This window comes from Haliotis rufescens, unplaced genomic scaffold (assembly GCF_023055435.1).
Source record: "Haliotis rufescens isolate VD_foot unplaced genomic scaffold, xgHalRufe1.0.p SCAF_17, whole genome shotgun sequence".
NCBI classification, from domain to species: Eukaryota; Metazoa; Mollusca; class Gastropoda; order Lepetellida; family Haliotidae; genus Haliotis; species Haliotis rufescens.
In genome coordinates, this window is record NW_025963857.1 from 9,176,761 (window position 1) to 9,320,939 (window position 144,179).

Here is a 144,179-nt window from a genome sequence, read left to right on the forward strand (position 1 = left end):
ATTCATCGGGACGAATATGTTTAGAACCCGTGGTCATAAGATTCTGGCATGCCAAAGGGACGCAACTGAGGCAATGAGATCCTCAACTCTCCAGCTCACAAACATTACATCTACACAGTTCTGACAATACTGTGCCAATACAACATAAAATATATATAATGTCAACGCAAAAGAACAATCAGTCTACATTGGGCATAGAATCCACTTGTTGTAAAATGCAAAATGATGTCTCAAGGTGTTAGCGAACGGGATAAGCATGTCCAGCTTATAAAAAGAGTGTTTCTGACTTATCGCAAATTGTGCCACATGGTTTTACCATAGATCCAGTTGATGACGACACACTCGAGACAGCCAATGAGCAGTGTGCTAAAGGAGGAGGCGTACCATTCCATCAGTTGGAAGAGGTAAATCCCACCCTGCATAGAGGATAATATGAGGTTTATATTTTAAAAGAGATAAATCCACTCCAGAAGCACTAGAGATGGTTCTCCTTCAGTATCATAATAACATATTATGCTTTGAATTTTGTATCTTCTCTTGCACATTCTTCTGTTCCACAGTGTTACCTAAATGAACTCTAATAAAAGGGACCAGTCAAACCACCTCAACAGTTTGAAATAATGCGCAAAGATACAAAGGATTCCAAAAACATCATTATTTGACATAGTTTGTTTGTTTGTTGATTAACGCCACACTCAGCAGTATTAAAACTATATGAGGGCGGTCTGTAAATAATCAAGTCAGGACCAGACAAGCCAGTGATTGACATCATGAGCATCGATCCACGTTGTTGGGATACGATGACATGCATCAACCAAGTCAGCGAGTCTGACCACCCGATCCCGTTAGTCGCCTCTTTGACAGTGATTCACATAAATATATGTTTATGTTATAGTCCGAATCATTCAGTGGACTCGTCTGATGGCGATTTCGTATGATCATGGACATGTTTTTGTCGCTTATATTCACACCCCTGTCACAAATCAAACGTGGATAATTCGATACGGATAAGACGATACCTGTTAGTTGGCACATCACTCAACTGTATTCCGTTCCATTATATGACATAAACATCTGATGACAAAACAATGAACATACAATGCAGTATTCATGATTGTAGAAGGATGAAGTATGATAGGGTCCACTAAATCTGCATACTTTTAGAAATGAGCAAAGCTTTCAAAATGTTCGCATGGATGCGTCTTATACCATTCTTGTCAACACTCCATGTTTCGGACAAGGACAAGGCAGGCTTTTTAGATGAGTTTTAACGGCATCAGGATGATCTTAGTGGTGATAGAACGCTATGGACTTAATGTTTGAACATTACGAAGATGTTTTCCGTAGGATGTAGGTCAATGCAGTGCACACTTGGTCCTACAGGTATACAAATTCACCTTTGTTATTCGTCTTGAAATGTCAATCAGACTTGCAACACGGTAGACACATATAAATAGGCTAGTTATCAGTCATAATAATATTCATAATCATAAACATATTTCCTTGTGTTGAATAAACATGTCAGAAGAAGTCTCAGAATATCTTATTCCTCCAAACGTTAAGCCTGTCATAGGGATAGTGCTTTGTAGGGAAGGTCAAATTTGTTCTGAGTTCAGATCTTAATCTAATGAACAGGTTTCGCAGTGAGATATACGTACCTCGGTTACAAAGGGAATGGACACAACGAAGCTAAGTAGACACACGCCAGCAGTCACACACATTCGTCGTTGTTGAAGGTATTTTGGACACGCCTCTATGATTCCAGCTGTGGTCGTTTCCGTTAGACCAAACTGCGAAAGTACGAAGTTAACTTTAGCAGTTTTACAAAGTAGCAATGTGGTAATGGTTACATGATGGTGATGATGAATATCAAGTTGTTACGAGATTGAAGTGAAGCTCATTACTGGTGTCCTCTCGCCATGATATTGATGGGGTATTACAAAGAGCGACGTAAACCCATACTCACTCACTAACAACTGTTTAATAAGCATTTACATTAATGATGGCATCTGCGTTTTGCAAGCTCTGTACATATTTCACACATATCTAATTGTAATTAATCGTGCAGTTTCCATCTGGTATTGGGGGCACGGGTGGCCCAGTCGTCTAAGGCGCCGCGATTCGCTGTGCAGAGTTGCGTCCCTTGGGCACGCCAGAAACCTATGATTGTGGGTTCGAATCCCGGTTCGCCCCAATAATGTTTCTAGGTTTGTCAGCACCATACCCGTGCTCGTGAGTTTCACGGAAGTAGTAAACGTCTGAGACCTGCATCACCTCGGGCTTTCCTCCCACATTAAGCTGACACGCCCTGATATAACTGGAAAACTGTTAAAAGCGGCGTTAAACCCAACTCACTCACTCACTCACTCCATCTGGTATTAAAACTTCCTTGAACAGAAGGTGCTACATGAGGCGAAAAACTACTCACTCACTACTGTTCAGTTATCATTTACATGGCACTTGCGTTTTGCAGGCACTGTACATATTCACAACGGTTAAGTGTAAGTTGGTAGTGCAGTTTCCTTCCAGCATTAAAACGCCCTTGAACAGCAGGTTAACGTGTCATGAAAGAGTCATCTAATAATATCTCAACGTTATTAATATTGTATACCATAGAATCTATTCCCATCATAAAGAGCATGATGAAGAAGAGGACTGCCCACAGTTGAGACACAGGAAGCTGGGCGATGGCCTCTGGGTAGATGATGAATCCGAGACCAGAACCTGCAACAGATACATGTATGTCTATTAGTTGTATGCTGTCGTGAGTGTGAGTGAGTGAGTTTAGTTTTATGCCGCTAATTACAATATCACCTCGGTGAACACTACAAATGGACATTGCACCAATTTCAAGAATAGAACTCAGGCCTCCGGCCTCCAGAGTTGCAGCTCATGTGTTACAAAGTCTGTTTTATCGCCGCATTGAACAGCATTTCAGTTGAATCACGTGTCCGCTTGATGTGGAGGAAAGCTCGGGATGATGAAGTTCCTCGGCTTTAGCCACTTTGGTGAAGCCTTAGAACACGGCTATGTTGTCAACAAACCAAGAACGATATTCAAGGCGAACATCTCTAATTTCGGTGCCTAAGCCCAGCTGACCACACGTACCCGGAATTGTCCTGAGAGAATATTGAACCAAATCATAAGGGTATGATACCCATACACACACACGGGCTTTAATTGCAAAATGGAAATTATTACAAACATAATATTTGTGAAATATCTCCCACAGTAGTCGTTTGGGGATATATTTTTGGATACCATCCACCGACGTCTTTTTCATCAGTTTCCATAATTTATTAATTATTTGGGGTATACGGGTAGGACAAGGCGCGTTTACCCTTTTCGCGAACAACTGGTGTCATCACTGATTTTCAGAGATCCATTCATATACTTTTCGGCACAAGTTTGGCTTAATAGGTAAGATTTGTGAAATATCTCCCACAGTTATCGTTTGAAATGGTATGCATGTGTATTTATGGATACCAGCCACAGACGTGGTTTTTCATCATATTTGCTTGTATACATGTCCATTGCTATTTAGTTTATTACTTCTGTGTGGTATCAGGGAACAAACACATATTTGTATGTAAACTGTGGCGGGTGCATCGGTTAGGACAGGACACGTTTACCCTTATTGCGAGCACCTGGTGCCGTCACCACACCGTGGTGTTCATGGTTAGCTCATTTGGTACTGGGGCGGTCGGTTACCCAAGTGGTTAAAGCGGTCGCTCGTCACGCCGAAGACCCTGGTTCGATTTCCGATATTGGTAGAATGTGTGGAGCCCATTTCTGGTGCTGGAACATTGATGCGTAAAACCATACTTACTTTATCACTCACTCATTCATTTGGTACTTTTCCAACCATAACTTGTGTCAGGTTTCCCACTTTACAAGGTATAACAACCGACGGACACTTCTACAACTGTCTTCCCATTCTTTAAAGTGTAATTCCCTGGAACAAAACAGTGTGTTAATGTTACGAGTAGGCGTAGCTGTTGTGAACATGAAGAGACAGCTCAGTTGCCACCTCGTCTGTTTGATCAATCTCAATCAAAGTTCATGCACATGTCTGTGACAGTTTGTCACACTTGTCAATGAAATCTATGTATGGGTCAATAAGTAAGCAACAGATATATTTACCTGAGGATACAACTTCTGATATCGGTATCTGCGCCTGGTGTGCCATGAAGCCCAGTGTGGAGAAGACCACAAGACCACAGAGTATACTACTTACTTCACCAATGACGGTAACTAACACAACGTCTCTGAAATACAAGACATCCAAATAGTTGATGTCTTCTTTTCGAATGCAAATTTTACCAACAAGCGAGACTGGCGCAAATGTGGTTCCTGTTTTGACTTGTGCCATCTGTTCCCGTGTATTTTCATTTGGGCAATTGACTCGCCTTTGCATGTATTTGTAACGGATACCACCGGTTTGGTACGCAGGATACGCTCATCCTTTTCGGGAACACATTTTGATAGTGATCCATAAACACATGCTTATGATATAGTAGGAGTCGTGCAGGACTGTGATTACGGAATGTTTTTGTCGCTTTTATATACTGGTCTCCGTCAAGGAATCTGCATACGCTACATAATGGGATCTTCCCCAATTTCACACAAGCTGAGTATCGTAACAAACAGCAGGTGGAATATCGATCACTTCACCTCAATCATAAACGCCAGTATCTCTATTACAAACATTGAAGCACAGCAGACCTGAAAAGTTTTAATACAATATAAAGTGCGTGGAGTTTCACATGTGTTACTCATCATTAAAGACCACGAACTTAATTTTTGAAGTTAACTGGGGGCACGGGTGGCCCAGTCGTCTAAGGCGCCGCGATTCGCTGTGCAGAGTTGCGGCCCTTGGGCACACCAGAAACCGTTGATTGTGGGTTCGAATCCCGGTTCGCCCCAATTATGTTTCTAGGTTTGTTAGCACCATACCCGTGCTCGTGGGTTTCACCGAACTGGTTAACGTCTGAGATCTGAATCATTTCGGGCTTTCCTCCCACATTAAAAGCGGCGTTAAACCCAGCTCACTCACTTAGAAGATAATTAAGCATAACAATTTACTTCAAAGGTCTGTTGTAGAAGTTGTTGTAGCTGCTCATGGTGATGAGTGCGCCGTACGTAACGCTCGTTGAATAGAAACCTTGGAGCAGCGCTTCTAACCACACCTATACAATACAAGGTCATTGATGTTGTCTTATAAGAGCTGTGAGACGTGTCGTAATAATAGTCTTTATATATGAAAGTAAATTGAGCACTGTATAGCAAAGATATATAACTATATGTCTCTATCTTTGCTCTCTCGTTTCCCGTCAGATGATTTAAATTTGCCTAAAGTTAATGTGTTGGTACTTCATTCAAAAGGACTCTGTGACAAAAATTCATAAGTAACGATGAACGAAAATAAAATGTTATTACGAAATTCATATACGAGTTCAGATATGTACAGTGTCGTCAAACCGGTACACATCCACATATGGGGAACGACAGTCACACATGTTACTACACAGTCTGTGTTTTGATGGATTAGGTTTTATACGGGACTTAGGGTGCTTATCGATATCAATTGTGGTCATCAAGATTATTAAAGATAAATAATTAATACACATCTGAGAAAGGGCAATATGGAACGGCTACAAAGGATTGGTGTTCAGGGGAACATGACACCCTGAAGAACAAAGGCAGAGAACTATTGCGAAATCTGATGAAAGAAAAGATTATTTCAACATACATTATTTTGACAAAAACATTACGAACTCTACCTGAACAGAAGCGAGTCGTGAGAAGTCTGGACGTAAGAAGTACAGTATTCCCTCCCCTGATCCCGGCATCATGCACGACCTTATGAGCAGCATCGTCAGCAGGATATACGGCACCAATACAGTCACATATACCACCTGCAAATACCAACCTGTAGTATCAAGTGAGGACAACACTCAACCCAGAATTATGAAACCACTAAACATACTGTTACAGCGAGTGAATGCGTGTGTGAATGTTGCTTTATGCATCAGTCAGGAATGTGTCAGCCATATCAAAATCATGGCAGCTTTTAAATAATCGAGTCTGGATCAGTGACTGAAATCCCGAGCAAAGGACGACTCCATCGGGGCATGGTTAGATGCAATACGTCAACAAGCCTGACCACTCGATCCATTTTAGTCGCCGTTATAAGACGTATAGGTTAGGCGTCGATCATTATATGTTTGGGAGAAGGTGATGTGATCCGTTCTCAGATATGCTGGTACACATTACTTTGCCTTTTAACCAATTTAATTCAATTCTATTCAGGAATCCATGGATCTACTTAATAGATCAGATAATGAAATCAGTGAGGTGATTGCTTCGCGAATGGCGGTTCTTACCTTTCCTACAGACCTGATGCCTTTCATGAGACAGAGGAACACTACAACCCAGGAAGCAAGGTTACAGAGAAGGAGATGAACCTGGACTGACCCGAAGTTGTTGATTCCACTGGACACCCTCAGAGTGCCATATCTGTCACAGTAAATGGAACGGTTTCATATGTTTGTCTTATTCACAGTCTGTCGGAGTGTGTCAGTAAACGTTAGTGACGTTGTTGCATATATAATATGAGACGTCAACACGAGAGAATAAACTCGTCTCGATTATCAGCCGAATAAGATTCCATCGGAAGCAAAAAAGCGATGAAGATAAGCATTGAGACTGATTTGGACATCAGTCCAAGAACATTTGATTCTAAAGGCTAATTACCCTGTAGCCATGACATAACTCCACGACTTAATTGTCATTATTAATTAGGCGCTAATCTCCGTTCTAATCTTCACCAACATTTCATTGTATATTGACTGTCAGTCAACCTGGACTACCATATCACTTCCCGTTAATTCCTGTTATTTATAGTATGACATTTATTGCCTTAATTGTTGACCCCATGAGCTGTGTCGGTTCATCACGCCCATATGTCACATGTCCCGAGCAACGCCATTGTCTCTTTGTCTGCCCATTGTCGTTCATTACTATATATGTGTTACCATTACACGGTTAGGTAGCTTGGTATTCCAAGCGCTGGTGTAAGGACGACCTGGAGCAGGATGTGCCGCTCGTAGTTAACGTCCTGCGGTTGAGCTGGAGCTCCGCTTATGTCCTGTTTGCCTGAGCTGGAAGGTCCGCTCATCGCCCTGATTGTGTTGTCAGAGCAGGTATTCCGCTCATTGTGTCTTTGTTGTTTATTGTTTATACGTTGAGCATAAAACGTTTTGGGACAGTGATGCCGATTTTGTCTTTGATTCCCCCAAGAGCCAATTCCCCGTAATCATTCGCGTTCACAATAATATGATTGGATCACTCTAAATCAATGACGACACCAGGTGTTCGCGTAAAGTGTGAGCATTTTCTTACCCATTTATTCCACATTTATTCCACATTTATTCCCGGCACCAATAGTAGTCTGGAAGTTTACTATGTATGCTTCAATCTTTCTCTTACTGCCAAAATTCTTCTGATGCTGTCAATGTTACATTCGACTTTCTCCATGCTGAGTAGACAAGGCGGTCGTCTAATACATTTGTGTTTGCGTGGGTCTCGTTGATGGATGAAACGTTCCCTAGCCTATTGACACACAAGGGAGTGTTCCACCAGTTGTCGCACGTTGTCCATGGTAACACGGACCAGAAGGACGTGTAGATGTAATATATGGACCAGGTAATTATGACATTGTACAGCACACTTCCTAATGAAGATGCTAACACCTGAGAAATACCGATACCTGGAACAAACAATGTTTATCACTGTCTGCATGATAATATTATTTCACTGTCTAACAAATTCAATCTTTTCGATAATGGAACTCATATCTTTTATATTGAAATACAAGTACATACTGCACAGGATGTATAGTTACACTCCTATGTCCGACAAACATTTAGGTAATGAACGACGCAACGATGCAACGATGCAACAATCGAGCTAACCTTTAAACAGAGGACAGAGGACCCACACGTGTGCTGCACTCCTGCTTGAGAACTGGCTGATGGTGATCTCCAGTAAAAACAGCGGGACAGAGCACTTGATGATTCCAATAAAGTAAGGAATGAGAAACGCACCTGTCAACAACGACATGAGCCACAAGTAGAACAAATGACGACAAGACACAAGACACATCATTCTCACCCAATGGTCACCGTAGTAAATGTACAAGGTCACCACCAGAGAATAACCAATCTCGATTATCTAATAAAAAATCAGTCATGACACCAGGTGTTCGCGAAAAGGGTAAGCACGTCCTGCCCTACCGGTTGTACCCGCCACTCACACACCCTTCATAAACAGGTTTGTTGCCTGACGCCGCACAGCATACTCCTGTTACCACTTTCTTGTAAATGCTCGATTGTACCTCAAAAGAGAAAGGTAGACAGGGAAGGCTGGAACCGCTGGACTATTGCGCGGCATTAACGGAACGTTGACTATTATCAAACACATGAATGAGTTGCATTACAGTGGAATGTCCATTTGCCCACAAAATGCGTCTTTTTAACACCGGTCCTTTTATAACGAGCACATTATAAAAAGTAATAAGAATGCATATTGCCCAAAACGAAATACACACTTATTGAATTAATAAGATACAAATATTGTTACATATTGTATATGAATAATGTCTTTTCGCGCTATATAACACTTGCATGGTGTGATTGGAAAACGTTAGCTTCTGAATATCTGAGAGGTTGTGTGTCTGTGAATTACATGTTGTTAATGCTCTGAATAACTGCAAATCTTTACAACTCGCTTACTGATCGTACATGGACATCTCAAAGTTCATATCCTTCACAACGTATAGCTCAACATCAATGTTCACGGTATGCATAATGTCTGTAGCGTTATCTAACACTGGCATGGTATTATATTTGGAACACGTTAACATTTTAATAGCTCATGGTCCCTAAGATTTATAAAGTTTCAAATTGAGCGAATACACGTTTCATACTGACCACCGCCATTCCTGTTACAAAGGTAGGGGAATCGCCACAGAGACCCAAGGCCCACAGTGAACCCAAGGAGCGACAGGATGTACTCTCTTTTTCTCGTCCATTCCTCTCTGGCTGCTACTGAACTGTTTCTATTCTCTTTGCGACAGACATCGTCCAGAAATATTTCACTCTCCGCCATGTTTAGATCCACAATGAGCACTTGTGATGGCGGTTGTTCAGATGTTCCCTGGCAGTAGACAAATAAAAGATTGGCACTGACTGGGACTGATTAAAGAAAAGGCACAACTTGTTCATTGGTTAGTATAGCTTGCTGACGTGCGCATAGTAATCTGAAACCATTTACAACATCTGGTCTACAAGTTGTACTTTTTATAATTGTTAAATTTATGTAACATCTAACCCGCATATTCAAAGTGGTCAAATAACATTTCGTTTAACGTATTCAAAATGTACTGATAATTTAATCGGTATATCATTTTGAGTAAATTATAACAGCACATTGCATCATTCTCAGAAACATTTCGGTTGTATACTTTGTTTGGTTTGCTTTTTAAGAATGGTGTCTTCCAGCGGCTTTAAGATATACTGAACTGACATTGGTTGCACTTGCTGTGTGGTAACTTCTGTATTCTTTCAAGCAATTGACTGATTAATATTATATCATCTGTGCCGAAAAGTCACATTCAAAGAATATGGAAGTTGAAATCAAATAGTTAACACTGTACATTTGTACATTGGAACTTCAGCTTAGATGACAAAATGGTTTAGAAGAAGCTGACAAGGTTTCTGTTTGCTATTAGTTCAAGGATAGCACTTTGATGAAGAAATGGAGGCCACCACATTTTTTTTATTTTGGAATTGATTGTAGCATCCTTGGTAATAACACACCATATGGATTGAATAATGTCGTCATTATTATAAGCAATTACGTGTGCAAAGGTTACGTGTGCGTAGTAATACACTGACTTCTATGCTTAAACATTCAGAGTGATAAAACACGCTCCACAAGACTGTATGACAAGAGGGTGGACTTCATCTTTCCAATTGTCAACTTCCCCTTCATGTCGAGCAATAATCCTGCAGCTCCAGCCCTTGGCGTCTACATTTCAAAACTTTTGAGGAACAAACGAGCAGGCTCTTTCTACCTAGATTTCGAAGAGCGTTATACAACTCCTGTTGTTGTTTGATCAAGATTACAACATCCAGGGTATCAGTAAAGCTTTAAAAAAGTTTTATGAATACACGTAGAGGCCATTTCCAAATTTGACACATCAGTAACAGAAATAATGTCCGATACAATTGCCTATTTTGACTTGTACACCATATTCCCGTTTTTTCAGGTCACCTGCCTTTGCATGGGTTTGTGTGGCGTGCCAACGGTGAGACAGGATACGCTCACCTTTTCGCGAACACCTGGTATCATCACTACATGTGTATTTCATAGTGGCTCATAAATTTCTGTGTTTGTGATGAGTGTCACCGGTGGGTCAGTTTAGGTTTACCTGGTGTCATCACTCTTTGAGAGTGATTCATAAACACATACTCATGGCGGTCGGAATCGTACAATCGCCTCTGTTTTTGGCAGAGATTTCTTATAAATGTGGAAAGGTTTTGTCGCTTATTCAAAGAACACTGCGTCAAAACGATTCAGGCGACGGGAGACTTTACCAAATAGCTGTCATCAAAGAGTGGCGATAAACTGCCAGTCATCCTTGATGATTTGGCTGAGCTATTTATAGGTTACTATAGATGTGTGGAATAGGTGCTATATATATTGGTGATTCTTGGTGATCATATAATGGTGATCGGCGTTCCATCGTTTCCGTCACTAGAATGAGTCGGTGTGTTGCCGAAAAAATGCTCAGGTTACGAGTATGTAACTCACTAACTAGAATGTTATTATATACTTATATACTGTTTATGTTTTATTGGATCATAATTTATTTAAAGTTAGACTATTCCCCTTGAATCCCACTTTAAAGCTATGGCATAAGTATATTGTCTCAACTGTAGATTATAAGTTTGTTTGTTGTTAACGCCGCACTCAGCAATATTCCAGATATATGACGACGGTCTGTAAAAAACGTGAAGCCCACTCCTGGTGTCAATTTGCCGTGATTGATGGAACGTTGCTGAAGGCAATGCAAAACCATAATCCATATAAGATGGACAAGGTTCATCGTCTCTCTTTCACGATTTTGTATCCTCCATTATCCGTGAATACACACGGTCGCGTTGTTGTACTGGTGACTTTTGTCTGTTTTAGTCAAATAATGAATTGAAGCAATGTGTGAAACTCGTGATATATTGTATATTCTGTGGTGTAATCTGAACACTGGAACCTGTACTGTCCTGAGTTGTTGGTTAACCTATCAACTACACTGCACATAGGCTACGGATGGGGGGAGCACTGGAACCTGTTCTGTCCTGAGTTGGTTAACCTAGTATCAACTACACTGCACATAGGCTACGGATGGGGGGAACCCTGGAATCGGTTGTCCTCAGTTGTTGGTTAACCTATTAACTACAGTGCACATAGGCTACGGATGGGGGAACACTGGAACCTGTTCTGTCCTGAGTTGTTGGTTAACCTATTAACTACACTACACATAGGCTACGGATGGGGGAACACTGGAACCTGTTCTGTCCTGAGTTGGTTAACCGATCAACTACAGTGCACATAGGCTACGGATGGGGGGAACCCTGGAATCTGTACTGTCCTGAGTTGTTGGTTAACCTATCAACTACACTGCGCATACTGTACTGGATGTACTGAATATCACAACGTTATTAATATTGTATACCAGAGAATCTATTCCCATCACAAAGAGCATGATGAAGAAGAGGACTGCCCACAGCTGAGACACAGGAAGTTGGGCGATAGCCCCTCGGTAGATGATGAACCCGAGACCAGAACCTGTATCAAATATGTCTATTAGTTGTATGCTGTCGTGATTGTGAGTTAGTGAGTTTAGTTTGAAGCTTCTTTTAGCATTGTTCAAGCAAAACCATGGCAAAAACTAGAAATGGACTTCACACATTTTACGCATGTGAGGAATCGAACGCGGCCTCCTGCATAACGAACGAAAGCCTAAACCACGAACCCAGCACCGCATCCTTAGCGTGAAGAGTCTGTTTTAATGCCGCGTTGAACAGTATTTTAGTTATTACACGTGTTAGCTTGGTGTTGAGGTCAGCTCGGTACGAGGAAGTTCCTCTGTTTTAGCCACTTCTGTGAAACCTTAGAAATGAGTATGGTATTGATAAACCAAGACCTTTCAGAGCAGTATACGGAATTGTCCTGAGAGAGGGATAAATCAAATTAATTATGAGGAAATGATACTCATGCACACACACAGGACTGTAATTGCAAAATGAAAATTATAACAAACATAATATTTGTGAAATATCTCCCACAGTTGTCGTTTGGGGATATATTTTTGGATACCATCCACCGACGTCTTTTTCATCAGTTTCCATATTAATTATTTGGGGTATACGGGTAGGACAAGGCGCGTTTACCCTTTTCGCGAACAACTGGTGTCATCACTGATTTTCAGAGATCCATTTATATACTTTTCGGCACAAGTTTGCCTTAATAGGTATAATTAGGTATATAATAATATTCCCAACTTAATCTTATATACCTGTATATAAGATTAAGTTGGGAATATTTTATTATAATATAAGCTGTAGTTTTGATAAAATGGATTTAAAATAATGTAACGAATTTTCAACGAATTGGGACAACTATGTACACGATAACACTCGTTCGGACTGATGCCGATTTATAGTGCTAGCTCACTGAGATACCATGCCGCAGTTTAACATGAATACCCCACTCAGACACAGTATACTGACTCCGAGCCGACCAGTCCTTGTTTTAGCCCCTTAATTCCAAGCGCCAGACAGGGTAACAACAAGTACCATCTTTTGGTATGACGCGGCCGAAGATCGAACCCCGGACGTTCCGCTCTCCGGGTGGACGCTTTACCTCCAGAACACGGACGCGGTCGCCTGCTGCAAGAAGGTAATACAGGCGATGTTAAAGAAATTGTGTACACACAGCAGCATCACAGTAACAAACTGATATTGGCAAGAACTTACGACATTGTCAAAATGGATAATGCGGACGGGTGTTCCAATAAGAAAAGCGAAGATTCAGCTTGTTCCCGGCAGATGGGCATATCCGTGTATATCGCAATACATGTAGAAATTGACGCCATATTCACGTCAAGATTGGAGCTGCTGCCTCTTGTGGCTTCGAGGTTTTTTTAACACGATGAGCGCATGTTACCATTACTGATTAACTCACATTAGACTAATACGAGTGAACATGACGTTTGCTGTTTTCAGAGAACATATGCTTGGACCAAATTGAATTTCTTGGTGTATACATTTCACAACTGTTGAGGTACAATCGAGCATGATCTTTCTACCAATATTTCAAAGAGTGTCATACGACTCTTGATCAAACAACGTTTGATCACGATTACAACATTCAAGGCCTCAGTAAAGCTTTCAAAACAGTTTATGGTAGACATGTGGAGGACAAATCAAAATTTGACGCATCAGTGCCAAAAATGATGTCCGATGCAATTACTTTTTTTTACTTTTACCATATGTTCCCGTGCTTTTTCAGGTGTACAATTGACTTGCTATAGCTTGTGTTTGTGGCTATATATATATTATCAACTCACATGTCTGGGGCAGCTCAATATATTTTTAATCTTGACCTTTTTCACCTGAAATGTTGTTTCTGAAACAGGTCTGATGTGTCAATGATTCATTTATAGAACCTTTCGGTGAGTGAGAGCGTATGGATTTAGCAATATTCGCTTTTAGCAATATTCTATCTTTGTTTCACAAGATCGAAACAAGGTGCCATATGTCACATATATCTATTTCATTTGATCAATGTGGAAGTAATGAAACGTGAGGAATAATGGCATTACCACTGCCGTATAATGCAAAAGGAACGATACCACATTCACACAATGTCATTTCGCTCATCACTGTACCTCGTTTCGAAAGCGTCGTCATATAGTTCGGACATTGCTGAGTGCGGCGTTAAACGACAAACAACAAAAAACTATTTCCGTTAATCTACAATGGACATACATCTAAATTTGCTGCGTATTCAAGAGATTCCAAACACCGATTTGTAACAATATATGTTGTTTTGGTTGACATTTAGAGTTCTTGACGCATGTTAGACATTGAATGAGTGTATACATATATTGCATACACATGTAAACAAGAATAAATTACCCCAATAAATCATCACGGCGCTTTTAGGTTTGATTGAGCTCTGTCCTTAGTGTTGCTATAAGATATTTGTTTTGTCCTCTCACCTTTTTGAATCCTGGTCTTTTAAGACTTTTCATACAGAGGACTACACGTATGCTTTAGCAACCATAAATCTGGTTCCATTGCAACACGACGATGTTAACTCGCATACTTCAATATAGTGTTCCACCGGAGCACCCTTCACAAACACAAGACGTATAGTAATTGTGTCATACAATAAAACATGAGATCACTTATTTTAATTCAATTGATTTTAATTTCAATTTCACCTTCAAAGATGTGCGGTTTCAGTTTACTTCAGTGTTGGCTATCATGAAGCTATGTGAAGAATATTAATATAAAATGTAGATTTTCAGATATATACTGAGTAAAATTAAAACCTTCACATTTGTAAAGGTTATCCCATATATGATATACAACGGACCAATGTATCAGAGAAGGTAATTTTTAATCATTAATGTCTAAAGAAGGATTTTAATTAACGGTGGTAACCATAATTTGTTCCAAGCACCAACGGTATTCGGTAATAACATCAACAGTTTAAATCATAAGTCCCAAGCACGAGAATCTGATGGCACACAAGTTCAGTAGCGTGTATGGCCACCATGTGCGTTGACAACTACAACACAACGACTCCGCATGGACCTTGTGATGATGGCGAACACATGATTGGGAAGACGACGCCATTGTTGCTACAAAATAGTGAGAAGATCTTGCAAATTCTGTGGTTTGTTCTGGAGAGTGCACAGACTTCTGCCAAGAGCATCCCAGACATGTTCGATGGGATTGAGGTCGGGAGACCTTGACGGCTAGTCCATGACGTTGACTCCCGCATTCTGAAGGAAATTCCTTGTCAAAATTGCTGTGTGGGGTCTGGCATTGTCGTGTTGGAAGATCAAACCGGGTCCATGTGCTGCCATAAAAGGCAGAAGTTCTGGTGCCAGTACCTGGTCGTGGTAAGCAGCAGCGTTGAGGTAGCCACGGATGACAAGAAGCCTGGAACGTGCATTGCCACAGAAAGCACCCCACACCATGACACTTCTGCCTCGAAATCTGTCAATTTCCTGTACACAACACTGGGCGAAGATTAAATCGGGATTCATCACTGAGAACGACTTGATTCCAATTCCTCTGAGTCCATCGTAAGTGTCGCTGTGCCAACAATTGACGTTGACGTCTTTGTAATTGAGTCAGAATCGGCCCGCAGTGTGGCCGTGGTGCTTGAAGGTGAGCAGTTCTCAGACGGTTTCGAACAGTTTGCGCACTCAGTCTACCCCTAAACAGTTCATTTCTGGTTGATGTAGCCGTCAAAATTCGGTTACGGAGGTGACGTAAGACAATCTGACGATCTTCTGCATGTGACGTCACACGTGGTCGACCTGGCCGAGGGCGATCAGCGGTGGTACCCGTTTGCTGTAGACGCGTCTGTAAATCAGTCCGTCGACTACAACCCATCGTCCATGACAAATTGCCGTAAAGACTTAAAGTTTTGTTTTCTTGTGTTTTTCTTGTTTTGTTAGTAACTGCTAACAAGTATGGCTGAAAATACGTGCGGTATTATTGCCACGTGACCAGTTGCACGTGAAAAAACACTTTTGCCACTATAGTGCGGTGCACATGATTTTGATCGATTCACCTGCACCAAAACGGTTGTTATCTGCAGACAATACGTGGCCATTACTGTTTAAATACACAATAAGGGCCCACAATGATAAAATGTTAAAATTTTAGGATTTGGTTCAGTATATAAATAAATTCATTATAATGGGAAATCAAAGATATTCCCACACAACAAGGTGGTGAGGTGAAATGGGGTTTAACGTCGCGTCCAAGATTATTGCACTTATATAGCGACGTGTGTATGTACGTGTGTGTGTTTGTGTGACTGCTTGTACTAGTCCGGACTGATGCCCATTTATAGTGCTAGCTCACTGAGATACCATGCCGCAGTTTAACATGAATACCCCACTCAGACACAATATGCTGACTCCGAGCCGACCAGTCCTTGTTTTAGCCCCTTTAATGCCGAGCGCCAGACAGGGTAACAACAAGTACCATCTTTTTACGTCTTTTGGTATGACGCGATCGGGGATCAAACCGGGGAGATCCGGGCGGACGCTCTACCACTAGACCACGGAGGCGGTCGCACACAACAAACGCACCTTTACCATGTCGAGGGATCTGCAAGCTGAGCCGCATCCGATGTCCACACAGTGTGGAGTGGTTTCAGGTCAAGCATATCCACATTTTCTAAGCATTTCAATGTTACATGTAACACACACATTGGCGAAAATGTTTAAAGCCTCCACAATATATGTACGTACGTAGGTATGTCCAGTTATGCAGTTCATTAAATACAATTAATACCATCAGCCATTACCCTTTTATGTTTTCTTCACTGCAACAAACGAACTTCACATATTCGTGTTCTTTTGACGGATTTACTTTTCATTTCAGTCCCCAGCATTGGTTTGTGTAAATTTTAACCTTCTTCTGTGGAGATGTTTTTTTCAAATAATTGAGTTCATTGTTTACTATTGCAAGAAATAACTTCATTATCTCAAAATATGCAATATTGAAATGCATGTCTTATCAGCAACAATCGTTTATTTAATTTGTTTAAAAATATTAAAGCATATTACATTTCTATCGACAAAGAACTCGTTTTTCATTAGCTTTCATATTTGCTGTAATTGCGTGTTGGAATTATTTTCAAAGAAAGCCTGCAATGATGCATGCCTTAACGTTTATCACGTTGATGAAACCCACGAGAAAGGGGATTGTGCTGACAAACTCACTGAAACATAATTCGAACATAGGCTTCTTCCATAACCAAGGGACGAAACTCCTCACAGCGAATTGGATTGTTGGGTCACCCGTTTCCCTTTCGTACTTCAATACAGCAGTTAAAATATCTGTATCTCTACAGCGAGGACGTGTATTATTAACCTTAGTATATGTGTCAAGAAATGCAAATATATTTGTCAACTAAAGGGTGACTTCGTTGTCATCGTATCCTGATGACATAATATTATGCCATCTGTGGTCCAGACTCAGGACTCTCTTATGATAGTGATCGTCATCTAGCCACTCCAGCACCTTCTGCAACAACCCCGGCACCTCTTTGTCCGACACATACATCAACAGGCGGTTGGAGATCTCAAAGTCGGCACACCATGGTCAGCATAATATACTACAGAAAAATACCCCGGTCCTGTGGGAAAAGGCGAAGTTAAATATTCGTGGAAGAAACGCTTAATATTGGACTTATATCCGCGCTACGTGATGACGAAGATATTCCCAGTTTGAACAAACTAATCGACAAGGACTCTCTCTCTCTCTCTCTCTCTCTCTCTCTCTCTCTCTCTCTCTCTCTCTCTCTCCCTCTCTCTCTCTCTCTCTCTCTCTCTCTCTCTCTCTCTCTCTCTTCTCTTCCACCACTGTTCAGAAGTTACATCACCATGTCAGCTTTGTCGGGAGATTGTCGCAACGATCTTAGTAAGGTGGAAGGGCATTTTCTTATTCGATGAGTTACAGGTTTCACCTGACCTTGATATCGAAATGTTCACTGATACCGCTGCTACAGTGGGACATGGGACATTACCAAGGGACACAGCTTGCAGAGAAATGGCCTAAGGACGTGTTATGCAATATGGCTGGTTAACTGTCAATGGCGTTCGTGGAACTGTACCCAGAGGCTGGCACAGGCGCCCAATGCTCAGCCTCACTCACCTCAGCCCCACACAAGCGGCCCCTCCCATTAGTCACGCCACGCTATTTCTTTCGTAAAATATAACCTTAAAATACAGTATAAGTCAAATCTCAAATAATACATTAAGGTACTACTACCTTCCTCGGATTCCCACAATGGAACGTATTGGCTTATTTCTTAGTGTATTTATCGATTCATCTTCCTGTAAAATTGCTGGAACATTATGTAAATAAATGAGCATGATTATGTTACTGTATTATCTAATGGTTAATGTACAGCTGTTATTTTTCTAATTTTCTTTCATTAACTCCTTTATTCTGAATCATCTTTTGGAATTACCAATTATATTCTTATCCAGGCTCATTAAAGAATACAGAGATGCAATTTATTTTGAGACTGAAAACAAAAACTTATGAATGCCTCGAAAATCAAATTGCCTTGTTAGGCCCTTCGTGACTTGAACCTGGTAGTTATTCAAGCAAGTGTGTACTGGTATGCAAAATGAAGGTAAATGGACTAGGTCAATGAATACCTAATTTATTGGAAACAAATGTTGCATTTTGTTATGAACATACTATCTCCTTCTTATATTGTTTTATAGATTGTTTTATCATAAATTGTTATGAAATAATATGCATGCATATACTCTTCAGTAATGAAGGAAATCTGGAATGTTAATCGTACAATGCACGTGCACTTACTTTCAACTGATCCGTCTTTGTCACAACATATTGAATGCTTCCAGACGTAATTTATGTGCGACATTCCCAGGCTATACAGCATTTCCACTGATTGAAAAGCCGATTACGTACATTTCACGAGATTTTATTCGAGGAAACATCCATAATATTAAATAAACGACACCCCCGGGCAAAAGAAAGGACGTGTATACACACATGTTTGATGGTGGCTAAGATTGAAACAAACAAGAGATGGTTTTCGTTTGTGAAGTATTTGATACGGTATCAAAGTTGTGTTTTGGACTTGTGTTTTCGATGTTTTCGGCCTTGCAACGTTCACAATTTATTGGTTACTTCCAATTTTCAAGTTATGATTTCTTTTGCCCATCAGTTTACACGCCCTTTACATTTTGAAACTTCAGGATATAAATCTAAACAGAAATGGTAATTTGATGCAAATGCATTGGATTGTATGACATTGTTGAACAGCTATACACTTATCTTTCAAATTTATATTTTTAAATTGTCGCAGAACATGTCACACGGTAATATAAAGAATTAACGTTACTTCGTGTCATCCAGGTTGGCATTGAAAGTAATCATCATGGCGATCTTGTTGTCTAAGAAATTATTCGCATGAGAATATTCTGTGGATGGCTTTCAGAGTTCTGAAGGTATATGTCCCTGTCTTCTACTCGCGATGGTTCCCACTCAGGTGAAGGTCTGCTTGCAAGACTCAAGCGCTGCAAAAGAAATGTTTCACAGGACAATTGATTAGTTCTGGACCATTGTTGGTATTCACGTTAGTCTAATATGTCCCAAGTTTGGTGTTAACGTTAAAAGGTTCCAAACCTGTCTCTTCACCGTACAGCATCACTACAGCCGATTAATTGAATATGAGTTTTTTCAATGTTAAGTCAGGGTTTCTCACGTCAATGTCAGGACACATTCTGGGTTAGGGGACGGCACTAAACACTGATTTAGTAACGCTTTAATTTTATGATTTACAGTGTATCTCAGACGTAAGGATTCAAGCACAATGCGTAAAACGTACCTCGCAAAGGCTCCCCTTTCCCTTTACAACTTGGTACACAAAGGTGATAGGTATGGGCAAAGACATCACCACTGCAACCATGATACCTATCATCTTTGCATATTCAGGGTAGATGTACTCGCCATAGCTTGGTGGATCATATTGAAACAGGGAGCATATCAGGGAAGCCTGAAAATATATGAAACTTCTCTGTACATGCTTGCAGTGGTTTTGTTCACAGTTGATGTTTGATTGTTCTTGTAAACAGAGAGTGAGAGAGGGGGTGAGAGAGAGATTGACAGATAGACACACACGCACGCACAAATAAACACACACTCCTCAAGTCTTGCCGAGACCATGAAATCAATATATTAAAGACAAAACTCTGATTATCAAGATTTTTTCTTGAAACATCTGATGTATAAATAATATCTCGACCTGTTTCTGAAATGAGTATATGCTCACGAGACAACATTTTCCTCTCCACAGCGAGAGTTTGACAACTGGGGCCAATATTGGGATATACCTGGATCTTATTGCAATAGTTTTCACACTTCCGAATACAAGCGTCACTTATTATAGGTTTGACAGTGTTTTGTCAATTAGTTTTTTTACTTCAATATTTGTGCGACCTACTACTTGAAAACTGCTACATATATTCTTTCAAACTTTGTGAACACTATCTATACCAATCGAAGAGATGCAGTACAAAGTTTGATTTAAATACTGTAAAAATACAGCTATTTTTCACCAAGAATTGTTTTACTTAAACATTTGTGCGACCTATAACTTGAAAAATCACTACATGAATTCTTTTCAAATTTAGGGGACAGTTTCCAAACTAGTAGAAGAGATGCAGTGGAAAGTTTGATTTGATATGCATATTTTCTGATGAAATGTGATTTTTTTAACGTATTTTGTAAACTTTACTTCAACATTTGTGCGACCTATAACTTAAAAACTACTTTATGGAATCATTTTTAATTGGGGGTACAGTTTCTTTACCAACAGGATTTCGATAAATGGCTTTTCTGTGAAACTATTGCATTTTTCATGTCTTGAACTGAGAAAAATGTTGAAGTCGAGGTCAGGGTTATTAGTGAGCCCTGCGCAACTTTTGCCTTGTTTATTTGTTTGTTTATTTCTTGTCTTAAGCAATACTCCGCAAAATTCCAGCTATCTGCCGGATTAGACAAGACAATCCAGTGATTGACATCATGAGCAATCGGGATTCGATAACATCCGCCCTGACCGCCCAATTCTGGTATGGATACCAATTCTAACCCTTGTCATGAGGGATTGGTGTTTTGATTTGACATCACTGTATTGCCATGTATCGCCAGTTAGATCACTCGCTTCGCTCCTGCTACAGTGATTCAGTCACTGCAACAATAATTAGGATATTACATCAAACTTTGGTGTGTACTTACAAAGAGAATGAAAGGCGTTAAATAGGATGACAGGATTTTGAGCAACACTGGAAATCGTCTTCCTGTCATCATCTCAATATCATTGCTGAGTCTCTTTGAACCTACAAAACATAAAAGCGACGTTAACACTGTGCGACTGTAGGACTATGTGTAAAACCGGTAAACTGGTTGTAGTTTGGTTGTAGCTTGGTTGTACTCTCACAATGAGTGAGTGGGATGGCGTTAACGCCACTATTAACGATACTCCAGTTATGTGATGGTTAGGGCGGTAGCCTAGTGGTTAAAGCGGTAGATCGTCAAGCCAAAAAGTCGGGTTCGATTCCCCACATGTGTACAATGTGTGAAGCTCATTTCCAGGTGTCCTCCGCCGTGATATTGCTGTAATATTGCTAAAAGCGGCCTAAAACTATACACACTCACTCACTCTCGATGTGATGGTTATAAGGCAGATGTTGGGGAAAACCAGCAGTTAATGCAGGTCCGAAGGGTTTACAACTTGCGTGAAACCTACGTGTACGATGTTGATAACTAAGTATTCATCGGGACGAATATGTTTAGAACCCGTGGTCATAAGATTCTGGCATGCCAAAGGGACGCAACTGAGGCAATGAGATCCTCAACTCTCCAGCTCACAAACATTACATCTACACAGTTCTGACAATACTGTGCCAATACAACATAAAATATATATAATGTCAACGCAGAAGAACAATCAGTCTACATTGGGCATAGAATCCACTTGTTGTAAAATGCAAAATGATGTCTCAAGGTGTTAGCGAACGGGATAAGCATGTCCAGCTTATAAAAAGAGTGTTTCTGACTTATCGCAAATTGTGCCACATGGTTTTACCATAGATCCAGTTGATGACGACACACTCGAGACAGCCAATGAGCAGTGTGCTAAAGGAGGAGGCGTACCACTCCATCAGTTGGAAGAGGTAAATCCCACCCTGCATAGAGGATAATATGAGGTTTATATTTTAAAAGAGATAAATCCACTCCAGAAGCACTAGAGATGGTTCTCCTTCAGTATCATAATAACATATTATGCTTTGAATTTTGTATCTTCTCTTGCACATTCTTCTGTTCCACAGTGTTACCTAAATGAACTCTAATAAAAGGGACCAGTGAAACCACCTCAACAGTTTGAAATAATGCGCAAAGATACAAAGGATTCCAAAAAAATCATTATTTGACATAGTTTGTTTGTTTGTTGATTAACGCCACACTCAGCAGTATTAAAACTATATGAGGGCGGTCTGTAAATAATCAAGTCAGGACCAGACAAGCCAGTGATTGACATCATGAGCATCGATCCACGTTGTTGGGATACGATGACATGCATCAACCAAGTCAGCGAGTCTGACCACCCGATCCCGTTAGTCGCCTCTTTGACAGTGATTCACATAAATATATGTTTATGTTATAGTCCGAATCATTCAGTGGACTCGTCTGATGGCGATTTCGTATGATCATGGACATGTTTTTGTCGCTTATATTCACACCCCTGTCACAAATCAAACGTGGATAATTCGATACGGATAAGACGATACCTGTTAGTTGGCACATCACTCAACTGTATTCCGTTCCATTATATGACATAAACATCTGATGACAAAACAATGAACATACAATGCAGTATTCATGATTGTAGAAGGATGAAGTATGATAGGGTCCACTAAATCTGCGTACTTTTAGAAATGAGCAAAGCTTTCAAAATGTTCGCATGGATGCGTCTTATACCATTCTTGTCAACACTCCATGTTTCGGACAAGGACAAGGCAGGCTATTTAGATGAGTTTTAACGGCATCAGGATGATCTTAGTGGTGATAGAACGCTATGGACTTAATGTTTGAACATTACGAAGATGTTTTCCGTAGGATGTAGGTCAATGCAGTGCACGCTTGGTCCTACAGGTATACAAATTCACCATTGTTATTCATCTTGACATGTCAATCAGACTTGCAACACGGTAGACACATATAAATAGGCTAATTATCAGTCATAATAATATTCATAATCATAAACATATTTCCTTGTGTTGAATAAACACGTCAGAAGAAGTCTCAGAATATCTTATTCCTCCAAACGTTAAGCCTGTTGACAGGGATAGTGCTTTGTAGGGAAGGTCAAATTTGTTCTGAGTTCAGATCTTAATCTAATGAACAGGTTTCGCAGGGAGATATACGTACCTCGGTTACAAAGGGAATGGACACAACGAAGCCAACGAGACACACTCCAGCAGTGACACACATTCGTCGTTGTTGAAGGTATTTTGGACACGCCTCTATGAGTCCAGCTGTGGTCGTTTCCGTTAGACCAAACTGCGAAAGTACGAAGTTAACTTTAGCAGTTTCACAAAGTAGCAATGTGGTAATGGTTACATGATGGTGATGATGAATATCAAGTTGTTCCGAGATTGAAGTGAAGCTCATTACTGGTGTCCTCTCGCCATGATATTGATGGGGTATTACAAAGAGCGACGTAAACCCATACTCACTCACTAACAACTGTTTGATAAGCATTTACATTAATGATGGCATCTGCGTTTTGCAAGCTCTGTACATATTAAACACAGATCTAATTGTAATTAATCGTGCAGTTTCCATCTGGGATTGGGGGCACGGGTGGCCCAGTCGTCTAATGCGCCGCGATTCGCTGTGCAGAGTTGCGTCGCTTGGGCACGCCAGAAACCTATGATTGTGGGTTCGAATCCCGTTTCGCCCCAATAATGTTTCTAGGTTTGTCAGCACCATACCCGTGCTCGTGAGTTTCACGGAAGTAGTAAACGTCTGAGACCTGCATCACCTCGGGCTTTCCTCACACATTAAGCTGACACGCCCTGATATAACTGGAAAACTGTTAAAAGCGGCGTTAAACCCAACTCACTCACTCACTCACTCCATCTGGTATTAAAACTCCCTTGAACAGAAGGTGCCACATGAGGCGAAAAACTACTCACTCACTACTGTTCAGTTATCATTTACATGGCACTTGCGTTTTGCAGGCACTGTACATATTCACAACGGTTAAGTGTTAGTTGGTAGTGCAGTTTCCTTCCAGCATTAAAACGCCCTTGAACAGCAGGTTAACGTGTCATGAAAGAGTCATCTAATAATATCTCAACGTTATTAATATTGTATACCATAGAATCTATTCCCATCATAAAGAGCATGATGAAGAAGAGGACTGCCCACAGTTGAGACACAGGAAGCTGGGCAATGGCCTCTGGGTAGATGATGAATCCGAGACCAGAACCTGTGACAGATACATGTATGTCTATAAGTTGTATGCTGTCGTGAGTGTGAGTGAGTGAGTTTAGTTTTATGCCGCTAATTACAATATCACCTCGGCGAACACTACAAATGGATTTCAGACATTGTACCAATTTCAAGAATAGAACTCAGGCCTCCGGCGTAACGAGCGAAAGCTCAAACCAAGACCCCGGAGTTGCAGCACATGTGTTACAAAGTCTGTTTTATCTCCGCATTGAACAGCATTTCAGTTATATCACGTGTCCGCTTGATGTGGAGGAATGCTCGAGATGATGAAGTTCCTCGGCTTTAGCCAATTTGGTGAAGCCTTAGAACACGGCTATGTTGTCAACAAACCAAGAACGATATTCAAGGCGAACATCTCTGATCATCTAATTTCGGTGCCTAAGACCAGTTGACCACACGTACCTGAAATTGTCCTGAGATAATATTGAACCAAATCATAAGGGTATGATACCCATACACACACACGGGCTGTAATTGCAAAAAGGATTATAACAAACATAATATTTGTGAAATATCTCCCACAGTTGTCGTTTGGGGATATATTTTTGGATACCATCCACCTACGTCTTTTTCATCAGTTTTCCATATTCCATATTTTATATTTATTTGGGTGCTACGAGGAGGACAGGGCGCGTTTACCCTTTTCGCGAACAACTGGTGTCATCACTGATTTTCAGAGATCCATTCACATACTTTTCGGCACAAGTTTGCCTTAATAGGTAAGATTTGTGAAATATCTCCCACAGTTATCATTTGAAATGGTATGCATGTGTATTTATGGATACCAGCCACAGACGAGGTTTTCATCATATTTGCTGTATACATGTCCATTGCTATTTAGTTTATTACTTCTGTGTGGTATCAGGGAACAAACACATATTTGTATGCAAACTGTGGCGGGTGCATCGGTTAGGACAGGACACGTTTACCCTTATTGCGAGCACATGGTGCCGTCACCACACCGTGGTGTTCATGGTTAGCTCATTTGGTACTGGGGCGGTCTGTTACCCAAGTGGTTAAAGCGGTCGCTCGTCACGCCGAAGACCCTGGTTCGATTTCCGATATGGGTACAATGTGTGAAGCCCATTTCTAGTGCTGGAACATTGCGGCGTAAAACCATACTAACTTTATCACTCACTCATTCATTTGGTACTTCTCCAAACCTAACCTTGTGTCAGGTTTCCCACTTTAAAAGGTATAACAACCGACGGACACCTCTACAACTGTCTTCCCATTCTTTAAAGTGTAATTCCCTGGAACAAAACAGTGCGTTAATGTTACGAGTAGGCGTAGCTGTTGTGAACATGAAGAGACAGCTCAGTTGCCACCTTGGCTGTTTGATCAATCTCAATCAAAGTTCATGCACATGTCTGTGACAGTTCGTCACACTTGTCAATGAAATCTCTGTATAGGTCAATAAAGGAACAGATATATTTACCTGAGGATACAACTTCTGATATCGGTATCTGCGCCTGGTGTGCCATGAAGCCCAGTGTGGAGAAGACCACCAAACCACAGAGTATACTACTTACTTCACCAATGACGGTAACTAACACAACGTCTCTGAAATACAAGACATCCAAATATTTGATGTCTTCTTTTCAAATGCAAATTTTACCAACAAGCGAGACTGGCGCAAATGTGGTTCCTGTTTTGACTTGTGCCATCTGTTCCCGTGTATTTTCATTTGGGCAATTGACTCGCCTTTGCATGTATTTGTAACGGATGCCACCGGTTTGGTACGCAGGATACGCTCATCCTTTTTGCGAACACATTTTGATAGTGATCCATAAACACATGCTTATGATATAGTAGGAGTTGTGCAGGACTGTGATTACGGAATGTTTTTGTCGCTTTTATATACTGGTCTCCGTCAAGGAATCTGCATACGCTACATAATGGGATCTTCCCCAATTTCACACAAGCTGAGTATCGTAACAAACAGCAGGTGGAATATCGATCCCTCCACCTCAATCATAAACGCCAGTATCTCTATTACAAAAATTGAAGCACAGCAGACCTGAAAAGTTTTAATACAATATAAAGTGCGTGGAGTTTCACATGTGTTACTCATCATCGTCATCATCATCAAAGACCACGAACTTAGTTTTTGAAGTTAACTGGGGGCACGGGTGGCCCAGTCGTCCAAGGCGCCGCGATTCGCTGTGCAGAGTTGCGGCCCTTGGGCACACCAGAAACCGTTGTTTGTGGGTTCGAATCCCGGTTCGACCCAATTATGTTTCTAGGTTTGTAAGCACCATACCCGTGCTCGTGGGTTTCACCGAACTGGTTAACGTCTGAGATCTGAATCATTTCGGGCTTTCCTCCCATATTAAAAGCGGCGTTAAACCCAACTCACTCACTAAGAAGATAATTAAACATAACAATTTACTTCAAAGGTCTGTTGTAGAAGTTGTTGTAGCTGCTCATGGTGATGAGTGCGCCGTACGTAACGCTCGTTGAATAGAAACCTTGGAGCAGCGCTTCTAACCACACCTATACAATACAAGGTCATTGATGTTGTCTTATAAGAGCTGTGAGACGTGTCGTAATAATAGTCTTTATATATGAAAGTAAATTGAGCACTGTATAGCAAAGATATATAACTATATGTCTCTATCTTTGCTCTCTCGTTTCCCGTCAGATGATTTTAATTTGCCTAAAGTTAAGGTGTGGGTACTTCATTCAAAAGGACTCTGTGACAAAAATTCATAAGTAACGATGAACGAAAATTAAATGTTATTACGAAATTCATATACGAGTTCAGATATGTACGGTGTCGTCAAACCGGTACACATCCACATATGGGGAACGACAGTCACACATGTTACTACACAGTCTGTGTTTTGATGGATTAGGATTTATACGGGACTTAGGGTGCTTATCGATATCAATTGTGGTCATCAAGATTATTAAAGATAAATAATTAATACACATCTGAGAAAGGGCAATATGGAACGGCTACAAAGGATTGGTGTTCAGGGGAACATGACACCCTGAAGAACAAAGGCAGAGAACTATTGCGAAATCTGATCAAAGAAAAGATTATTTCAACATACATTATTTTGACAAAAACATTACGAACTCTACCTGAACAGAAGCTAGTCGTGAGAAGTCTGGACGTAAGAAGTACAGTATTCCCTCCCCTGATCCCGGCATCATGCACGACCTTATGAGCAGCATCGTCAGAAGGATATACGGCACCAATACAGTCACATATACCACCTGCAAATACCAACCTGTAGCATCAAGTGAGGACAACACTCAACCCAGAATTATGAAACCACTAAACATACTGTTACAGCGAGTGAATGCGTGTGTGAATGTTGCTGTGAATGCATCAGTCAGGAATGTTTCAGCCATATCAAAATCATGGCAGCTTTTAAATAATCGAGTCTGGATCAGTGACTGAAATCCCGAGCAAAGGACGACTCCATCGGGGCATGGTTAGATGCAATACGTCAACAAGCCTGACCACTCGATCCATTTTAGTCGCCGTTATAAGACGTATAGGTTAGGCGTCGATCATTATATGTTTGGGAGAAGGTGATGTGATCCGTTCTCAGATATGCTGGTACACATTACTTTGCCTTTTAACCAATTTAATTCAATTCTATTCAGGAATCCATGGATCTACTTAATAGATCAGATAATGAAATCAGTGAGGTGATTGCTTCGCGAATGGCGGTTCTTACCTTTCCTACAGACCTGATGCCTTTCATGAGACAGAGGAACACTACAACCCAGGAAGCAAGGTTACAGAGAAGGAGATGAACCTGGACTGACCCGAAGTTGTTGATTCCACTGGACACCCTCAGAGTGCCATATCTGTCACAGTAAATAGAACGGTTTCATATGTTTGTCTTATTCACAGTCTGTCGGAGTGTGTCAGTAAACGTTAGTGACGTTGTTGCATATATAATATGAGACGTCAACACGAGAGAATAAACTCGTCTCGATTATCAGCCGAAAAAGATTCCATCGGAAGCAAAAAAGCGATGAAGATAAGCATTGAGACTGATTTGGACCAACCATTGTCTGAAGAACATTTGATTCTAAAGGCTAATTACCCTGTAGCCATGACATAACTCCACAACTTAATTGTCATTATTAATTAGGCGCTAATCTCCGTTCTAATCTTCACCAACATTTCATTGTATATTGACTGTCAGTCAACCTGGGCTACCATATCACTTCCCGTTAATTCCTGTTATTTATAGTATGACATTTATTGCCTTAATTGTTGACCCCATGAGCTGTGTCGGTTCATCACGCCCATATGTCCCATGTCCCGAGCAACGCCATTGTCTCTTTGTCTGTCCATTGTCGTTCATTACTATATATGTGTTACCATTAAACGGTTAGGCAGCTTGGTATTCCAAGCGCTGGTGTAAGGACGACCTGGAGCAGGATGTGCCGCTCGTAGTTAACGTCCTGCGGTTGAGCTGGAGTTCCGCTCATCTCCTGTTAGCCTGAGCTGGAAGGTCCGCTCATCGCCCTGATTGTGTTGTCAGAGCAGGTATTCCGCTCATTGTATATTTGTGTTTATTGTTTATACGTTGAGCATAAAACGTTTTGGGACAGTGATGCCGATTTTGTCTTTGATTCCCCCAAGAATTCCCCGTAATCGTGCGCGTTCACAATAATATGATTGGATCACTATAAATCAATGACGACACCAGGTGTTCGCGTAAAGTGTGAGCATTTTCTTACCCATTTATTCCACATTTATTCCACATTTATTCCAGGCACCAATAGTAGTCTGGAAGTTTACTATGTATGCTACAATCTTTCTCTTACTGCCAAAATTCTTCTGATGCTGTCAATGTTACATTCGACTTTCTCCATGCTGAGTAGACAAGGCGGTCGTCTACTACATTTGTGTTTGCGTGGGTCTCGTTGATGGATGAAACGTTCCCTAGCCTACTGACACACAAGGGAGTGTTCCACCAGTTGTCGCACGTTGTCCATGGTAACACGGACCAGAAGGACGTGTAGATGTAATATATGGACCAGGTAATAATGACATTGTACAGCACACTTCCTAATGAAGATGTCATAACCTGAGAAATACCGATACCTGAAACAAAACGTGTTTATCACAGTCTGCATGATAATATTATTTCATTGTCTAATATATTCAATCTTTTCGTTATGGAACTCATATCTTTTATATTGAAATACAAGTGCATACTGCCCAGGATGTATAGTTACACTCCTATGACCGACAAACATTTAGGTAATGAACGATGCAACGATGGAACATCTAACCTTTAAACAGAGGACAGAGGACCCACACGTGTCCAGCACTCCTGCTTGAGAACTGGCTGATGGTGATCTCCAGGAAAAACAGCGGGACAGAGCACGTGATGATTCCAATAAAGTAAGGAATGAGAAACGCACCTGTCAACAACGACATGAGCCACAAGTAGAACAAATGACGAAAAGACACAAGACACATCATTCTCATCCCATGGTCACCATAGTAAATGTACAAGGTCACCACCAGAGAATAACCAATCTCGATTATCTGATAAAAATTCAGTGATGACACCAGGTGTTCGCGAAAAGGGTAAGCACGTCCTGCCCTACCGGTTGTACCCGCCACTCACACACCCTTCATAAACAGGTTTGTTGCCTGACGCCGCACAGTATACTCTTGTCACAACTTTCTTGTAAATGCTCGATTGTACCTCAAAAGAGAAAGGTAGACAGGGAAGGCTGGAACCGCTGGACTATTGCGCGGCATTAACGGAACGTTGACTATTATCAAACACATGAATGAGTTGCATTACAGTGGAATGTCCATTTGCCCACAAAATGCGTCTTTTTAACACCGGTCCTTTTATAACGAGCACATTATAAAAAGTAATAAGAATGCATATTGCCCAAAACGAAATACACACTTATTGAATTAATAAGATACAAATATTGTTACATATTGTATATGAATAATGTCTTTTCGCGCTATATAACACTTGCATGGTGTGATTGGAAAACGTTAGCTTCTGAATATCTGAGAGGTTGTGTGTCTGTGAATTACATGTTGTTAATGCTCTGAATAACTGCAAATCTTTACAACTCGCTTACTGATCGTACATGGACATCTCAAAGTTCATATCCTTCACAACGTATAGCTCAACATCAATGTTCACGGTATGCATAATGTCTGTAGCGTTATCTAACACTGGCATGGTATTATATTTGGAACACGTTAACATTTTAATAGCTCATGGTCCCTAAGATTTATAAAGTTTCAAATTGAGCGAATACACGTTTCATACTGACCACCGCCATTCCTGTTACAAAGGTAGGGGAATCGCCACAGAGACCCAAGGCCCACAGTGAACCCAAGGAGCGACAGGATGTACTCTCTTTTTCTCGTCCATTCCTCTCTGGCTGCTACTGAACTGTTTCTATTCTCTTTGCGACAGACATCGTCCAGAAATATTTCACTCTCCGCCATGTTTGGATCCACAATGAGCACTTGTGATGGCGGTTGTTCAGATGTTCCCTGGCAGTAGACAAATAAAAGATTGGCACTGACTGGGACTGATTAAAGAATAGGCACAGCTTGTTCATTGGTTAGTATAGCTTGCTGACGTGCGCATAGTTATCTGAAACCATTTACAACATCTGGTGCTGCAAGTTGTACTTTTTACAATTGTTCAATTTATGTAACATATTCAAATTGGTCGAATACTTTTTAGTTTAACGTATTCAAAATGTACTTATAATATAGAGTACGCCTTTCACAAACACCCATACTATTTGGCGGCCAATACAATATTTATGCATCGTCATAACAACAACTGTTGCATATAATTAATTCACTTGTGACATACTGTAGATGCAACACAAAACTAATACTCGCATTAACAGGGTGTATTGAGTGACGTTTGACGTAAACATACAGTTTATAGCCAAAACCATGGCTTTCGGACGAGTTGATGACTATAGTCTGGAAGGTAATTTAAGGTACCGACGTTTACTACAATATCTGAAAAACTATTGGACCTACTCCAGTCAAAGTTGGTATGAGATTATTAAACAGTCATACATACCTGGATATTACATTTAAAGACAATCGGTGCATGAATAAAAAATCTGTCTATTCAGCTATCACTATATTTCATCAATAACCAGACCTGTTCGTCACGGGTGGAACGAGCATTCATTGTAACAGCCATCTGCATAATGCTACCCCTGCGTCACAGGGCCATATGACACAGTTAAACGAATCAACTCAACTCGAAAGGGTGCACGGGAATCACGCACGTTGAGACGCCCAACGCCAACACCGTATTCGTCCGTGCGTGAATGAAAACTACTTTGTTGATAACTGTTTGTTGTTTAACGCCGCACTCAGCAATATTCCAGCTATATGACGGCGGTCTGAAATTTATCGAGTCTGGACCAGATAATCCAGTGATTGATATCATGAGCATCGATCTACGCAATTTCGATACGATGATATGCATCAACCAAGTCTGCGAGCCTGACTACCCGATCTCGTTAGAAGCATCTTTAACAAACACTGTCGCCTCTTAAGAAGACACGCATCTAGTTCTAACCCAGGTCTTACACGGTTACTATGCAACCAACAAGAGAGATTTATAAACATATATGTTTCATCATTCTCACATTCTTCAATTAAACAATGTCCCCAAGGCGGTGTATGAATGCATGTTTTACCTTAAATCTTGCCCCGCCTATTTTTGGTTTGGGCATGTTTCAAACATTCTTGTAAGAAGATCCTAGACTCCACTAACAGTCATCGCTGTATATATGCTACAATCATGTTTTCTCTCAGTTGCAGCTTTTACCATTTGTATCTATATCGCGTGTCCCGACGAGTGTCCCATGTACTCTGTATTATCAACCAGCAAACTTGCTATTGTAACAGATGATCCTCACCGGTAACATACATTAACAAACACAAAATATTCATTTTACACTGCAGATGAAAACGGTAAGCTGTATAAATTCACGCAGTAATGTCAAACCATACAGCCATATGAAAATTTTAAAAAACGTCCATATACGCATGACAGTATATTTGGCTTTAGTTGATTCGTTATTTTTTTTACGCATAGTTGCGACTTTATTCTTCAAATCTGTCTGCATTGATATGAAGAACCGAACATGTGTTACCGGTGATGACTTATATTACTAATCATTAAGAATTCAATAATGTGACTACAAGTTTTCTCACATTTATGCCGATTTGTTTTTAAACCATTGCTAAGTCGACAGACAGAAACACATACTGTGACATACATATAGATATATAGACATAAAGTACATGTATACAGGCAAAGCCTTTTCTATAATGATAAATATGAACTCGTCTCTTTATTGAAGGGGCAGTCGGGTAGCCTAGTGGTTAAAGTGTTGGCTCGTCACGCCGAAGACCTAGGTTCGATTCCCGGCATGGGTACAATGCGTGAAGCCTATTTCTGGTGTCCCACGCCGTGATATTGCTGGAATATTGCTAAAAGAGACGTAAAACCATACTCACTCACTCTTTATTGAAACACAGTCGAGTGTACTGTTGTTGCAATGTTGCATCGCACTATACTCATTCCTATTTCATATTCGTAGTCCAATGTTTAAACATAATACAAACATAATACAGTCTTAATATATGAAATATAATTCATAATGTAATACACCAACAACTAATATTTAAGTAATTTTGAACGTGCAAACAACGTTGTTATAACGTTTGTATTCCAACCTTCAGGCAATGTTTTAATAGAACGTTAGGCGAACGTTTTGAACGAACGTAATGAAAATAGGTTAAACCAACGTTGCGACAACCATGTTTCCCTTACATTATATTCACACAACTTTCCAGCAACCTTGTGATAACCGTGTGTGTCAGCTGGGAAGTGTATACTAGCTTTAGCACGGCAGTTTGATACGAGCCTTTTGTATTTTGAAACTGGAGGATATAAATCTAGACGCACATGGTAATATGATGCACATATATTTAAATGTATGACATTGTTGAACAGCTTTTCAATTATCGTTAAAATTTATATTTTTAAATTGTCGTATAACGTCACACAATAATAAAAAGAATTAATGTTACACTGCAAACACGAAAACGTCGTTTTTTTCCGTATATGGTCATTGGACGGAAAAAACGACTAAAAATTCATTAAAATTGATTAATTGGTCAGCGTCTAGAAAGTGTCCAGAATAGGGTCGAGTTTTTCAAGCGTAAAATGGACGGGAAAACGATGGTTTTTGCTCCGCCTTGTACAACTGTTAACGGCCAATCAGATGGCGCTGGTCCCCCGACGCACGTGATGTCCAAGGCTTCCTTTCGGAAGCTTTAGGTTTCGTATTTCTGGCATGCCTTGCTCTAGTATCTGTCGCGCGCAGTGCAGCGAGATTTGCTGATAAGCTAGTTTTAGGATATGTTACATGTTAATGGAATTCAGACACGCGCCAAGAAGTCAAACCAAACAATGTTACTAACTAATGTTACTAAGTTTATTGTGGTAACGGCTATGTACAGTTACAATAGTTACAATTAGTAACAATAACTAATTTTTTAATGTGAAGTTTACAAGATTTACGACTTGGACGCGAGATCGGTCACATGACGTTCTTCACGTGACTGTATTCTTGAAAAGGCGTAAACACTGACTACTTCCACATTCCTGGGGAAAACCCTTGGAATTCCCTGGTACGAATTCATACAGAAGCGTGGTTGCAAGCCCATTTAAGGATACCCTCGCTACAACCACTCCAAGAGAGAAAAAACACGAAAAAAAATCCAAACTGTCGCAGTGACAATTTACAGAAATCTATGAATTTACCTTAGTATCTATTTGACACATCTTCACAATCACCTTTCAATGATCGGCCAATTGATCAGTGATGCCAAAGGCTTGAAATAGCCACAGGTTAATTAACAACTTCGAAAATATCTCCCGTCACGTTTATCGTGTCGGCCATTTTGACGTATTGTACTTGATGTAAATGTATTACGACGCTCTGTCATTGTAATTGACTTACTGAGGTAATTCTGTAAAAGATCTTCTTATCTAATGAGGATATTGTTTGGAATATATTTCTTGTAAACATACTAAAACATATGTTCCTCGCTAACTATTTTATTCCGGGGTGGCCCATTAAATCTAGTAGTAAGTCAAGGCACCATGCGTGATCTGTTATTTTATGTGTTTAAATTACGATTTGGGGGCGTTAATAAAATACGCTGACGCAAGTATATTCTATTCAAATCAATTGGATAATTGAATATGCTTTCTTTTACATATTACATAACATCACTGCGCAAAATATGAACAGTTGCAGTAACACACTACGGTAATCGCATTAAACATCATTTTCAACTGTACAGTATTTCAGTATTTCAGTTATATCATGGTGTATCAGACTGATGTGGGATAAAAATCCGAAGTGGTTCAGGTCATCCAACGGGTGTTCGGGAAAAGGTGAGCGTATCCTGCCACACAAGTGGCACCCGTCACAAACACATGCAAGGACAAGTCAATTGTTCACCTGAACAAAGCACGGAAACACACAATGATGCCCATCCTCAGTTTTACCGAGCATGTAAATTATTTTGTCCGTCAAAAACATGGACGAGTATAAACAATATGTTCATTCACGTAATACATGTCATACATTTGACAAAATGTATTGACCCTGAGCATTATTGTTAATCACAGCGTATGCAGTTGAACTCATCACCCATCCCATTATTGATAACCCTTCTTGAAGATCTATGAAATCAGAAGCTGCAACACTCTATCTTTTAACTGGCATGTCAGACTTCTATTTCATTACCCTATGGAAGGGACATTGTCTCGTTGTCGCATTGTCGCATTGACGCCTTTACAAAAACAAGCAAAACGTGTCAAAATTAACAAAAGCGCGACAATTGGCCATTTGTCGCATTGTCGCGTGTTCGCATTGTCGCTCTTTGATAATCCTTTTCTTTATTTTACAAAAGGGCGACGATGCCGTAACGCGACATTTTCAAGGTCAAAATATGTCTCGTTGTCGCATTGTCGCCCCATCACAAATGTGTATAAAAGGCGTAAAGTTCAGTTATTGTTACAGTTAGGAAGTTCAACCTGATAAATGTACGTCTTGAAATGAAAACACAAGTCCGTCCGCGAGTCCATAACGTTTTATTGTGAGCTCTTCTCTAAAAGTGCTTAGTGTTCAACTCCCAGTTCCAAACACGTAGTACCTCCTCAATAATCCACATACCTCCAGTGCAGTGGTCTTCCGGAAGATCTTACTCTTGACCGTATTAGACAACTGACGAGTGCACGCCTGACCTGTGACCTCGTTGCAACCCTCGTGATGTGTTTGCCGAAGGGAGAGGTGTAGGAAATGTGTGCTCCAGCCCAGCGCAGAGCTCGCGACACACTGTATACTGATGTATACAGTATATTGCAGTTGATATACTGTATACTGCATGTGATACTTATTTGCGGAAATGTTACACCTTTCAAGATTCAAGATTCAATTTGCATATATTTCATATACAACAGACCGCCGTCATATATCACTGGAATACTGCTGAGAGCGGCGTTAAAACAAATTGTTTTCATAATGGAGCGCTGCAGTCATTTAAAATAGAACCGTATACATATGTACATGTAGTACCAACTCACTCTATTTGTTTCGAATATTCAGCAGAAAATATATTATTAACCAGGTCTTTGGGAAAAGATATCAGATTTTTATAAGCAGCCACATAGGGATGATAAAGGACCCCTCGCTGATTAGGTTCTTGTTTACTTAAGAGCAGAGTTGGCCATGTTAGATGATATAACCAAAATCCGGGAGCTCCGGCGGGGGGCAAGCTGGTCTTGTTAGTGTATGGTATGAGCTGTGACGCTGACCCAAGAGAATAATGTAAAACATGAGACCAACTCAAGTCTATAATGATTGGGAAAGTCTAGATTTCCACAGCTCTAGCCTGAAATTAAGAATTGTTCTATGCTTCATTTTAATTGTGTAGACATGGATGGACCAACCAGGAAAGAAATTGATGGAATATTAATATCACATGTTACCACTGATCCAGTTAAATTCATCACACAATAATAAATTAGTATTTGACATTACGGCATTTGATTATTAGGGCATGATCATGTACATGTTCACTGTAGTAATGTACACACCAGTCAACTTGATTATAATTTTTATCAAAGTGTAGCGCGGCATCAACGATTACTTTATGATATCCTCACTTGTCATCGATGTATTGACATCGAACAATGGACGGCAATTCGAAATTCTTATGGATAGCTTCAATAGGGACAGCGCCGGTGTCAGTACAATTTTCCTAGTTAAAATAAGTATCTACAAAATATAATCTGAAGCAGACAAGAACAATATTTTTTTATTAATGCTTACTTTCATGGATAGAATTAACGCAATCTAGGCTTGCCAAATCGTTCTAGACTTGAGCTGGATTCCTTTTAAATTTATTCTGTATGGTCCGGGAGACGAACGGGCGTCAGTATCGCATTGAGAACTGGGACAGCCTTAATCAGTGTAATCGGATATGTTGTGGAGTTTCGGTTTTGGGCTGTTTGCTGAATATATAGAATTGCGAGTTATGTATACTCTGTATTCTTTCGTCATGGTAGCATATATATTTTCTATGTTGCTTTTTGAATTATCCACGAATAATGAGAACTACAATGTAAACCTCTCTCTGGAGATATGCAATAATACTACTGAAGGGCATATCTGAAAAATGGGACTTCTCGACAAATATTTCTTTCTTAAATACTACCCGTTACAGGCATTCTGATCATTATATCATACTTTGTACAGTTTAAAAGTCAAATAATGGCAAATTGTGTATCTTTCTACATTTTGAATTAATTATATTTTCTGAAATAAAACCTTAGCATCAGATAGTGATATACACGAATATGATCTATACTATTATAAATGAATTATCAATTTCGTATTATGAATTAGATAAACAGAAATATGATAGTAAAACAAATTATTTTAATCTATTCTTGTGAATAGGTAACGAGAGATCTAGGCAACGCACTAACGTAGCCATTTATGAAAAATGAAATATTAAAAGTTTAGGGGTTTGAACATGCACATTGAATGACAGGGAAGAAAGCAACGCAATAATTAAATTATGAATCAAATTATGTTATATTTATAACAGAATATTTAGAAAATATAAGTTTAATTTCTCATTGTTGGAAGGTGTTTATAATTATATAGATTTTGTTTGATTGTTTGTTGTTTGACGCCGCACTCAGCAATATACCAGCTATATGACGGTGGTTCGTAAATAATCCAGTCTGGACCAAACAATTTAGTCATTATCATCAAGAGCACCGATCTACGCATTTGGGATACGATGACATGCATCAACCAAGTCAGCCAGCCAAGTCGCCTTCGTACAAGCATGGGTTGTTGAATGCCTATTCTAACCCGGATCTTCACGGGTATTTTTTTAAATAATAAGGTGCAATGAAGTTCTGTATATGTCCATAATAAGTGTGTATAAGTAGATGGATAATATGTCCATACACGCCAAGTAAATGGTATATGCATTAATTTAAATGCAAATGATTCAATGATGAGTTCTTTCACAAGTCCATATTTCAAGGCATGTATTTGATATTCATAATAACTCCACAAAAGCTACACAATGGCAACAAAACGGTACCAGCATCACAGATACCAATAATACATGAGATACATATAATTACTTTAAAGTTAAAACATGTATCTAAATAGAAAATTAGAAGGATACACTTCCGACATTTTTCGTATTTTGTTTTCGTTTGGAGAGAGAAGTTGTGATTGGTATCTGATGGGTGCAAACAGGTGTTCCCTTCCGCCCAGGCCTTGCGGCAATGCTATAGCCCAAAATGAAACAAGTCTTGTTCAACAGGTTCAGACTCAAATTTCTATCCCACTTGGGCTCTTTTTAAATTTAAATATAATTTCTCGTGTCGATATGTGTCAGAAGAAATGAAATATTACAGCACTGGTGAATAGGTTATATGCGCATGTCAGCGTCGATCCTATAATATCCTTTTATGCAAAATACATATATACTGATGAATTAAGGTAGTAATACTACGCAAATATATGTCCAGATGCATACATCAGTATCATCTCGTGATCTTAATTCGTGCTTTGAGCCCTTTTTCTGCCGGAGATTCTGGGGTGTTACATCACACCAGAAAGCCAGGTCCAAATTCAAGTCGTAATTTCATGGTCCGTCTTGTAAGTTGGAAACCAATATCGCAATATGGCTAAATATTGCTGAACGTGGTATTAACCCGATTACTCACATAAGTATTCCATTTTCTACAGTCATCTACGAACACTATCTTTAAGGAGGTATATCTGTATCATCCAAATGTCCATACATATATGTCCACATTTATATGTATAAAGCAAGTCGTCCTGCACTCTTCCTTAAAAGATAAATGTTAAGCATTTCCTCTGTATGGATTTATATAATGTAATATCGTTTTAATGTAATGCTGATGCAGTAAACGTACCACAGACCTAATGCTAGAACAGCATCTAATTTCTGAAATGAACATATTTTGCAGAAAAAAAACCAGTTGTTTAAACAATACTTATAAAATATAAGAACAAGGAGCCAAGAGCCAAATATTGGGATGTGTTGGACAGATTTGTTTCGGGGTCTTATGACAGACAAACCTGATGCCTTTAAGTATAAAGATAAATAAGTATAGATGTTGTACATATTCAAATATGTTCGTGATTAACCCAACCTTGAAAAATATTGAAAGATGAGTGGTAACTATTTATGCCATTACTTCAAATTAGAATGAGAGCACATCGGGAAAGCATGGTACTTTAATAAACGTATCTTGTTAACCCAATATTCTTTTTTAAGTAAGAGCAGCATGTACGTGTATATCGAGAGTATAGGTTTGGTGCGTGACTTATCACACAGTACTTTCAGAAAGTGTGCATATTCTGTTTATCGGCAATAAATAACATCAGACGATTCATACGGGTAAATACGATATACTTCAGAACTAGTATAGATTATTTAAGGTTAGGGGGAAATGTATGTAATTAACAGAACTTTGGCCGGGTTTGAACGATTTGGGTCCTGGCTTGGGCTTTGTTTTGGACGTGTAGACGGCATTTCCAGGTTTGACGTATCAATGACAAAAATGATGTCAGAGGCAATTCTCTGCCTTTTCGGGTGAACAATTGGCTTGCCTTTGGATGTGTTTGTGGCGGGTGCCACTAGTGGATCGGAATGAGCTCGCGTGTTTGCGAGCATCCAATGTCATCATTTATTATGATGAATCATGAAACATGCTCCTGATGTTGTCGCAATGGTGCATTTGGCGCTACTTTTGGCAAGGGTTTCTCATGATAATGGAAATGCTTATGTCGCTTTTGTTGACCGATAAACATGAAAAGGTATAATGTTAGTGTATATGGTCATATAATTGAGAAACAAACGACGAGTGGGAGTTGTTTATTGTACGATAAAGAACGACCGAGACTCGTTTATTTCTATATGAGATATCAACATTACGTACAGCCTCTTTTAGGGTGTTAAATTAGGAAAAAATACACGCTTTACAATATTTACCCGTTCTTAAATAATGATGATTCCTTGAATAGAATCCGACACCGGCCATGCTAGATAAATCCATTTTAGGATTTGAGTTTGGTCCCGCATATTCTCACAATTTTCTCGTCAATCATCTGTACCTTTTCTCCCAATACCGATTGTCATATCACTCTCACTTTCGGATTCTCCAGCAACATTTATTGGGAACAACTCACTAGACACATACCTCTCAAAAATAAGGTCACATTTACAAATTTTACTTTTCAAGTTGCGAGTGCATGTTCAAATCTCAATAAATGACGTCATGATAGAACAATGTTTTATCGTGAAATAAATATCGCTTCCTTCTTTGTTCTTTGTGATTTATCGCGTAGCTATCTTATATCATCAAATGCCAACTTCTAATTGCTTTATCATGACGTATCCGTGTCATGTAGCAATAACATACACAAATATCGTTGACTTCGACGTTGAATAGTGTCATGAAATACGGTTATCCCCTTGTGTGCAATATTTCTGGTTGATAAATCTAACATATTCTTACTTTAAGAATAGCGACTATACATTATTATATATCCCTTATCAGGTCTCTGTAACATTTGCAAAATGATACAAATATAAAAATACAACTGAACCTAAATGTAATGTTTTAATATCCTTACGTTGCTGAGTGCAGCATTTAACAACAAACAAACAAAACATAATATCTTTAAGAATTATGTTAACAATTCCGATGCTAAAAATAATCTCACAATCTCCATACCTCTTTCTCTCTATGAAAACATAATTACTTTTTTTTAATAATCTGAAGGAATAATAATGGCAATACTATCATAATTATCATCAGTATTTATGTTACTTATCCTCAAGTGAAGTAGTCCTCCACACTATACATTCAGTGAAGAAGCCCATGAACATATGAACTATGTAACATACATTCATGGAAATTAGATGAACATTGAAGTTAGCAAATGATATTATTCGGTCGAACGTCTATCAGCCATCTATTCTATTCATGAAGAACATTTCACGTGGGACCAACAGAGGGAATTATGACTATCGACTTGCTAATTATTTCATATATTCATGCCAGCTCAAACGATCTATTGGCTTGATTTATTGTTATGGTATCCACAAAATAAGTAGGATCCGATTTTTTCCGTTTTTGTTGAAATAAAACTGAATAATATTTGCTGTTTACATATCAAAGTTTGCCAAATTGTTACAAAATGTTTGCCCACAGCAAGGCTACGTATCCCCAACATATTGTGCTAGGCCCAGTATCACTGGACTGAGGGAGGGCGGTATTCCTCCTTGTGGGTCACCTGCTTGGCAATATGGGACGGGAAAACTGCAGGGGCCGGGGTGAGGGCAGTTAAGTTGATGGTACAGACAGATAAATGTGAAACCTCACTCCACAAAGGAAGAGGCGAAAGCTGAAACTTGGTGAGGTTTACAGAACAAGGCAGTTATTTCTAGTTTCTTACTGACTCTCGAACAATTAATGCGCGCGCGCGTGCGTGGGTGCGTGCGTGCGTGCGTGCGTGCGTGCGTGCGTGCGTGCGTGCGTGCGTGCGTGCGTGCGTGCGTGCGTGCGTGCGTGCGTGCGTGCGTGCGTGCGTGCGTGCGTGCGTGCGTGCGTGCGTGCGTGCGTGTGTGTGTGTGTGTGTGTGTGTGTGTGTGTGTGAGGTAGAAGAAGAATTGTACACCATAAAAGTGGCTACGTATGTAGTTGGGGTAGATATGTTGAATGCCCGGCCAGTACGACCTTTGAGTCACTACAGTTTCAGTCATTAAAATGCGTAAAACAGTATTTGAGTGAAAGAAAACACTATAAGTGAGTGAAACAAAAGACCTCAGTACAGGCACACCCAGTCCCCGAACCCTAAGTCTGCATGTACCAATACTCATACCTGCCACATCCTCAACCACTTAACTTACTCACACAATCATCTGACAACATGTTCGCCAACCCTCGTATCACAACGCATGCACGCATGCACGCACGCACACACACACACACACACACACACACACACACACACACACACACACATTCTTCTTTCCCCACCATTATGTCTACGTCAGCCATCATGGATCCATGCGCATGCTTTCATACATAATCCATCCTCCCACCATTCCCCAACATCCATCGAACTATAACTATATCCGCCCTCATGTATCGGTATTCGTGCTTTCATACATACATACACCCCCCTACCATTCCCCTACATCCATCGCAGTATAACTATGACTATAACCGCCTTCGTGCATCCGCACTTATGTTCACATTGCATTGCATATGCATCGAATTACACGTTTAAAATATCGTAAATATTTTACAACATGTACATATTATATATCAGCAAACAGAGATTATTATAACGCAATAGATTTCATCCGTCAAAACATCACAGAAAGAGGGGCAGCCTGGAATTTTACAATGGCATCTGAATGCACTAAGACGTTCAACTGGTCAGGAGGTGAGAGTTGCGGAAGATTACGGTAAACTTCAGTTACAGATCTCCATTACGAATATCTAAAGTATGAATAAAGATCACAGCTTGCTATGACGTGTACTTCATGCCTGCAGAATTAGCAATGTCCTTAGCTCTAAATTGTATGTCTAAATGCTTATGTAGACAAAGACCCAAATGTATATAGGCATGACCATTTTATATTCTACGCAAATATCACCACATTTAAAAACAAAGCTAGATTGAGTCTTTGAAGGGCATTAAGAACTGATATACACAAGGAAAAATATTTATGGATGTCAACGGAGGAACACTGCGTTTCGGAATATATACTTTCTCCTTCATCAGGTGCATATTATTAAATGCTATGAGGCAGAGAACATATATTTGTACCTGTAAGAACAACAAAAGCAAAAAGATAGCAAAGAAGGGAACGCAACAAGGGAAGCCAACAGATAACTGGCATGGCGCTGATTACCCCGCCTCCCGTTTGCCCATTGTCCATTTCCCATTACCAATCATTCATAAGTTAAGTTTTGGCTTTAATTTGTCCATTGATGATCAACCATCAACGTCTATTATCTCCACCCTAAAAATATGTAGTTTACTGAGAAAGTGGTATCCAAATATAATGTGTGTTACTGTTGACCACTTTCTTAAAGGCATTGTTGGTTCAAAGCTTTCGGTCATAGAAGCCGTGCCATTTTTCTCTTGTCAGAGGAGTACACAAAGTATACGTCATCTGGACTAACATTTTTGGTTCAGTGGCTGGGTTAGATCGCCAAATTTGTGTTCTGGCGATTGGGTGCCTCACTCACAGTGTGGGTTCAAATCCCGGACGGGACTCAACCCAAGAAAGTACGAGAATCTGTACTTTACTCAGAAAGTGTTATCCCAATTATAACATTTGTTGTCAAGAAAACACAATAAATGTATATTCGGCTTTGGATGGGTAATGATATCACAGATATATACGGATATTGATGGTGACTTGGAGGAGCTTCGTAACGCACGTCTTCTCGATTCAGGGATTGGTAAATCCAAATATGTGTGTGCGCGTGCGTGCGTGCGTAAATGTGGGCCTGTTGGATGTTACATAAAACATTCATCTTGAGCGGGATGGTAGTTCGAGTTGGATTAGCATGTTAACTATATGATCTTCTTTAGGCAGAGCATGCCGCGCATGAATGTATTGATGAAATTCCTAGGTACATGGGGCCTTTTCGTCCCCAGGAATACCCACAGTGGAGACTTCAATGGGGATAGGGTGTACACAATGTGCTACCTGGTAGATTGTGTGTCATCAGACCGGACAACGTTGGTCTTTGACTGATTGTGGCGTAAAACACACTTATTCATTAATTTTACTTATATCGGAAATTGAATGTTCATCTTAATTGTTATTGTTGAACATGTAATATATTTTTAAAGAAATAAAACAGTGACATAATAACTACAACTTTATGTGAGCGCGAGTAGCTTTTTTGGAATGAGATGAATAAGTCTTATAAAGCTGTAAGCTTCTTCACAACCGTGTAACTATGAATTGACTTTATTGGGTAATCAAAAAGAGATAGGACCTAAAATAGCCAAATTTCATACGATTTCACTTGTCCACCATCTTGGATGCAAGGCGAAAACATTTCAGCGCGTTTGAAGCCACTGAGAATGCCCCCTGCAGAGTTGGACGAACATTCTGCGGTGGCGCGGCTGAGTTGACCAGAGGCTATCAGCAGTATTTCCTGTCCAGGTTATTTAGGTCAGTTGTTTGTGTGTGTGTGTGTGTGTGTGTGTGTGTGTGTGTGTGTGTGCGTGTGTGCGTGTTTGCGTGCGTGCGTGCGTGCGTGTGGGGGGCGGGGGGGGGGGGGGGGGATTGGGGGGATAGATGATAGATTTAGCAACAAGTAAGGTCATCTTGAGTGGGAGGGTATTCGCAGATGGATTAGCATATGAACTATGATTCTCTTTAGGCAGAAAATGAGGATCCACGATGTTCGACCTGGTAGAAGTGTGTTATCAAACCTCACAGCATTGGTTTTTTGACTGACTGTAGCGTCAAAACAAACTCATTCATTTACTTGAACTGAATGTTCATCTTAATTGTTATGGATAGTCACGGAGCCATGATCCAGAGTACAGGGTGTCATTAGATAGAAATAAACTAAGTAATAATAGGATTACCAGAAAAACGGGGTTTTACACACAAGCCAATAAACTTCGCTCATTAACACCAGAGCAAGTCAGTACAAGATTGAAAACTGCCCCATAATTATGTATGACATGCTTGTCGGGTATTGCTACATATATATGTGAAAACAAAGTTATTAAAATGAAGAGCAAAACTGATGAAAGTTAACAATAAACGTGTATACGTGTTATATCGTCACTGCAAAAATAATGATTGTTTATCTTTAGTATTAACATTCAAATACGTTATATCTGTATTAACGATATTGTCTTTATTCCACCGGTGAGTCAGCGTTAGCCGTACTATCTCGTTGTACAATTGTATTTCTGAAGACATCCCGATACAGTTTTTACGATGCATCACGTCTGCACTAGCGCTTGATAACAGCCTTGTGTTTGGGTGTTTCAGTGGTTTAAATCGCTGCTCTTGATATTGTTGATTAAACTTTGATACTAATAGTATGAACAATATAATGTTATGTGAGAGGTTGACTTTAGAACGGTAACATACTAATAGTATATAGGATGACATAAACAGAACAATGAGAAGTTCGTCCAGATTAGTGTATAGGCAACATTTAATAATTAAAATAATTACATTCAACAACTCCCCTTTTAAGTCCATTTTCCTGACTTATAAGTAAATACAAGAACAATCGGCCGGAATACAATGTATAGTTCTTGTCCACTTCCATATGACTATATAGCATACAATAAGCTATCGGGTCCCGTTTAGATGGGTTTGGGTGGCAGCCTAGATAGCCATAGAATAGTTTCATCTTGGAATCTCCCATATCACTGGGGATCCTCTTCAATTTAAATGGAGTTACTCGTTACGAATCCGAACCTTCACGTGACTGTGTTTATGAACCATTGTCAAATAGTTGTGACATTAAATCTAGGAAACAATACGCGAAATCGCGCATGCACAGACGAAAAATTTGGTCAAGGCATTAAGTAATCCGCATGCGCAGAACGATTGATTTCAGTACTTCCGCTAAGCGCTTCGAGTGCAGCGTCAAACGCGGGCCTGTAATCTAACACGCGGGGACTGACCAATGAAATCTGAGAAGTAGAAATACCGGTAGACGCTGTTGCTTGATTGACAATGTCAATCAAGAAAGGGAGGAGCTTAACGCTATCGTTCTCTCCCAGTAAATTCCGATGTCAAATAACGACGTTATTTGGACGGAAAAACGATGGTTTGAAAACGTCCAAATAACGTCGTTTTTCCGTCGAATGACCATTTACGGAAAAAAACGACGTTTTCGTGTTTGCAGTGTTACATCATGTCATCCAGGTAAGCACTGAAATTAATCATCATTGCGATCTTGTTGTCTGAGGGGGACACGGGTGGCCCAGTCGTCTAAGGCGCCGCGATTCGCACTGCATAGTTGCGTCCCTTGGGCACGCCAGAAACCTATGATTGTGGGTTCGAATCCCGGTTCGCCCCGATTATGTTTCTAGGTTTGTCAGCACCATACCCGTGCTCGTGGGTTTCACCGAAGTGGTAAACGTCTCAGACCTGCATCACTTCGGACTTTCCTCCCCCATTACGCGGACACGCTGTAATACTGTTAAGAGCGGTCTTCAACCTGGTACAGGGACATACTCGTCCATTGATTTGTCACTTTCAGATTCAGATTTCCTTTATGAATTTGATTGGTCACTCCACGATGTCCTCTGTGGAAATGACCATTTCCCTACCATTTTAAAGACTTTGACCCCATCTGGTGTTCCTCCATCATTACGATGGAACTTTAATGAGGCTAACTGGGCTTAATATGAAACTCCTTGTGCAAACCAACTTAAACCTTAAAACTAAAAACTTCTTGATGTTCCTGTCCCTATACAAAATGTTCTCTTTGACAGTCCCCTGCAAATCCACACATCCGTAAACCATGGTTTTATTATACTTGCAAACAAATCAGGTAGGCGCGGAAGAGGGTTGAGTATTATTTTCGTCCTCATCCTGTGGTTCATAATTTTAATCAATTCAAAATCGTAAATGCCAAGGCACGGCGTACATTTGAACAAAATAAACGCATGTCTTGGCAAGCTTACGTTTAAAAAATAAATTCACGTACGCTGATGTCCAAGGTATAGAACCTGCTTAAAAAATCAAAGGTAGGGGATCTAAATCTGGTGTCCACCGTCTTGAAAATGGAAATGAATTGTTAACTGATAAATCTGATATCGCTAATAAACTTGGTGAAACTTTGGCGAAACATTCGTCATCATCTAACTGTGTACCTTACTTCCAAAAATACCAAAAGCAGCAGGAAATGAAAACTATTAATTTTAATTCAGATAATGGGGAAGATTATGCTGAAATGTTTTCTATTCATGAGCATTTTCAACTCATGAAACATTTACCAGAACCTTGTAAGTGGCCCCCTGGTAAATTTCCTCCATCATTGCGCGATGCCATCGTTGTTCCCATACCAAAATCTAGACGTGATCATACCGATCCCTCAAATTATCGACCGATTTCATTGACTAGCTGCGTTTGCAAGTCCATGGAACGTATGGTCAACAAAGGATTGACATGATACTTAGAATCCAATAATTTAAGCACAAATATTCAATGTGGTTTTCATAAAAACCGAAGTACTTTTGACCATGTAGTTAGATTGGAGTCATTCATTAAAAATGCAATTATAAACAATCAACAGGCAGTGTCTATTTTTTCGATTTAGAAAAAACTTACGACACTACATGGAACCACGGTATTTTAAAGGATTTACATGATTTTTGAATGATTTTGCCTCAATTCATATCCAAATTTTTAACTGACAGACAATTTTAGGTCCACGTGGGCTCAACCCTGTCTGATCATTATAATCAGTATCAGGGCGTCCGAACAAGGCAGTATCTTGACTGTCACATTGTTTAGCATAAAGATTAACAGTTTTATCAAAGGTTTTAAACGATTCAATTGATGGATCATTATTTGTGGATGATTTTAAATAAAATCATGCATACGATTGAAAGGCAACGGAAAAGTCGTTTCAAATTCCAAATGCGGAGGGGATCAGAAAACCCTCCTCCAACTGTACAGAGCGCTTTTCCGCTCTAAACTTGAATACGGCTCCATCATCTATGGCGGAGCATGTAAAAGCAATTTGAAAAAAATCGATTCTATTCATCATCCTGGCCTGAGGCTTTGCCTTGGAGCCTTTGAAAGTTCTCCGATTCATAGCCTGCATATTTAATCCCCTCTATTAAGAACTCTACAATAAAAAAACATCTCTCAGTCCACCCCTTGGAATAAGAATAAAACCTCAAATTTCTGCTGCTAAAATAAATTAAGAAAATATAGCCCCCACAGAACTTTTGTCTTCTCCACCATAGCAGTTAGTAACGCCAGAAGTGGATCTATCATTAACTAAATTATAGAAATTTGAAACAACTTATTGAACAAGAATATAATCAATTAAGAAACAAATGTAATACTTATAAAACTATTTTTACAGACGGATCTAAGGATGATGACGCTGTTGCCAGCGCCACAAGCATTAGATCCAGGACCTTATCTTTAAGACTGCCAGATAACTGTTCCATTTTTACGCCCGAATCAAAGGTCATATTAACAGCATTTGAGTACATAAGTAAACAATGCAAACATAAGCAATTTATTATATTTTCAGACTCTTTTTCTTGTCTTCAGGCAATTAAAAATCAGTCTGATAAACATCCACTCTTAATTGAAATGACTGAATTATTAAATGTTCTTGCTACTGGCTAATGCGACATCGTTTTTTGATGGTTGCCCGGGCATGTTGGTATCATTGGCAAAAGCAGCACTCAACAAATCTGTGACACCCGTGATTAGATTAAACATCCGTGATCTAATGCAAAAAAGTGGGACACTCAAGTAGGTATAAAAAATACATGAAAATTAAACCAACTATCGGTTACACCTACTTGGGTTGTCAGTCCAGATTTGAAGAGGTGATAATCCGACGATGTCAAATTGGCCATTCACACTACACTCGTGAGTATTTATTGAAAGGTCAATATCCTCCATTCTGTCCCTTGTGATGAATGAATCACAATCAGGCAAGTCCTGCTTGACTGTGTTGATTTGTCCATCACAAGGGATACATATTTCAAATCATCCCCAATTAAGCACCTTATCAATTAAGGATCTCGTTTAATTATTGGTTTTTAAAGGAAATAGAATTGCTGTATAAGTTTGTATTAACATGATTTGTACAAAATAAAGGACTTGTTATATAATTGTTGGAATATATTTGATAACTGAGATTGTTAGTTGCTGTACCCTTTAAGGGGGTTGAAGCAGTGTCAAATAATTGTCCCCAAGAGAGGTTGTGTTAGACCGCGTCATTCAAAGTATACTTATTTCTGCCACGTTTTCAATCGTAGAATGTTGTTTTAATGCTTGGCTACATTTGTCAATCATCGACAACATCCGAAGGGATGATGTAAATCCTGCTTGGGTCCATGCAGGTAGAAAAAGTACTATGAGTCCCCATGGTCCCCAGTGTGGTGATCTGTCTTCGGGTGCCTGGGATCTATATTGTTGAATGCTGGTATATTTTTACATGCTCTCAAACTAGTTTTACGTCAATCTGTGATATTCTAGTTATTATATTCGAAGACACCATTATATATAATCTAAAGATGTATTTTGAAAAATGTGTCACGTCACGATATGGCAAAGATATAGTGTATCTAAAACGGGCTAATTTTTGTTTGCATGTTCCCCAAACAGTGGTTAAAAATAATTTTGCAATGATATTTATCAATTGTATACTGTCTGGCCTGCCAGTGGAATCGATTCTGCAAGTCTCGGAGTCAGTGTACCATATACTGTGTCCTGTGTATACTGTCTCCGAATGGGGTATCCATGTTAAACTGCGGATGCACGTCGCTATAAAGGTGCAATAATCTTGAACGGGAAGTAAATCACTTTCCACCTCATGAATAACTGAGGCGTCAGTAATTGAAGTGATTGCTGTTAAAGTACAATGTATATGTAAAAACATATAATACCTTATAACATGCAACTTTCTAAAATGAATAGATATTACAGATACTACTAGTTAACACTCATCATCATAGAGATTGTGTTTCTGTACATGGAGTTTATAGTATCTGCAAAACGCCTAGGATATTTCAACTGAGAGTGATTCAGTGAGTTAGGTCTAATGGCGACTGGGCCACTCGTTCTCCCTTAAAGCACATGGATTTCTTTGTCCCGCCAGTTTACATTTTCAAGAACGTGTTCAACATATTGCAATTATTGTCATGTAGTATCCGTGTTAGAAACATCTGCCCATGTGCAATACAAATGTTACTTGAGTGTCATGTTTTTGTGAACATGAACAAACTGAAATAGGCAAGAACTTACGACATTGTCAGAATATATAAATAAATTTCGACGGGTGCTCTTATCAGACAAGTGAAACTTCAGCTTGTTCTCGTTTGATGGGCATATCCGTGTGTATCGCAAGAGAGGTAGAAATTGACGCCATATTCAAGTCAAGATTTGAGCTGTTGCATTTTGTGCCTCCGAATGTTTTAACCGGATGCGCGCATGTTATCATCACTGATTAACCAACACAGGACTAATACGAGTAAACATGACGTTAGCTGTTTTCAGGGTACATGTGCTTGGCCTAGTTTGAATTTCTTCGTGCCTTTTGGTGTCCACATTTCACAACTATTGAGGTACAATCGAGCATACTCCTTCTTAACTAAGCGGCAAAAGAAAGTATAGGTTGGCAATTTGTAATTTTCCTAAAAACAGCGATAACTATTGGAAAGTGGGTATTGGGAATATAACTGCCCAAGAACAGGTACCACAAAACACCTCACCCGAACGCGCCACCTTTGACGGCGCTCGTGCGGTGACAAAAAAAAGGTGAAACAGGTTTCCCGCCTATGGCATAAACTGCACGTGCATGTTAGCTGTATAAATGCGTTCGTCTGCAGGGTATAACCACACGTGACGAAAGCACACAAAAGAAATGCTACGACTGTCACAGGAGCAGAGAGAGAGAGAGCCATCGGTATGGCCGAAATGGGGGCAACACAGGTCCAAATTGCAAGAAGGTTTGGTTGTACACTATTGACAGTAGCCAGGCTGATTCAACGGTACAGGCAGACAGGGACGACACAGGACAGGCCTAGAACCGGACGACCCCGAGTGACAACACCACTGGTCGACGGTCAGATACGGCTCATTCACCTGCGAAACAGATTCGTAACGGCCGCGGCGACGGCAGCAACAGCGTTTGGACATCCCATTAGCCAACGTACAGTACTACGACGACTTCGTGCTGCTGGAATCCGAGCGTATCGTCCTTTCCGAGGAATGGTACTGACTGCTCAACTTCGACGCCAGAGACTGCGATAGGCGAGGCAGGTTCGACGCTGGCAAGTGAGAAATTGGCGTCGAGTGCTATTTACGGATGAAAGTCGGTTTAACTTGTTTCGAAATGACGGCAGAGAACGAGTTTATCGACGCAGAGGGGAACGTTTGGCTCCGGCGTGTATTCGAGAGGTCCATCCATTCGGCAGGGGAGGTGTCATGGTGTGGGGCGGTATTTGTGGAGATCAGAAGACTGATCTGGTGATAACAGGGAAACCTGAACGCTGTGCAGTACAGAGACCAAGTGTTGCAGCCAGTTGTGATTCCGTTCTTACAAAAACAACAGCAGGGGACATACCATTCAACACGACAATGCCAGGCCCCATACTGCAAGACTGACTCGGAACTTTCTAAACCAGCAGAACGTTGACGTTTTGCCCTGGCCTGCCCACTCACCCGATATGAATCCTATTGAACATCTGTGGGACCATCTTGACAGACAGAATAGAGCACACCATCAGCCTCCCGTCAACAGACAAGAATTGTAGCAGGCCCTGAGAGACGAGTGGCAACGGATTCCAGACCACGTCATCAGAAGACTGACGTCATCGATGAGGCGGCGTATCACAGCATGCATTGAGGCAGCTGGAGGTTATACACGCTATTGAAGGCAACTGTGTCGACAATGAACTTGTGGTGTGTCTGACAATTTTTTGGGTGACATTTCAGACAACTTTTGAAAATGAAATTTCTTACCCCACCATTGTTTACCTTGAGCTTACATTACCTGTGATAGCACAATTACATTCAAACTGTGGTTGATCAATCATTTGTTACCCCTCCCTAGATTATATTATAATTCACAACAAAACCTATTCTTGTTATTTTTTTATCAATCATGGAACTCGACCTATACTTTCTTTTGCCGCCTAGTTGAGTAATATATCACTGAGTGTCATACGACATTTAAGGCTAGGTTACAACATTCAAGGCCTCAGTAAAGCTTTTAAAACTCTTGTGGAGGGCATTCCAAATTTGACGTATCAATGTCAAAAATATTGTCCGATGCAATTTCTTATTTTGATATGTACCTTTTGTCGCTATTTTTGTCAGGTGAACAATTGACTTGCTTTTGCTTGTGACCTGTGACACCGGTGGGGCATGATACGCCAAATTACGTCAAAAGTGTTACCTCCGTGGGCTAGTGGATAGAGCGTCTGTCTTGGGAGCGGAAGGTCAGTAGTTCGGTCCCCGTGTCCCTAGTGTTGTGGCTCGGCTTTCGGGGGAAAAGACAATATGTCTGAGTGGGGTATCTATGTTAAATTGCATTGTGGTATCTCAGTGGGCTAGCACTGCTCAAAACCAGCAAAAGTCCGGGATAGTACAAGCAGCCACACACACAGGGTGTCGCTATATAAATGAAGAAGAAATGACAAATCAATATTGTTTTCTTTCGTGTTGTGATTGAACTCACGGAGCATAATACTCAAATCAATACCATGTTCGTCCTTGAGAAAGAATTCTAGTTTCTAGCTTTGGTTTAGTTTGTTGTTTAACGCCGCACTCAGCAATATTCCAGCTATATGACGGCGGTTGTAAATAATCGAGTCTGGACCAGACAATCCAGTGATTAATATCATGAGCATCGAGCCACGCAATTGGGATTGGTGACATGCATCAACTAAGTCAGGGAGCCTGACCACCCGATCCCGTTAGTCGCCTCTTACAACGAGCTATAGTCGCCTTTAACGGCAAGCTCTAGTTTCGAGTTTCGAGTTTCAAGGACATATGTGAATTCCTGATACCAGATACCATGTTTAGATTAGACTATGTGTTGTATTCCATTTCTTAAGCTGCCAGCTGACATTGACAACAGCAATGATATCTGTGCTAGTGAATGTAACGTGGCGACTGATAACAAACACTCAGTAGTTTTCGAATAAATGTATTTATTGAAAAACGACCCGTCAGAATTGAACGCAAATGTAGATAACTAAACCATTTAGTCCAAAATCCTACATTATAGAAATATACCTCTTCATCACTTTCAAAATCATTTAATAATAAGGCCTAAACTATTCCTAACGCTCCTGCTCTCAATGACTATCTCCATTCAACAACCTTAACTGATTTAATGGTAATGCCACCTGACCAACCCACATGAAACCGTTACAGTTCCAAAAGCGGCCCTAAAATACCATGATATTTTTACGGTGTAAATTGGTACTAAAAAATCGAACTGCCCAACCGTCTACAACTTTCTTGCAAAATCAAATACTATACTTTTTACATTGTAGCATGTTTGAATCTAGAAAGTTGAAGACAGTAAAGTAAGACCTACATAGTGTGTTGTCATGTTAAAGGAGTTCTTGGTTTTGTGGCATGGAAGATACCCCATCTTTGTTCCCCTTCCTCACACTGGTGCAGAGTGTCCTTCCAGCCGCTGACAATGTCATCAAAGTCTTTCTGGGAGAAGTCCTGCACAAAAATACCGCGAAAGGAGGAGATTATCGTATATGTGTTTATTCATAATACTGTTGGTTGGTTGGTTGGTTTGTTGTTTAATGCCGCACTCAGCAATATTCCAGCTATATGACGACGGTCTGTAAATAATCGAGTCTGGACCAGACAATCCAGTGATTAATATCATTAGCATCGATCCACGCAATTGGGATCGATGACATGCATCAACCAAGTCAGCGAGCCTGACCACCCGATCCCGTTAGTCGCCTTTTACGACAAGCATAGTAACCTTTTACAACAAGCATGGGTTGCTGAAGACCTATTCTACCCCGGAATCTTCACGGGTCTCATAATACTGAGAGGCCTTCGGCCTATAACATGTTATATAGTAATGGATGTATATACATTTATACGGTAGCACATTTGGAGCTTCTTAGCTTCATAGCATGCAATATGTACATTGACAGTTTGTTATTGTTACATTCTTACTTTACATTAATGCAACAAATTTCTGTAAACTTGGATAACGGATAAAATATTTTTTTATCAATAAACTGTTTTCTGAGTTCCGCATACAACGGACAAAGTAGTAAGAAATTGTATTCACTTTCTACAGTGTTTAAATAACAAAACTGACTAATTCTGTGATCTATCACAGTCCCCATATATCTTCCCGTCTCGATAAAGAGTTAGTGTGAACCACATCTGAATCTCGCAAGTGCAATTCGAAATGTTTTTAGTGCCAGATCTAATAAGTATTGCTCTCCGGAGAAGCTGTTTTTAAAGATTGAATAACTTGATAGTTTCTTTAACACTGATAAGGAAAAATGGCAATTTTGAATGTACATATCTTTCAGGGTCTGAGTGAAAGCACCTATGAAATGATCTGGTATATACGTATCCTGTTCTGTCCATATATTACCATACCCACATGAATAAAGTTGTTGCTTTACAGTAGATGCCCAGTTAGTGTGTCCTTGTTGATCATAGAGTAATAACATGTTATAACATTTCTTTGGGTATCTTGATGCAGGCATTTAACTACTTTAATCCGGTATTTTATCGTCTTTAACTTTGCAAGCATAGTTAATGGGTATCGTTCACATTCTCCATAGACCATTAGATTAGACGTACCAGGTTTCACACCAAGGAATCTTTGCATGCATATAAATGTACTCTTTCTATAACATCAATCATTTCTAATCCCCAAACCTCTGCTCGATACAACTATATTAAGCTTACAGTAAACTACGGTTATAACGAACACGCTTATAACGAACTAACGGATGTAACGAACTAACTTTTTAGTCCCGACTGTATGCTGTATTTATGTTGTATTTATGCTTATAACGAATTACGGTTATAACGAACTAAAATTAGTAGTCCCTTTGAGTTCGTTATAACCGTAGTTTACTGTATTTGTGTATCGAACATCTTAAAGAATGTATTATAGGATATATTTCCAACAACTGTCATATGTTGAAGTATTCCAATTATGATCTTCTTAGCTTGGTAAGCATGCGTCTTCCATGACAATCTATTTGATTTGTAAAATATACACCTAAGTACTTACAGAACGATACGAATGTCCTTGATAAAACCATTTCTCCCTTCAAGCTAGTGTACCGCCATTTTAAAAAAACAACATAGCTTTTGTCTTATTCTTGTTGACAGATAAATTCCATTCTTTGCAATAACTTTTCAGCTGATTAATTTGCTGTAGTAGTACAGTTAGTGTGCTTGAAAACATTACTATGCCAACGGCAAACAAAAGAAGAAATAACTTTATAGTTTCTGGGTGAAGTTGGATGCCATCAGAAAACAGTTCTGCTGAATTTGTTGAGCTAATTCATTGATAAAGAAGGAGAACAAAAACGGACTTAAAATGCACCCTTGTCTAACGCCAATTTTGCTTTCAAATGTGTCAGACACAGTACCATTATTTTGCACACAAACCTTTACATTCTGATACATACAGCACATTAACCTTCCAATTTTACTGCTAAGACCATGTGCCTTGAAACGTGACCATAATTTAAATCTGCCAACAGAATCAAAAGCTTTAGAGAAATCTACCAACACTGTGTATAACTTACCACCCTTCTTTGCTAGGTACTTTTGTATTATTGTTTGCGACATAAATATATCATCAGTTGTCGAGTATCCTTGGCTGAAACCAGATTGAGACTCACTAATCTTTTCATAAGCATCAGCCCAGAATACTAACCTTTAGTTATTGATATATATGAACACTTTGCTAAAAATGCTTGATAACACTATGCCTCGACAGTTATTTGTATCATTCTGTTTCAGGAGAGGGACGATTATACCAAGTGCCCAGTCTTCAGGAAAATATTATGTTTCCAGCATGATATTAAAAATCAACTCTAGATATGGTACAAGGATATCTGTAGAATGTTTAAAAAACTCATACCCAGCTGATGTACCATTTTTAAGATGACAAACGCTTTCTCCTATTTCGTCAGCCGTAATCGGACGTCTCGAGGATGTCTCGTGATAATTCGATATCATCATATGTTGTATTGTCATCTTCAAATCCAGACAAAAAGTCATATTCATAATATTCAACTTTTTTTTTTTTTTTACATGTTTCCTTATACTGATTCCGGATGCTGTGATAATTTTCCAATGAAACAAAATCTCTTTTCCTTCGCAATATATTTAATCATCTACATCTTTCTTTATTTAATAACTCAAAGCAACTACCAATGACGATGCGGTTTGTAAAAGCAAACGTTTCTCTTCATATCTGATGCAGCCATACATGAGGCTTCAGTGATATATTTTACACTAGCATCGAGGCTAACAAATGCTGTATTTACTGCCCTTTTCAAATAAATAAGATATTTCATCTGATGTCAAATTATCGGCCCATGTAAATGTGAAAGATTCATTAATAATTGGATCACTTTCAATCTGTTCAGTTGTGTGACACGTACGTAAATCCATTGTGAGGGGAAGATGTGATGACTCAAATCTACTACATATAGTAAACAATTCAGATGAACATATTATATAATCAACCAAGCTGGCACCTTGATTTCCTATAAAAGTGAAATCCCCTACACCCGCGTCTGAACCACATCTTCTATTCATCATATGGATGTCAAGAATACAGAATACAGATTATCAGAACCACAGAGTATGCAAAAGTAGTAATACTACATTCACACAATCCCGTGATGATCCGGGCTAGAATAGGTCTTCAGCAAAAGGTGACTATGCTTGTCGTAAAAGGCGACTGACGGGATCGGGTGGTCAGGCTCGCTGACTTGTTTGATGCATGTCATCGATCCCCATTGCATGTTGTTAACTGTCTGGTCCAGACTCGATTATTTACAGACCGCCGTCATATAGCTGGAATATTGCTGAGAGCGACCTAAAACAACAACCAAACCAAACCAAACCAAACCAAACCAAACATTCACACAATGTCACATCGCTCACCACTGTATTGTGTTACGAAACCGTCGTCTTATTGTTAGATCATTGCTGAGTGCGGCGTTAAATGATTAACAACATTTCCGTTAATCTGCAATGGACATGCATCTAAATTGCCTGTGTATTCAAGATATTCAAGACACCAATTTGTAACAGTAATTTTTTTTTCGTGACATTGAAAAGTTCATCCTTACGCATGTTAAACATTGTATACTATATAGAACTATGGCATAAAGCATAGCTTACCCCAATGAACTCATCACTGCGCTTATAGGTTTGATTGAGCGCTGTCGTTAGTGTTTCTGTGAAGGTCTGTGTTTTGTCCTCAACTCTGACGTCTTCGAATCCTGCTTTTTCAAGACTCTAAAAAAAGATGCACAAATGCATGAAATTTTTATTCATAGAGGATAACACCCATACAGTAGCAACCATGGATCTGGTTACCAAAATCGGCCATTGCAACCCTACGATGTTTATTCGCATGCTTCAATATACTGGTGAGGTGAGATGAAATGGGGTTTAGCGTCGCGTCCAAGATTATTGCACTTATATAGCGACGTGCATGTACGTGTGTGTGTTTGTACTAGTCCGGACTGATGCTGATTTATAGTGCTAGCTCACTGAGATACCATGACGCAGTTTAATATGAATACCCAACTCAGACACAGTATACTGACTCCGAGCCGACCAGTCCCTGTTTTAGCCCCTTAATGCCTGGCGCCATACAGGGTAACAACAAGTACCATCTTTTAACGTTTTTTGGTATGACCCGGCCGGGGATCGAACCCCGGACCTTCCGCTCTCCGGGCGGACGCTCTACCACTAGACCACGGGGGCGGTTACTTCAATATACAGTAGTGGGGATCCTTAATTTATCCTGGACAACATCTGAGCCTAACTACGTTGTAACGACGACCTTCACGTATGCTAGGCGCTACTTGAAGGGCAGGAGATGACGAAGAAAAACCTCACTAATGTTCCAATGATTCGTCTCAGTGTTTTTACTTGACTCTTCAGTTTTAACTGGACTTGTGTCACGAGGCCTGAACTTGAACTACCATAATGAATTATATAAAGACACATGTAGCATTAAGATCGAGGCCTGGTATACTTGTAGAAGGGTACCGAAGTAGGTATTGTGGCCTCTAGTCACCCAATTTCGGCTGACTAGATATACTTATACTGATATCTGGTGAAATATATATTTTCAAATCCGCTAGGAGGGACAGATACATTTAGAGAAATATTTTTATTTTTATTTTTACTGTATGGCGAAAGAAAACTCTGTATTTAAGATTAAAGGTTTTAGAAGCGCTTCATAACTTAGCCTACAACGTACCTTCGCATACTGTGCGGGGCTGTACAGAGTGTAGCCTCTCAGCTTCACATACTCCTTGAAGACCTCGGAGTGATCCTCGGCGCTGCAGCAATAGTCTGAGATCAAGACCTTTCCGCCTGGTTTCAGCCATTTCTAAAATATGACGACTTTGTCAAGTTTCCACAAGTACTTTTCTTTTAATGACCAACGTTTAAGCCCTAAGCAATATGCATGCCAAAACTATGAAAGTTTTGTATATATTGATAATAATAATAATAATTACATGATTGACGGGGGCACGGGTGGCCCAGTCGTTTGAGGCGCCGCGATTCGCTGTGCAGAGTTGCGTCCCTTGGGCACGTCAGACACCTATGATTGTGTGTTCGAATCCCGGTTCGCCCCGATTATGTTTATTGTCCGCACCATACCCGTGCTCGTGGGTTTCACCGAAGTGGTAAAACGTCTGAGACCTGCATCACTTCGGGCTTTTCTCCCACATTAAGATGACACGCCGCGATGTAACGTGAATACTGTTAAAAGCGGTGTTAAACCCAACTCACTGACTGACTGACTGACATTGTAATATCATCAATTCTTGCACCAAATGAGCAGACAATTAAAACAAAAGGGGTGTGTGAAGGAGATGGATAGGCATGATGATCGATTAATTAATTTTCAAGACTTTATTAAGAAATTATTTTAAGAATACTATCTTTCATATTTTAGCTATATACTACTCAAAGGAAGTTAAAGAACACATTTTTTCATATGACTACAGCTAATCTGTCACGGCTGGTGGATATTGCAACACACAACATTCTAAAGTGGTGTTATTTAACTTGTTTTGAGTAGTATATTTAATGTCGGAATGGCTGATTATAATGTATATTAGATTGGGATGGAAATTAAACTTTAAGTGTTCCACTGACATAGACGTTCCCAAACAGGGTCAGCTTGTCGGCAATTGCGCATATGGAATCCCGGCTGTAGATTGCATCAAATGACTCGGTCGAGTAGTTTCTCTTGGTTAAATCAGCAAACTCGAATTTCACTTGATCAGGACCCATGGCATTTTCCTTAGCGTTTTCCTCTGCATGGCGTCTGTTGATGATTGACATGTCAACTCCAACAACTTTGCATCCGTATTTCTGTTAAAAGATCCACATTTGACAGTAAATAAAATAAACAAAAGCGACAAAAACATTTCCATAATCAAAAGAAATATTTGCTGAAAGCAGAGACCAGTGTACGTTTCCGACTATATCATGAGCATGTGTTAAATAGTGATGACATTCGGTGTTCGCGAAAGATAAGCGGATCCTGCTCCACCGGTGGCGGGGGCAGGGGTGGCCCAGTCGTCTAAGGCGCCGCGATTTGCTGTGCAGAGTTGCGTCCCTTGGGCACGCCAGAAACCTATGATTGTGGGTTCGAATCCCGGTTCGCCCCGATTATGTTTCTAGGTTTGTCAGCACCATACCCGTGCTCGTGGGTTTCACCGAAGTGGTAAACGTCTCAGACCTGCATCACTTCGGGCTTTCCTCCCACATTAAGCTGACGCGCCGTGATATAACTGGAATACTGTTAAAAGCGGCGTAAAAGATTACGTCTTGTCTACTGGCATGTTAATTTATTTAAATTAAATTGTTTTCAATTTCGATTTCACCTGCAAATATGTGTTGCTTCAGTTTAAAGAAGTGTTGGCTTCGTGAAGACATATTTCTAACCTTAACATATTTTAAAATATAGATTTTCAGATATCTAAAGAAATTCATTGTAAATCGGAAATCAAATAGAGAGATTCACACACAGCAAACCTACCTTTACCATGTCGAGGGATCTGCTACCCAGACCACATCCAACGTCTAACACGGTGTGGTGTGGATTCAGGTCAAGCATATCCACACTCACCTAAATATGTCAATATAATATGTAACACAAGCATTCGCAAAACATTTTAAAGCCTCCACAAGAATTGTACGTACGTATGTCCAGATATGCATTTCTTTAAGTGGCATTTAGAAGTCGGTGTGATGAAGTAAGACAAGTTCTATGGATGAACAACTTCTTTATTACAATTAGTGCTTGATAAAGGTGTTAGGATCTACACCGAAACGTCGCACTAATTGTAATAAAGAAGTTGTTCATCCATAGAACTTGTCTTACTCCAGATATGCAGTTAATTAAATACATTTATTACCATCAGCTACTAGCTTTTATTGTTGTCTTTGTTGCAACAAACGAACCTCTATTAACATATTTGTGTTAATTTATGTTTATTGTGTAAATGTTAACCCTCTTTTAGTGAGATGTTTTTCAACCAGTTGAATACTTCCTTAACTATTGCCAAACATAAATAACTTCACTATCACAAAATATGCAATATTTAAATTAAATTTAAATTTATCTGGATTTGTTTAAAAATATCAATGCATATTAAATTTCTATGGACGATGAACTCATGATTTTTCATTAGCTTTCATATTTGCTGTTATTGCGTGTGGGAATTATTTTCAGAAATATTTCTTTTTCATAATGTTCAACACAAATCATAAAAAGACCTTGTATTTGTATCATCTAAATTATAAGCATGATGGGTGTGCTACCATATACCTCCGTAGTTCCAAGGGCTTCTACTCCAAGACTGGTGCAGGCAAACACTTTCTGGCATCGAATCACATGGTTTTCATAGGTTTCTTGTAACTCCAGGCTTTCTGTGAATGTTGTATTTCTACTCTTGTTTCGCTTCACTTTTTGCAACAACCACACTATCTGGTTCCTGTTGTCCTTTAGCTGAAAACCACAATTCTTATGTTCATCTATGTGGCTAATCCGTGCAGTGCCATATGACTATACCGTGTTTGATTAAGAATATATTTTCTATGTTGCACAGTAAGTGGTTGCGTTTAACTACGTTTTTGGCAGTATTTCACTTACAGAGAATAAGTTTAATTCAGGAGGAAAGTCCAAAGTGACGCTTAGCTTTGGGGCAAAGAAACTACAAGCAAAATCGACCAGGAGATAGAGGGATTTGAATCCAAGAGGATCCGATCCTGGCACGGCTAAGGAATGCAACCTTTGAAAGTGAATAGGCACTTAGTATTTTGTAAGTACAGCAGTGAGCGATAGCCTTTGGATCATTCCTGCTTTGAACAGATTGTCAGTTATATAATGTCGTGTCAGCTTGAGTTAGTGAGTGAGTGAGTGAGTTGGGTTTAACGCCGCTTTTAACAATATCCCAGTTATATCGCGGTGTGTCAGCTTAATGTGGGAGGAAAGCCCGAAGTGATGCAGGTCTCAGACGTTTACCACTTCGGTGAAACCCACGACCACGGGTATGGTGCTGATAAACCTAGAAACATAATCCGGGCGAACCGGGATTCGAACCCACAATCATAGGTTTCTGGCGTGCCCAAGGGACGCAACTCTGCACAGCGAATCGCTTATCACGTTGGTAAAATCCATGATGACGGGCATTGTGCTGACAAACTCATTGAAACATAATTTCTGTCATAACCAAGGGACGCAACTCAACACAGCGAATTGGATTACTGCGCCACCTGTTTCCCTTACGTACATTAGTACAGCAGTGAAAACCTCTGTATCCCTACTGTGAGGATGTATATTAACCTTAGTATATGCGCCAAGTGAAGTAGACATCACACATTGAAATCCATATGACTGGCCTATATCGCATGATATATCGGAAGAAGCGAATAAAGCTTCGTATGTCATCGCATTTCGGTAGTTAGTTGGGTTGAACATTCGTCGATAGTTGCCTGCAATTAAAGATATGTTGTTTCAGTAAGCAAGAAGAGTGAGTGAGTGAGTTTGGTTTAACGCCGCTTTTAACATTATTCCAGTTATATCACGGCGTGTCAGCTTAACGTGGGAGGGAGGAGTGATGCAGGTCTAAGACGTTTACCACTTCGGTGAAACCCACGAGCACGGGTATGGTGCTGACAAACCTAGAAACATAATCGGGGCGAACCGGGATTCAAACCCACAATCATAGGTTTCTGGCGTGCTCAAGGGACGCAACTCTGCACAGCGAATCGCGGCGCCTTAGACGACTGGGCCACCTTTGCCCCCTTAAGCAAGAAGAAATCTATATCTTAGCAATACCCATACATGCCTTATTGGGTCCGCACAGAAACGGGTTGCCGATAGCTGAACATCGATCTTAGTATGATTGTTTTGTTTGTTTGTTTGTTTGTTGTTTAACGCCGCACTCAGTAATATTCCAGCTATATGACGGCGGTCATAAGATATCATGATCTGGCGTTTTATATTGTAGACAATATAATCGATATTTGATATCAAATTGCCAGGAATAGTCTGTTATTGTTATGACTCAATTGGCGATGATATAAATTCATTCATTTATTCGTTTCTCTGCATATCTCATTAACAGTGCATACAATGTCCTCTTCAATAGTTCCCAAACAGATTTATTGAAATTTAACGATTAACTATGCAGATGAAGTCAGTTGTGTCATGTGGGTTTCACCAGCATGCCCCGAAGGTTATTGTTTCAGTTTGTTACATCTGTAGATAAACCAAATCCCACTGTAACATCTAAACAGTATTTGGAAGCCAGGTAATACAATACCAGTCATCAGTAGACGCATCCAACCTGGTTTCTCTCAAACACATTACATCATAGTCTGATCAATCAGCTGCTATACTATCTCCTGAAAACTTCACGTTATTATGGATAACCTTTATCTCTGGTTTTTGTCGTTGATCCAGGATTTAACTCCATTTCCCCATAACAAAGTAATTCAATTATCAAGCAAGAAACAAAATATAATTGTTTAATATTACTTAAATATACAGAAATGAAGCATTTGTGGTAGATCATGCAACCAAAGGTACCAACTGCAAGCCGATATTGTTTGTTTGTTTGTTGTTGTTTTTAACGCCGCACTCAGAGATCTTAGTATGAAGGTGTGTTGTACACAACCAGACCATGGTAGAAAGTTAGTCTGATTGATTTATCCCAAATCTAATCTCTGAAGATGTGCTCTTTGATTGTTCGTCATGTATCGCCATGTGCACGTCAGATGTCACGGATATACACATGTATATTGCGTATTCAAAGCAAACATACATGATTAAATTATTTAGAAAACGAACACACAATGCCATTTTAGAAAGTGGTCAAATGTAACAAATGTTATGTTTTCTTCCTAAAGTACAGATTCTAGTACCAGAGTGGGTTAGATCGCTGACTGTGTGCTGGCGATTAGGTGCCTCACTCTGGCAGTGTGGGTTCCGACGCAACCCAAAAAAGTACAAGTATCTGTACTTTACTATGAAAGTGTTGCCCCAAATATAACATTTGTTATATTTAGAATAACCTACACGTGTTTTGTCATACACTACCATGCATCTCAGGGCAACCACTAAGGCGTTCAGGGTTAGGACAGATTCCTGCCAACCTATGTTTGCCGTAAGATATTATTTACTGGATCGGTTGATCACAATTGGTTATTTATCACTGCAGTAGCTATTCATTTGTTCCATACTTGAACTTACTTGATACTGATGTTAGAAAGTGAAACATGTATAGATTTTATTGACACCAATGTTTGATATATTTGAGGAGAAGCGTGAGTGAGTGAGTATGGTTTTACGCCGCTTTTAGCAATATTCCAGCAATATCACAGCGGGGGACACCAGAAATGGGCTTCACACATTGTACCCATGTCGGGAATCGAACCCGGGTCTTCGGCGTGACGAGCTAACGCTTTAACCAGTAGGCTATCCGAGCGCCCCCTGAGGAGAAGATCTCGTTAGTGGAGCACCTTCATAAAATCCCATTGTGTTTTGTCTATTAAATATAATGTATTTTGAAACTAAAGGGCGACTTCGTGCACGTGTCATCGTATCCTGAAGGCATAGTACTATGCCAACCGTGGTCAAGACTCGGTTAAGAACATGATTTGAGGGTATAGTTGGAATGTTCCTGACTACAGCGTTGAACAGCACACAAACCGGATGGAACCAGGCAGGACTCTCTTATGAACAGATAGCCATCGTCATCTAGCCACTCCAGCACCTTCTGCAACAGCTCCAGCACCTCTTTGTCCGACAGATACATTAACAGCCAGTTGGAGAACACAAGATTGGCACTGCAATGTCAGCATATTATAGTATGAAAAACAAACAAACGCGTAGGGGATAGGAAGCGATTTATAAGGCAAGAACATTTCCGAAGAAATCAAGGTCCCAATCACAACATTGGGACAGTCATAAAGGGCATGACCTCCGACAGCACGTTCAAGGGGTGGTATGCCAGATTTACCATTGTCCCTCATCTAATTACACCAACCATGAGAACCCATTAAATCTGATCGCCTACTCCCCAGGAGATATGATATCATTTACCAATATCATATAGTTGAGAAGATATGTCTTGATGATTTCCACCATCCCTACTTTTGGGGCATAGTATACATCGATAAATACAGGACGAGCTTTTTCTTATCTGTGTATTTACAAACTGTTGGCAGATGTTCGAAATCATGTACGCCACATTTGAATGGACAATGTCATGCAAAAATTCATCACATGTTTTCTAATCGGACTTTCACATGTATTTCACAATGTGATTGGGTATGTGCACAGATGAGGATGAGGGAACACATGGCAAGATATTAGAACGATAATGGCATGTTTAATAGAAAATATGTATCTGACACTGATTTTTATGGTGTCATCTTTGATGTTCGTCACAGTGCCAAACACTATGTAGCGATACTCAGGGTACTTCCGAAATTCGATGGGATTCTGTTATTCAGCATGCACGCAAATACCTTTATTCCCCCAACATATGTATTTTACTTTCAAACGGAAAAATCACCATCTGTTGTCTCTTTGAAGTTTAGTGACGTCACCACATTGGAATTCGATGTTTTTGTAGTGACTGTTGATAGTTTTATTTTTTTCGAGAAACTCATGCATGAAATCAATGGCCAACACGCTGCAGGCTGACATGGCAAAGGTAGATGTAAAGCGCCTGTGAATATAAGAACAAACTTCAGTAAAACAGTAAAAGTATGAATGAGGATTTATCAAAATCGGTGTCTGTACCAAGCATAATCATCCGACCCCTAATGAAATGTCAATTTAATTTTTATAATGAAAAAATAGAATTACATTAATTTTTTGTTCAACTGAATTTCAATTCACATGTCAAGGTAAATAGGTAATAAGCTTCGCTGCAAATATGATATGGCATGAGACTCCTTCATATAAGTCTGCTGAAGAAACTTTAGGAAGAGCATGTGAACACCGCGTTCTGACACCGAGTAAAACAGAATTCAATGCCATTAAACAGAGAAATGCTGAGTGTGACACGGTGTACGTGGGGTATTGGCCAACGTGTTCGTGAATGACGACGTCCACTCGCGGATACATGCACTGTGTCTGTTCACATCAGTGAATGGATTGCAAAGGATAAATAAGTTGTCTTCGAATGGTCAGATATTAATCATAGATTGGTTTGTCGCACAGATATCGTCACATAATTCTCAAACTCTAACTTCAGAAAACCTTCTACATATGCTGTTGGACAGTTTATTCATATCCGCGTGCTCATTTATCAGGCTGTGATTATCCTTAATTCCTTTTAGCAGTATGTTCTTGTTACAAAGGTAATTGGGTGTGTGTAGTTGTCAAGTGATTGAAGCGTTTGATCATCAAGACAAAAGACAGGGTTCAATTATCCACATTGGTACAATCTGTGTTGTCTTCCGTCCTGACATTGCTGGAAGATAGCTAACAGTGGTCTGAAGGATTACTCATACATTCGTTGAAAAGGTACTTATGAAAATCAGATATGAAACGATAGTATTTGTGGAAACATATACTCACGTATATACTTACCCAATGCCCGCTCCAAGGTCCATCACCCTCTTGCCAGCGAAGTCCGGTAGATAGGACAGTATCTCTGGCTGTTCCAACTCAGCAAGCTCCTCGGCACCAATGTCCAACATCATCTCAACGACGGACGCACATGGTGTAGAGCATTGCTTCCAGAAATCTGTCATGGACTTCCGAACACCTTAACATACAACACTGGTGATATTAAAGGATTGAGTGAGTGAGTGAGTTGGGTTTAACGCCGCTTTTAACAGTATTCCAGTTATATCGCGGCGGGTCAGCTTAATGTGGGAGGAAAGCCCGAAGTGATGCAGGTCTCAGACGTTTACCACTTCGGTGTAACCCACGAGCACGGGTATGGTGCTGACAAACCTAGAAACATAATCGGGGCGAACCGGGATTCGAACCCACAATCATAGGTTTCTGCACTGCGAATCGCGGCGCCTTAGACGACTGGGCCACCCGTGCCCCCTTGATATTAAAGGAAGACAGTATCATATTTCGCAAATGCAACACCTGCTGTATTGTGAATGAATTCATTATCATGTCATTGTGTGCAAAGCGATGCATATGAGATTTCGCAGTCCTCCTGGGTGTCCATCACGGGTCTGTTCCACTTTGAAACATGTGCGCACATATTGCCAAAGTGGTAACTTTGTGCATGTTCTCCTCAATTTGATCATTATTGGTATCTGCACATGTGAAATGTACAGAACAAGGCTGTTCTAAATATATTCATAAAACTCATCAAACCTAATCAGGAGCCGATTATTTTAAAGCTTACGATATTTTTTTCATCTGATACTGTTTTTAATCCAATGAACGAATGACAGAATTACCCTGGTTATTTGTGTAGAATATAGCTGAGGATATATACTAGTATGCCTCGATTTGAAACTAACAATTATGTTGCATAATTTGCGGCACCATTCTGTTTTTAAAATTCTTTAACATTTTGTCTCTGCTCATAAGCAGCAGAATCTCTGCACTTGTACACATATCCGTTCAACTTTCAACAAAAAACAGTAAATGCGATATCGTGTGGCTAGATGTCTTGCCCATCCCTTAATTTTCTGAGTTGTTTTATATGCCGCCGTCGCAAGGCATGAGTACTGCTGTGCTGTATCAACACATACATGTACGTTTTATGCAATTTGTATGAGTGGCGGGTGCTACCTGTAGAGCAGGACTTGCTTACCTTTTTCGCGAATACCCAGTGGCATCCCTGTTTTTCAGTGATCCATTCACATAATTTTCAGCGCTATTTCGCTTTTCGAATGTGGATAATCGAGAATGTTATTCTCTGGCGTTGACGTTTTTTTATATTATAGATTCAATGCCCACATGGATACTGTATTCAAAATGTTGTATTTTATACAGTCACTTAATGGGTTGCTTTAGATGTACATATTTATGAATAGGTGAGGTGAAATGGAGTTTAACGTCGCGTCCAAGATTATTGCACTTACGTGCATGTACGTGTGTGTGTTTGTGTACTAGTCCGGACTGATGCCGATTTATAGTGCTAGCCCACTGAGATACCATGCCACAATTTAACATGAATACCCCAGTCAGACACAGTATACTGACTCCAAACCGACCAGTCCTTGTTTTAGCCCCTTAATGCCAAGCGCCAGACAGTTTAACAACGAGTACCATCTTTTAACGTCTTTTGGTATGACGCGGCCGGGGATCGAACCCCGGACCTTCCGCTCTCCGGACGGACACTCTACCACTAGACCACGGAGGCGGTCTATTTATGTATAAACAATTTTCCGTCATGGTAATTACCAAGAAATGTTGACAATAACAATCAAACATGAACTACATCTATATCTCAGTATTACTACATAACACCAGTACATTACCCACTACGTTTCAACCGAAGGACTGCTATGTTTGTCATGATCATATATATCAACAAATTACATTATTATCCTTTCTTCAGGCATTTCAGCAATGTGTGTTCTTACCCTGTGTGGCTCTCAACCCCGCAAATAAAATTCGTGCTGCACGTGCAATCCTGTTACTGCACGTGCCGTCTCATGTAGATTGGCAAATTTCCTAAACTGCTGAATGTACATGCAGTAAATAAAGGCCAACAAGAGTTTGCCACTAACGTAGCTATATCCCCCGCCCCTGTTGCAGAATTTATGACATAATTAAACCCTAACCTTTTTTAACCGAGGTGGAACTTGTCATGGAATTTGTAAAAAAAAAAGATTTTGCCACTAACTAAATAGCAAAAGGCACCAGTTCAGCATGTACCTGACAGACCTGCACAGTTTCATGAAAAAATATTGAACGTTTTATGAGTTATGCTCCGGAAACGAATCCTACCCTCACAGAACCTAAGTCCATCTTGTTGCCATGGAAGCGTAAAAAATAAAAAATTCTAAAATTTCTAAATAGCAAAAGGCACCAGTTCAGCATGTACCTGACAGACCTGCACAGTTTCATGAAAAGATATTGAACGGTTTATGAGTTATGCTCCGGAAACGAACCCTACCCTCACAGAACCTAAGTCCATCTTGTTGCCATGGAAACGTAAAAAATAAACAATTCTAAAATTTCTAAATAGCAAAAGGCACCAGTTCAGCATGTACCTGATAGACCTGCACAGTTTCATGAAAAACTATTGAACGGTTTCTGAGTTATGCTCCGGAAACGAAACGTGACGGACGTACGTACGGACGGAAGGAATCCGTTTCTATATCCCCCGCCAACTTCGTTGGGCGGGGGTTAATAATGCTGCAATTAATGCTGCATTTTATCTTACAAGTTAAATTACCAGCAAATTAAATTAAATTTCTCTTTACTCCACTGACAGGGCGTTTCATTTTTAGATTGTCTTTTTTCTCTTTCTCAAGTTAGCTATAGTCAGAATGCTTTCATTTTATCGTCTTTGCCTAAGTACCCACCTTCATTTTATATGTGTGTTACCAGAGACCAACTACAGTCATCCCTATTATAATCTTTACAGAGGGATTCTCATTGATACTATTTGCAAGCTGACATGTACGATTGATTCATACCGAACTGATATTGGTGGTTCACGTGGCTCAATATCGGCTTGCTACCCGTTAGGATCAGGGGTAGACTAGGTCTTCAGCAACCTTTGCTTGCCGTAAAAAGGCGATTATGCTTGTCGTAAGAGGCGACTAACGGGATCGGGTGGTCAGGCTCGCTGACTTGGTTGATGCATGTCATCGTATTCCAATTGCGTGGATCAATGCTCATGATGTCAATCACTGGATTACCTGGCCAAGACTCGATTATTTAAGGACGGCCTTCATGTAGCTGGAATATTGCTGAGTGCGTCGTTAAGCAGACAATATCGGCTTGCAGTTGGTATCTTTGGTTGCATAATATGCATCAAATGCTTCATTTCTGTATATTTAAGTAATATTAAACAATTCCATTTTGTTTCATGCTTGATAATTGTATTACGTTGTTGTGGGGATATAGAGTCAAATCCTGGATCAATGACAAAAAACAGAGATAAAGGAAATCCATAATAACGTGACGTCTTCAGAAGAAATGGGCACGTCAGAAAGCTATGATTGTGGGTTCGAATCCTGGTTCGCCCCGATTATGTTTCTAGGTTTGTCAGCAACATACCCGTGCTCGTGGGTTACACCGAAGTGGTAAACGTCTTAGACCTGCATCACTTCGGGCTTTCCTCCCACATTAAGGTGACACGCCGCGATATAACTGGAATACTGTTAAAAGCGGCGTTAAACCCAACTCACTCACTCACTTCAGGAGAAAACAGATAGTATAGCAGCTCATTGGTCAGAATATGATGTAATGTGTTTGAGAGAAACCAGGTTGGATGCTTCTACTGATGACTGTTATTGTATTACCTGGCTTCCAAATACTGTTTAGATGTTACAGTGGGATTTGGTGTATCCACAGATGTTAAAAACTGAAACAATAACCTTCGGGGCATGCTGGTGAAACCCACATGACACAGCTGACTTCATCTGCATAGTTAATCGTTAAATTTCCATACATTTGTTTTTGAACTATTAAAAGGACATTGTATGCACTTTTGGTCAGATATGCCGAGAAACGAATAAATGAATGAATTTATATCCTCGCTAATTGAGTCATGACAATAACAGACTATTCCTTGCAATTTGATATCAAATATCGATTTGATTTTCCCATGACTAGTATTGTCTACAATATAAAACCCCAGATCATGATATCTTATCTCATAACTAGCTTTACAAATGACAGATAAACAACTTCATATTTCCCACATACTACACTAAACATACTGAACTAATCAAATAGAAAAAAGGTCGTGTCTATTTTTTTTCCATTACACAGAATGCTCAAACATAGCTACGTATGATATACTCAGCGTTAGGTGTTACTGTGGTGCCATTGTTATTATAAACTTTGAGTAGTATATTGAGTTTGCACACACGAGCCAAAGTGCAGTTCATAGAAATCTATTCGGGCCAGAACAGTGATGTTTGAATATGATTGACGAAAAAGATTTTTCAATGAATTTATGTACATGGTGGTGTGGTTTTTTTCTTCTTCTTTTTTACAGCAATAAGGGAAGTAAGATTGACAAGCATCATCCAGAACTTATGTACTCTAGTTTGATAATTTTTTGTCTTATCTTGGCGTAACGGAAACATGTACAATACATATTAATGACGGTACACATGCCAATCAAGTGACTGCTAGATTGAATTATGTGTAACCCCACACCTACTCACAATCAATATGATCGACAATACTTCCACATATATGATTGCCTCGACCATGTTCATATTTTACAGATTATTCTGCTATATGCTGTTCACATTTGAACGAATATAATAAACAGACATATCCACGCTCGCATGTCTGCCCAAAACGATATTGAAGAGACGAATCACTGGAATAATATACAAGGACACCAGCTGTTTAGACAGCTTGTACCGTCCTTCTCGTAGCGAGATGGCGCCAAAAGTGTGGACAAATATCTCTCAAATCGCTAAAGTACTCACGGAAATGAAAAAAACTGTTTTTTCGATCTCAGACTTTAAATAAATCCAGTTAACATACAAAATATATAAATATTCAAACAACTCGATTAGTACTAATTGGGCCTTGGCACAAATACAGCGTATCAAAGGTTTTTATGTCTTTTTACACGTAAAAGTGTGTAAAAATATTAACAAAACAGACTATTGTTAAACTGAGCATAACCAGGTGACAGCAGTAGATCAAGGTGAATGTCTATGACCTATGACACCTTGACGACAGGTGAAAACAGGTGCTTGAAACCCACGTGCATGTGATTTGTCAGTGGTCCCTTCTCAAACAACAACTTACATGTCATTATTATTATGTACATAAACATAGCTGTTATTTTTATTGTTGTTTTGATAACTTTTTTCCAGGCTAATTTGCATAATGCCTATAGCCTGTTTCTGCCATGTCGATTTGGACTTAGTTTTATTTTTGAATGTTGAAAGTGCTTACAAATTACCTCCTGTAAAGTACATTTTGTATTGAGCACTGAGATAAAACTAGCCAATCCTGAGTAGTACTTTTCCAGTTGATTTGTTATTTCGTATTTACATCTTCTTAATGCTTTGTGTCGATTATTAAATCCAACAAAACAGTTGTTTTTTTCATTTCCATGAGTACTTTAGTCCTTTATGTACCTTTATTTCATTCAGAACTATTTATGAAGACACAACACGAATACAAAGACAACACTTTCCGCAGCGCGCTCGTCCGTACAAGTAACACTCATAAGCTTAAAGGAGTGTCTGATCCACATGGCGCGCTAAGACAATATTGCGAGGAAACGCGGAGATTGTCCAAGGGCACACGTTGACTATATATGTTTTACTTGGTAGATAGAAGGAACTTCTGTAGATAAATGATCCGAGTTTGCGTCATTTTACTGATGCGATGTCACCTGTGAATACCAAACAAATATTACTTACAGTCATTATTGTCCATCTGAAAGTGCTGGGTGTATTGTTGCACAAGCTGCAATGGTTACTGCTCCAGCTGAGTCTGACAGAGAGTGAAGCACTGGATTGTCACAGTACCATATAATACTTCTGTTATTCAACGCGCGAGCGAACTCATTTATTCGTCCTATATTTTTATTGTACTTGGAAACATTCACCATCTGTTGTCTCCATTTAGAGGTAAGTGACGTCACCACATTCATTCCGATTTCTATGCTTTTGTAACGAGAATCTGTGCACACATGAGTTTGTTAACATAGAATGTCCCACATATACAATTCGTCAACTAACGCCGATCACGTGGAAAAATGGCCGCTCATCACGGCGAACACGACCCCACGAATTTACACAATTCAAACCAGTAATGCAACACCGAGTGGAACAAGGTATTCAGATTCAAAGGAAAGAGCTAGGTAATATCTCTCACCAGTGGTAATATCTCAACACAAGCGCACTCAAAACAACGGTGCATATGTATGTATCAAAATTATTACAATGCCACAATTTATATACCTGGCGTATTCTGTGAACCCTACCTGGTTCTTGCCATTTCATTCATTCCACATGGGCTGTGCATGAGAAATGGTCGCCTGGTTGAAAACCACGTGGGCTCGGAAACATCACACAAACAAAGTCAAACAATACTAAATCCTTCTTTGATAGGCATTTAGAAGTTGGAGTACGAAGTAAGGATAAGAATTCATGGAAGAAAAACTTCTTTATTACAATTAAGGGCGACATTTCGGTGTAGGTTCTAAGACCGTTATCAAGCAAGTGATATACAGAGTGTGGTTCACAAGAGAAGTAGAGAAACCTGTTATGTATACACAAGGGTAGTGATAACAATCATGGATGAAGTCAGTGACATAAACGAGGGATGAAGCCAGTAATATGAACAACGGGATTATGGCTGTTTGGGGTCTTTGGTTTTTGGGGGCCTAGATGTTTCTCCAATGTAAGCACAATTGCACGGAATGTGGTACACTGATCCTGATGGTTCTAGCTTCTGGTTGGATGGTGGTTTCCCCATTGCTTTAATTGTGTTCTGAATGGTGACTTCTCTTGAAAACTACATCAATGTTGGCCTGTTTCTTTAAGTCTCTGGATTTTGTGGCTAACTGTTCCAAAGTAGGGGAGGCTGATCACAGAGGGTGAAGACTGGTGATGTGGGGATTTCTGAGATTTCTTGGTGATGTTCTGTATCGACCTAGGCCCCCCAAAACCCAAGAACATTTATCTCAATAGTTGCATTGGAGGATCATTACTATTATTTAGTAATGGATAAAATAACTTTTGCCCTCGAGGATATTGGAAAGTTAAAGGGGCAATACAAAAATTACCTACAGCAGCTCAGGTATCTAAAGACGTTGCTGAGGATTGGTTAAAGAAACTAGCAGTATGGAAAATATGCTTGCGTTCCCCGCAATATATACCGGGGAAATGTTTTATAACTAATGAAGTTCATCTATTCAGGCTGACCTCTTGTTTCTTCTGCATGATAAGGTAAGACACAAAACATATTAATATGTTTCAACTGTAGTGGATGTAGCTAGTCCGTACAAAGAGGCTGAACAATTAACCTAAAAGATTCAACTGAAGTATAGCTAATGCCTATGACAGCATATATAAACGCGGACCTTTAAAATGGCCTATTTATAAGTTATTTCAAGTAGATCCTGGACGCGAGTTAATGGGATCTGTAACTAAACTAGATTGGTATTTATTTTTTATCGCCCAAACTAATCAATCAGTGATGTGATGTCACCGAGAGTGACACCGATTGTATCAAAACAACGCCATGAGATCGTTCACTCAATCTAGAAATGTTCCTAAAGCAATATAAAAACGATAGACAACACCTGCAAATCATTCAATCTCTGAAAATGTCAGATAACTGCGTATACTGCTCTGAGCCTTGCCGTTGGAGACAACAGTGTCTTTAGTGTGACTTTTGTCAGAAATGGCAGCACAGGACCTGCAATTAAAGTGTGGATTCCACCAGGCCTACCAACAGAAAACGGATGGCTCCGTAGTTGTCGGAACCTTCACAGATAGAAAATGAATAAAGCATATATATATACTAGCCACATTAAGAAACTGTGCACGGAGAAGATATAAGGGCACACCGTCCATATATGAAATATAGGTTTGAACACAGCAATTATTGGAGACATTCAAACGTTCATGCACGTGCCATGCGATATGACGTCATTGATGGGGGCCTATGGACGTGCAATGTGTTACTGCACGTGCATCCTGTGCAGCTGTACACAGCATGTGCAACTCAAAATTCGCTGTCACTTTGGAAAGCATGATCTGTGGTCATTCAAAAATTCAAAACTTCTCAGGCGCAGACACAAGCATATCACAAGCAAATCATGCCAAGATTGACAGCTGCACAGCGTCATGAAGCCATTAGAATGATCCGAGCGGGGATGAGGCAACAACAGGTGGCAACACATTTCCAATGCCATCGTAACACGATATCGGCATTGGTGAGGCGTTATCAGAACACAAATGACGTTGCCGTCCACCCACGTTCAGGACGTCCCCGAGTAACGACGCCAAGACAGGACAGATGGATTCGAGTTACACATCTCCGACACAGGTTCCAAACGGCAGTAACGACGTCCCAGACAATTCCTGGACTGCGCCGTATCAATCCCAAAACTGTCAGGAATTGTTTACGTCAGTACGGGATTCGACCACGACGCCCTGCCATACGTCCTATCCTGACACACCGTCATCGAGTCAACCGTCTAAGATGGTGTCGAAATCATGTTCGCCAACCTCGAATATGGTGGAGAAATGTTGTCTTTACAGATGAATCGAGGTTCAACATTTCCCACAGTGACGGGCGCCAACGTGTCTACCGGCGTTTGGGAGAATGGGTTATGCACGCAACTGTATTGTGGAGAGGAATCGTTTTGGAGGTGGCTCTGTGATGATTTGGGGTGGGATAACAGCACGGCACCGAACCCCTTTTGTGGTTGTTCAGGGCAATCTCACCGGTGTTGGCTACAGAGATCAGATTATGAGGCCTGTGGTCATTCCTTTCCTGCAACGTCATGGCCCGGGATTGACATTTCAACAGGACAACGCTCGTCCTCACACGGCTAGGGTCGCAATGGATTTCCTTCACCATAACAATGTCATGTTACTGCCATGGCCTGCAATTTCTCCAGATCTCTCCCCAATAGAGCATGTGTGGGATGAAATGGAGCGCCGTCTGCGTCGTCTTCCACATCCTCCAGATAACGTCCGTGACTTGGCACAGGATTTGAGGAGGATATGGCAGGCCATTCCCAACGGCCTTCCATGCCCATTTGGTGGACTCCATGCGTCGCCGATGCACTGCTGTGATTCACGCACAGGGTGGTCATACCCGTTATTGACTTTGTGACCTTGTCATATGACCCCCTACTCCATTTTGATCTTCTGACGTCATCGTAACAGATGTTGTTCAGGTCCCGTTGACATTTTCTTATGGTCCGATCATTCAGCTGCTACAGCGTCTGCATCATTTTGTTCTTGCTGTGTTGTATTTCAAATCTGGTGTTCAACCCCCATTATCATCGCTAGCATCACGTGCAGATCCTGGGGTTGCCATTGTTGTGTTTGGGGGCCGAATTTCACTGGAAATGTTTCCTCTGTAAGGATCTATCTTACTTTGTCTCGTATTCATTTGCATTTGTTACAAGTATGATCGCAAAATGAAATATGCCCTACTTTTTTTTAATAGTATATATTATTTTTACTAACATATGAAATAATTGTCAGGGTGTTAATTAACACTGACTGTGAAAGCAACTGATAGTTCATAGGACTTATTTTGTACAAGCAATATTTCAACGCACGTGTTGCGATAGCCCCTTCCATCCGGCCAAATTAACACTGACTGACCTCTGTAAAATTCGACCGACTTAAATATTTGAGGCGCGGATGTCGGAGTAGGCAACCAATAGTCTGGTACAATGTCACTCTCAGGAGTATAAGATGTGTTTCTTAACACACTTTACTGCAATACCATGGATTAAGAACATGTACATATTATGTAATATGAATATCATATGATGCTTCACATTTTTTATTATAAGAACATGATTTATATAGAATACATGTCCACACGTGTATATAGTTACGGCTGGAAATATCAATAAAACACATTGAAACTTATATAATTCATATTAACCAATACAAGTATAAGGTGGCGGTCCCTCATTCTTGCACAATAAACAGTACATTAATTAAACAAACAACAACCACGTGATTCATGTTATTACTTTAATGATGTGCTATGGGCAGGACAGGAATTGTTAATGGTTTGAGGTCTTTTGTTGATTTTATGTGAACTCCCATGCATCCAATGTGGCACCAAAATGAACATTGGGGCAAACACCTGTGCTCACACCCGAACCCATTCATTAATTCTGGGATCGTGTGGCGTATATTGCGTCTGACAAAAGCTGCGAATTGTTACACTGTCAACTTTAGATGATTTAGAATGTTTATAGAATTTCTTAGTGGCCTTTCTCTTGGGTCGGCTGGAAGAGGCTGTCGTTTGGGCATGTGATGTTGATGTTGTTTTTTTTCAATGGGCGGGTCTGATGTTTTCATGGAAATGGACGCTTCATTACAATGGGAAGGTGGTGGCAGATGTCGATGGTTGTGGTGGTGATGGATGATTAGGAGTCGGGGCGATAATGTGGGTGGTTGGGGAATTGTGAACGTTTTATGATGAACGGTTTCTGCTCCATCGGGTTCCTGCGTGAGATGTTACATTATTAGTTTAACATTAACACTCGTGTGAAAATAGTGAATGCATATTAAATTGATTATGGAATCCATTCATAATAGTGTATTTAAGTGTGAAATAAAACCTTCATATGCCATTTAATATCACACAGTGTTTACTTATATATGTTGTAAGAAGTAACATTTGTATACATACACCATATTTCTCCTCAAAAACAGGCGTGGCCATATAAAAACCCTCTTACTCATCTGTACCTTCTTTTCCTTTTAAAGTAGTAAACAATGTTGTATTATGAATGTGGCAATAAGTAAATTTCATTTAGATGCAGCTGGATGATGTTATATATCTCTTTATGTAAATGATTCACACAGGTGGGTCCATTTCCTTCATTTCAGGGGTATCCCCAACCTGTTAAGTTGGGTTCCTTGCATTTGGCAAAGGTTATTTGTGCAAAGTTAGGCTCATTTGTATGTAAATACCCTAGTCATTGGAGTTGAAAAACTTTATTTGAGTAAAATAATGTCAGCTTGCCGTTTGTAAGTTACTCCATGATATATGTAAACCCATTCTAGTTTGGTACATATTCAGAGGCGTTCAATAAGTTTTGCAACTTCAATATATGACCAAGTCGCCGAATATCTTTTGCACTTTTATTTTTCAATATAATCTCCATTCACCTCAATACACTTATTCCATTTGTCGTTCAAGCTTTTAATAACACTTGCAAAGAAATCCGCAGATTGGCCCCCTAACCACGCTTCTGTGGCAGCCTTAATTGTCCTCGTCATCCTGGAAGACATTCGTCACCACTCGCCCCTTTCCGTAACCTGCAAGAAGACTCGTCCTCCTATCGATGAATGTTATGTGCGAAAATACGACAAACCAATCAGAATGCGCGTATGATTTCAAGTTCTTTGTCAAAGAATCCTCAGGAATAATTTTTGATTTTACATATGTTACAAATATACCCACGACACAGTTAAATGTGTTCAATCATACTGTATAATTCCGCATGTCCCGATGTGCTTTAAACTGCATCTAAAACATAATATAATATATGGGGAAATATATACGAACTTTTACGCAACGAGTTGACAATTGTTTTAGGTATGCCCGTTTGCGCTAAGACGGAACCCGGTCGCAAAAATGGCCACGAGAGGGGCACGAGTCGCTAATCGGCTTGTCCCGGAATAACACGAGTTGGTCACGAATGCCTGGAAGAGTGGCACGGGTGGCCCAGTCGTCTAAGGCGCCTCGATTCGCTGTGCAGAGTTGCGTCCCTTGGGCACGCCAGAAACCTATGATTGTGGGTTCGAATCCCAGTTCGTCCCGATTATGTTTCTAGGTTTGTCAGCACCAGACCCGTACTCGTGGGTTTCACCGAAGTGGTAAACGTCTGAGACCAGCATCACTTCGGGCTGACACGCCGCGATATAACTGGAATACTGTTAAAAGCGGCGTTTAACCCAACTCAATCACTCTTAGTGTAATATATTATCAGTGTACGAGTACGATAGTGGAGGAGTGAGATGGTTGAGGAATATTGAAACAGTATGAGAGAGATGACGAGAGGATGAGCGAGTTGTGCGGGCAGTATGGGTATCGCAAGTGCATTAAAGATGAATATTCGGGAAATTATTCGAATTTTATTTGATTGTTACGTCTATAAATCTGTGACAACTGGGGGTATGGTAGAAAAGATACTCACGTACTGTGGAGTAAATACATTAGTTGAATACAAATACTGTCTGCCGTTGTCAGTTGATGGACAACCATTGTGTGACATCAATATTGCCAGGATATGCTCAATTGTAACAGGTTGGTGAGCCATAACCATGCCATGGACACCCTCCATTTCAGGTTCAGACCGTGGCATCTTCCGGACGACCAGACCTGCTGCACTGTCTATGCCTTGTTAAACATCAACAGCCAATTTCTGAACAGTTGAATATGAAGGGATGTCATCCCAAAGTCTGCTTCTCATGTCTTCATTTATATCATTTGGCGACATGCCCTTCATATACAGGTCATGATATATACAGGTCCCCAGTTAGGTGGTCTAGCTTTGGTTATTAGTGGTCTATAGCCATGTTTTAATTGATAAGACTTAATCTATGTATAGATATATGGTTTTTAAAAATTAAGATCTTGTTTTGTTTTATTATATATCTTACTATTTTACTGTCCTTTGTCGACAGATATTTTAAATCGTATACCTTGATCCCATCGTTATATGGCTGAAATATTGCCGATGCGCTGTAAAATTTAACTCACTCACTCACTCACTCACTCACTCACTCACTCACTGATATACAGGTACTTTTCTCAGTTTCTTTCAACTCTGACAACATATGTAGTTGACTTCTCGAAAACCAGATGCAGGTATAGCTCTGTAGCTTGGTTTTATGTCTTCCTAGAGATGTTATGAAATCTCACATGAAAGAAAGCAATATCAATTTACCTTGGTACATTACACTGTTAATACGTGCCCATTTCTATGGGTAACTTGAAAAGTTCTGAAAGTAACTTGAAGGGAAATAATTCTAAAACGTTTGGATAGGTTATTCATGTCATCGGCAAGAGTTGTCCTTTCCTGTGTAACTTTTAAAGCGAGCTACACGTGGGTAACATTCACAGGCCACATCGGCGCGTAACAGGGGCAGCATGACAAATAAAAAGAAAGGGGGGGGGGGGGGGGGGTCTGTGAGGACAAGGAGGGCAGGACAGAAACAGGCGAGGCTTGACAGTAAATGGGGACCGCAAACAACTTAGGAGGTCGCCGCTGCAGACATCCAGTGCCAGCCGTCCGCTCCTGTCCAAGATTGCGTCAAATCGGGTGAGGGGATTCGTAACATAACTTCAATTACCCCTCCTGAAACCCTACGTATGTCTCACCCTCAGTTAGGCCCATCTCACAACCCTCAGAACGTTCCTATATCTTTCGAAAGCATGGTAGGTACCAGTCGCTCTTCCGTCCCGGGCTCGTCAAACGACACGTCCAATGCAGCACATGTATGTTACACTCCCCCGTCCATGGCGACATCCACACAGCAAACTGTCTCCGATATCAGCCAAATGTGTATTCCACTAGCTGGGGATGATTTGGGGGATATTGTCCCATTAAAGAAAAGATTTGGAATCATGAGTATGTGGATTTAGCCATAATGTTCAAAACAACTGAGGGGTCATCATATTCTGATAGAGGTTTAGTAGGTGAAATGGGCCTAAATAACAGAGGCATTCTGGAGATAGTTAATCTTGGACTGCTGGCGATTTACTATGTCGAAGAGGGGACATCAGCCTTCTTGGTTTTCACCAGCATTTATATTGGGAAATGTCCTGCTAGAGCTCAACAGTTGTTGAAGTACATGGATATCATTCGCACAGCATATCACTGGCTAAAGGGGGGTGGCTGGAAACACCATGATCAGCAGTTTAGACTGCGTCTGTCGCGTTACCCACTGACACCTTGGTCTAAAATTAACCAGGAAATTATGGTTGTTTTTCACGACCCCACAATCGTACAACCCAGGCATGCCATATGAGCGGCATTCAGCTTAAAAACCAAGATCTTCTGCCATGTTGCACACACCGGCATTTGGCACACGTCAAACCGGTACATGCTTTGACTTCAATCGTACACAGCAGGTCGGGGATAACCACCAATTGGCGTATTATAAGCCGATCGACGTTTTTGGAGACATTTACAGTGCAGGCCATGCAATGACTAATTTCCGACTGTGCGCTAGAGCGACAATTGAAAGTGGCCAAATTCCCCGCTTGCGACAAAAATGTCAATTTACTCAATAAAACTAGAATTTGACCACACATGGCACACAAATACAACCCCCGTCAACTTACTTGCACACATATCGGGCTCAACGACAATGTTATACTACTGTTTGCTCAGTTTTATGCACAAACACCGCTTAGTCGTACATCTGCAATGCCGTGTTGCTCTGCACCGGAAGCAGTATTATACGATAAAACGAGATGTTGACTGGGAAATGAATGCACAAGTCCAAACAAACAATTTTTATGGAGGCCCAGTGTCTGGTCATAATTGAATAAATCCGAATTACAAAATTAAATGCAAAATCAAACCGTAAAACAAATAAAAATTGAGGGAAAATTGTCATGGCAACAGTGTACACGAATAACACATGTTGTCTACCATTGGTACATATATAGAACGAGCAATCTGAGTGGTTAATATTCGTTCGTAAAGGTGTATTTAAAGCCATGTCATGATAGTGTGTTTGACATCAAATTCCTGCACAGGAAAGGGTATGGGGGAACATTATCTTTGTAAATATTGACATTGGTCATTGTGATATATTGTATTTGGAACTGTGATAACCTGAACACTTCATATTATCTGTGATTGAAACCACCATCAAACTGTGATCAACTCCACATCTGTGATAGAGATTCTGTGAATACTGACTGTGATATTTCTCATATACATTGTGATATAACATTTGTGATCTCCAGTAGATATATGTAGATAAATATTACGCCATATTGAAGGTAGAATGGAATGTGGGTGTACACAACATGACAATTTCGTCGGAGAAAAAACTTTAAAGTTTACAAACTGAAATGGCGCAAAATCCGGCAACCTGTGATGAAAAAATGGGTGGCTGTCAAGCACAAACAATCATTTGTGCACTGAATGTGAAAACAATGTTGAAGTGAACCATCTGCCAAATGAAAATGATAACACCTTTCCCACAGCTGTCAATGTTGCACCTTGTATTGAATCCGGTGTCTACACCAGTGACGATTTGCGGTTAATTGCTATCGCACTTGGTAACACTCAACAGCAACAATTGTACCGTGACAGCCATATTGTGTCATCCCAGTACAGGGAACCAGATAACCTGAGCAAGTATGATGCCAAGGAATGGTTGACACATCAGAACCCTGTTGTTGTTGCTCTGTTACAATCACTGACGAATGTTAATAGTGATAGTTCTGCCACAAAACATGCATATTTGGCTCGTGCCTATGAACACTTATATGGTGCAAGGAACAGTAATGTAATTTGCCCTCTATCGTTTGCCATGAACCTGTTACTATACTATGTGACAGGCAGTAAAGTGGCTTGCAATCTGTCGTCCAAGACGAGTCCATCTGGCTCTTACCAAAGCATACTCAAGTGAATCAACGAACAAGCTGCCATGCCTGTAAAATGTCCCACAGCAGGAGATATTATTCCATTTTTTTGACAAAAATCAGGTGCTGGCGAGGAATTTGCGAGTGAGATACGACGCCAAAGCCATGGTGAGTGTTGTAACGACATTGCTACACATTTTCCAACCTGATACTACGTTGCAGATAACACCCCATCTCAGTCCATGCAACTGGTTGACGTATGACGTCATATCTCTGCAGAACACACTACCCTCTTTTATATCTTCGTCTATGGATGTCTTTCGTCATCATCGAACAAAAGTACTAACTGTAATGTTGGACAAATTCCTTGCAGAACAAGGTGCAGATGGCGTGAGTGACACTTTTGATTGTGCCGTGCTGCCTGATCCACCCACAGCTATGGATGACACCCATTACACTGTGAGTCGGGATGACGATACATCAAAGATCAGAATCGTGAGATCAGATAGGACACCAAACAAGTATGACATTGTTGAGGCTGGTGAACTGTTCCATCCAGATCTTGTTGTTGGTGAGCCCGTTATTATAAATCCATGTTCATATATGTCAATAGAGGTTGTGCTCCACAGGATTTTGGAAGATGTTGGTGTGGGATTATCTAGATCATGGTGTGTGATTGGATGTGATGGCCTTCCTACCTTGCTTAGCGTGTGATAAAAAATCATTACACATGTTCCATCTGTAATGCCACCGATATTCATGGCGTGCCTGACTTACAGAAGCATCTGGATGATGACCATAACCTACCATGTCACAATCCACAGGAACACCGGACGTTCGGAAATATCTTATTGCTCCCAGGACCCGGACAAATGGAAATCAACATGGCAAAGGCAAGTTTTAAGTTATTGTGGGATGTAATCCTTAAAGATCTTGCCATCATGCTGGGTTTCAGGACAATTCGAGCCCAAGACGCGTGCCGACATGCAACGGACCATCATAAGGCTTGGCAGATGCTGGAATATTTCTGTGGGGGACAGGAGCTGAACTTCTCGTTCCATTCATCAGAGAGTGTAAGGAACATGGCAGGCAGGCAGGCAGGCAAGTGTGGCTCTTTTACTTTCATGGCTATCATGTGCAAAGAACAGGAACTACCTTTTCATGGCCGATGGCACTGTTTCTATTCCGGTGTGGCATGAGAAGAGGAAATGAGAAATTGATTACAGAATTCTATGCACGTTTCTCAGATCTGTTCTATGGCCTACACATGACACAGTACCAAGAACTCACTCTTCGGGAACATCATGTGAGGGATTCTAGTCCACAAGAGATGAAGGACTTCATAGAATCACATATTTCTTTGTCGGTGTCAGGGAAGGATTTCAGAGGTGAAGGGGGAGATTTTGTTTTAGAGGCCCAAAACAGACGCATACAGATGTGGATGCCTCTGGAACTTCCTACAGAACAGCACTGGCAGAGAATATGCGGCAACATAGACACCTTAGACCAGGTATTAACCTTTTTTTAAACACAAAATCGATAATATGCCACTTTTGAAAAACCTATATTCATACTGTCAAAACAGTAAAACGCACAAACCAAGGGAGTGGATAAACCCTAAAAGTTTAACTGAATATGAAATATTTGCCAGCATTAAAATTGACTGTAAAATTAATGAAATGAAACGTTTGTAATGTATCATGCCAAACTACGCACACCTTTCATTTGTGTTCATTTAGTTGGTACACACACTGCAATATGTGTTTTTAAAGTTTGTCTGAATATGTAAATGCTGTCCTGAAAACAGTAGAAATACATTTATACAGCCACAGTAGAAATGTTCATATACTTGCCTCTTTTAAGATACAACGTAAGGGGGAATAACTGGTGTTTAAGGAACAATACTTATACAGCTGCGTGGTGTTGCTGTGGTGAGGTTCACCTTACTGCTGTTTAATTGGCATTGTAACATAAAAGTAGGTATGTTCTCTGATCTGATTGGTTAAAAAGTGTTGTCGAATGAGCATAACATCGCTGAATCTTTTGGGTCTCATCACCGTGTATGTATACATTAATTAATGGAACTATTTTTGAAGTCATCAACATGGAGGAACAGATGGAAATTTACCCTGACTTCCACATCGGAGATTTCGATGAAATATTGAGTGATTGGGACGACGAGACATTTTCTGAGATAATTCCAGAATTTGAAGGTTAATGAAATTTAACTATTTTCATTAATTACCCAATAATAATCATAAATGATGTAATTTTCTTTGGCTTGGCCAAAGGGAAAAGAAAAGAAAATCATTCTTTAACAGAGTAAAAACATTTATTGCAACTCTATAATAGTTATGACTTTCATACACCCACCTAATTTTGTTATTATTATTACTCACAACAACTGTTGAAGCTGAAAACCGTTCTGAGGTGGCCCCTGAACTAGGAAATACAGCCAGCGTTTCCGTAGAGCCAAAAGTTAAAGTGTCTAGTGACCGCTTCGCGTCCCTTGATGCAAATGCAGTACAGGACATCGTGGATGGGAACCTCACCAAATCTACTTGGCGTAATACCTCCGGGGGAGTTAAAATATTTCGACGTAAGCCATTGAAACATAAAAGAATACATAAACACATGCCTAAAATTCCTACGCAGATTCGATCAACATCAGCGAGAGTTACCTCCCTTACACCATTGCCATGATAGCAATGTAAGGCATGACCTATGTGTCATCGCAAAAATTGGCAATAATATAACGAGATTGACCAAAATCTTAATGTAAATTAAATATTTCGTTTTGTGAGATTTGTGATATGTTATGCAAAATGGATATACGGAAATTTCATTTAAACACGACGCCGTAATAGGACTAATAACAAATTACTCCCACTTACTGTCACATTTGTACCCTGAACAAGGCAATCTTTTTCACTTCCAGAATGGCTTGGTTTCCGAGGTTTTGAACCCAAGTTCGAAGAGCTTCCTGCTTCTCAACTGAATGAGAGACTGAGGTTCTTTTATGCCGAAGTCAGAAATGCTGAGGGAGATCTTTACTCAAAATCGAGTTTTGTTGGGTTGCGTGCTGCCATACACAGGCACATCAGGGGACCGCCATTTGAGCGCAGCATAAACATTATCTAAGACCGGGAATTTCACACTGCAAACAATGTTTTTCTGTCCATGATAAAAAAACTCAAGCGCGATGGCCTTGACCAGACAACACATGCTGCTATCCCCGAGAATGATTTAAAAAATTTTTGTGAAAGTTTGGATACGGAAACTCTTTCCGGCTTGCTTCGTAAAGTCTGGTTCGACCTTACACTCGGTTTCGCTACGTGGTAAAGAAAACCAAAGGGAATTAACTGAATCTTCCTTTCGTGTATCCACCGATGAACAGGTGTTTGAGTTCATTGAATTGACACACTCCGAAGTCACCAAAAATCACAGGGGTGATCTCAAAGACTCAAATGGGCCCAACAAACGCATTTATGCAACATCGGACCAATTCTTTCCTGTACTTTCATTAAAAAAATACATGTCTCTCCTCAATCCCAACAATGGTGCTTTTTACCAGGTTCCCAAGAGACGAGTCCACGTCGACGACACCGAATGGTACACCACGAGGCCAGTTGGTGTAAATGTCATTGGCAACATGATGAAAGACATTTCTACCAACGCTGGTCTCAAAGTGTATACAAACCATTTTCTTCGGGCAACTGCTGTTACTTTGCTGTCAAACGCAGGCATTGAAAATCGCGAGATTTGCAAAATTACCGGCCACAAAACCGATGAATCGTTGAAGTCGTATTCCATTGACTCGAGCTCGGCTCAAAAACGACATTATTCGAACATTCTTCAGGGACAGCAGCAGCTCGCTAACGAACGTAATTTGGTACCTGTCCAAGATACAAATATCCTGCCACTGTCCACTGCTCCCGTGAATAACTTCCAGGTTAATTCTTCTGCTAATTCCCATGGTCTCTTTCACATATGTAATTCCACTGTGACAGTAAACAACTTTTTCCATCCCAGCTAAGCTGCATATCTAAAATCTCGCACATGTTTGACCTCTTTTGTCACTACCTCAGCGAGTTGACACTTTCTTGTATAGGGGCCAAACAGTAAGTACGGCTTTTCTAATTTTGATTATTTGTATTTTATAGATACGCATAACTACAAATTACAAGTAAGATGAGGAACTGTGATAAAGAATTGAATTTGTGATATTTCCTGTTGTTTGTTTATTTTCTGAGAAATGGGCTTGAACATGTGGCCACCCCTTTCGTAAAATGAACCATCATTATTGGAGTACCTCGAAACCGTTGATCGGTTTCGCGGCACCCCATATCATGCATCCTTTCGAAGGTGAGCACGAGGAGACGTATTGCTAACGACAGTTTTGTTGTGTCATGCGCTCAGTAAATTAGTTCCTCCTAAATATCGATTTAATTAACGTTCATGTTACAATGTCGATAAATATTTCGTTTTGTAAGATTTGCGTTATGTTATGCTGAATGGATGTACGGAAATTTCATTTGAACACGACGTATTTATCTCCTAATTGAATAATGAACTCCGTATTTCCCGACACTCGGTTTTCAGTTTGTGACCACTTTGAAATGGTTTTCAAGAGTTGTATTCACGTCTGAATAATGGCCCTTCTTGAGTAAAACATACTGCTATGCAAATGTATTACAATAATGTTAACAATAAGAACAGTTTGATAGGAATTTTATTACATTGTTGTATGTCTGTGCTTATCACAGTGGAAAGGTATTTTTCTCTTTATGCTGAGGTGTTTTTTTGAAACTCTGTAAACTTGACAGAGGAAATGCACCCAATAATCACAATTTGGGACATCACGTCCTCCCAATGGTCCCTTTTCTGTGTCGCCATCACCATCTCTTTCAATATGGCAAATGGCACATTTATTAGCACTAGATTGTCGAAACATTGAAACTGTGGTTTGTACATCAACAGTTGTAGTACTTTTCATGTTAGTGGGAGAAGGGAAGGGAAGGGGACGGTAACGACATCATCGCTTGTTGTTTGTGCTGGAATCCCTTGTGTTTCCATGGGTCCATGTTGTTTCATCTGAAAAAAATAATAATATGCATATCAAATGTCATATGTAACAATGACTGTTTATTGACGTAGACGGGAATTTATATATGTTCTGTTTACTGATTGATATGCTTTACTTACAAGCAATTTGTCGTACTTAGATTTAAGTTCATGTGATCCATACGACCAGTTTTGTTTGGATGGCTTGAAAATGTGTAGGTAAGCCTCCGAATGTGTCCGGCTCACTAATTCGTCCACCTGAAACATTTCAATTTGTAGTAATAAATGATTACACTTACTTTCAAACATTAGCATGACATCAATAATTTTTTTACAGATCCGATCACATCTGTCTAAGATGTCTGGAGGTGCCCCAGACGACAGCGATGATGTCTATCATCCGAATCTGGACAACGAGATCCGTCACTGGCGACTTTGTGTGCGACAGTCTGGCTATCTGGCCAAGCCTTCAAGTGCAGTTCCACACACGTCCCTCTCAGGACAGCCCCTGGACTCGGAACTATGTATGTTCGCAGGAATGTGTATTTACAATAAATCTTTGTATGTTGATGCCATTTTGTCAGGCCAGAAACTGGGATGCGTGGTGAAGCTACCACGGGTGTTCATTTTGGCAGGGGACCGTGAGAAGTCTCAAGATGTCACCAAGAGGACAAATGCCGAACTGGTTGACATGGTCACAGCTGAAATTATTCAGACTGAAGACCTCGGATCGAAGGATGTGACAGCATCTCTGCGTCAGGACTTTCACCGCAATGGCAGGACTGGCACTAAGTCTGTGCTGCTCACATTCCTACGTAATGGCAGCGACATTCTGGCAGGCCTTCTGGAGGTGATGGATGGAGACTTCAGGTAATGTATGCTTTTGCAAGGCCATTAATATTGATTTGCTTCCCTTTACATATGTAATGTTGTACATTATGTCATCATACCTTCTTCATCAGTGTTCGCTTTCTGGAGCAGAGGGTGTTGGATTTCTTTCTTGCGTCAGTCACAAATGTTGTGGGCATTGGTCCCTTGTGATGATTTTTCACCAATGTAGGTTTTTTGGCCTGTGTTTGTCGACGTTTTGTATATCTGTAGGTTTCCGGCATCTGTTAAAATGTATTTTCTATATTTACAGGTTCCTCAACTGCTTGACCTGCACGCCACTCACATGAAGTACCTTCATGATTCATTCGTCATCTGTGATATTTATTCCTCAGTGTATATGGAGTGACCGTGACACTAGCATACCCTGAGTCATCTGTGATATATTTTCGTGGCAATCTACTGTGACATAGTTCATTGTGTCGTGTGATGTGCAATAACGACCTATGGTTTTAACTTTAAACCCGCCTTTGCCGGCCCAAGCCCGGATGTGAAAGGGTTAGGGTTGGACAATACTTCCTACGTCTTGTTCATAAAAGAGTATTTATGCTTCCATTATCAGGTGCTGTTTCATACATTATTTCTTTGCAGTTCACTGTCTCATCTCACCTCTATGGTATCTTTGTCTTGTCCACCAGCCTCCTCCTGATGTTCCATGATTTCCTCTCCAGTTAGTTGAAGTCAGACACACTTACTATCATGAAATGGCTTATATACACCTTTACGAACGAGTATTAACCACTCAGATTGCTCGTTCTATTTATGTACCAATGGTAGACAACATGTGTTATTCATTTACACTGTTGCCACGACAATTTTCCGGTTTTACGGTTTGATTTTGCATTTCATTTTGTAATTCGGATTTCTTCAATTATGACCAGCCACTGGGCCTCCATAGAAATTGTTTCTTTGGACTGGTGCATTCTTTTCCCAGTCAACATCTCGTTTTATCGTTTAGTACTGCTTCCGGTGCAGAGCAACATGGCGTTGCAGATGTACAACTGAGCGGTGTATGTGCATTAAACTGAGCAAACAGAGGTATAACATTGTCGTTGAGCCTGATATGTGTGCAAGTGAGTTGACGGGGTTGTATTTGTGAGCCATGTGTAGTCAAATTCTAGTTTTATTGAGTAAATTGACATTTCTATCGCAAGCGGGAATTTGGTCACTTTCAATTATCGCTCTAGCGCACAGTCGGAAATAAGTTATTGCATGGCCTGCGGTGTAAATTTCTCACATACCTCGATCGACGTATAATACGTCGATTGGCTTATTATACGCCGATTGGCTTATTATACGCCGATTGGTGGTTATCCCCGACCTGCACAGTGCACACCTCGATTTTGCAAGTATGTTCATATTTCTACACTTAGCAGCAAGCCTCACCCAGCTATGGTTTGCCAGTCACAATTGTCACAGCAAGCAAAAAGACAAATCCCCAAACTGATTGAACTAGTAACTATCCAAGATAAAGGGACTTCTCCAATAAATTTTCAAGTGTTAAAGTCCGATTGATCAGAATATCCTAGGTATGAGGAGGCAACCTACCTGTGGCAAGGTTTTAATGCTGGATTCAGCTTAGGCTATACTGGAGTTTACACACCTTGTCCTGCGAAAAACCTAAAATCTGCTTACTAATATCCACAACTTGTTCAAAGGAAAGGGGACAAAGAGATAGGGTCCTACCATCCTGCCTAAACTTTTCTTAAAGCCCCATTGCAAGAATTGAGAATATCTCCCATAGGACTGGTTCCCCAAAAAATCCCTGGCGAGTTCAGACTTATTTATACCTACTTGCTGTTTGTGTAACTCGATATGGAGTTTTTGAAATTGTGGTAACACCTCGTAGGAGGGCTTACAATCATTGTAAACCCTCGATAGAACAAAAATTACGAACAGCCTACGAGACGCACGTGCAGATTTCGTGCCATTGCGAGACGCACATGCAGATTTCGCACCGTTGCAAAACCCACGTGCTGAGGTCACCGGTTGATTGAACCGAGTTCACGACTGCAGGCGATTTTTCATCTCCGATACAGGTTATACATTTGAGAGTTTTTATTACAGTTATTTAATTAAAAACGTTGTCTATGCGATGAGTCGTTTTATAAGTTGAACAAACCATTTCTCCTCGGGATAACCAGCGATTGTATGTCACCTCACGTCAGGGTTTACAATCGCTGGTAATCCCTCGTAGAAATGGTTTCTCCTATACTTCACCACTTATCATATCCAGAAGGTTCATCAATAAATGACAATATTGATGACAATGTTGCCTCTGTCACATACACCCGCTTTGATGATGCGATCCCCTTGGTACAGGGTTTAGGCAACAAAGCACTTTTGGCCAAGGCAGATATAAAAGTGCATTTAGGCTTTGCCCAATAAGGAAAGAAGATTTTAATTTGTTTGGTTTTCAATTTCAAGGTAGTGATTACTTTGATATGTGCCTTCCAATGGGCTGTAAAATCAGTTGTTCAGTGTTTGAAAAGTTTGCAATTGCAATGTTTGCAATGGGCCACACAACGCACACACCCAAAAGCAGAGGTTTTGCATTACCTAGATGATTTTCTTTTGCGGGGATAAGCCAATACAATACAGTGTCAACAATGTTTGGATATATTTCTCGATATTTGCCTTAGTCTTGGAGTACCAATAGCAGTGGAAAAGACCGTACTACCACACACTTGCCTTACATTTCTGGGCATAGAAATAGACACAGAGGCAATGGAAGCAAGAATCCCTGCTGACAAAATCATACAATGTCAGCAAGCAATATCAGAATTACTTAAGTAAAACAAAGTCCTACTGAAACAATTACAATCACAACTGGGTTTACCCAATTTTATTTGCAGGGCCATACCAATAGGCCGTCCTTTCTCTCGCAGGCCTAGGCTAATTGATGCGACATTAAAAAAAAAACAATCATCATATTCGCTTGACGCAAGGAGTCAAGGATTGACAAGTGTGGCAGGAATTCCTGCATCAGCACAATGGAGTCTCATTGTTTCAGGATATGGAATGGCAATCAAATACAGAGCATTACCTTTACACAGATAGCGCTGGAGGTGAGGGGAGAGGTTTCGGCCTATATTTTGGGTATCAGTGGTCCTATGGTGCTTGGCCATCTGAGTGAAGAAAAGCTGGTATTACAGAGGACATAACCTTTTTAGAGTTCTTTCCAATTCTGGTAGAAGTACAGCTGTGGGCAGATCAGCTTGTAAACAAGAAAATTATGTTTCATTCAGACAACAAATCAGTTGTGATGATTCTAAACAAATTGACATCTCAGTCCGCACGTGCCATGGTTCTAGTTAGGCCTTTTGTGCTTCACTGTTTACAGCGCAACATCTTAGTAAGGGGACTGGAAACTGAAGCTATCAGGCTACTAGAGCTTTCACAATCTGACAACAGTAAGAATGCCTATACAATTGCTTTGCATTCCTTTGCCAGGTTTAGATCAACTTAGCACATACTAGAACTATGGCCAGCCCCTATAGAACACTTACTACAATATATCTCATATTTATCTCTACACAACAGAGCTCATTCAACTGCATTACTACATATGGCAGCAATATGCTGGTATCACAAAGTAATTTGTTTTCATGTTTGATGTTTTTATTGTTTGGTTTTCATGAATGGATGTGACAATAGTTCTTGTGATAGTGCATATTGCTGAAATGGGTTTATTGAAATCACATGGAGTAACATATGGCTTCATATTAACAGTGTGGTTATGGAAAAGCATCTATAAAATGATTACCCATCCTAGAAATCACTTTTCAGTTCTCTTTATAATCATACTCAAACAAATGTAATATGAACTTCAATAATCCACCACTGCCTGATATCAGCATAGTTTTGTTAGCTTTTGCGAGCGCATCAACAATCCTGAAAATATACATTCAGCATGTTAAAAAAATAGCTACAGTTTATAGTGTCACGTTTGCCCGTTCATGAGAAACGAGATACATGTACAAACGATTTTTCCTTTGAGTACATTTGATACATACTCCTACGTTTGGTACATGTTATTATATTTTCATTTGTTTTGTCATTGCGTGAAGATGTGTCACTATACATACATGACTTCCACTCCACTGATAGCTTGGAGCTGTAAGCTCTTCGGTGTAACGTCTCCCAGGTGTGAAACATGTCGTGCAGGTTATAAGCCTCCTGCGGTCAACACAAACGGAACATGAATCTGGTCACACGGTGAGCTCACCTGGACAGCTTAGGCATGCAGCGGCTGGATATTTTCTTTGAAACCTCATCCCAAAAATCGTTCATGATTGTCACAGCTGCCATGAGGGAAGAACATGTTTATGGCATCTCAAAGTGGCATTTGAGAAGATGCAGTATCAAGCACTGTCTTCTTTACTGCCATCTTTACTGAAACGTCGCAGTGCAAGAATAAAGAAGCTTAAAGAACGTTTAAGGTGCCTCATTTACGGGCGTGTTAGTCACACTTTCTCCACCACACTTCTGTCAACATAGTAGTCTTTAAATCACGCCAAATAAGGTCCTAACAGTAACACTCTTGTCTTAAGCTTAATTTTCTTTTTATAGTGAACATTATCAAAATAACAAACAATGAATAGTAAACATCTCACGTTCAAAAGCAGCATGACAGATGATCTTGGACAGCTTCTAAATCTCTTAATCTTCACATCAGTGCTACTGAAACCATTAATGGGGATACATGAACCTAGGGAAGACTTGTTTATAGATATGTTTAATATTCACAAAGCCGAGAGGTTAAAACATTTCAACTAAATATAACCGTTGTATTAGGCTATTTCATTGCATTTCACTTTGTTGTAAAGTTCACTGTTTCGATTGATATCCTCCATTTGTGACAATGGCAGAAGGATATAAAGGTCAATATTGAATCAGTGAAATAGTATTGTCGATGTTTCAGTTCCTCATCTTCAACTTTAGGGCCTGCCGTGGTGGAGAATAAAGTTTTTTAAAGATATCTGTACCAATTGTTCAGAACTTAATTGTCTGTTGTGCTACATTCCCCAACTTAACGGGATGGGTGTTAAATGTTTTACGATGGCTGGACAAAAAGTTAGGGTTAGGATAGGGTTCACACAGAAATGGCAGAGGGCTTAGTAGTCGGGGGGGGGGGGGGGGTCCTAATTTTCAAATATCCGTAAGATACTATACAGCGTGTTGTTGTTTCCATATGGCCAATTAAATTGAAATTTTATAGTCCTGTGACTGGATTTAACCGTTTTTGTTATGCCTCAGCCTAAAAGCTAAGGCTATAGACAATACAGATTGAGTATAACCTTGTCTCTTGCACAGATCCGTGGCACAATGTCGTCGTCTTCTTCGACCAGGATTATACGCGCCAGCGTCATCTACTTGTGGTCGAAGTTGTTTTTAATCCCCTGCATGTGACAGTCGCGAGCAAAATAGTCCCACTCGTCTACGTCAATTCCTGTGTTGGCGTTTGCAACAATCTGGTGATAAAATGTTTGTTATACACTACTATTACATTACCTAGATTTCCAACATTGTGTCTTGTCACTATGGTAGCAGTGTCGGAAAATCTTCTTGTATCCTGGTAACTTAATATTTTAGTGTTTCTTCAATTGTCAACAAACCTGTTCAGCAAATGTAACCGTACACATTGATTGTGGTATTAAGTACTTTCTCTTTTGGTGAACACAATTATCTATCACATGCTTCTGTAACATAGCATTGTAACTCATGATCACAGGGATAAACACATGGTCATCATTTTACGCATTCATTTTATTTAACATGAGGTGAGGTGGGATTTTACGTCGGGTTCAAGAATATTGCACTGACACAGCAACAGACTGTGTGTTTGTGTGGGATGCTTGTTTTGTTCCAGAATATCTCACTAAGACACAGTATACTGACTGAGCCGACCAGTCTTTCATTTGTCCTCTTAATGACAAAACGTCCAATCTATTCAAAGTCTGTTGATATTGCGCGTTCGGGGATCGCTCTTTCCAACAGGGGGGCACGGGTGGCCCAATCGTCTAAGGTGCCGCGATTCGCTGTGCAGAGTTGCGTCCCTTGGACACGCCAGAAACCTATGATTGTGGGTTCGAATCCCGGTTCGCCCCGATTATGTTTCTAGGTTTGTCAGCACCATACCCGTGCTCGTGGGTTTCACCGAAGTGGTAAACGTCAGAGACCTGCATCACTTCGGGCTTTCCTCCCACATTAAGCTGACACGCCGCGATATAACTGGAATATTGTTAAAAGCGGCGTAAAACCCAACTCACTCACTTACTCTTTCCAACAGACCAAGGGGGAGATTATTCTATTTCACAATTTAAGAATTTTGAGGCTCGTCACACAATGGACAACTGTAGGCGACCGACCTTTGAGTCTATCTCAAGACCGCAAAGCCCGTACTACTCGCTTAACTATTAGGAGGTATTTAAAGGCATGGCTTTTCTATAATGTGCTCAAAGGTACCAGTTTGATAATTTATAAGCATATCAGACTGTGGTCATGATCGGATCATCTGGACCAGACAATCCAGTGATTGATATCATGAGCATCGACCCACGTAATTGGTTTGGATCGATGACATGCATCAACCAAGTCAGCGAGCCTGACCACAATCCTTGAAGAAAAGCATAGTTTTTTCGAGAATAACAGTGTACCTGTTAATATGCAATGCTCAAAACGAGCGGAGGTTTAGCTTTCACGTAATCAATTAACACAACTAAACTAGATCCCTGTAAGAATCCGGAGACGAGGATCAGGTGATCGGAATTACTTTTAATCTGATGTCATCTGTGATTTTCAGTGACACCATGCTGATGGCGTGGCTCAATGGTATCCACTTATCCAGATTGATCTTGGTTTAAGTCACTTATTTTCTCTTTCGCATTCAATTATGAAAGGGTCACTGTGATGAAGTTGGTATATAGCGGGCTGTAGCATCAAAGCATTCACTCACACACCTACACACTAGACAAGAACAATTTAATAATTAAATTACACACTGAGAAGGAAGACACTCGATCTGAAATACGAGCTTGGACATGCCATGCCAACCAACGGAAACCCTCGCATAAGAGGGTCATATCCTGACGCCATGTGCTGATGGATTTGGCAGCTGCCAGTCATACCGCAATATGTCAGAGTAACATACCAACAATAGGCTTCCCACACTGTACCTGTGTTGGAAATAGAACCACCTGTAGATAGGGTCTTAGGACTGTAACTGAATGAAATGGTTTTATAATAGTGTAAATATGCTCAATTTGCGATTTAATTGGTTTTAACGCTGCAGTATTGTAGAAAATAGTAACTAATTTATCATGTTTACAATATCAAGCCAATGGAACATCAATATTGAGCTGTCATATATGTAAGCGTTCATGTAACAATTGTTGTCACACAATACATTGTGAATGATTCATGAGGTAGCATATTGAACAAAATTAATCTCTCCCTTATAAAATCTATAATATAATGTGTTTGTTGCCCGTTCTTTTGTAATACAGTTTGATAAAAAACATAAGCTGTCATGACCGAGGGCAATTTAGGAAGCTCTGTAAATCATTTAATATATATTGTATACAATCTAAACGTGCAGTGTACCATCACATACACTCAACATGCTCAAGTAAACGACCTCTACAAATACCAACATTATAAGACCACGTGATGTTACGTGACTTCAGCAATCGACAATTCAAAATTGTATCAACTAACTGAAGAACTGTGAAACTTCTATTATTTGAAGCATTCAGCAGATTTTTATTATGATTATTGAAAGGGTTTGGTCAGTTTTATTTTTTCGCATTTATACCAATTTCAGAACTAGACTAACCAGTGGTTTATGCTCATGTTATGGTCGGAGTCGTACGATGGACTGACATTTTTGGAAATGGGACATTTGGGCGGGAGGTGGGCATCACCCTGGCCACCAATTGTACTCATCTCTTTGCGCATGCTGTCCTATCATTCGTGACTAACTCGTGTTATTCCGGGACAAGCCGAATAGCGACTCGTGCCCCTATCGTGGCCATTTTTGCGACCGGGTTCCGTCTTTGCGCAAACGGGCATACCTAAAACAATTGTCAACTCGTTGCGTAATGGTTCACATTTATTTCCCCATATATTATATATATTTCAGATGCAATTTAAAGCACATCGGGACATTCGGAATTATACAGTATGATTGAACACATTTAACTGTGTCTTGGGTATATTTTTAGATGCAAGACATATGTAAAATCAAAAATTATTTCTGAGGAATTCTTTGACGAAGAACTTGAAATCATACGCGCATTCTGATTGGTTTGTCGTATTTTCGCACATAACATTCATCGATAGGGGGGACGAGTCTTCTTGCAGGTTACGGAAAGGGGCGAATGGTGACGAATGGCTGTCCTATCTCTTTGTGCACACGAGTCAGAATATGTTCTCGGTTTGTCAAAACAAAATTACGCGAATTTAGATATGAAGTCTAAACTAAGCTTAAGGTTTCACTTATTTACCCACGAGGGCAAGAAATATAAACGACCACGTGTTTCATGTTTAGATGTGGAGGATAAAACACGACTCCAGTTTTTGTTGAAAATGTAAAGCCACGAGAAAGGAAAAAAACAGGAGACCGAAGACCCGAGGGCTTATTCTCAAGCTCGAGATTTTTCATTTTCAACCAAACCACGGAGTCGTGTTTTAACTGTCATATAAGCTGAGGGAAAAGGTTAGCCTAGGGGTTAAAGCGTATGCTCGTTCTGCCGAAGACCCGGGTTCGATTCCCGACATGGGTACAATGTGTGAAGCCCATTTCTGGTGGCCCCCGCCGTGATATTGCTGGAATATTGCTAAAAGCGGCGTAAAACCAAACTCACTCACTCACTCACTCACTATATTAAGAAGAGGACCGTTGACGTTGCGCCAGAATCCATATCGACACTGATCTATCGGCACTACTTGGGACATCGAAAAACTTTTGGGCGAACATTAGCTCACTAGAACAGGTCAGCTTCTCATTTTACCACACAGTAATCGCATACGATTTGTCAGTGAGCGTAATAGTCATTAATAATAAGTCTATTTGTGCCGCACACGTTCTTACATGCATAGTGTAACCAAACTATGGAGCCACGTGGAAGGTTCCTCGATGTGTGATTCTCAGTGGCCATAACAGTGTATAGCGTCCTTTTTGAAAATTGCAACATGTTTTTGGATAAACACATTTATCATGTAATGGCTAGATTGCTAGACGGGATAAAGCCAACGGGAAAATATGCAAATAAACGGCAAGGGAATAGTTTCAATGATTACAATTACAATTATGTCGTTGTCCTTGTCTATTATTATCATTAGTACCACAATAATAGGTACGGAAAGTCAGTGTCTAACTCAGACACTATATAAGTGTATGCAACATGCCTGTGCCTTGGTCTTTTTCCGAATTTGAGATGGATTAGGCAAGAATAAGTCGCTGTGCTGTTGCTGTGTGGGACATGTCATTGCATTTCGCATCATTATGACAATGTAAAAGTATGATACTAAACAAACGAAACGTCTCAAAGACTAGAGTAGCTTCCCTTTCTGAAATGACTATTACTTCTGTGGATTGTCGCGAAAGGTGATCAATCAGAAAATTATTTCGTGCTTTAAAACATTAGCTTTACAAATGATAAAATGTGTTTTCATGGTAGTTTAGCCACTTTGTAAAAGTTGGAACTATATTACCAGTTGTCAATGTCCGCCTGGCCAATCACAGAACTAGTAGGGAAATATATTAATGCGCACATTCCGGGAAAATTTGCAATGTTTAAGCACCGTTGGTGAGAGACTTTAATTTCGAAAATAGATTAATTTTTAAAAATGATATGATATCAAGAAGTAGTTATCACGCTTGTGTGCTTTGGGTGGTATATATCGCCAAGGCTCGCTAAATACAATGTTTATTCCACATACAGGATATTTGCCACCCCATAACACACTCGCGTGAACCTCTCCGCGAACCAATCAGAGTGGTGGATGTACATGTGACTGACGACGTCACTGTTTCAATTCCTTATATGGCAGGCGCTGCAGGATATAAACTGGTGCGCGTTGTCGAGGTGATGAAATCAGATACTGTTCCTGGTATGGACATAGTTCGCTGTTCGGGCATGCTGCCTATTGTCTGGTATGGAATTGGTTTGTGTTTGCTGATTTATCTGTGAGTATATTCGTGTTTTAACTACAGCAACGGACATACTTATGGAATAACCCACGAGGTACGAGTGATAACGGAAAATATGTCACGAGTGAAATTAATGTTTTTAGTTCCGAGCTTTCACGAGTGACATATTTTACGTAATCACTCGTACCAAGTGGGTTATTCTATTTATTACCCATAATCATATTAAAGACGTTTCAAGGGGGGAAATCGCCGATCAAGAATCAGCTGTTTTGCATCAAAAAACAATCGCGTTACTCACTTAACGTGTTGTTACGCGTAAAAAATACAGTTCTGTTAAAAAACTATACAGATCGCACTATAGCAGTTATATTTCTGTCTGATATACACGGCGTACACTTTCTAGCATTGATAAAGAAGACAAGTTTCCAAAAAGGTTCATCAGGTTTTTTAATCAAGGCTTCTTTTGACAAGATCTCACTATCACAGACAGCCACCGTCGTGCATAGGCAGAGACATGCATTCACATTGAGAAGAGGAAACACGGCAAACGTGTCAATTTTTTAATGTGTCATGAGAAACAAATGCCAAAACCTATAACAACATAGACGGATTGTACAGAAGTCCTGTTTGTTGGAGAAAAGTTACGAAAAGTAGGTAAACTTTGAAAAGTACGTCACAGTGTCGGAATGAATGACCCGACTTGATCCAGATATGAGACAGCCGAAACCAGGAGAGACAAGAGAACCGGCGTTACAGTTTAATCCGGACTTCAGGTTTAATGAACATCGTGTGTGATTTGAGACAAGTGTGAGTGGTGGGAAACATGTGCATGTGGGATTTTAGGAGGACTTGTCAAACACAACCTAGTAGATGACGGGAGTTTGTTGTTATTTTGATGTGATTCATAGGCTAATCAGTAGAGGACGTAACGTGTAGAGGGTTATAGAGGGTCACTCGTATGCGTGACGGTCTGTCAGTGGACCATGGATTTCTGCATGTTGCACAAAAATGTCTCTACAAGCGTTATTTGTGAAAATAATAAAACAAAATTAAGTACAGTTATTGATTATCCTACTAGTTATCGAATGACATGAAAAAAATGTCATAAGAAAAATAATAAATGCTAATGGTCGAATACCTGTTGATAGACTAACACGGTATCTGAAGACGTGGTGCCAAGCCGTCCGTATTCACGGACTTCATTTCGTTTATAGCTTAATATCGGACACAGGATCAGCTCGCTGTGGTAAGTTTTCTTCTCCTTGTATTTTTTAATTATTTTTGTTTTGATTTCAAAACCTCTCCGAGTTCAGCAAAGTGCATCGATTCGCGAGCAGATGTTGGTGATCATGTCGCTACATATCATGTGACACTCTATGCTACCCTTGATCTTCTTCAAAGTAGACATTTCGAATTCTAAACCGTCTGATTTGCATGCCGAAATGATAACGTTACAAAGAATAATGTTTAGTTCCATCTTCCCTGTGTCATTAAACCCTCGTGGTGCCTGGACGTTAGTCAGCCTGCCTACCGCTCATTGCCGTTCTGTGCTGACGTCGCCGATACAAAAACGTATACATTGTATAAAAATTGTCACAACGTTCTTATTTCTTCACAAAACGTTACAAAATTCTACAAAATGATGGATCATCCTATTGTCTTTCGGAAAGTCTAAAAGTTGTTGCAAAATGAGTTTGTTTTTATTCTGATGCCATCGTTCAAAGTGTGAGTATTCTTATTTTTCGTGTTTTTCTTACCTGTATACATTTGTGAACTAAGTTCATGTCAACTTGTCAAGTTTAGTCTTTTTCATTGTGTTTTCATTTTCATTGGCAGTTATCGATGTACATTGTATGTCATCATCGTTCACAAAGGCAAACCTGTCTGTACTAAGTCCGGTTTTTGGATTCGGGTGGTCGAAAGATTCATCAAACAGCAAGTCCACTAACACAGACGCAGACCTGGACTTAGTGGTGTTGATCTTGGCGCACTAGAAACAGTTTCTGGCAACATCGCAATCTGAATTTTGGAACTTCAATCTGGCCATATGCAGTTTTGACAACAAAGATATTAAATGTGTTCAGAGGTTGAATAATACGAATAACTCTTCATGTCAGTCAGATCTCCGTCCGCTTTAAGGAGGTCATTTTCCTTGACAGGTGTCAAATTGTCAGCCATGTTTGTTTACAAACAACGCAGACGTTTTGGTTTTTACTGTAAAATGAAAATCATCTCAAATAAATGAAAAAAAAAATGGGAAATCATGTTATTGATATGAAACTTGGTTTCTTGTCTTATAAATCTCGAATCAGTGATTGTAGCACGTAAAACATCTGAATGAAAGGCGTCGATTTGTGAATGAATGGGGTGAGAGAAAAATAGTCCCGTTGTCCAATGAAAATTTATCTTTGATCAACTGACCAATAAAAATATAAGCTTCGATAATCACTAATTGCACACTGTGCAAATGTCAAAAAGATATTACACTGCATATTTGAGCCCATATGGGTAATACATTTGGTTACCTTTCTTGACCTTTTTCATTAAAAATCTGACCCGTGAAGATTCCGGGTTAGAATTGATCTTCAGCAACCCATGCTTGCCGTAAAAGGTGACTATGCTTGTCGTAAGAGGCGACTAACGGGATCGGGTGATCAGGCTCCCTGACTTGGTTGATGTATGCCATCGTATCCCAATTGCGTGGATCGATGCTCATGATGTCAATCACTGGATTGTCTGGTCCAGACGCGATTATTTACAGACCGCCGTCATATAGCTGGAATATTGCTGAGTGCGGCGTAAAACAACAAACAAACAAACCAACATTAAAAATCTAATTAGTGCTTACAATAAACAGTTTGTCTCTGTGTTTTACACCATGACTGGAAAGTGTCATTTGCCGTGTAAGCTTTGAATAACATGACCGTGATAACGTGATCAGGAAACCCTGTTACTGAGTGTCTTGTCAATTTGATCCCTTCGTATTACTGTTCAACGTATATTGTTTTTATAACTATGAATAATAGCTAAACCTGATGCCATGCAACAGGTAATATCTGTTTTCTGTATACCAATATATGTCAACACATCATCCTTGTCTACAGATACGGCAGATGGCGACTTCGAATGCTTCCCAACGCTGGAATCCCGGGACCCTCTCCAACTGTATTTCTTGGAAACTTGAAACAAATGGCAACAAATGTAAACAATTTTCTATACAACTTCAAATGTGTTGCAAATGTAAGGTTACACATAATCGACGGTTAGATCAGCAGCAGGATGTGTATTGACTAAATATTACATTTACTTGTCTGGTGATTAGAACAGTTGAAGTGTTAACGCCACTGTCAGTAATAATCCATTTAGAGGTCTACGTCAACGTATTAATACGTGTAAGTATCTGGTTTCACCTGTAATAGTCAAAGAGCGGGTGAGATTACACCTGGTAAAATAGTTAAAGAGCGAGTGAGATTACACCTGGTAAAATAGTTAAAGAGCGAGTGAGATTACACCTGGTAAAAAAGTGAAAGAGCGAGTGAGATCACACCTGGTAAAAAAGTTAAAGAGCGGGTGAGATTACACCTGGTAAAATAGTTAAAGAGCGGGTGCGATTACACCTGGTAAAAATAGTTAAAGAGCGAGTGAGATTACACCTGGTAAAATAGTTAAAGAGCTCGTGAGATTACACCTGGTGAAATAGTTAAAGAGCGGGTGAGATTACACCTGGTAAGATAGTTAAAGAGCTCGTGAGATTACACCTGGTGAAATAGTTAAAGAGCGGGTGGGATTACACCTGGTAAAATAGTTAAAGAGCGGGTGAGATTACACCTGGTAAAATAGTTAAAGAGCGGGTGAGATTACACCTGGTAAAATAGTTAAAGAGCGAGTGAGATTACACCCGGTGAAATAGTTCAAGAGCGGGTGGGATTACACCTGGTAAAATAGTTAAAGAGCGGGTGAGATAAGACCTGGTAAAATAGTTAAAGAGCGGGTGAGATTACACCTGGTAAAATAGTTAAAGAGCGGGTGAGATTACACCTGGTAAAATAGTTAAAGAGCGGGTGAGATTACACCTGGTAAAATAGTTAAAGAGCGAGTGAGATTACACCCGGTGAAATAGTTCAAGAGCGGGTGGGATTACACCTGGTAAAATAGTTAAAGAGCGGGTGAGATAAGACCTGGTAAAATAGTTAAAGAGCGGGTGAGATTACACCTGGTAAAATAGTTAAAGAGCGGGTGAGATTACACCTGGTAAAATAGTAAAAGAGCGGGTGAGATTGCATATGGCTTTGAAATAGTCGGACTCCTTCAATAAATTCTATTTTTAGACCAGTTTCTTATGATTATTCAAAGAGATTTGTGGATGTTATTTAATAATACCATGGTGTATCAGCTATGAGATAGTTAACAACGTGCAAGATTTAGATATTTACCATTAGCTATCCTTACGGGCAAGGAGATGACTAACTAGTAATTATTGTACCAATTATGTATTCCAATCCAAGATTATAGAATTTTGGCAGGCATGGTCTTAAAGTTGCCGATGACAGTGCAAGACTCCATCTCTCCGAAGTCCCTGGTTCGATTCCCCGAAATGGTACAATGTATGAACTCCTTTCCCTGCGCCTCCCGACCTGATATTGTTTGACTATTGATACAATCAGCATAGACTCCAACCGACACACTTACTTACTCATTGATGCTTGTCATAAGAAGCGACTAACGGGATCGAGTGGTCAGGCTCGCTGACTTGGTTGATGCATGCATGGATTGTCTGGTCCAGACTTGATTATTTACAGACCGCCGTCATATAGATGAAATATTGCTGAGTGCGGCGTTAAACAACAAACAAACAAAACTCACTCATTAAATATAGTAAGCTCAATGTCAAGGATTAGAATGACAAGATCCAATCTTCTTTGGCAGGGCCTTGTCGACCGCCATCGCCGACACAGGAAAACGTACGGGAAGGTGTACGGGTGAGTCATAGCTCTCAGTGGACATTGCACTGCCTTGTAGGTGACAAATATACCTTGCTACATCTACGACCTCAGCGAAGCGCAACTGTTAGTCTTCACTTATTATGTAGATGAGTGGACACTGTCACCTTTGTGTTTGGGAGCACGGGTGGCCCAGTCGTCTAAGGCGCCGCGATTCGCTGTGCAGAGTTGCGTCCCTTGGGAACGCCAGAAACCTATGATTGAGGGTTCGAATCCCGTTTCGCCCCGATTATGTTTCTAGGTTTGTCAGCAGCATACCCGTGCTCTTGGGTTTCACCGAAGTGGTAAACGTCTTAGACCTGCATCACTTCGGGCTTTCCTACCACATTAAGCTGACACACCGTGATATAACTGGAATACTGTTAAAAGCGGCGTTAAACCCAACTCGAACACACACACAGGTACACACATTTGTGTTTGCAGCGAATGTATACTCGTGAATGTTCTGAAAATTGCCTCCATGTTATATTTCAGATGCCTAATTGGTTTCCTTTTGCTTTGTAGTCAGTACCTGGGCGCGCTACCATACATTTTCGTTCATGATTTGGATATTTTGAAGGAAGTTTTTGTGAAGAACTTTGATAATTTCATGAATAGAATGGTAAGCATCTACGATAAAGAATTAACGTTTAAAGAGTGTCCCCAGTAATTATAACAAGATCTGCCTGCAGGCGTGTCTATTTGAGTATACGCTAATAAAACATTACACTCCTACATCGAGCCACATACATCCACACTGGCAGATATACATACAGCTATACTGACAGACAGACATGTACATTGAGTGACATACAGCTAAACCGACAGACACACAGCTACACTGGCAAACAAACATAGTTACAGCTACACTGACAGACACACACACACACATTTATACTAACATACACACAGCTACACTGACATACAGCTACACTTGCAGACAGACTACATTGAGAGACACACAGCAACACTGGCAAACAGACACTCAGCTACATTGAGACATATAGCTACACTCACATATACAGCTACACAACTACACTGACATACAGCTGCACTTGCAGACAGACACTCAGCTACATTGAGACATACAGCTACACTGACATACAGCTACACTGACATATACAGCTACAATGACATACAGCTACACTTGCAGACATACACTCAGCTACATTGAGACATACAGCTACACTGACATACAGCTACACTGACATATACAGCTACAATGACATACAGCTACACTGACATATACAGCTACAATGACATACAGCTACACTTGCAGACATACACTCAGCTACATTGAGACATATAGCTACACTCACATATACAGCTACACAACTACACTGACATACAGCTGCACTTGCAGACAGACACTCAGCTACATTGAAACATACAGCTACACTGACATACAGCTACACTGACATATACAGCTACAATGACATACAGCTACACTTGCAGACATACACTCAGCTACATTGAGACATACAGCTACACTGACATACAGCTACACTGACATATACAGCTACAATGACATACAGCTACACTGACATACAGCTACACTTGCAGACAGACACTCAGCTACATTGAGACATACAGCTACACTGACATATACAGCTACACTGACATATACAGCTACACTGACATATACAGCTACACTGACATATACAGCTACACAGCTACACTGACATACAGCTACACAGCTACACTGACATACAGCTACACTTGCAGACAGACGCTCAGCTACATTGAGACATACAGCTACACTGACATATACAGCTACACTGACATACAGCTACACTTGCAGACAGACACTCAGCTACATTGAGACATACAGCTACACTGACATACAGCTACACTATAATACACCTACACTTGCAGACAGACAATCAGCTACATTGAGAGACACACAGCTACACTGACATATACAGCTACACTTGCAGACATACACTCAGCTACATTGAGAGACATACAGCTACACTGACATATACAGCTACACTTGCAGACATACATTCAGCTACATTGAGAGACATGCAGCTACATTGACAGACACACACACAGCTATACTAACAGACGGACACACAGCTACACTTGCAGACAGACGCTCAGCAACATTGAGAGACCTACAGCTACACTGACAGACAGACACACAGCTACACTGACATACAGCTACACTGACAGACACAAAGCTACACTGAAATACAGCTGCACAGTTGCAGACACTGACAGGTTGACCCAACTGACTTATTAGTGCAATATTTTATTATTTCAGTCCATATTCCAGTCGCTCAACATGAATCCACACCCTATAGACATCGCACTCACCTTTGCCAGGGGGGATTCATGGTATCGACTTCGCCATATCATGACTCCTGCCTTCACTGGGTCAAAACTGAAGAACGTAAGTGGATCACTGAATACCCACATAGTAAGTGAGTGAATTGGGTTTAACACCGATTTTAACAGTATTCCAGTTATATCACGGCGTGAATACCCACATAGACACAACTTGTGTCCAGATACTTGTTTAGGTTCAGTCTTCTGCTTTTATCCACGAGGTTCTAGGTTCGGATTTCGGATCACGATTTGGGTCATAAGAATTGGGTAATTGCGGGTACTCAAGCGGAACATTTTTCCAAAGTCTTAAGAAATTTCCGCTAAAAGCAAAGTTAATTATAAAATTCTGATTTTCAAACTGCCTCCACTGTGTTGCATAACGAACATATTTCCATAATATCATGTTCCATCGTCAGTTATTCAAATATGGACCCAAATACTGTGAGCAATTGGAAGCACCACTTTAAAATCATTACGGATGCTGTCGAAATATGTGCCCCCAAAAATCATTCATCACCACTCGCCCCTTTCCGTAACCTGCAAGAAGACTCGTCCCCCTATCGATGAATGTTATGTGCGAAAATACGACAAACCAATCAGAATGCGCGTATGATTTCAAGTTCTTCGTCAAAGAATCCCTCAGAAATATTTTTTTGATTTTATATATGTCTTGCGTCTAAAAATGTACCTAAGACACAGTTAAATGTGTTCAATCATACTGTATAATTTCGCATGTAGCGATGAACTTTAAATTGCATCTGAAATATATATTATATATTGGGAAAGATATGTGAACCATTACGCAACGAGTTGACAATTGTTTTAGGTATGCCCGTTTGCGCTAAGACGGAACCCGGTCGCAAAAGTGGCCATGAGAGAGGCACGAGTCGCTATTCGGGTTGTCCCGGAATAACACGAGTTGGTCACGAATGCCAAAAAATGGGCCAAAAGAGAAGAGGAACCTGTTAAATGTCTTTCTGAGTGGGTTAGGTCAGTATGTGATGTTGTCATTGGTTTAACGCACAAACGTAAAAAGAAGAAACGGAATAGGAATAAACTCATTCTGTCCTAGCCAGCTGTCCTCCAAAGTCCGGAAAAGTCCGTTGTTGGTCCCAATGACATAACCATTATATGTAAAAGCATCACTACAGTAATTGTTTGATCCCATATCAACTAATGCCACAAATAGGCCAGTATGTTAACCGAGGACGAAATTTGCCCAAACCATGCATTAGTACTTTCAACTTGACTCTTAAAAACCTATTTGGGACAAGTTGAAATAATAACATGAGGATTCTCGAAAACTCAAAGCATTTGCATGACTCTTTGCAATCTCAGAAAAGAACCAAGCTCGATTCTGTCCTTTCATTTGATTTTGATTCAACTTTGTACAGCACTATCCCACATGACAAACTTAAGGGAAAACTTCATTCCTTGATTCATGGGGCTTCTGTTACAAAACGTGGTGATCACAGATACAGTAACGAATCTACATTCAGAGGTTCAGGACATTTTGTAAAAACTGAAAGCAAATGCCATCTGAAGTTTACTGAGAAAAGAATATGTGAAATGCTGGAATTCCTCATTGATAAGATCTACGTTACGTTTTTGGGTAAGACATTTAGGCAAGTAGAAGGCATCCCCCATGAGCATCAATTGTGCCCCCCTACTTGTGGATCAGTTTCTATGTGCATTTAAATGGGAATTGCTGCTCGGACTGGCAAAGTCAAAACAAGGTAATTTGGCCAAGAAGTTTACCTGAGGCTATAGGTATTTCGATGATCTAATATCGTTCAATAAAAATCAAATAGCCAATTCCCTTCCACTGATTTACCTATCTGTAATAGAAATAATGAAGACCAGTGAGACCGCCTCATCTGTTTCATATTTAGATCTGTGCATAAAGGTTCAGAATGACAAAACAATGTATGGCAAGAGTGGTGACTTCAACTTTCCAATAGTCAACTTTCCCTTCATGTCGAGCACGATTCCAGCAGCTCCAGCCTTTGGTGTTTACATTTCACAAATTTGGAGATACGTTCTATCATGCTGTTTCCACCAAGAATTCAAAGAGCGTCATACGACTCAGAAGGTTCACATACAAGGTCTGAGTGAAGCTTTCAAACAACTTTATCGTAGACATGTGGAGGATTTTCAAAATTTGAAGCATCTGTGACAAAAATTATGTCCAATGCAATTCCCTATTTTGACTTGTACCATATGTTCCCGTGCTTTTTCAGAAAAAATTACTTGCCTTTGCATGTGTTTGTGACGGGTGCTTAGGATATAGTTGGAATCGTACTTTCGACTCTGTCTTTTTCAGAGATTTCTATTTGATATGGAAACGGTTTTGTCGCTTTATTTAAGGCTGCACTTTACTTATCTGCAGCAGAATCTCTTGTGCACAGCGGATATCAGTTTTGGTTTCAACGAAATCAGTAAATGCGGATTTTCACTCCATTGTCTGGATGGTTTATGGTTAGCCGTCGCATGGCAAACAAACAAACACACACCTTTTTATGCAAATTGTGAGTGGTGGGTGTTACCGTCAGTGCAGGACATGCTTACTCTGTTCAACACGTGGTGTTGTTACTGATTTACATTGGTCCATTCAAATAGTTTTCCCCGCTATTTTGCCAATAATGCCCAGTGGAAATGTCTCGACGGATGACGGAGACTCTGGCATAATGTTTTACATTTACATGTAATGGCTTTGTTATTTAAAGCCTATTCAGGAGCAGCAACAGACCTACTTTGGATGACAAGCAGCTGGGACAGAACAGGGTTGTCCTATTATGTTTCTCGTTTTCAATTTGTGCATTGTACCAATGACAACATCCAGCACTGAGATAACCCGCTGTGAAAGACATTCAACAGGTTCATCTTCTCTACTGGCCCATTGTTGTAACATACGCTTCGACAGCATCCACATTGATTCTAAAGCTGTGTTTTTCCATCGCAAGGGAACAATATTTCAAATCATCTTCTTTAAAGGATGTTTTACTAGTATTAATTCTCGTATACTTTTTTGAAAAATGTTGATTGATATGGTTTGTTTAAACACAATGTTTTAAATTTGGTAGATTAAATTAACAAGTGCGATTGTTAGTGGCTGTATCCTCGAAGGAGGGTAAGGTACTGTAAAATTATTGTCCCCCTGAGAGGATAAGTAAGTTCCTGATCTTTCAAAAAAATTAAGAACTACCACGTTTTTAATCGTAGAATATGTGTTATTTTAATGTGTTAGGCTAACTCTGCCAATAATCGCCAACACTTGAAGGGATGATGTAAATCCTGCTGGGGTCCATGCAGGAAGCAAAAGTACTGTAAGTCCCCATGGTCCCTAGTATGGTGATCTACCTTCAATTGCTGGCGATCTATAGACCGTTTTTATCTTGTATCGTTATATATAGTGCTTTTCTTTTTAATAATTCCGTACTAGTTTAATTGTCTAGTAATTTTACTGTCCTTCGTTGGCAGGTTTTTATATAAGTTCAATTGTATTGATCATGCTTAACTATTGATAGTCACGATATGGCTGAAATATTGCCGATGTGACTTAAAATTTTAACTCACTCACTCACTCTAAAGCTGTGATTCCGATTGATAGCAGGTTGTGCATGATATTTGGTTAACATTGCAGTAACTGTTGAAGGTTATTATGGTCAACAATAGAGGATATGTAACGTCAGAGAATAAGCAGTCCGAGGAAGCAATTCATTTGGGCGTAAAAGGCAAAATAACCTGTTATTATATGGTCAACGCATTGGTATAATAATGATGAATCTTGGCAGCCACAAGTTGTCGATTTTATATCATGAGCAGGCACGTTCTGCAACATTTTCGTAAAGTTGAACAACTTGGATGTGATTGTGTTTGTATGGGGAAATAAAACTGTTGGTTGTTCCTCTAAGTGTTACTTAAACATTAGACATCAATTCCCTTTGTTTGCCAATTACAAATTCATGAACATGAGGTCTTTGTCTGTTTCACGGTTTCTGGTTTGGCCAAAGCTTTCAAAGCAATATCAAGAGCTATACAAATTTCTAAAGTGGGTGTCATCTCACGAAGCGTGCTATTGATACGGAGTCGGTTCACTTCTGACAAATTTGTGAAGTAGGTAAAATCTCACGATGTATGCTACTGGTAGGGCGGGGAGTTCACTTCTGACATTTGTCAGAAGTGGGAACCATCTCAAGACGGAAGCCACTGGTAGGGCGGGCACTTCACTTCTGACATTTGTCAGAAGTGGGTCTCTTCTCAAGACGGAAGCCACTGGTAGGACGGGCGGATCACTTCTGACAGATTTCTGAAGTAGGATAATACTCACCTATAATTTAACCACACACCTCAATTGAATAGAAAGTATTAAATAGCAGTTAGCATTGTGCATTACAGACGTGTGCTCACATCAACACAGCGGCGGAGTCCCTGGCCAGGAACCTTGCCGAGGCTGCAGGACACACAGACGCCATTTATTTGAAAGAGTAGGTGATAAGTTGATGATGAAATAAAACGAGGACGTTCAGATTATCTACCCGCCCCCCTCTTTATTCAGAATGCTCATAGGCCCATATATGCTCTTTTAAAAAGTCGGGAAAACTCGGAAGGACGATAGGGGCAAGATGGGAAATTTGATAGTTGAAACATTCATTCACTTGACGAGGCATATTTCATATGAGTCTCCCAATGGCGTTTTGAGGGTGTCTGTCCCACGTCTCTAGACGCGCCTGACAAAGTCAGGCCAACGGGTTTGACGGCCTATGACGTTGACGCGTACGTCTCCCTATTATGTCCCAGACGTGATCAGTAGAGGAAAGGCCCGTTCTTATTGCTGGAGATGGCACTCTGTGGATGTTGTGCTGGTGGATGTGAGCATTGACGATTCATGCACGGCGAGCAAAGTCGTTGTCCTGAAAGACAAAAATATCGACCCAAGTGCCTTGCAAACGGGACAGCAAATGGTGCCAGTATGTTGTCCAGATGGTACTTTCCATTGACCCTTCCTTGCACTATATGGAGTAGGGTTCACTTAGTCATAATGATACCACCACACATCATTACCGATCCACCGCCAAATCTGTCATGAGGCCTCAGGTTGACATTGGTTTGACTATCATTTCGACGTTGCCTAACACGACCACGTGTATCAATTAACATTTATGTATCCATTCTCTGAAGCATGGAGAAGTATTGACAGTGTTTTGACAGTATTGGTAAAAATATCCGACAAGTCTGACTCTGCTTTATTCATGCTGGCTTTACAACTGAAAGTTTCTTCTGCAGAAAAAACATCATTTGCTAAAAAGAATTAAAGATTAATCTAGATTCAAGACCACACCCATCAGCATAATAACAGTTCACAAGCATGTTCACCTGCTCATCGGTGACAACGATATCAATGATGTTTCTCACCAAATGCCAATGATCATTTATCCAACAGGAAACTCAATTTGAAGCATCACTTATATATTGTATAAAACCTATTTTAGGAACTATAAACAGGTGTAGCTTCTTAACCCACATGTATTTAAGTGTGGCATCAAATTCCAAGATGACAGGCAAATGCCGACTACCTACTCCTAAGTCTATAAACACTGTTTAGATATATTCAAATAACCTGGCGAGGAAATAAACAAATCGATTAAAGTACACCAGGTATATAAGCAAATTCAACTGTCAAGTCGTCTTTTAAGCTTCCATTAAGTATGTACATGCAAAAAACATAACAGATCTAAAAGAAAATTTCGAATTTTTGTACAAAGTTATCACAAATAGATCTTTCACCTACATAGACAGGGTCGTCTTCCGCAGAAAATATCCTCTTCAGTAGGACTGGATGTTTCAGGAGACTGGATGTTTCAGGAGACTGGATGTTTCAGGAGGCTGGATGTTTCAGGAGAATGGATGTTTCAGGAGACTGGATGTTTCAGGAGACTGGATGTTTCAGGAGACTGGATGTTTCAGGAGGCTGATTTCCACGTCCAACTCAAAAATTCAAATCTCCACGTATTTTCATGTATGACAATCTGATACATCATTGGTGTTATCCATTACCTCAGTTCAATGTGGAGACATTTCCAATCACAGTACAATATGTAGATCCACACGGTGGTATATAAGATGTTAGCAAGATCACATCACGATCCATATTCAATAAACTATTATATGATTTTACAGATGACGTTATATTTTTCCACAAGTATGACACAGTGTTTCAGTGCACGCGTCTTCATAAACATTGTGGAAAAATTTAGGGAAAGTGATTTATGTCTGAGAAAATTACTCAAGCATCTGTTCCAAGTTTCAAATTCAGGAACAAGTGGTCATTTTCTGATTTAGCCAAACGTTTCAAAGAAAGCACCACAACCTTCAAATCATTGGTATCATTTGGCATTCATCTTTTATTGTGACCATGGCTGCGGCGGCGTCTTTGGGATGAGGGAAATAGTCTCAATATATTGACATTTGCAGTTTGTTGCTTGGAAAGACTGGAAAAGTGTTTTATTTTGTCATAGCATCTACATGTGAGTTCTTCCATTTTCCAGTGTTCACAGATACTTGCTCATTGTACTGATTTGTCACTGCGAAAGTATTTGCTCATTTGACTCAAGTGTTTTTAGGAATACCTCTATGACAATAACAAAATATTTCACGCAATTCCTTAAAAAAGCCAGGGAAATGAAAAGCATAAATCCAAGTTTGATGATGGCTAAAAATAAACATGTCAAGATATTGTTATTCAATGGTGATGTATTTGATACGGATGTTATCGTTGTTGTTTTTTACCTTAAGTTTGCAGTGTTTACTTCGATTGTTTTTTTAGCCCAGCAAAGCTTTGATAACGTTTGTCATGTTTTGGTCCAGTCCTGTTGTACAGCGTATACTTTCCTTCTCCCGGTAGTTTATTGTTCAGTGTCAAGTGCTACCATTCCGTAAACAGGATGCCAACACCGTGGCATCGTTGTAGGTAAAATATATCACCAACATTTACTTTTTGAGTAACTGTTACGTATGTTATAGCTGAACAGGTAGCATTTTGCATACCAAAATAAGTAATATCATTGTGTGAAACTATCTTTGGAAAATAAACTCTTTCAAAGTAGACACTTTCCTCCAGGTGCAGTTGTCTAACGTGGAATCCTCTATCAAGAATTAAACAGAGGTATTAACTATGTTTCTTGTGAAGATTCTGACATACATCAACCTATGCACGACTGAAAAGGGTACGAGAGAGGATAATGAAAGTCATATCAACATTTCAGAATTTTGGTATTCTTATTCTGCAATTATCATGTTTGCACTCTTTCAGGTATTTTGTAGCTTTCGCCCTGGACACTATTGCCGGAACAGCCTTCGGTATTCAAATAGATTCTCAGAAGGATCTTTCGAACCCATTTGTTGTCAATTCGTCGAAGTTGTTTTCAAGTGGATTCGTCAAAAATAAATTCCTGTTATTGTCTGGTGAGGAAAAGGGATATCATTGAGATATTAAGGTTAAAAATATTTTTTGCTTCTGAATTGTGAAACATACAATTTGGAATGTGCTCTGCCACTATATTACATAATCATAATATAAAACGCCATTACCAGAGGGTGGGTTGGGTTTAATGGTGGTGTCAGCAACATTGCTGCCTAGATAAGGAGGGGATCCACACATTGTCTTCATGCTGACTTAAGGTAACCGGGCTAACGGGGTTTATAACTAGCAAATTGACTGTGTAATATCGTACTGTGAATTAGAATAATAATGTGTTGACATTTAGAGATTGGCGGACAGTGACGTCTGTGATAATATAAACATAAAAGTCCGGGCAGCCCTCTTGCCTTAGGTGGTACAACACGTGGTGAAGAATTATGCCCCTTATTTTGGCTTCGAGAACACTCTTGTTGTGGGTATGAGTGAGTGATTATTGCTTAAAGCTACGTCAGAAATCGTGCAGCTTTTCGCGGCAAGTTCAAGTTTCAGAAGCGTTCACTCACTGTCTGCAATGACGTGTGACATGTGTAGTTATTATAGGTTTACGTACATAGTAGAAGACGTAGAAAGTACGTGTTGTAAATTGTCTTTTTTATGAATCATTTAAACTACATCAGAAATAACAAATGTTTTAGAGATATATTTAGAAATAACATCAGAAATAACAAATGTTTTAGAGATCTATTTAGTATCAATAACGTTGATGCTCAACCCGTCGGTAATTAACATCAGAGTATATTGCGATAAAACATTGTGTCATGACGTCATTTCAGGACATAAATTATGCTCCTATAAATCAATGCAGGGAGAATAACCCACGAGGGGCGCAGTTCATAGTTCGTTGTTGTACTGATTCGACATTGCCGTTGTCGGATTGAGTCATCATTATTTTTATTCGAAAACATATTTTTGAAGCTTGTACACATGCGGATAAGACCCGTGACGATCCGGGGTAGAAAGGGTCTTCGATCAGCAACCCATGCTTGCCGTAAAAGGCGACTAACGGGATCGGGTGGTCAGGCTCGCTGACTTGGTTGATGAATGTCATCGGTCCCAATTGCGTGGATCGATGCTCAAGATATCAATCACTGGATTGTCTGGTCCAGACTCGATTATTTACAGACCGCTGTCATACAGCTGGAATATTGCTGAGTGCGGCGTAAAACAAAACAAACAAAAAATAAATAAACATGCGGATAAATGTGAACCTGAACCATTACCCCATTCCACCTGTTTGGCGTATTCGTCTTCCTCCAGCAATGTTCCCTGCTCTTAAACCTCTGCTGAAGCTGTGTGGGGTCTACACATTCACCAGCAGTGCCGTCAACTTCTACAGAGACACAGCCGAAAGAATCTATGTGCAGCGGAGACAGCTGTTTGATAAAGTAGGTATCGTCATTTACTGTTGAAAGTTTGCCTAGCTCTCACTATTTCCGTTAGATAGATGTTCTTCAACACAAAACTAAGGCGAGCCTTCCTATTGTAGACGAAGATGGATATTCTTCAACTTTTGATTGACGCTAAAGGTAACACGGTTGGGAAAGGAAAGACATCCTCACAAGCTAAACGTGAGTGAACATGCTAAGGATATTGTGATGTTTCCACAGCAATCGATCAGTAACAAAAACACTACGTAATATAGGCCATAGCCCTGGTATATGCTACCTACCCATCATCCTGAGTGGCATTGCCTAAATGCTTCAGGTTACATATGCAGAATTATTTTCATAGTTATTACTTTATATCTCCATATATCAGTCCAAAGATCAGTCAGGATCAGAGTTTGAATTGTTCCCCAGCAACCCATGCTTGTCATAAGAGGCGACTGACGGGTGATGGTGAACAGGATCGCTGACTTGGTTGATGCATGTCACCGTGTCCCAAAAGCGTAGATCGATGGTTAGAATTATTTAGTCCAGGCTCGATATCTTACACAACGCCGTCATATAGCTGGAATATTGCCGAGTGTTGCATTAAACAACTGACAAACAAACAGATATGTCAGTCCACTGCCATGTATCATGTTGGGTCCATATTACAGGCTTGTCGCCGGATGAAATATATGCCCAGGTTGTGTTCTTCTTCGGTGCTGGGTTCGAGACCGTCTCAACGTCCCTGCAGTTCATGGCCTATGTTCTGGCTACTCATCCCCATGTTCAGAGGAAACTTGTGGAGGAAATCCACTCCGAGATTGGTGATGTATGATTCAGAGAGCAATTTAAACGACACTTTCTTACCTTTTATTGAAAGCGAAAAATTCAGTTATGAATACTCGATTTTATGCTTCATTCAGTGTTGAGTTGACAAAGAACAGCTTAAAGGATGAAACTGCTAATGCTAACTCGAGTATAGCAGAGTTTCAATCAAAGTTTCGAGTATTGATCACTGAAATGCCTGGTGGTGGTTATATCTCGAGTTGAGTTTCCCCGTATCTGATGCAGGCGGGAAGCTATTTTGTAAAGCTGGCACGTCGCGGGAGATCTCGCGGACCGATATGTGGAGAAAGCACGTCGGTAAAGTGACTCACACAACTTTATGAAGTACACACTGTACCATCTGATCATTGTTGATGTCCAATTATTAATGCAGGCTCTGCAACATGACACATCTGAGGGCAAGAGCTGTCCTTCAGATTGTTACATGTCAGCAGGTGAGGTGAAATTGTGTGTGAATACTCCACTCAGACACAGTATACTGACTCCTTGTCCTTGTTTTAGCCCCTTAATGCCGAGCGCCAGACAGTAACAACAAGTACCATCTTTTGACGTCTTATGGTATGACGCGGTCGGGAATCGAACCCCGCACCTTCCGCGCTCCGGGCGGACGCTCTACCTTTAGACCACAGAGACGGTTACATTTCAGCATGTAACAGCGGAAACACTTAATTTGTCAAAGTTAGTTACCACGATCAGGACACCCTTGATCCACAACACCCATCTCGCATCGTCTCATCAGGACTACGGTTCTACAGAATCAGTAACAAACATTTAATATAACCAATGACATCTACACAGGCCTGCTTGTATTAAGAGTTTCGTGCTAGACCATTCAAAACTGTCTTCATGCAGATTATCCGCATGGATAAGTGACCCTAGAAGATCCGGGTTAGACTTGGTCTTCAGGAGCCCGTGCTTTTCATAAAAGGCGACTAACGGGATCGCGTGGTGAGACTCGCTGATTTGGTTGATGCATGTCATCGTATCCCAACTGCGTGGATCGATGCTCATGATATCAATCACTGGATTATCTGGTCCAGACTCTATTATTTAGCTGGAATAGCTGAGTGACACTATATTCCAGCCTTTCAGCCTACCCCTTGCACCAGACGCTGGTCCATGGGTATTCTTTCAAATAACAATTCTCACTTAGTCGGATTGTGACTTGCGCCAGGATAACATTATTAACATGACAAGCACTAAACCCCGATCTTTCAGCATGTTACCAACGTGACGGGCATCATTGGAAAACATCTACATCATCGTCGACAACCCTCAGCCATGCTAGCTGAACTTCGACTCCAACACGGATGGGAACGGTTATCTCAAATTTGAAAATTCATGAGGAGCATTGAATACTTTTTCTGCAGGCTTTACCCATTACCAGTGGGTTTCACTCAAGGAATTGTTCACGTGATACTTAATGTGATTTTTCAAATCCACACCCTCAAGATCTATTCATTACCAACATAGTCAATTGTATGTTCCTCTGTTTCAGGAGGAGACGACGTATGACAACATACAGAAGATAGAATATCTGGAACACTTCATCCGGGAGACCCTCAGGCTCTACCCTTCAATTCCCCTGTAATTTTTGTTTCTGTAGTTGAGAACAGGATACACGTTTACCTTCCATATTTCTACACTAGTAATAGATACAGTCACAATACATACCGTGTATAAACCACATTGACTGATCTTTGGGAGTTTTGAAACTACCTGTTCGGGTGGTCAGGCTCGCTGACTTGGTTGATGCATGTCATCGATCCCATTTGCGTGGATTGATGCGCATGATGTCAAGCACTGGGTTGTCTTGTCCAGACTCGATTATTTACAGACCGCCATCATATAGCTGAAATACTGCTGAGTGCGACGTTAAACAACAAACAAACAAGCAAACATATACATTAAATTTGAAACACAAACACCAGAAACTAATCAGTATCGATTGGATAAAATGGGAGTGAACATAAAAATTGGATCACTGAAAGTCACGCCAGCTCCTGCTTATTTTTTATTAATTTATTTGTTTGTTGTGTAACACCGCACGAACCAATATTCAAGCTATATGACGGCGGGCGTAAATAATCAAGTATGGACACAACAATCCAGTGATCGACTTAGTAAGGCTGGAATAACGCTGCCGATCCATTTGGTGCCCTCTTACGACCAGCACAGGTTGCCGGGGTCTATTTTATCCCACAATCCCTACGGGGCCAGCGACTACTACTAACGAATCCCTCTGTGGTGGTCATCAATTCGTTCCTATGGCCTCTATATGTATGCTGTTGAGCTCAAACTTGTCCAAGTGTGGTATTCCTTCCATGGAGTGAGTATGTGCACATATGCGTGTATACCTATATCTGATTTGATGTTCCTAGGGTAGCCAGGGAAACTGTGAACACGGTGGAAATCAAGGGCTACACTTTCCCTAAAGGCTCCGTGGTTGTAGCCCCAACCCTAGAAATACAGAGAGACCCAGAATATTTTGATCACCCAGATTCGTTTGATCCTGATCGGTAGGTGCATAATAGATGATTGTCAGAATATAGGGTTAACTGAACAAGTTATCATCAATAAGTTAAACACATTGCATGTCCTGAAATTCTGTTCTGTTTTAGAAAGTAGATAAGTTTACCAAAAGAGCGCATGGTGGTAAAGGAGACAGAAGTAGCAGTGGTAATTGTAGTGATGTTTGAGTTTTAAATAAGACATAGCATGTGTTACAATTGAGCAAAACATAATTATAACTCCATTATTTGTTCTTATTTCAGGTGGAAAGAGACGATTAATCCTTTGCTATGGCTTCCGTTTGGCTACGGCCCACGCCAATGTATTGCAATCAGACTGGCATTGATTGAGATGAAGATTGGGCTGATCCATGTCCTTAGAAGGGTGAAGTTTGTCAAACTGCCTGACACACCTGTAAGTACCTGGACCTTTGGATGGAGTGTTTAAGAGGCACATGTTACTCCTTGTTGCATTGTATTGTACTGTCTCGCAGCGGTAACGATACGGCTAGGACAGAATATTTGATCACTTAGGCTCTCCTTCATACGCCGAAGAGGGGACAAGACATTCACACACCCTTACAACAGGTGAATGTTTGTTGTAGACGCAGTTCACCCACACACGCACTCGCACAAATCGTACAGGCACGCATGCAAGCACACACACACACACACACACACACACACACACACACACACACACACACACACACACGAATAAAAGAAACAAAGAGAGTCGCCATAACATGTCTGGTACTCACAATAGCATCACCGAAAAGTGATCAGAGTGGATGAAACATATGTCAATGAAACCGACGCCATCACTTCACATCAGTGTACTCATTGTTTCAGGACGTCATAGAATTCGACCCACTAGCTTATGGTCGGCTGGTTCCAAAGGAAGACATCAAACTCAAGATTGAACTCCGGGGAGATCCCAGACACAACACCAATGCCTGACCTAACGCAGTGTGTAGTTACCGCATGTGCACTCACTGCGTGGTTTGAAAAATAGTTACATAAACATTCGGCCAGATCGGCACATCCTGACGACAGTTCCGTGAGAGTGAATCGATTCATCCAGGAAAGAGTTTGAATAAAACTAAACACACTACGAAATGTTCTCTTTTTACTTTTTATTGATAATCCTATCCATAATTAGGTATTGAGTACTATGTTCAGATAGATTTACACATAAGGTTAAAACATGGAGTATCTGTTAATACATCAACAGTTTCTTCGACAGACAGGATTCTCAAACCATTGGTGTTTATGACCGACACTCCAAAGTCATGATGCAAATACTGTACTCATGGCGAATTATAAAACTGTAGATTTACTATTTTAATAATATGTGATGTTTGCTTGTTTAAATGAATAGCTAGTTTCCCATACAGTAGTTCTGTAAATTGGACTTTTGTCAAGGCGATAATTACGGTGACCTCTCGGCTGAAATATACTGAACCACAAAAGAAACATCACCATGGATAGATATATGAGAAACCCGATTTGTCCAAACACTCTAAACATACTTTGAGACATATTAAAAAGATGAAACTTGGCAAAACTGGTCATCAAGGTTGAAATTAAAGTAACAAATGTTCTTAAAGTGAAACACAACACTAGTCTCTGAGAAAATGGCATCACAAGTCAGTATCTCGTGTGTCCGCCATGTGCATTGATGACTGCCGTGCAACGTCGATACATGGAATGGATGAGGCAGTTGATGAAGGCCATAGGCACTTGAGCCTACACTCTGAGGAACGCCTGACGCAGTTCAGGTGCAGTTGTCGGCCTTGGTCGGAGGTCGTTCAGCCGTCTTTGAATCTCGTCCCAAAGGTGCTCAATGGAATTTAAATCGGGACCAAGGGCAGGCCACTTCATGGTTCGGATGCCATTCTGCATTGTGTTGCTGTCGCAGTGTGGGTACGGGCGTTATCATGCTGAAACTCGTGGTTGCGGCGACGTGCCAAATAATGAGGAATGGCGTGTGGTCTCAAGATTTGATCAATGAACCGAGCTGCTGTGACACCATTGCCTCTGCCTGAACCGATGCTCTGGAAGACCACAGGGCCGACCCTCTGTGCAAGACCAATTCCAAGAAATGGGAGAACGCATGTGCATTTCAATTTGCACGGAACTCACGTGCATTGGGTTACCATGGCCGTTGCCGTGATGCGTTTTGGCGATCCGTTTTATTGTCATCTGCTTTCAATGATTTCAAAAGTTTAAGAAATACTTTAATTGAACCACACTAGGATTAAGTCGGTTTTTCAATGTGTTTAGTTATTGGAAGAAGAAAATGACTTGAAACTTTAATGAATAACTTATTTCATGTTTGCATGACGTTTCAGGGCTATTTCTTCCCCCTTCATCATATGACTACTGAATAAATGCATATTGAGTCCATATATTTTCGCAAAAAAAAAAATAATGTTCACATTTGGTGCGAAAAGCAGACCAAGAAGAAAGAAGGCTGAACGGAACACTGCTGTGACCATAATCCGCCTGGTAGCACTTCCGTAGCACTTCTGGGAACTGGTCAGTCACATTGGTTATCACCGTCTCCATCCATGCAAACTGCAATATATACAACAACACTTAGGATCTGCGCTCGAATGGTATTGCAGAAGTGAATATTGAACCCCAGGGCTTTCGAGTTTAGTTTCTACCATACAGTGGTCCTTCAATATTGCGCTCTTTGATAAAGCACCATCTCGGTTACGGCGCGCGGTAACGCATGGCTCACAAAATTTATGTACATTTTTAATACTCAAAGTCTTACACAGACATGATTGTATTGTTGTTCATTTTTCTCATTGCATAATCAACCATTTATCGCTGGACTGATTTCTAATAATCTGTTTGAAAATGTTGGGTTCTCAGGGAGGAACGACAAACGCGGGAGTCGGGAGTCGGGAGACGAGCCTGCCAATTGACCGGCCGTTTATTCAAGACTGTAGCATGTTACAAAACAGCACGTGATTGTGCTTACCTTCAACTAATCACATTACAAGAGCGGACATCTGTTGGCCTATCATAACATTATACACTAGCTAGTTTAAAACTACTGTGTTTCAATTACAGATATTACATCCGCCCCTTCTAAATTTAAGTTACTTTGAAACAAAAATAATAACCTTTGATAAACAACATAGTCCACGGAACTTCATAAAGTATAAGCAACTTAACAATGTACACTGACCCTTGTAAAGTACTAATAACCCTGATAACTTGATAAGTTACAGTCATAATAAAAACATTGTTAAAGTCAAAAGTGAAATTCAACTAAACTGAGTTCTTTAGACACATTATAATACTGATAGCCTGCTGAAGTATTATAGTCCTGATACAAGTAACTGTAATTCACAGCTGAATCAAATGCCACCTTGACACATAGTTCACTGCAAGTGACAGTCACAGCTCACTCAAATGTCACTTTGACACAAAGTCTCTCAGTTAAGACGTTTGCTGCTTCGCTCTGGTTAAACGACGAAGCATGGGTGCTACAGGCGACGTCACTACCGGCGTTTCCTCCCCCGATTCAGACATATCTGGTACACTTGAAACATCCCCTGGGATACTTTCCTCATGGGAATCTACCTGTGATGTGCCAGGTCAGTCTGATTCATACTCCTTCCTTCGTGAAGACTGCGATTCTAGCGGAGTATCTGAACGTTCAGTCACATCACTTTGGGGTGAAGATAAAGACATCCTGCGTCTGACATGATCCACATGCCTTCTGACCAATCTTCCATCCGTTACCTTGATGATGTACGACAATGGACCAGTTACACTATCAACTTGTCCACTAATCCATTTTGGACCTGAAGCAAAGTTCTTAACCCACACTGAGTCATTCACTTGGAATGCCCTACATTTCGTTAGAGCTGACTGATCCACAAGTTTTCTCTAGTTCTTTTTCACCTTTGAGGTAAGGTTTGGAAACATCAAGTCCAATCGCGAACGCAATCTGCCTCCAAGAAACAACATTGAAGGTGATACACCAGTTGTAGACTGTGGTGTAATTCTATAAGAAAATAGTAACCTATGTAGTTGAGTTGCAACTGTGTCACCAGTTGTCTTCTTTAATCCATCTTTTATTATTTGAACCGCCCTTTCTGCTAAGCCATTCCAAGCTGGGTGATGAGGGGATGTTAATAAATGTAGCAAATTCTTCCCCAACAAAAGCTGTAGCATTATCAGTTACAATAATTTCTGGTATGCCTTAAGCTGCAAACATCCTACGCAGCTGGTTTATGGTAGCCTTTGCATTTGATCATGGTGACGACATAGGTGCACATTCAATCCACTTAGAGTAGGCGTCAATCACTATAAGAAACATGCTACCCATGAATGGACCAGCATAATACATATGCAGTCTTTGCCAAGGTTGAGAAGGATACTCCCAAGGGTGTAGAGGAGCTACACTTGGACAATTCCTTTCTTCCTGGCAGGAATCACAACTGTTTACTGTTGTTTCTATGTCAGCATCTAGATGCGGCCACCAAACATAGCTTCGGGCCAAGCCCTTCATCCTGGTGATTCCTGGGTGGGACTGATGCAACTCTGACAATATGACAGATCTGAGTTTCAATGGAATGATGACCCTTGAACCTCTCAATAAGCATCCGTCCATCACACTGAGTTCAGAACGAACTCTGTAGTACGGCTCATAGTGGTCATCCAACTTGTCACGCTGTGACCTACATCGGATCACAAATTCTCGAACAATAGACAATGTTCGGTCCTTGCCATTCTGGATACTTACGTTCGTAGACTTCAGAGGGCACGTGTCCAATTCCTGAAGCATTAAGATTGTCATCTCTTCCATAGCCTTCCCTGAGTCAAGCGCTGGCAACCTGCTCAATGCGTCTGCATTGGTATGCTGTGTACCTTTCCTGTGTACAATTTTATAGTCATATGCAGTCAACAATACTGACCATCTCTGAACTCTTGGAGACACCATCTGGGGCACTGGATTATTCTCACTGAATAATGACAACAACGGCTTGTGATCTGTCAGGATCTGGAAAAACATACTTATGAAGCTTTCGCAGTCCAAAGATCACACTCAGTCCTTTATGATCAAGCTGAGAATAATTCTGCTCCACCTTAGTCAGTGTCCTTGAAGCAAAACTTATAGGTCTCTCCGAACCATCAGGCAGTTGGTGAGCCAACACAACACCGACTCCGTAGGGGGATGCATCACACTGCAGTAAAAGTGGCTTGGAGCTGTCAAAATGAATCAAGACATCCAGAGACTGAAGCAAGTTCTTCGACTTCTCAAAAGCGTTATGTTGAGATGTACTCCATGACCATTTCACTCCTTTTTTAGCAACTTGTACAATGAGAGAGTGACAGGCAGATTTGGAAGAAATCTGTGGTAGTAGTTCAGAATACCAAGATAAGCTCTCAATTCCTTCACATTTTCAGTCACCTTAGCTTCCTGAATTGCAGCAATCTTTTCCTCCACTGGATGTAAACCTTTCGCTGTCCAGTCTATAGCCAAGATATTCAACTTCATCAGCCATAAAGACACACTTGTTTCTTCTCAAACGTAATCCAGCTTCTGACAATCGATGAAGTACTTCATCCAGAATACGAAGATGCTCACTGTCGTCAATTCCAGAGTTTATGATATCGTCGAGATAACCCGCTGAGTAATCGAGTCCCTGTATAATACTTTCAATCATCCGTGGAAAGATAGCGGGTGCCAAATGATACTCCAAATGGCAATCTTGTGTACCTAAAGAGTCCTTTGTGGGTGTTAATCACGACATATTTTCGCGATTCTTCATCCAAGACTAACTGTTGATACGCATGACTCATGTCAAGTTTGGTGAACTTTACACCCCCAGATAGCTTCGTGCACAAATCTTCCAACGTCGGTATTGGATATTGCTCCAATCTTGAAAACTGATTCACTCTCAGTTTAAAATCTCTACATATCCCGACAGAAGAATCAGGTTTAATGACTGGCACAATGGGACACGCCCTCTCAGAATGCTTGACTGGCTCAATAATGCCTTCACTCAGCAAGCGTTCAACTTCTATCTTCTAACGTAATGCATACGGCACAGATCTAGGTTTGAAAAACTGCGGAGTTGCATCTTTATCCACGTAGATGTGAGCTTGGAATCCCTTAAGGGGGGCACGGCATGGGTGGCCCAGTCGTCTAAGGCGCCGCGATTCGCTGTGCAGAGTTGCGTCCCTTGGGCACGCCAGAAACCTATGATTGTGGGTTCGAATCCCGGTTCGCCCCAATTATGTTTCTAGGTTTGTCAGCACCATACCCGTGCTCGTGGGTTTCACCGAAGTGGTAAACGTCTGAGGCCTGCATCACTTCAGGGTTTCCTCCCACATTAAGCTGACACGCTGTGATATAACTAGAATACTGTTAAAAGCGGCCTTAAACCCAACTCACTCACTATCTCAGTTCACGGTATTCCGGATGTGGTCATGCCTGGATATGGTTATGAAAGGATATAAAATGACACACAACTCATTGATTCGGCTTGTATTTGTCTAAGTATTTCAAACGTACGTACCAATCTTATCTCTTTTGACATTATGCAATATCCTATTAAATTCAGCACGTGGAATTTTAGGTAATGTTTCATTTCCAAAATTTGAAATAGGGTATGAAATTCTAACCTGTCCAAATTATTCCAAATAGTATGCACACATATGTAAATGTCTTAATTCGGTTTTGTGTCGCTACCCCCTGCCATATATGACATAACGCACCTTCAAGGATAATTTAAGGGTATATACACTTTTGGAAATTTCCAAGCATTCCCAAACTAGGCTTACATGTAAATATAACCAAATGATTTGGAGGGGTAGAATAGGTCTTCAACAACCCATGCTTGCCGTAAAAAGCGACTATGCTTGACGTAAGAGGTTACTAACGGGATCGGGTGGTCAGACTCCCTGACTTGGTTGATGCATTACGTGTATCGATGCTCATGATATCCTTCACTGGATTGTCTGGTCCAGACTCGATTATTTACAGACCGCCGCCATGTAGCTGGAATATTGCTGAGTCCGGCGTAAAACAACAAACAAACAAACTATTTGGAATGCTTGGAAATGTGTGCATTTACATTAATACCAACACTATTCCAAACGTCAGGAAATAGGCTTTAGCATGCAGAGATGACTACCATGAAATATTCTGAAAGATTCATTCAGTCATTCTATAACACAATATAAAAATATGAGAACACAGTTGCCAACCTTTCTTATACTTTTAACATCTTTGATCAGTGATGCAAATACGAGAATCCATGATGCAAACAGGGACAGAGCTAGATGCGACTGGACAAAATACTCTCCACAAGACTGTAACGTTCTTGACGTCAACGTTCCAAGTTGGCAGCCTTTGGTGTTCACATTTCACAACTTTTGAGGTAAAATCGAGCATGCTCATCGACCAAGATTTCACAGATCGTCATACGACTCTTGCTCAGAAGTTTTTTGATCAAGGTTACAAAATTCAATTCCTCAGTAGAGCTTTCAAAATGTTTTATGGTAGACATAGAGGACATTTCCAAATTTGACGCATCAATAAATGATGTCCGATGCAGCCACCGATGTGATGGGAGCCACCGCAATGGCACAATACGCTTATATTTTGGGAAACACTTGGTATCATCACTATTTGATAATGATATCTAGACACAAGCTCATGATTTTGGCAGAGATTACTAATCAATATGGAAAGGACTTTGTCGCATTTATTTAGATCATTATTGGCCATTCCAGATATACACATGAGTATTTGTTACAATGTGAAGATCCTCCGTTTTGTATCCCCTGTGATGAAAGAATCACAGTCAAGCATGTCCTGCTTGACTGTATTGATTTTGCCATCACAAGGGATACTTATTTCAATGTTTCATCTATAAAGGATCTTTTTAATATCAGTTCTCATTTAGTTATTGGTTTTTTAAAAGAAATTGAATTGTACTATAAATTTTGATTAATATGTTGTGTATATAATATACTTTTTATAATTGGCAGAATAAATGTAATAACTGAGATTGTTAGTGGCTGTATCCTCGAAGGGGGTTGAAGTAATGTAAAATTATTGTCCCCTGGAGAGGGTATGTAAGACCACGTCATTCAAAGTAGATTTATTCTTACATCGGTTTTAAATCGTAGTATATTTGTTAGTTTTAATCAATGGCTAAACTTGCATACAATCGCCAGCGACTGAAGGGATGGTATAAATCCTGCTGGGGTCCATGTAGGTAGCAAAGGTACTATAAGTCCCCATGGTCCCTAGTATGGTGATCTACCTTCAATTGCTGGCGATCTATAGCCCGTTTTTACAACGTCTTGTTCTCGTTAGTAATAGCTTTTTATGGTCACATACTAGTTTTAAAAACCAATTGATATCTGTGATAAGTCTAGTAATTTTACTGTCCTTTGCTGACAGGTTTTATATAGTCTAAATTAATGTTGTTTTTATGTATAAATTGCTTAGTCACGATATTGCTGAAATATTGCCGATGTGACTTTAAATATTAACTCACTCACTCACTATTTAGATCATTATGTTACCAGTATAATGTTCAATACGATGCCGAAGAAAAACAGCGTGAAAATGTAAACATAGCGTTTTACACAATTGAAGAAAAAGCATGTTTCGCACATCATTTTCTCACCAAATAGTGAACTCAATTTGGGATATATATGACCTTTGTCACACATCCCTTGTTGACAGAAAAAGGAGTATATTGTAATCCTCCCACTCATACGAAGGAAAGTACGAAACGACCATTGTTTAATTGTGGATAGGAGAATGTCTAAGGGTTATAAAAGGTGAAGAATGTAATATGTTTCACAAAAGCACCTGAGAGGTTGATTCCATCATGCATTAGTGCAGTGTATTTTGTAAACTCATCTCACTTATTGTGTTTCCAGTGTTATCCGATACCGTCATGATCAATGTCACCGAGTCTGGAAATGCGTAAGTGGATACTGTACAAACACATACATTGAATAAATGCATGTTTTTTGTGTTCTCGTCAAATATGCGCATTCATATCAGGAGATTTACCTTGAGCATTACCTTTATTCATTGCTTTTTTTTATTACGACAAAACGATTTCCTCAGCAACACGTTTTTCACCAATAGTTTGTCTGGCATGATGATTTTATATGGCAGTGGGCTCTGCATATTTGATGAAGATATTTTGTTCTGCTTTTAATTCAAGACCTACATTTACATTTCTCTGAACATGTAATTTGGGCGACCTTATATTCTGCATATAGATAATAGTCCGTTGCGCAGAGTCAATCTGACACTGACCTAAATATGAACAGGACAGAAACGTGTTTGTTTGTTGGTTGGTTGGTTGGTTGGTTGGTTGGTTTGATTGATGTCTTCCACATCATTTCTGTATTGGTTGATAAACATCTCGCCTAATTTTTAAACGAAACTCGATTTTGTATGACAGAAAGTGAAGCGTTATCGAAATTAATTACAGTTTTTACCATCATGATGCAAATAATGGTTTGAATTGATAGAAAAGGGGAAAGATTGTTCGTTTATATTAAAGTGACAATACACTTAAACATTTCTAAACAAACAGATGATCTGTGATTTGATATTATATTTTCAATAAATGGTGAAAATTGAAAAAAAGTATCCAAACGAGAGGAGTAAATAGTTTTATATTTTACGTGTATAATCAGAGTAACATTTTCTTTTTAATGCGTACATATATTTCTAGAAACCATGTTGTTAAATTATATTATTTAGCTTCAGTTAAAGATAAAACTAAACAGCCATTCTTGTATCTGTTTATATGAAATTGCAATCAAAGAATGTTAAGGAAATCAGCGTTGCTCTTTCAAACATTAAACAAAATTAATTCTACATGATGATTGCCATAGTCAGTGAGTCCATCATGGCCTCTGTCCCAGGAAGGAAAGCACATCTGGAGGCAATACCTCGTTGATGTAACATTCGGTTGAGAGATTAACGTTCAAAACAACAAGGTCCCAAATAATGACGTCGCTTCCTCGAAAAATCTTCTGAACACAACGATTCGTGCGTTCTCTCCGACGACAATACAAACTTACGTTGCGATATGTTACGAAGAGCAGAAACCTGCTCTCACCAGATAACATGACTCCCTGCCAGTTCCCGTTCTGCATCGATTAACACTGAGCGCCTGTGAAGATTATCACAGTTGAAAGTGCCCTGTTCTTGAATCCACGAAACTGTAGAACAGTCGATGTTTTCCGATAGGCATCCCGTCCTTACTGGGCAAGTCGATAAGTTGCAAGTCGGGTGCTAGAAGGTAGGCTTCGCGTCGCCCTCGTCTCGAATTATGTTGATCTGTCTTAGACTGGGACTGAATTTGGTTTATCAACAACCTAAGGAGGTCACTCTACCATACGACCTGCCTTTAGATTATCACCACAGGCCAACGGAACCATTTTTTAAATTTTATGAATGCCTCTTTTACGAGCGCTTCAACTAGCTGCCATCAACAATCATCAGAAATAAACGTGTAATAAATACTGCCACCTGTCACTGCCCTGTCAATTCTCTGTCCAGTCAGTCGGTATCGCGACAGGAACCATTATGATTGTTCGAGAGGTCAATCAAGACGTCTAGTGACAGTGCCGTGTCTGGCTTCGAACTGCAGCATACCAATGATCCTGTCTCCCTGTTCAGCCAACAAACGTGGCCTGTTATTGTTGATATATGGATTCCTTATGCATTGAGGAATAAAGATTATATACCCATTGGCATCATGTGATCATGAAGCACGTGCATTTCCAAGTATAGCGAATGAAGTCATTTAACACGGAATGCAGTGACCTTATGCAGTTGCCCGTGTTTGTGGTTTCAAAATTTGACGCATCTGTGACAAAATATACCCATGCATTTTTAGGTGAATTATTGACTTGCCACTGCATGTTTTTGTGACGGGTGCCTTCGGTGGTGCAGGATGCGCTTACCTTTTGCGAACACCTCGTATGATCCCTATTCATAAATACATGATCATGTCACAGTCGGAATCGTGCAATCGACTTGGCTAAGGAAAAAGGATTTGTCACTTTTATTTTAATACAATGTGTTTATAACAACAGTTATTCCTCCCTCGAAGACAAGACATACACTTCGATTCTTTTTTGACACAGTACAATATTTTGCACTGTCAAACAAATGGTTTTGGATAGCTTGATATGATACTAATTTTATGATCACGTTGTATGGGCGTGAGAAGTGGCAAATATTAATACCGTGACCATCTGCACTTCACAGCTGATCTGAATATGTTTGACTAGCTTGACAGATACATCTTAATGTGACTGGACATAATGTATTATTTATTTATATAAATGTACCAATGGTGCAATGGTGCATCATGAATCATTTCAGAAGTTAAGAATATGTATGTATGCAAAGATTTATAGTCCATCATTTGGTGTAAGCATCTAGATTTAAACATCAGTAAGAAACTTATACAAATCGTATGCAAATCTGCCCTGAAACATCTAATACAAATCATCCAAAAACCATCCTAGAAAAAGAAAATAAAGTACTTCAGATATTTTACGTTCCTTTCCTCATACAGCTTTTCAGGGGTGATTTCTTGTTCCACTGTACATTTATCTCAACTGTAGCAACAGTAGTCGGATAAAGATAACACATATGATTAATACATAATTTCTAGAGATGTCACAGTAGTCTGTATTTTCAACGTCTAAGGCAACTTATCTTATCAGGCTTACTTTTCTGACAATGTCATCTTTATGACGACGAAAGTACAAAAACAATCGCTTTTAATAATTTTGGTGAAACTAAGTTGTGCCACCAAAGTTGTGTTCACTTATTATTATTTATTTGAAACTCCTGTGATATTCTCCCTTTGTTTTCTTACCACTGTTGTTTCATTATTCCTAATCGATCGGAAATTCCCGCTGTCACTATATGGTGCTTATTCTCTTTCCAATTAACTCGCGAATATCATAATTCATCCGTGGAATTTCATTCGATGTATCTGTGACATTGCTATTAGACATGCCGATGTCGCAAACATTCATTTAACAAAGGAATTTAACCGTTTACCTTAAATTCATTAACATATGGTGACAACGACAATGCATTCCGGTCGATATTATAGTACTTGCAATATCTATTTTTTCAGTAGCCACTGATGAATATTAACGCATGTACTGTTTGCCATTCACATTAGCAGGCACAGTCGCATTGATATCAACATATACTGGGAAATGATAGCCACAAACTGGTATTGCTATCACGCCGGAATTTCGTACCATGTTTAAATGTGACACCAATATTAAGCCAATCAATGTGCTGGTATTGGGGCGATTCTAGTTCGAATTCCGGTACTGCTCAGGACCAGACACTTCACACTCGAAACCGTTAATGTGTGATTTTGCATCAAGATGTAAATATCAAAGGTAGATTACCGTCTTCGTTATTCTTGTGGTGTTGACTCAGATGTCAATTCATTGCACGACCCAAAATATGCAGAAAATATTGTTTACTTCCATTGTAATTGTTGTGCAGTAATTTGTATTGATTTGTAAACTTAGTGAATTTTGTAATACATTTGTAGGGGCGGTGGGGTAGCCTAGTGGTTAAAACGATTGCTCGTCACGTCGAAGACCCTGGTCCGATTTCCCATATGGGTACAATGTCTGAAGCTCATTTTCCGGTGTCCTCCGGAAAATTGCTTATAGCTATGTAAAAACATACTCACTCACTCATTGTAATACAATTGTTGATTGTATAACACTTGTTGGTTGTTTGTTGGTTTCACACCAAGTTCTTTTACGTACATATTTCTGGGTTAACATATTGTTTCAACTTGGAAATTGACACGTAACAATGTTTATTTGCACACTCAAGCAACAAAATCACAACTGTGATACTTAAACCCTGTGTGGAGAACATAGGTTTTGATTGTGAGGTTACCCGTGAAGATCCGTGGTAAAATAGGTCTTCAGCAACCCATGCTTGCCGTAAAAGGCGACTAACGGGATCGGGTGGTCTGGCTCGCTAACTTGGTTGATGCATGTCATCGATCCCTATTGCGTGGATCGATGCTCATGATATTAATCACTGGATTGTCTGGTCCAGACTCGATTATTAACAGACCGCCGTCATATAGCTGGAATATTGCTGAGTGCGGCGTTAAACAACGAACCAACCAACCAACCAATGATTGTGAGGCATTGTTTGCATCTACCTTTGAAGTCATATGTGGGTTTCAGCCCTTTCACTGCAATAATCGAGTGCTACTCTAACGCAGATGTCGCAGATATTCAACTCAAGCAGTATTAGAGTAATCGTTCATGTTTGAACCAGTTCTGATGTTCGTACGCCATTACGGAATCCTTCTAGAGAGGCACGAGTCGTCATTCAATGTGTTTAACGTCACCTTTGATTTTGCTATTGTGAATAATTAAAATGACAAATAACAATCTGTAACTATCATGTTATTATCAACATACTGTTTGGGTGCAAATAGACTTCTTACTTGTCCAGTAGCTGGCCAAGACATAATCCCCATCATGTTTGTTTAAGCTGGGGGTCATGTCAAACACAATAGTGGACCGGCGGATGCTTGTAACACATCGATAACGATTCGCGACACAAAAATACACGACAGATACGTTTTTTCTTCACATCTCAAATTTATTTTCTTCACATCTCAAATTTATATAATTCACAGTCCAACTACCCATGCTTGCCATAAAAGACGACTATGCTTGTTAGAGGCGACTAACGGGATCGGGTGGACAGGCTTGCTGACCTGGTTGATGCATGTCATCTTATCCCAATTGCGTGGATCCATGCACATGATGTCAATCACTGGATTGTCTGGTCCAGATTCAATTATTTACAGACCGCCGTCCTAAAGCTGGAATACTGCTGTGTGCGGCGTTAAACAACAAACAAACAAACACAGTCCAACAAAAAGTGAAACAGCATTGTGATAATCGTTCACCGGTTTCTGGTTGCCAAGAAGTTGTCTCTTCTCCAGCTCAAGGGCATGGGCTAGGTTTCGATACTTCTTCTTTATGTGTGGCATCAAACCACCTGGATTTGCATCGTAGTGTTATCTTGCTCAACCTGAGTCTGTACAGACGATTTGTTGGCGTTGACCCACAGCTCAGGCACATAGTATTGTGCTTGACAAAATCATCATCGGTATTAATGGCGGTTGGGCATCCTCTTTGGGAACATTTCCAATGGATGGAAGTTAATCTTAATCATGAACTTGTATCCGGCAAAATCCAAGTGCCGACCGCTCTTAAAATTGGAATGGATGTAAACCTGCGCACTTGCACCAGTGGAATACTGTGTCCTGTCTGTACTTCCTATTATAGCCCAAATCATTAAATGATCAATATGTTCACTCTCATTGATTTATGTTTTAAAGTTTTCACTCTGTACAGTGTTTGTGAATATAGTTCACCAAAGTAAGTTGTGTCATTATATCTATATGGAGATTTCATAAGAGTTTAAAACAAAAGATCCAATTTACAATTGGCGCGTTATAACGAAGCAATTGTAAAGCATGTCCATGTGTACGACACGAGAAATTGTTGAAAGTGTAAAACCGCGTACCAAAACCGAGTGTTTTATCCAAAGTATGAACCATCTAAATGCAAGAAATACCAGCAAATATTAGAAAACATCGGGATACCGTTTAGTGAAACAATACAGTGTGTCGCGATATAAAGGGAATTCGATCAAAGCGTGCGAGAGAAGGACAACGTGCATCATGCAGCACAATCTGAAGTCATGACAAGTAAAGCTGAATACCTGCCCCGGTGGCTCGGCGGAAAAACAGTAGTTACAAACCAAACACAATTTGGGAGGCTTGCAGGTTCGATTCCCGTCATTCATAATGAAACCTTGGGCACTGGGAGTTTGAAACACCAAATACAAATGACTCAACTCTTCACGTCTTACAAGGAAAAAGCAAAACCTCATACCAGGTGTTACTAGGAAATAGACAAAACCTCATACCCGGGGTGAGGTCTTACTAGGAAAAAGTAAAACCTCCCAAGAGGTTATTACGAGAGAGGAAGATACCTACATGACACTAGGCAAAAGTGGCTGTAGGTTTATGAAAGGTGAGCGGCTGCACCCGTCACACACTCATGCAAAGGAAGTCAATTGATCCCCCCCCAAAAAAACAGGAACAAGCTGCTTTGGGAATTGCACCGGACATATTATTTGTCACCGATGCGCCAAATTTAGAATTGTCCTCCGCATGTCAGTAAAAAACAACTTTTTAAAACTTTACTGAAGGCTTTGAGCAAGAGTTGTCTGATGTTCTTTGAAATCTTTGTAGAAAGAGCATGCTCCATTGTGGCTCAAAAGTTGTGAAATTTAGAGCCGTTGGTGGAAATACACTGGTGGCGTCTACAAGCACAGGTATTGGACTTGTAGAGCAATGATACTTATACAATGAGCATGAATATGGTGCTGCCACTCCACGGGTCATAATGGTGATGAATTTTGGATCCAAACGCACGATTAACAGAACACATATTGATATCCGTTAGGATATCTTCATTCATCGTGTTTCTGCCTCCGCTTCCCTCGCTGTCGCTGTCAATGATAACAGTGTTAAGCCTATGTCAGTCTGGTCATACAAGGGTCCCCAGTCAGGTGTTGGTTGGCTCGCCAGGCGTACACGCTGTAAAAGAGAATTTTTGTCTTGATAACTATCATTAACAGAATTGTTTACAGACAGTCGCCATACAGCTGGAATATTGCTGAGTGCGGCGTTAAACAACAAACAATCAAACTCAAAACTTCGATCTATCCACGACATCCAAACCATGTTGATTTAAATCATAAAGATCATTCAGTGTCGTTACCTTAATATGTAAATCGCGCATAACTTCAATGGCAGATCTTTGGGGAAAACGTACGCGTGCCATTTTTGGAAATATTGCACAATTACTGATTAATTACGATATGAATTTCTGATTAACCGAGGACTTGTGAGAGCGTGCATTAATCGATGAATGCACTGGAAGTTGCATTGATACTTCGATAAAAGCAAGCTTTGCTGAGCAGAGGGACTACTTTGTTGCTGACCTCCACAGGTCATGTGATTGCATCTATAATAGATTACTATATGCCCCCGTATTACACACCAGGGGGATGAAAAGAGGGCTGACGTGAAACTTTACCTGACTGAGACTCCCTTTCTTCCTGAGACACTCGTACATGAACATGACAGGTATTGGTATAGAAAACATTACTGCCAAAAGAATTCCCATTGTTTTGGCACTTTCTGGATACAGGTACTCGCCATAGCTGGGAGGATCATACCCAAACAAGGAAAAGATGAGAGCAGCCTGCAAACAAAAAATTAGGTATAATCGTAACAAGAAACGTGATCAATAGTTAGTCAATATCTATTGACGAAACTCTTTCTATATTCATAAGAGTCGACAGAAAGAAATATATGCATCTTTACCACAACAGCTTTTTACAAGACACTTCCCGGTGAAGAGCTTGATCTCGGTTAGAATTTTATTCGGTAACCAGTGCTTGTCATAAGAGGCGACCAACGAGTAAGGCTCTTGACTTGGTTCACCCATGTCATCGTATCCAAATAGCCCATGATGTCAATCACTGGATTGTCTGGTCCTGACTCGAGTATTTATAAACCGCTGTCATAGAGCTGGAATATAGATATGGAATCAAAACGACGTACACATAGTATGACGGGGGTAACATATGACGACAGAAGTCTCAGCACAGTTGGGGGAGGACGGCCTAGCATCATTTGTATATCTTTCCCGAACTTCTCAGAACCTGGAAGACAAACATAACACATGCAACTGTAGCAGGTTGTGCTTTTTTCCTTACATAAAAGGTATTTGCCCCTCCCTTGGGATCTGATAAGTGGACAATAACATGAGAAACAATTAATGGAGTGTGGTCAGATATAATAAATAGACAGTTCTCGTACAATACTTGCAAAGTTAGATAACCGACCATATCGCCAAATGATTTATATGTCATGAACGAATAAGGACTTCCGGTCTAATGACCCTCACCCTCAATCTCAGACACCAGACATTGTTAAATAAAAAGCACATGTGGTGATACAAATACACGTACAGTTAGCTAGTTACAGAGGCTATCTATAAAGTGTTGCTATCTATAAACCCGAATCAAACTGGGTCTAAGCTCAAAATATATTAATCTTTTTGGACCATTTACCGTAGATCCAGTAGATGACGACACATTCGAGGCAGCCAATCAGAAGTGTATTAAAGGAAGAGGAGTACCAGTCGAGTAACTGGAAGAGGTATACTCCTCCCTGAAATGTTCGAGTTGCATAATTATGAAATAATCATTTCACTGTGTGTTCAAAACAAACGAATTGGACAACATTGCAACATACCTTGAGCCAAGAATACCAAACAGTTAACTTTCTTGCTATAAGGTATGTTTCTCATCGACATTGGACGGTGTTATATTTAAGATTTCTCTTACACGACTTTCGAGCATGGAACCATATTAAGGGTTAACCGTATATGTTAGTTGGTTATGCACCACCTGAAAGTATAATACTAACATAACTTGCACAAATAAAAAAAAGAGGGTCTAATGCAAATGTGAATATAAGTATTATATAAAAAACAAACTGAATCGGGAACTGCTTGGTAATTATATTTCACGATTTGATAGTGATTCATAAAAAAACACTCGTTAATGATATTATCGGAATCCTACAATGGACAGAAGTTTCTTCTTATTTTGGAACGGATTTTGTCGCTTCATTTATTTCATTCAAATAGAACATCGTTGGAGATTAGGTAAGACATACTGTACTTACCTCGGTAACAAAGGGAATGGTAAGCAGAAAGCTAACCAGACACACGCCCAGTGTGATCAGCACGCGTTTTTGTGGAAGACCCCTTGGAAATGCTTCTAGAATACCAGAGATAACACATTCTACTGTACCAAACTGCAAAAAAAGTAAACGTCATATTTGTGGTAAATAGGAAACACCTGTAGATATCGTTAACAATACAATTGTGTGTCATTCGAACTCTAATTGCATACATGTAACAGACTTCATGAGGAATAGTTTTATTAAAGTTGAAATATCGCATAAAAGGCATATGCACAATTTTCCCGAATACCCACAATTGTTCGCGAGAATATTACTTGATGCGAACAAGGAGTTAGTTGTATGAAGTCTCTATACCACATTGACAACATTTACTGTATGAATCTGTTTACTAGTCATCTTATGGGGCTATGACCTTCAACGTGACCTTGACATATTATACAACTATGACATGTGACAGGTACTGAGGGGGTATACAATTGTAAAACAAAACTACCTAGAAATGTTAAATCGATACATATGCTGGTTCCTATACATTCCCATGGTGCCAATCAAAACTTTTGCTGTTTCCTATACTTTTCAATGGAGTCAGTCAATACGGTTTCTCGTTCCTATACTTTACCATGGTGGCAATCAATACAATTTTTTATTCCTATACTTTACCATGGATTCAGTCAATATACTTGCTAGTTCCTATGCATTACCATGGATTCAATTAATACACTTGCTGGTTCCTATACTTTACCATGGTGCCAATCAATGCATTTGCTGGTTCCTATACTTTACCATGGAGTCAGTCAATACACTTGCTGGTTCCTATACTTTAACATGGTGCCAATCAATATATTTGCTGGTTCCTATACTTTAACATGGTGCCAATCAATACATTTGCTGGTTCCTATACTTTACCATGGAGCCAATCAATACATTTGCTGGTTCCTATACTTTAACATGGTGCCAATCAATACATTTGCTGGTTCCTATACTTTACCATGGTGCCAATCAATACATTTGCTGGTTCCTATACTTTACCATGGAGCCAATCAATACACTTGCTGGTTCCTATACTTTAACATGGTGCCAATCAATACATTTGCTGGTTCCTATACTTTACCATGGAGCCAATCAATACATTTGCTGGTTCCTATACTTTAACATGGTGCCAATCAATACATTTGCTGGTTCCTATACTTTACCATGGTGCCAATCAATACATTTGCTGATTCCTATACTTTACCATGGAGTCAATCAATGCATTTGCTGGTTCCTATACTTTACCATGGTGCCAATCAATACATTTGCTGGTTCCTATACTTTACCATGGTGCCAATCAATACATTTGCTAGTTCCTATACTTTAACATGGTGCCAATCAATACATTTGCTGATTCCTATACTTTACCATGGAGCCAATCAATACATTTGCTGATTCCTATACTTTACCATGGTGCCAATCAATACATTTGCTGATTCCTATACTTTACCATGGTGCCAATCAATACATTTGCTGATTCCTATACCTTACCATGGAGCCAATCAATACAGTTGCTGATTCCTATACTTTACCATGGTGCCAATCAATACATTTGCTGATTCCTATACTTTACCATGGTGCCAATCAATACATTTGCTGATTCCTATACTTTACCATGGAGTCAATCAATGCATTTGCTGATTCCTATACTTAACCATGGAGTTAATCAATGCATTTGCTGATTCCTATATTTTACCATGGAGTCAATCCCAACAGTAAGCAGTGTAAAGAAGAACAGGACTGCCCAGAGTTGAGAAAAAGGCAGCTTGGCTATAGCCTCGGGGTAGATGATGAACCCAAGCCCTGATCCTGAAGAATAACACACAAAGTAGAAGGAAAGTTAACGAGAAAAATGTTCATGCCACCGTTTGGACGAGATACTCAACTTTTCTCGAACACCTGGTGTCATCACGTTATTCATAAACACATGCTCATGACATATTCGGGCGGTCGGGTAGCCTAGTGGTTAAAGCGTTCGCTCGTCACGCCGAAGACCCGGGTTCGATTTCCGACATGGGTACAATGTGTGAAGCCCATTTCTGGTGTCCCCCGCCGTTATATTGCTGGAATATTGCTAAAAGCGGCGTAAAACCATACTCACTCACTCACTCACTCACTCATGACATATTCGGAATCGTCCAATTGACTCTGCTTTTAGCAGAGATTTCCTATGATTCTAGAAAGGTTTTTGTCGCTTTTATTAACCTTCTACAGTACAATGACGTGAAGCCTGTAGCAACCAAGTACTGAGATGGCGCACACAAATGTGATGAACATGCGCAGGGAGAAGTGTGAGAGTGGGTGAGTGAGAGTTGGGTTTAACGCCGCTTTTAACAGTATTCCAGTTATATCACGGCGTGTCAGCTTAATGTGGGAGGGAAGCCCCAAGTGATGCAGGTCTCAGACGTTAACCTCTTCGGTGAAACCCACGAGCACGGGTATGGTGCTGACAAACCTAGAAACATAATCTGGGCGAACCAGGATTCGAACCCACAATCATAGGTTTCTGGCGTCCCCAAGGGACGCAACTCTGCACAGCGAATCGCGGCACCTTAGACGACTGGGCCACCCGTGCCCCCGTGAAGTGTGAGAGTGTCGGACGATCCTAATTCACGGTACGTAGGTTGGCATTTAGGCTGGGTACGTGCGCAGTGTATACGTCTGGAAGCCACGGGCATGATACTTTTACAAATGACAGGGTCATATTACACCTCAGGGGGACCAAACATCTCATTATTATACATCTTTTACGTTTACACCACGCTACAGTTGTCAATATTCAATCTCTGTCCAGCTGGAGTTGGTCCAAGTTGGGACTAATTCTATTTACATTGTTTGAAGACCCGAAATGTTGGAGATGAAGCTACATTCGTTGCTTGAGATAAGAGACGTACGGACCTGAGGATACGACTTCAGAGATGGGTACCTGAGCCTCACTGGCCATGAATCCGAGAGTAGAGAACACAGTGAAACCACAGAAGATGCTGCTCAACTCGCCAATGATTGTTATCACCATCACATCCCTTAAATTAAACATACATACAATTTTAATACACATAGCTTGTGGGGATTTATTCTTACAGCAATTCTTTTGGTATAAGCTGATGTTAGCTCAGACAGCAGTTTTCTGTCGCTCATAGTGACAGTAATCTGCAAAGGTATTGATATGCATCTTTTGTGAATCATATGGATTTTTGAAAAAAATGAAATAAAAAAATGTAATAAAAAGTATTTAGTGATGGTTTGATCATCAGCAGAACTTGATTACCTGAGACAATTATTGTGGAAGGGGTTGAAACTGCCCATGGTGATGAGGCCGCCATAGGTTGTATTCATCGAGTAGAAACTCTGCAGCAACGCCTCCAGCCACACCTGGCATCACCATAAGCTTATTAGGAGAACAGTAGAACTGGAGTTCCTATACATACATTCACGTGTAGAGCACTACTTAAAGTCAAGTCTCTAGACACTGTCATGCAACGTCCCAAATGTATTACTTTGGTGAACCTCCCTATCATTGTTACAGTAGAGACTATCTTACGACTCATATTATCCTATTGCTAGTAAACTCTTCATTTCTTATATTTTCTCCCCGTGAAGAACCATTAACCCATGCTTCCCGAAAGGGGTGACTAACGGGATTGAGTGGTCAGGCTCTGTAAACTTGATTGATGCGTGTCACCGACGTCCAATTGAGTAGATCGATGCGCATGATGTTAATCACTAGATTGTCTGGTCTAGATGCGATTATTTACAGACAGCCATCCTATAGCTTGAATACATAGCTGAGTGCGGCGTTACACAACAAACAAACAAAATGTCTTTAAAGTTATATTCAAGCTATTGTCCTCCGTTCATTGCAAGTAGACCATATTTCATGACACAAAAAAATTATTAACAACAACAACCATTCTAATTTGCATGATTGCGCGAGGATGAACGTGTCTTTCTTTCGAATCCTTTTTTCCTGCATACATACTCATATCGTGGATCATTTAGCCAAATAACAATTATTAATGTGCATCACCTTTTCAAGGAAAAATAGTGTTCACTCATCATGGTTAGTTTGGTAATGGTAAAAGCACTAAATGCATGTATAATAAATGTGTATGGTTCAGAAACATCGAGTGATGTCACAGGAAGAGGCGACCAACTTGGTTGATGCATGTGATCGGAGCCCAATTATAAAGAGATCGTTGCACATGTCATTCACCAGAATGTATTGTCAAGATTATTTTCAGGCCGTCGTCATACAGCTGGAACATTGCCGAGAGTGACGTTAAACAACAAACAAACAATCATTGCTGAGAGTGACATTACGCAACAAACAAATGTTGTATTTTCCAGATATTGTCCTCCATACACCATACACTGTAAGTAGACATTGCTTTTCATTTCATTTATTGACAACAATCATTCTGCGGCCAGGATTAACTTAACCTCCTTTTGACTCCAATGTTCCTGCTGCTGTACGCAACATACCCTTCTCGTTGATCATTTAGCCAAATGCCATTTATGAATGTGCATTACCTTTTTCGGAAAAAAAATATTGCTCCTCTCATCAAGGTTAGTTTGGTATAAAAACACTAAATTACATGAATGATATATGTAATGTCACCTGGACAGAGTTTAGTTGTGAGAAATCAGGTCTAAGGAAATACAGAAGGCCGTCCAGGGACCCCGGCATCATGCAGGACCTGATCAGCAGTACCGTCAGTAGGATGTATGGCACCACCGCTGTCACATACACAACCTGCAATATAGGGTTGCGTCACTGTACAGGACAAGGAACATGGAGTTATATACGTGAACATATAAGTGTGTGGAATCTGCAGACATGATCCACCATTGGTTCATTATTGGCACGTGTCGTCTTTGGCGTACCGGAAGTATATGATCGTGGGTTCGAATCCCTGATTCACTCTGATTATGATTCTTGGTTTGTCAACACCAAACCTATGCTTGTGGTTTCTACCAAAGTGGTAAACGTGAAAGATCTGTCTCGCTTCAGGCGTTCTTCCCACATGAAGCTGACATACCGTAATATAACTGAAATACCATTTTAAAGCTAATTTGAACCCGATTCTTTCACTCAATTTTGACAATTTTTGAATATATATTTTTCAAAACAAGACACGCATAGATGAGATTAATATGCATGAACGAAATACATCAGCACATATGTATATACCGTATATGAAACATGAAAAGTGTGTCAATTTCGTACTGCCACGACTGCCTGAAGTACAGCGATACAACGTGGGAGGACTGGAAACATGTGAATGGCTTGCTTTGGTGTCCCAGAGCCCTATTTTTAAACTTTGTTGTCGGCACATGGGGCGATGAGGTAGCCTAGTGGTTAAAGCGTTCGCTCGTTATACAGAAGGCCTGGGTTCGATTCCCCGTATGGGTACAATGTGTGAAGCCCATTTCTGAGATGTGAGATCGATATTGACACCAGTTATCTCAAAGATTAAAACTTGGATACTTTCTTATTCGTTCTCGTTTATAAAGTAACACCTCGATATTTCAGAAAGTTTACCTCCTCGTCTAAATATATATATATATATATATATAATATATATATATATATATATAATATATATATATATATATATATATAATATATATATAAATATATATATATATATATATATATATATATATATATATATATATATATATATATATATATATATTTAGACGAGGAGGTAAGCTTTCTGAAATATGTTATTGTGTTTGTGTCTGTGTTGTTAAACGTCGCCCTTAGCAATATTCAGGACAGAGTTATGGAACACCCATTCAATATGCATGGCTGCAGTATGATTAAGTCATTGCATACATAGTTGACAGCCATGATATGCTTCAAAAATAGAATATATATCTTGTTTGTTTGGTTTTAAGTTCATACTAAGAATTATTCCAGCTTTATGTCGTCTACATGTTAATAATTGGGGACAGACAAACCAATGGTCGATGTTATGAGCAACGCCTCACACCATAGAGACAAAAACCGATGTCACCGAATCTTACAACGACAAGTATAGGTTCTTGGAGACCAAATCTCCCCGTCAGAAGGGAATATATACACATAACAGTAAGACCTATAAACAGTAAGCATGGTGCATAAGAACAGAATACTTACTTTTCCAAATGACTTGACTCCGGACATCATACAGAGAAACAAGATGGCCCATGAGGCAACTGAGCACAGCATCAGGTGGGTCTGGACCGAACCTAGTGTTTCAACGCCACTGGAAACTCTCAGAACATTGTATCTGCAAATGGACATCAAAGCTCTATTTCACATTGCTTTTTCAAAACGAATATGATCACACGACTCTGCAGGTTTCCGGGCAAGCAGTTTAAAGTCATATTGATCAAATGTAACGAACGGGCTGAACGAGGCCTTTGAAGTGTCGAACTGATTGACCTATCCCCGTCGAATTCTTAAAATAAATATCATTATTTGACCTCCGAAAAGATTATTTGGATACAATTTTCAGTTTTCTAGAACCTTTTTTTGTAGTGATAATAACTGCAAGGCAACGCCAGAGAACAACCGGTCTCCAATATCGGCCGAAACTGCTTCCATTGGGTATAAAAGGTAAACTAGCGGTGACAAGGACATGTCTGGATCACTGAAAATCAGTGATGACACCAGGTGTGTGACAAAGGTAAGCATGTCCTTCCCTACTGGTAGCACCGCCACTCACACAATTTGCATAAAAGTTATTCAATTCATCATGGACATTCAAATTCATTGTTTCTGTTATATATTTTTACTTCATCACTAAACATTAACATCTTGTTTAACCAATCTATACCGTAATCAACTATAAATAAAAGCGACAAAACGCTTTCCATGTTCATAGGAAATCTCTGCTGAAAGCAGAGGTGATAGCATGATTCCGACTATATCATGAGTGAGTGAGTGAGTTGGATTTAACGCCGCTTTTAACATTATTCCAGTTATATCATGGCGTGTCAGCTTAATGTGGGAGGAAAGCCCGAAGTGATGCAGGTCTAAGACGTTTACCACTTCGGTGAAACCCACGAGCACGGGTATGGTGCTGACAAACCTAGAAACATAATCGGGGCGAACCGGGATTCGAACCCACAATCATAGGTTTCTGGCGTGTCCAAGGGACGCAACTCTGCACAGCGAATCGCGGCGCCTTAGGTGGCTGGGCCACCCGTGCCCCCCAATATCATGAGCAAGTATTCTTAAATTACTATCAAACAGTGAAGATACCAGGTACGATAATTATTTTGGTCGAGCGCATGTTGCCAGCGCTTCACTATGTTGCATAACCTTCATATTACTGAAATGTGAATGAATATCTTCACAAGATAAAGAGGGTATGCATGACGCTATTTACGTTTGTATTGCTGTAGAAATGACTGCTGATGTCCACTGACCAATGAAGACCACATTTAAACTTACTGCCAAAATTCTTCAGATGCTGTCAGTGTCTCGTTTGGTTTTCTCCACGGAGCGGTGATTTCAGGTTCATTCATCATAGTGTAATTGCCATTGACGTCGTTGTATGTTGTGTTGCCGCCGATCTCATCAGCGCATAGAGCCGTATTCCACCAGTTGTTGCAAGTCGTCCAAGGCAACATGGGCCAAAATGATTGATACAGATAGTATAGGGTCCACACAATAATCAGATTGTAGGAAATGGAACTTATGAAACACACTATGGCCTGTGAGATGCCAATGCCTGCAAAAGAGAAGCAACTAGTGAAAAATGATATTATGGCCATTCTCCATCGAATTTGACAATTTAAGTGATCATGTAAAAACATAACATGTACGTATTGTTATTAAGATGATTATTTTTCAATATATATGGTATATTCCACTTCAATGAGCATTTTACGACGATGGGTCGGTTTGTTTGGTTGTTTAACACACGGTTTAGAACCATTCCGGCTATACGACTGTGGCCTGTAAATAATCGAGTCAGGGTCAGCCACGCCAGCCACTGATATCGTGAGCAACGAGCCGCGTCGTCCGTGTACGATTAAACGTAAAGAAAAAGTAAACAAGTTGTCAACCCGATCAGTTTGGTGACCCGTGGAGATCAGGTGTTGAATAGGCAAGCCATGCTTGTCGTAAGAAGCGACTATACTATAACAAACAAGATTTAAGAAAGAAAAAATATTAGTACGAAAGAGATTTTGCTTTTTATCTTTTAATTATTTGCAGCTTAGTCGATAAGTTTCACAGCAAACCATGATCACGTTGAAACTCTAAACCATAATTACCTGCCAGCGCATTACAAGTGGTATTAGTATTACCATTATTACTGTGTACAGATTAAAATAAAAAATGCAGCAAAGAGGGTTTGGGTGATCCTGGCACAGTCAGGCCGGTTTGGCTCATCATCAGCTCTGGGCTCTTGCCCCCTCTACACGCAGCCCAGACAGCGAATGGGACTTCTCCCAGGAAGCGCTGCCTAGTCAAACCCACCCAGACCTTTTCGGAGAATGTGAAGACTCCCCAACACTGCAGCCTTCTGCATTACCCAGATTGTCAGAAGGGCTGTATTCCTGGTAGCAAAC

The 144,179-nt window shown here is 40.1% G+C and overlaps 7 protein-coding genes and 1 pseudogene across 7 annotated transcripts; 2 read left to right on the forward strand and 6 right to left on the reverse strand.

The window, feature by feature from the left end:
- Window positions 1-287: 287 nt before the first annotated feature.
- On the reverse strand, window positions 288-7,180 carry LOC125381109 (sodium- and chloride-dependent GABA transporter 3-like). Its single transcript, XM_048397328.1, has 7 exons — window positions 7,044-7,180; window positions 6,387-6,519; window positions 5,784-5,918; window positions 5,086-5,189; window positions 4,144-4,268; window positions 2,612-2,724; window positions 288-416 (listed from the first exon to the last, which is right to left on the reverse strand). Exons 1-7 carry the CDS (start codon window positions 7,178-7,180, stop codon window positions 288-290), a joined length of 876 nt encoding a protein of 291 aa, XP_048253285.1.
- Window positions 7,181-21,979: 14,799 nt separating this feature from the next.
- LOC125381110 (sodium- and chloride-dependent glycine transporter 2-like) lies at window positions 21,980-28,764 on the reverse strand. Its single transcript, XM_048397329.1, has 8 exons — window positions 28,676-28,764; window positions 28,136-28,268; window positions 27,531-27,665; window positions 26,833-26,936; window positions 25,879-26,003; window positions 24,305-24,417; window positions 23,352-23,483; window positions 21,980-22,108 (listed from the first exon to the last, which is right to left on the reverse strand). The coding sequence occupies exons 1-8, from the start codon at window positions 28,762-28,764 to the stop codon at window positions 21,980-21,982; spliced, it is 960 nt and encodes a 319-aa protein (XP_048253286.1).
- Window positions 28,765-53,031: 24,267 nt separating this feature from the next.
- LOC124116865 (phosphoethanolamine N-methyltransferase 3-like) lies at window positions 53,032-72,231 on the reverse strand. The gene is made up of 11 exons (XM_048397330.1): window positions 72,154-72,231; window positions 66,194-66,371; window positions 65,169-65,324; window positions 64,244-64,437; window positions 61,931-62,079; window positions 60,914-61,093; window positions 60,122-60,211; window positions 59,233-59,451; window positions 58,325-58,456; window positions 57,232-57,348; window positions 53,032-53,538 (listed from the first exon to the last, which is right to left on the reverse strand). Exons 1-11 carry the CDS (start codon window positions 72,167-72,169, stop codon window positions 53,413-53,415), a joined length of 1,557 nt encoding a protein of 518 aa, XP_048253287.1. The 5' UTR covers window positions 72,170-72,231; the 3' UTR covers window positions 53,032-53,412.
- A 9,243-nt stretch (window positions 72,232-81,474) lies between these two features.
- LOC125381111 lies at window positions 81,475-85,055 on the forward strand (annotated as a pseudogene).
- A 1,994-nt stretch (window positions 85,056-87,049) lies between these two features.
- On the reverse strand, window positions 87,050-88,666 carry LOC125381112. The gene is made up of 4 exons (XM_048397331.1): window positions 88,619-88,666; window positions 88,072-88,233; window positions 87,263-87,379; window positions 87,050-87,151 (listed from the first exon to the last, which is right to left on the reverse strand). Exons 1-4 carry the CDS (start codon window positions 88,664-88,666, stop codon window positions 87,050-87,052), a joined length of 429 nt encoding a protein of 142 aa, XP_048253288.1.
- Window positions 88,667-98,124: 9,458 nt separating this feature from the next.
- LOC124116794 (cytochrome P450 3A5-like) lies at window positions 98,125-118,783 on the forward strand. Its single transcript, XM_048397514.1, has 14 exons — window positions 98,125-98,201; window positions 101,270-101,366; window positions 103,092-103,144; window positions 103,670-103,766; window positions 105,411-105,539; window positions 109,874-109,962; window positions 112,788-112,939; window positions 114,213-114,340; window positions 114,442-114,523; window positions 114,997-115,154; window positions 116,670-116,758; window positions 117,553-117,690; window positions 117,946-118,096; window positions 118,534-118,783. Exons 1-14 carry the CDS (start codon window positions 98,128-98,130, stop codon window positions 118,639-118,641), a joined length of 1,545 nt encoding a protein of 514 aa, XP_048253471.1. The 5' UTR covers window positions 98,125-98,127; the 3' UTR covers window positions 118,642-118,783.
- Window positions 118,784-131,573: 12,790 nt separating this feature from the next.
- LOC125381157 (sodium- and chloride-dependent glycine transporter 2-like) lies at window positions 131,574-137,478 on the reverse strand. Its single transcript, XM_048397515.1, has 6 exons — window positions 137,305-137,478; window positions 135,558-135,689; window positions 134,939-135,038; window positions 134,427-134,527; window positions 133,897-134,064; window positions 131,574-133,394 (listed from the first exon to the last, which is right to left on the reverse strand). Exons 1-6 carry the CDS (start codon window positions 137,305-137,307, stop codon window positions 133,272-133,274), a joined length of 627 nt encoding a protein of 208 aa, XP_048253472.1. The 5' UTR covers window positions 137,308-137,478; the 3' UTR covers window positions 131,574-133,271.
- Window positions 137,479-138,471: 993 nt separating this feature from the next.
- LOC124116723 (sodium- and chloride-dependent creatine transporter 1-like) lies at window positions 138,472-142,203 on the reverse strand. Its single transcript, XM_048397333.1, has 5 exons — window positions 142,148-142,203; window positions 141,754-141,886; window positions 140,227-140,361; window positions 138,877-138,980; window positions 138,472-138,631 (listed from the first exon to the last, which is right to left on the reverse strand). Exons 1-5 carry the CDS (start codon window positions 142,201-142,203, stop codon window positions 138,472-138,474), a joined length of 588 nt encoding a protein of 195 aa, XP_048253290.1.
- Window positions 142,204-144,179: the final 1,976 nt, after the last annotated feature.

Coding starts and splice junctions, on each gene's coding strand:
- LOC125381109 (XM_048397328.1), bottom strand. CDS start 7,180: ATGAGCGGACCTTCCAGCTCAGGCAAACAGGACATAAGCGGAGCTCCA. Junction 4,269..5,085: donor TTCTACAACAGACCTTTGAA/GTAAATTGTTAT, acceptor CTTGTATTTCAG/AGACGTTGTGTTAGTTACCG. Junction 417..2,611: donor TGATGGGAATAGATTCTATG/GTATACAATATT, acceptor TCCTCTATGCAG/GGTGGGATTTACCTCTTCCA.
- LOC124116865 (XM_048397330.1), bottom strand. Junction 65,325..66,193: donor GACCTTGGAGCGGGCATTGG/GTAAGTATATAC, acceptor TTATATTCACAG/GCGCTTTACATCTACCTTTG. Junction 62,080..64,243: donor CAACTATACCCTCAAATCAT/GTTCTTAACCGA, acceptor CTTTAATTGCAG/GCAACTATCGACGAATGTTC.
- LOC125381112 (XM_048397331.1), bottom strand. CDS start 88,666: ATGGAACATCAGGAGGAGGCTGGTGGACAAGACAAAGATACCATAGAG. Junction 88,234..88,618: donor AAGACAAAGATACCATAGAG/GTGAGATGAGAC, acceptor ACATTTTAACAG/ATGCCGGAAACCTACAGATA. Junction 87,152..87,262: donor CTAAGTACGACAAATTGCTT/GTAAGTAAAGCA, acceptor TATTTTTTTCAG/ATGAAACAACATGGACCCAT.
- LOC125381110 (XM_048397329.1), bottom strand. CDS start 28,764: ATGGACAGACAAAGAGACAATGGCGTTGCTCGGGACATGGGACATATG. Junction 27,666..28,135: donor GCATCAGGTCTGTAGGAAAG/GTAAGAACCGCC, acceptor TGGTATTTGCAG/GTGGTATATGTGACTGTATT. Junction 24,418..25,878: donor ATCAGAAGTTGTATCCTCAG/GTAAATATATCT, acceptor TATCTGTCACAG/GTTCTGGTCTCGGATTCATC.
- LOC124116723 (XM_048397333.1), bottom strand. CDS start 142,203: ATGGAAGCAGTTTCGGCCGATATTGGAGACCGGTTGTTCTCTGGCGTT. Junction 138,981..140,226: donor CACAACTAAACTCTGTCCAG/GTGACATTACAT, acceptor TGGTGATGCCAG/GTGTGGCTGGAGGCGTTGCT. Junction 138,632..138,876: donor TTCCACAATAATTGTCTCAG/GTAATCAAGTTC, acceptor GTTTAATTTAAG/GGATGTGATGGTGATAACAA.
- LOC125381157 (XM_048397515.1), bottom strand. Junction 134,065..134,426: donor TTACCCCCGTCATACTATGT/GTACGTCGTTTT, acceptor TTTTGTTTGCAG/GCTGCTCTCATCTTTTCCTT. Junction 133,395..133,896: donor AGAAAGGGAGTCTCAGTCAG/GTAAAGTTTCAC, acceptor TCTCTTTTACAG/CGTGTACGCCTGGCGAGCCA.
- LOC124116794 (XM_048397514.1), top strand. CDS start 98,128: ATGGACATAGTTCGCTGTTCGGGCATGCTGCCTATTGTCTGGTATGGA. Junction 103,767..105,410: donor ATAATTTCATGAATAGAATG/GTAAGCATCTAC, acceptor TTATTATTTCAG/TCCATATTCCAGTCGCTCAA. Junction 114,524..114,996: donor GACATCCTCACAAGCTAAAC/GTGAGTGAACAT, acceptor TCCATATTACAG/GCTTGTCGCCGGATGAAATA.